Genomic DNA, 144,179 nt, shown 5'->3' with positions numbered 1-144,179 from the left:
TCGTTCTTGCCTGCTACCAACTCTCCTGCCAAAAGCAGTCTGGTACATGTGCTCTCCTATACTCTCCCCTCATTAGAAGTAAGACACAGAAAAGGGTATGATAATAACACACTGCTTTTGATTATGAATATGACTCACACCATCCTGAATGGGACAAACTGTTGGGTCTGCTCCCATTTACCCCAGCATGGCGGAAAAGGAATGGGTTGGTACATGCAGCCATAGCCGCTTAATACGGCGTGTTATGCATCATTGAATGCACTATTTTATGAGAAATGGAATAAGTGATACGGGTCAATTGGATGGAACAAACATAGATGAGTTTGAAAGAGTGGTAATGGAACTAGTGGGTTATTCTATATTTAACAGGGCAAGAATAATAAAAACCAATGGTGAAACCAGTAGATAGACTCTTTGTACCTTATAAATCATCTGTAATCACTTTCCACATGAATCCAGTAGGGAATAAGGATGTTGTGCCTCCCTCCTATACTATCAATTAGAGTCCACGTACTGTCCCATTTTTCTTACAAAAAAGGGGTTTCTATTCAGTAGGAACATTCACTAGATGCATGAATATTGCAGTACTTGAGAAAGAAGAAGAACCAATATATGTAGGTGATTCCGTTTATTTTATATGTGGAGAACAGGCTCATCCCTGGTTACCTAGAAATTGGGGAGGGACGTGTTACTTAGGGATCCTTTTTCCTGGTGTATTCCTTTCCAAAACTTCAGACATATCCAAATTATCCAGATCTAGGCCACAGCGAGATGATACAGGATTAATTGCAGAGGACATAGCAAAATCATTTAAACCATTCTGGGGGCAAGCAATAAATTCATGGAATATAAGGAAACTGTCCAGGGTATTAGAAAAGACGATAAATGGAACAACCGATATATTATATAACATGACATTAGAAGAGAAGGCAGTTAGATAAATGACACTTCAGAATAGAGTGGCTCTTGATATAATTTTGGCCGATCGTGGAGGTGTGTGCAAAATCGTGGGGTTTGAAGCAATCAAGAAATTGCACATCCGGAGTTCTGACATTCATGCCCAACAGGTGGTTGGAATCTGAATATAAGCACATGGTTTTGGGAACTGCTGCGTTCATGGGGATGGAAACTGATTTCAATTTTAGTAACATTACTTGGAATCCTCATGTTCTGCTGTTGTTGCATACACTGCCTGCCAATCGTTTGCTCTGAAATTCCAAATGAATGTGTACATGCGATGACAGAAAAACGGACTCCCATGTTGAATAAGGGTGTAAATAACAAAATGGAAACAATGAAGGAATTCATGTCAATTAATATTGAAGATGACGATTACAGTAGCATGCATAGTTTAGAATTAGATACATGGTCAGATGAAGATGAGATGTATGGATGATGCTCTTGCTTACGGCCAAAAGGAGGGTTTGTAAGTCCAGAAACGACCCTAACATAGAATAGAAGGTATATCATGTTGGCCGAAAACCAATTGCATCGTATGACCAACATCGCAAACACAGAATTTCTGTCAAAATGCTTTGCAAAACGTATTATATTTTGAAAGCTCATACACGGTACGAGGCCACAGCTTGCATGTTGAAAGATCAGCCCAGACGGGAACGCCAAACAGTACAGAAATACATTGTTTTCCTCCCTCACCGAGTCCTTGAAAGCAAGCAGAAACGGCATTTAATCAGCGGCCCAGGTGCCGGTCTGTCTCACTAAAGCTGTAGAAACAGGCAGTTAAAGCATGAATTATACTTTTCTAGTGGTCCTCCTTTGCAGATCTTCCTTAGAACAGGCTGACCCCTAGTTCACGAATAGAAACTAGTAGATAACGTGCTTTGGAATGTGCCTCTTTCGCGAACACAATATCTTTGCTGAACAAGTGCTTTATGTTCTGTATAACAAAGAACTATGTCTGCAACTGTTGCTAAGTATAATAGACTGAGTAAGAAATAATGTCATATTTGTCACAATTGTCAATCACCAAACCCTAGTTGAAGAAGATACATTATGGGCAGTTCTGATGTGCCTTGAAGGCTTGTTTTTGCTATATATGTAACTGTTTGAATGATGTTCGCTCTCTTTTGCATCTCACGAGGTCTGGGTGACGCACGTTGCGAGACGTTAGACCCAGTCGGCCGACTAAGCATATTTTTGCAATAAACCATAGTACTTGGAAAATCGGACCTCGTATCTGTCGTATCACTAGTATATGGTGACTGTGCCTTAGTTTCCATATGCGGAAGGTCTTCAGGGCCCTTGGTGATTGGGGGAGTTTGGGGTGGGAAACTCTGGTAGTTCATACCTGCACTCATCAACACCTCCAGTTTTGCACCAGTCTCTCCTTCTACCTCTACTAACCACCCCTCTTCTATTCCAGAACCATATGTCTTTTCCTGATGCCCCCAGACCATGATTATCCGCTGGGCAGGGCAGGTGCCCATACTTCCACGCTTGCATCTGCTTCGGGAGAAGTACGATCCAGCACCTGCAGCAGATGCACTCGCAGGCGAGTTTACCTCACAGCAGGCTAGTCCATGATGATGCACCTATGCTTACATTAAGAAGGAAACATCTTGGCAGCATTCACCACCTCGCCGACGAATTTCAAAGCTTTTTCTGTATTTGCTGTGATTCCGCTGCCTGAAAATGGCCGCTGGCACCTTTGTTTACACATTGCCAGGCAATATTTGAATCCGTGTTTGCATGCAGTGATAGGCCCCTGCTAGCTACTTTACCCGACGAGCCACACCGGATGGCGAGAGCCAGCCTTCCTCCATAAGGCCCCGACACAAGACCAACTCCTGTCTTTGCCTGTCGTTGCCAGAGGTGCCGAAGGGCCAGCCTCCTTTCACCTCATTCCTACCACCTACAGGGTAAGAACTTTTTAACGTGCCCACTAAACCGCTCAGCACTATATGACTAATACCCAAAAAACAGTACTATCTTCTTGCAATTTCTCGACTACCTGCAAGCTGCTCGCCTGCATGCCGACAAAGAGCCTGTCTTACACCCAAGCACTTGTTACACCTGGGACAGCCGATGCACTCACCTATACTGTCAATTAAAAGGCCTGGTGTGCCTTTGCATTGATACTACAGTACTCACTAGTCGGCCTCCAACCATAAGAGATCTACTGTATGTACGTTGTATCGCATCATTGTATGGTCTCCACATTTTTGTTTGATGTCCAATACTTTCTCTCCACATTCATTAGCCCTTTACCCCATTTACCCGTTCTACCTAGCATGACCATAACTGCATCTATGCCGAGCCTCTGAGCTAATACCTACGGCCTACATCAATCACTATCTTATCATTATTTGAATCTTACTTGCCACTTGCCGTACAAATATGCATTATTGATGCCTAAATGTCACCATATGTCCTAATACGGTCAAAATTGTACTAGTTCTTACGCTCCCTAGTGAGTTCCAGATCCTATGTACACCGATTGATGTTGAGCTCACTCGAGGAGCCATGTTATTCTAATACTGTCTAACTGTATGATGACCTAAACCTAATGCTGCCTAGCCTATTCCAGGATGCATATTGCTCGTATGACTACTTAGCCTGCATTAGAAGCCCCACAGCCCAACTGCCGCCTAGTTCACACCAAGAGTTAAACCGCTCTAATACTGTTTAGTCGCACTAGAGTTTAGGCTGTTGAAGGCAAGCGTCCCCAGATAGCACGATCCTCCCCACAATGAGAGACAATAATGGACTCTCCCAGGATGGGAATAAGGCCAGGACAAAGTGCGGGTGAGCTTAAATGGGAGTTTATCAATCAAAATAGGGCATACAAAGAACTCTGCAAACTCCGAGAGCGCTCTGTCCGACAATAGCAAAGACAGGCGTATATATTTACAAAAAACGTCATAAGAACCTACATGCTATAGGGGGCACAAGTTCGTGGGGATTGGGTGGCGACGACTAGCTATAGGTGCTGCTGCGATGTGGTTTGCCGCGGCTGGAGGACGTCACTGGTTACCCTCGTGGGTTGGGCTGGGCCTGGCAGGTCAGCTGGGCTCATCCGGGCGGTGTTGTTGTGCCAACCGTGATCAGTGTCAGAGATGAATGTCTTTCCTGACTTTCTGCTCTAGGGCCACGCACACCGCAGTCATTCATCATTGCATTATTATCTTCCCTGGTAAATCTTCCAATAGGTTATTCTACAGGTTAACGCAACACAGGAGGAATGCACCTTGAGTGGGGTCTGTTGGCGATTCATCAATACATGGTTACCATCGTCCTGTTGACCGGGTATCAGAGGTCGTGGGGTTGGGTCTCAGGGCATGGGACAGGCGGTCCGTGTTATCATGTCTTGTTAGAAGTCATTATGGATGTGTTCCTGTAATGTTGCCATAATATTGGGTGTCCTAATTTTACAGGGGCCATTAACCTAAGGTGAGCCGGTGGGTCGTGGAGCCTAAGAAAGGGCGCCTTTGGATCTGTGTTTTAAGGCCGGGTTTCACTGCTGGGTTCTAAATAATTCAGGTGGCAGGCCGTGGCCTTGGGTGCTGCGGGGGAATGTGAATGCTTGAAGCGGCTCCAGCCGAGTTGGGGGAGGTGGAGCAGGGCAGCACAGGCCTCTGCTTTTTTCGTCTGGCCGGCTTCACTGGGAGGAAGGGGGAATGGCCTTGCGTGTGCTCACAAAGGTATTTTCCTCGTGTGTTGCAGACTTTAGGTGGAAGAGACATAAACATTCATATAATATACAATACTTATTGAGTCTTTCCAAAGCTCACATTTTTGACATTGCTGGTGCCATCCATATGGCCAATTTGAGCACATTACTTGTACACTACGGTTTTAACAACTACAACATTTTGTTGTATGCTTATACATACACGGTAAGTGAGGTAGTAGTAAGGTTGGTGGAGCACGCAGAAACAACCCGCCACTGAGACTGGCGGCAGTGGCACATAGTGGGCTTGGACACACATATGGTGCATTTTCGTGCGCCCCTTACAGGAGCCCTCAATATGGTTGTATTTGTCTCCCTTTGCACTCTAGCAGCATTAGTTCAGTTTTGGCACGGGACCGTGGGGTGCAGTCTTCTCGATAACACACATAACATAAAAAACCACTGGGACGCTGTTACCATTTGCGCATAACTACAGGGATGTGGGTGCTTCGTCCCTAATGTCATATGAGCACCCATTCTGCCATTTTCATATATTTTACAGGTTTTTTAGTCAGAGAAGTTGTGGAGAGAACGCTTTCATCACAGGTGGTTTGCTCATTAGTATTTGGGAACTTTGCTTTTGTCAGGGGACCATCGTACAGTTCTTTTCCACCCAGGCCCTGCTGGCCGGGTCATGCTGGAAACAGCGATACACTGCGGAAGGTGAAATGTTAGTGTTGGTATCTAACACTAGCTCATGTCCGTCTGTTCGTGGGAACGGGCTCTTAGCGGATCTGCCAGGGAGCTGTGGCCACAGGGATAAGTGACACTCTCCAAGGGTGGGGGCCGCGCTGCGGTGTACAGGGCTCAAGCCATTTTTCTTAGACAAAATGGTTTCCAGGGCCTAGCTAAATTGAGCAGGTTTGGTCAATGTCTTCAGCCAGTGCCCCACCCACCACCTGGGCCCTGGTGGCAGGGAGGACAATTGATGAGCCATGAACCTCACCGGGGGAGAAGAGGCATGGGAGGGTGGTCTCCTGGACCAGTCCTCCCATACATTTCCCCCCTTTCGTTACTTAAGTAACGAATACTTTAAATCCTCCAACCTCCTGCACTCTTCCTCGTCAGCTATAGCGTCATCCCATGCAGGGGTGCCTTTTATGGGCATCCATGCCCTGCACACCCCTCGCAGGCTTTCACCTCTCCTAGCATATTCATCTGGGGTACAGGTCAGGTATATACAACCGCTCTCCCCTGCTAGGTCCACCCACACCTACTGATACCATTCAAGTACACGGGGTTCTTTAATTGTAGTGTGCCATAACTTATCTACTATATCATTGTTGTGGTACATGGGCACCATCTGGAATCTTGACGTGTAACCTGTTCCTGTTTGTACCTGTGCTTCCTGCATAGTTTGTATTGTACCGCGGGCGTTGCCCATTGTCACCATCATCATTGCGCCATTTGGCACTGCGTTGGCACAACATCGAAGACCCACCTGGCATAGGCAAAAAAAGAAAAGGAGGAACACTACAGCCGGCATCAAAAACTTGACAGTCATTCCCAGCCATGATGGGACCCAGGAGAAGATATTGTCGAACCATGTACTTTCTTCTGCTCCACCTTCCATTCTCATTCTTTCTCCTAGGTTATGTACTGCTTCGATCACATGGGACAGGGAGCCGTTATCTGCGTCTTCAGAAGGTACGAAAGTGCAGCAGACACTTCCGATTTTTCGGCAAACACCTCCGTCCATTGCTGTCAGCAGGTCCAAGACATACCTGTTCTGCATGGTCATTAGCCGTAGTGCTCGCAGTTCCACTTGTATTACGTTAAACCCTTCTTCAGTATCATTTGCCAGTTGGATCAGTTTCCAACGTGTGATTTGGAGCCACTTTGCATTCGCTCGTGTCTGGATGCTTGGTATAAGTGAGGCGAAGAACGTTTCTGCAGAGCTGAATAATCGATAATTATCTGGGATCTGTGCCAGCAGTTCTGATGATGCTTTTGATATGTAGTTCAATGATCGTCTGTTTCGGGACAGCGCCCCTTCCTTATTTCCGGAGGACAGGACATATACTTGTGATTCTGCAGTTGGTTGGGCCCCACTCTGTTGAGATTTTCCTTGCGTCTCCTTGCCCCCATCAATGTGGCTTTCCGGGATTAACATCAGGGCGGAGTGCAGGGTGGCCAATGAACAGCTGCCACCCCATGATTGTGGGAGGTGTAGGTATGCCTGGTTGCCACATACCCAATAGGTATCCATTAGGGCCGCTGTCCCTTTTCTCATATCTGGGATGGTGAGGGTCTTGTTACAGTTCTTGTTCGCCCCCATGATGGTTGTCCCGTCTCCCTTGAAACACAGTTCATAGTTTATTTCTTTCTGCAGCTTGAAGGGTTTTTCGATGGCCGTTACCCAAGTCAATTTTGAGATGTGTTCCTTCCATATGGGTGTGCATGTCTCTTCTATCCATTGCAGTTTCTCTGGTGCCACACCCCGCAGTGCTTCAGCCTTGCACATTATTTCTTCGTCCTTCCACTTGTTGTCCGAAAAAAGTGTCCCTTGTATTATAAAAAATGGCTCCTCCAAACATACCACTCCTACTGCCTTTGGGTAACAGGTCTTTTCGTTCCGCAGCATCCTAAAAGTTACCTCATGTGCCTGGAAGGTGTTCTTAGTTCTGCACAACGTGAGATGAAGGAGACACTGGGCATCGACAATAGGCAACTCTTTCGGTAACAATACTTTGGGTGTACCTGAAGCATGGGGAATGAGGGAGCAGACATAACAGCTCTCATTTGGTGTTTGCTTAGCCGTTGCACTCATGTCCGTATACCATTTATTTGTCTGGTGGGGGTGTTGTGGGTCTTCCATTTTGTCTAATCCTAACCCATAATATTCATCATATTTCCTCCTCCCCGCCTCTCTTCTCCGTCTATTATTCCTTTTTCTAAGGTATTTCCCGGCCTCATGGGCGATGGACAGTGTGGGCCCCCTTTTCCCCCTCTCGCCCCCTTTGCCCAATTATCATATAATATTTCATATCTCGCTGTCATGTCTTCATTCTCTTTCTTTATGCTATCTATCAGTGTGTTTTTTGTTACGGGAGCTGGCCGGCTGTTGGGGGTGTTATATAACCAGGATATAGCAGAGGGGTTACGATCATTCAGACTGCGGGCATTGTAATTGGACACTTTTGGCGGGGGAGTTGTGCTGTTTTGCCTTTTTTCCTTCAAATCTTCATTTTGCTTGATAGTAACATTGGATGGTGTTGTGTAATATCCCCATACCAGTTTAGTTCCATCCCATACCAAAAAATCACCTTCTTTAGTATTTACAATTGCTGTTTCATTTGTCACATTAGTTCCGTTAATCCCTCTCCCCTCGTTCATCTCGAGAGAGATGAACGCTATGAACCAATAGGTAACCAGTCCGAATATAATTTTAAAAAATAACGTAATGCAAACAGACAACCCACACTCATAAGAATATCTACATCTCTCAGCTAAAAATTCTCTATATCTAATAAATCTATCCGTTGCAGGCTGCCCGTCAGTTGCCATTGTAGTTCCTGTTTGAGATATAAAAGTGCATTAAGTGCATGCATGTAAACATTTTGTTGGCACTACCAGTGGCAAGATATCAATGAAGGGGAATAGGATTGGGTAGGGCAGGGGGGTTGGGATGTACAGAGAAGGGAGCATATAACATACGTATTCTTCACATTATTATTTACACATAGATCCATTTTTTTTTTTTCGATCCTTCATCATTATAGATAACCTGTAATATAATGTTTTTTCGTTAACAATTTTCTCTGGCATGTATACTTCATCCACACACATTTTTGTATTCACTCATCATTTTCATTAGCATTGTTTGCTGTTGTCTGTGCCTCCTCATCCACCTCTTCCTGTACACTATTATATGCTTTTCGTACATCCGTCAAATGTATCCAGTACTTGAGGCCCTTGACTTTTACAGCCGTAGGGGTGCAAAATACCACTTCATATGGTCCGTGGAACCGTGGTGCATTCCACCGGCGCACAAAGCTCCGGACATAAATGCACTCTCCCGGCATCAGTTGTACCAGTGTTTCAAGTTCCGTAAGGGACTCTGTTGTGTTCCCTTCTTCCCTTGTGAATGGTGGTGAGAGCTGCTTTGATATTGCGCGCGCTGCCCTAGTTAGCTTTTTCAGGTATTCTGTGAACTCATCTCCCAATATCGCGGCGCGTCTGAGTGTTGGCGCAGTGGGGAGTGTGCTGTGTGCATTCGTCTCCCGGTCACGGTTTCGTGCGGGGACAAATGGTGGTCCTTGCTTGGCTGATTCCTCAGCTCAAACAGCGCAAGGGGCAAACAGTAAATGCAGTTTTTCTTTAATGAGAAACACAATTTGGACAATCTCCCTTTTAGCAGTCCATTCATCTTTTCTACCACGCCATTACTTTGAGGATGATAAATTGAGCACAATTTATGTTTTATTCCCAATAATGTCATCCCTTCTTTGAAGAGCTCGTTCACGAAGTGAGTGCCGTTGTCTGAGCGAATTACGTCGCAAATTCCCCAGCGCGGGAATACTTCCCTTACTAGGAACTTTGCAGCGCTGTTAGCATCAGGTCGTGCACATGGGCCTGCTTCCACCCATCTTGAGAATGGGAATACAACCACAATCATGTAGCGCGCCCCATTACACCTTTCCCCCATATCCGCGTAGTCTATATGTAATTCCTTGAAGGGTCCTACTGGTTTTGGAATTGTTCCCCTGAGTGTACGTAACGTAATTCCAAAGTTGTATATCTGGCACATTGTGCACTCCATTGTCAATCTTGATACGTGCTCCTGGAGACAGGGCACGAACCAGTCTTCTTGTATCTCTGCTGCAATGTGTTGTTTGGTGTTGTGTGCTGGAAAGTGTAATTGCTGAATTATTTCTAATAGCTTGACTGGCATTACCACTTTCCCTGAGTTATTTTGTCGCCATAGTAAATCTGTTGCCGATTGGCTGCACCCTTGTTTTACCCACATCATCTTTTCATCGCCACTTGCTCCTTCCTGTAGCTCTAGTATTTGTGATATGGGCAACGCATTGTATCCTTCTGGAAGCTCTTCGTTTGTCTTGTGCTGTAGCATGTACTCACCTGTTTCATGTTTTTCAAAGTATGAAGCTTCCTTGGCAGCAGCGTCCGCTGCCGCGTTCCCCAAAGACACAACGTCTGTGTTTGACGTATGTGCTTGGCACTTCACTATTGCTACTACTGTTGGGTCTTTTAGGGCCTCAATTAACTCCTTCAGCAATTCTGCATGTTGCAGTGGAGTCCCATCTGCTCTTCGAAACCCCCTCCGCCCCCATCTTGCCAGACCTCCATGTACTGTTGTCATGTAAGCTGAATCTGTGTATATTGTTACTGCACAACCTTTAGCTGCATGTAGTGCTTCTATTAAGGCAATGAGTTCCGCTGCCTGTGCTGAGAAATGGGATGGAAGGCGATACTGCACTAGTGTCTCATACTCACCTTCTTCTAACCTCACCACTGCCAACCCCACATGTTTCACTCCCGTGTCCATGTCAATTGATGCTGACCCATCCACAAAGTACACCTCCCCCTCGCTCAGGGCATTCTCGCACACCACCGTGTCCTTCCCAGTTTCCCCTGTGTAAGTCGTACAATTGTGTTCCTGCATGTCCTCCAGTGTGCATGCTTCTGTAATGAATGTTGCCGGATTCACTGTCCTGCATCGTACCACATGGATATTGGCGCTCGACAATATTATCTCATAGGCAGTTGCTCGCTGTGTGGTCAGTGTACTTTTTGATCTCTCAAGTATTGCAAATAATGAGTGTTCCACAAACAATGTGACAGGGCATCCCATTACTATTGTGGCACTTTTCTCAATGGCGAACGCGGCGGCGAGAGATTGCTCGCACGCGAAGTGTCCTTGCATCACCGCATCCAACGTGCCACTATAGTAAGCCAGCTGTTTGTGTCCTAGAGAAGTCTTTTGTGTCAGTACAGCTGTCATGAGTGTTCCCTTACAATGTGAGAATAGGAAAAACTTGCGTTCATAATCAGGGTTGGCGAGTACTGGAGCACTCGAAATCAATTCTTTTAGTGACTTGAATGAGTCACTCATCTCTTCTGACCATTCTATTTTCCTGTTCTCTTGTTGTGCCTCCTTGAGTGCTTGCAGTAATGGTCTTGTGTAGGCTGCATAATCTAATATCCATGCTATGCAATAAATTGCACATTCCCAAGAATGTCTGCATCTCCTTCACTGTTGTGGGTTCTCTTACTGATCTTATGGCTTCTACTGTGGGATGTTTTTACCCATGCATACAAGCCCTACCATAAAACTGTGCAGTACTGGCATGGAAAACATCATGATGGCCAGAACTCCCCAGAGAGTGCACAGGGAAAACATGAAGAATAGGCTGCCACCCATTTTTGCCTATGTTGTGAGCACAGGAGGGCACTGCCTAACCACCATTGGGCTACACACAGTAGCCTGAAACCATTGGGAATGGCAATGCTGATTGCCAAAAGCAACCCAGTACTGTGGGGAATTCATTTTCTTAATCCCAAAAATGGTTGCATTACCAGTACTCACCACTATCAGAAAGCCGGCGTTTTAAAACCACCAGACTTTTGTGTAAAACTGAACAAATGAAACAAAACCAGACCAAGGAAAGACTTGCGAAGAGGTGGATACAATGTAAAACTATATTCTGAAATGACTTGAAGGAAGTAATTATTTAATGTATAGGTAAAAATTGTCAGTTTGATTTGAATGTAGAAAACTGGTAACAAAAAGTGACATTTAGCTGAAACCTGGCTTAATGAAACTGAATTCTGCCTGACAACTACCCCCGATAGGAGTTGAAACTGGATGCTCAGCCACTCTGCCCCTGGCCAAAAGGAGTTAACACCTCTCTGATTAGATTAGGGGTGGAGCAGCTGGGGACTACAGGGAGTTGAACAAAGGCCTGTCCTGGACTCAGGCAAATGTTATATTGGGGGCATCGTAAAATAGCTTCCTCTTTGGAGAAACTGGGGGGCAGCTGTGCCTCTGTGAACAAGCTGGCTTGGGGGAAGTGGATAAACCAGTTATTCCACCCTGTGATGTGGGAAGCCACACCCCTTTTTGACCAGGGCATAATTTTAAAAAGATAGATAACTCATAGTGCAGACTTGTCAGAATTATATAAGTAATATCATTATTTTTGTGATTTTTCTGTGAACATTTTGAGAGGCGTTAGGACCCTGTGGTGTATTCTGGAGGGTTGCTAGCGGAAAATAGTGTCTCACTCCAAATGTCTGCATGTTAAAAATCTGACACTTCATCAATTAATGTCCATACTCCTTGCGCACATGTGTGTAATTTTGGGTAAATGTCCGTTATTGCAAAACCAGTTAAAAAGCGCAAAATGTTGTCATTTATTAATGTAAACCCCCAGGAAGATCAGAGGCGGACAAGCATGGACCATAAGAAATATATAATGTGCACATGTAATTTCAAAAAATTGTATATCTGGGAAAGATGTATGTGAATCAAATATAGATTTGTGGGCAAACGGACCAGGGGAGGATCCTCTGACCCATAAACAGACCTCATCATGATGACAATCCATTTCCTTCCCCCAATCATGGGAGAGGGGAGAATTGGGCCAATGACAAGTAGAGAGGGGCAGGCTTAGCTGGGACCAGGCACACACCCATTTTCAAAACACATAAAAAGAGACTGCTGGGACAGGTAGAGACATTCAATTCCATTTGCTGCGGAGCATGCTGACCGACAACTTCACATCCAGAGATCCAGACTTCAAATCCATCAATCTCCAAAGACCAGAACTTTACTTCAGAACTTAAAGCAAGGGCCTAAACCCACAAACTGAGAACTCTTCTCAGCAGGCCTCAGCATGCTTAAAATCATTTGCAAACTATTCCACAGCCGGGCGAGCTGTTTGAATTCTTTTGCCAAGAACAATTGCCAGAGACCAGACCAGAGATCCAGAGTGACCCAGACCGCTGTGAGCAGAACCAGAGAGCTGACCCAGATCACTGTGAAGTGCCGAGACCAGAACCGGAGTCCAGTCCAAAACCTGACCAGATCCGTGGCGAGGCCTATTTCAAATTTATATTGTGAGTACCTAGCAGAACTGTGCAGAACCAATCTCGTAGTTAAAATAATCTAATCCAAACTATTTTAACCTAAGTAGAACTGCCTCCTAGAAATCGTGTCATCTGTCATTTTTAAAGCTGCACAACTGTCACCTATCAATCTAAGCTTTCCAACGAACTAAAACCGACTTGCTACTCCTTATACTTTTGCCGTAATCACGATTCACGCACTCGCGAATTTTGCCGCGATTTGGCCTGATTTCTTTACCTGTAAAAAGATAGCAGTTTTTTGCTTTCCTGTGCTAAAAATTCGTTTGTCTCTTAATAACCATCCCTGAATCATTGCTAAAGTGAGCCTGAGCTCATCCCAAGAATCTTTCACTCACCCTGAACCTCCTAAAGGGAATTAAAAGCATTTTCAGCATATTTCTCACTTCACTGCACCACATTCAAAGCACTTGGGCCTGTGTTTTAAAACTCATACCTGTTTTCTCTAAGCTTGCTGGGGTGGGAATTGAATTTCGTATTGTATTTGATTGCATTCCTGAGAACTGTGTGCTCCTCTTTCCATCTCCTTCCATTTCTTATATTGCATAGGGGGGGAGTGAATTGTCAAAAGAAAAAGTGATCATATTACCTTTTGCTAAAATCATAACAAGTTATTTCTGTACTGCATTTTATTCCACCTTCCGTTTCCTTGAACCATATAAAGCATTCTTTCCCACCTTATTCTTCTGTTCCTATTCATAGGTACCTCTTTCTGATTACTGCTCATATTCACAAGTGCAATATCCATTATCAATTATTATAAAGTGTGATACATATATATTGTTTAAATTCTCAAATAAACCTTTTAATTTGCAAAACAAACCTACTTCTTGGCTCAGTGGGGTCAGGGGGATTCTAAGAGGGGGGTGTTATACAAGGGTGGTCATCCAGAGTACGGAACTAGACATAAAAATACATTAATAAGGGTTTTCCTCAGCATCCCAGACTAGGCATTGACTTGGCTGTAGTGTTGATTGAATATCGCTTACACTACCCGTCAGGGATTATTCTCTTTCCGTTTTTCGATATCAGCTGCCCCAAGTATAAGACCTCTTCCTGACAGTATTGTAGCTTTTCCTTATCCACTTTGTGCCCCTTTGTTGCCAGCAGTGACAGGAGTGTTACTGAGTCTTTTCTGCAAGTTTCTTCATTCTGTGCGCAGACGAGCAGATCGTCTACATACTGAATGATTGTGCTTTCAACTGATAAATTACCCAGGTCTTCGTGTAATATGCGGTTGAATATACTTGGGCTCTCACAGTATCCCTGTGGTAATCTGCAATGTTCGTATCTCTTTCCCCCTAAGGTGAATGCCGTCAGGTATCTGCTTTCTTCAGCCAAGGGGATGGAGAAGAATGCGTTTTTCAAATCGACCACTGTAAAATGTGATGCCGTTTTTGGGATACTGCATAATATTGAAGCAGGGTTCGGGACCAAAGGGAACTCTTTCTGTATGACGTAATTTAGGGGGCGTAAATCCTGGATCATCCTCCAAGCCCCTCCCTTTGCTTTTTTAATTGGGTAGATACAGGTGTTGCATGGTGAGTTTGAAGGCACTATTATTCCCTGAGCTAATAATGCATTTATTGTCCCTTTTATCCCTTCCTCAGCTTCACGGGACAATGGATATTGCTTTACTCGGGGCAGGATTGCCCCTTGTTTGAGTTTTATGACCACTGGCGTCACTCCATGCAACAACCCCACATCATGGGGGCCTGTTGTCCACAAATTGCCTGGCACCAGTCGCATGTCATCGTCGAAGAATGACGGTGGTGTTCCCACTACTGCCATCAACTGAACGGGAATTTGTCTAGCGTGAATCAAAATGTCACAGGGCATTGCTATTTCCATTATTATTTCACCATCATTGTCTGAATCAGAGAAAAGATCCTCATCAGATAGGTCTCGTAGGGCAATGTTAGCATTTATGCACAGTACTGTGCGCCATTCACACCCGTCTATGTCCATCCCAATTACAGCAATCCTTTTCGCTGACACCTGTATAGCATGCAAGTCTAATGATACCACTGACCCTAGTGCTATGTCTGGGCGCACTATTGGGCGGAAGATGAATTCCGCGGGTATTCTCCATTCCAGCTTTTTTAGCTCAGGAACTACTTGGGCCAGTGTTTTCAAACCTTCAATAAACATTCTTTCATCCACTGGCAGGCCACGTATTTCCGGAGCAGTTGTTTGAGCCTGTACTACCAGCATTACACGTAATGGGCATATTCCTAGTGTTGAACACACTATTCCTCTTTCTGTGAATGATATTGTCATGTTCAGCTTGCTAGTCCCTCCCTAGCAAGTTTATTGGCGATTGTTCGTAATACAGTAAGGGTGTTTTTACAGTTTTACCCCCCACTGTCACATCCAAAGCTTCTGTATAAGGAACTTCAATTACAGCCCCAGAGAACCCCTGCATCTCTAACTTCCGGTTAGATAACGGAAACCGGCCCTCCCTAATGCATGATTTCTCCGCTCCCGAATCCACCATGAATATGAACTGCTTGTCTCCTATCTGCGCCCTTACCAATGGTTCCTCTGCTGCATCGTAGGTGGTAGATAGGACAGGACACGCAAGTGTTCTCTGTGGGCTGTCCTATGCGGGGTGTCTCATTTCCCCCCCTGGTTGAACACGCTCCCTGAAACTACTGATACCCCACTATAGGGGGCTGGTGCTGGGGCTCCATTTGCTGTTGTCGTGAAAGGGTTGCCTGGGGTGTAGTCCATAGTGTCATTGTTCTGTGGGTGATTCTGTGTTCTGTATTGGTGTCCCTGCCGTTGCTCAGGGTACCCCTGCCCTGGGTCCCTTTGTTGTTGTCCCATTGGGAGACCATATGGGCTCCCCGGATGAGGATGGCCATAGTGCTCTACCTCTGGAAACCCGTTGTTTGGTCTACTCCTGCACTCTCTGGAAAAGTGCCCCCACCTCCCACAGTTCCAACAACTTCCTTGTGCACCCCTGGGACCCTGCCATCCATTTCCTCCCATTCCCCCATACCCTTGTCCACCCCTCTTCGACCCCTGTACCCACCTCGTCCCCCTCGAGGGGCCCACTCTTGCCACTGGGGACCTCCACTCTGCTCCTGCTCGTTCCACTGCCTCTGCCCTGCTCCTGTCCAATTCGTTGCCATCTTCCCTTGTATTGCTACCAGCCCCTCCTCCTTATCATCTCCCTCCCTGCTGTGTGGGAGCGCGGCTACTGCTGCAGCGACCTTCACCAGCTTTGTCTGTACTAGTTTCGCTTCGTCTGCCAATCCTCTCTGCGCCACCTCCTTTTCCCTTTCTTTTATTCGTTTGCAGTGAACTATTATGCTCTGAATCTCGGGCCAACCTTTTGCTTCAATACTTACTATTTTGTCAAGTGCTTTTTGCACCTCTTTTGGGAGCCCCCTCTTTATTATAAAGTAGAATAATGATGTTGATTGATACCAGAGCATGCCCGTTTGGGCTCTCCACATCTCTTGGACTCGAAAAATGTAATCCATAGCATCTTCCCCGTCATTCATTGTACATTGCATTACTGACTGCAAATCTGGGGTATCTGGAAACGTTTCCCGCAAGGCATCCCACACCCTGGCACGTACTGTATTGAAATAGGCAACATCATGACGATCGCAGTCTAACGTTACCCCCGGGAAGCCAGCTTTTACCCATACTCTGTCAGCTTGATCCCCAACTGCTGATACCAGCAAACTCTTTACGTCGCCTATTGCTAGAGGTACCCCGGCTGTGTGTTTCTCAAAGGCATATATCCACTTGCTTGCCCCTCCTGATAGCGGGGGCAATAATTTTAACAAATTGGCCTTATCCATCTGAGCCCAGGGTATGTAATTTGGCCTCCCTCCTCCTCTATGTATTAATGGGAGTTGTAACCTCCCCTTTGCCGTTGTATCTGCACTCACCTTTACTCCTGATTTTCCTAATGGCGCCATTTTTCCCAACCTGTTCCTTAGTCGCCCTGTCCACTCCTCGTCCATCGTTCTCATTGAGCATGCACCATCCAACTCCTCGCTTCCCCCACCCATTGCCACACTTAGCATTTCACCTTCTTCTAAGTCATCCCCTATATCACACAATAGCTCCCCTCTGCCTCCTGTCGTCCTTACCGCATCACCACTACACCCCTCTGTTCCCCCTAGTTCAGTTATCCGTGTTGGTTCTTCTTCTATCCTAAACAGTATCTCTCCTTTTTCCCATCCTTCTCCAAATGTCCTATTCTCACTCTGCGCTCCTGATGCAGGCTCTGAACTAGCGGCATTGATTGCAGTCCGCTCACATATATTTTTATTCTCGAGAGCTCGTCTTTGGCTATAGAGAGTCTGGATTCTAGATCTCTTGTCAATTTCTCTATATCCACCCTTGGGGTACTTACCTGCTCTCGTTCCCTATGACTCTCATATGGTGGGGGTGCAGTTGGCCCTTGAGTGGTAGTGGTTGTCGTTGGGGGTACATAAGTTGGGTCACTATATCCCTCTGCGGGCACTGGCTTATTTAGTATTGGGTACAGCCTAGTTACCTCTATCGGTGGCTTCCCTTCTGGAAATACCTTGTCATCTTTTGGTATCAGTAATGGGTTGTCAGTAGTAGATGGTAGGTCAGTATCTAATTCCCTTTTCTTAGGTGGGGGTATTTCTTCAAACAGTCTCTATAAGTCTAATATTTCTCTCCTATTGTGTAGCTGCTTCCCCTTATATTTCAAACAAATGCATGTGGCTACCATATCTAAGACGCCCTTGTCAAATGATCCCCCTTCGGGCCATATCTGAGGTAATCCTTCCCCCTTCAACTCTGTTATCCACTGGTCATGATATTTCTTAATCCGTTCTGCGTATCCAGGTAGGCTCTTACAAATATGTGATAAGGGTGTTTCTGCCCCCATACTTCGTACTTACTGGATACTAGTGTACCTCTCGATGCATGTCTGTCTCTTAATATGGAAGTATCACCATATGAATTCATGTACTTATGTCTTATTGAGCATGGGCGTGTTTTCCCGCCACCTGTACAGTATGAGAATGGCTGCACACAGCCTCTATTCTATACTCTTTAGGGGGCACGTACAAGAGCAAACCATCAATAACTGTGACAATTGAACCCAGCAGATCAAAGAAATTAACACTCACTTTACCACATTACACTCTTCTTTCTGATATTTCTCCTGGTCACACTTACCGTAACCATACCACAATTACATATTTCTGACCACCTTTACACACTTATTATATCAAATATGTTCTGACATATACGATGCATACACACTCATAAGCAGCACTCTATTCACAGCCCAGTTTGTCCTCCCTTTCCTCCCTTGCCAACTGTCCCTGTACGTCTTGATCTGATATATATATATTTGTCTCCTAATTTTGATGTAAAATTATTTTTCTACTTGCATTATATCTTTGTTTGTACTAACCCGCTTTTATTTTCCCGTAAACCAAGAGAGAAAAATAGAAATAGTAGCAGTCACTAATGTATTTTCCGTGTCTTCCTTTACCAGACACCTTTATCTCATATTCCACTTCTTCATATATTCCCAGTACTAGTCAAGATAGCACTATGCGGCGCCGCCTTCCACCCCCTTGCGGAGCTAGGTTCCGTCTCTTTATCTCTGTTCACCTCTTAATCCTAATGGCCATATGCAAAGAAAAAGCAAAGAAAGTTTAGGATGGTCCTTAGTAGACCCAAAGTGCCCCCCTTTCAACCAGCCTCGTTCTCTGTCCTATATTTCCTCCCCTACTCCCTTTATAGTCGCTCGCACTCAATACTCACGTGCCCGTCTTGAACCGAGAGTCTCCGAAACTGGGTCCGTCCAGGCAGTGTTGCCGTTTGCTCAACGGTCAGCCCCGGCTCTGGCGAGCAGTACTCAAAGGGGATTTTTCAACCGGGATCCCGTACCCTCTCTCTGGTGAGTGTGCACTTCTGAGCGTACCGGTCGCCGTTGGCGGGCAGCCTCTCGGAGCCGGCGCACTTTGCGTATCCCTTTTCGACCGGAGATTTTCGTGCCAAAGGGGACCGTAGGGATATATATATATATATTAGGAGAGAAGTTAAAATCACGCTTTCGGGGTCACCACTGAAGGCAAGCGTCCCCAGATAGCACGATCCTCCCAACAATGAGAGACAATAATGGACTCTCCCAGGATGGGAATAAGGCCAGGACAAAGTGCGGGTGAGCTTAAATGGGAGTTTATCAATCAAAATAGGGCATGCAAAGAACTCTGCAAACTCCGAGAGCGCTCTGTCCGACAATAGCAAAGACAGGCGTATATATTTACAAAAAACGTCATAAGAACCTACATGCTATAGGGGGCACAAGTTCGTGGGGATTGGGTGGCGACGACTAGCTCTAGGTGCTGCTGCGATGTGGTTTGCCGCGGCTGGAATACGTCACTGGTTACCCTCGTGGGTTGGGCTGGGCCTGGCAGGTCAGCTGGGCTCATCCGGGTGTTGTTGTTGTGCCAACCATGATCAGTGTCAGAGATGAATGTCTTTCCTGACTTTCTGCTCTAGGGCCACGCACACCGCAGTCATTCAACATTGCATTATTATCTTCCCTGGTAAATCTTCCAATAGGTTATTCTACAGGTTAACACAACACAGGAGGAATGCACCTTGAGTGGGGTCTGTTGGCGATTCATCAATACATGGTTACCATCGTCCTGTTGACCGGGTATCAGAGGTCGTGGGGTTGGGTCTCAGGGCATGGGACAGGCGGTCCGTGTTATCATGTCTTGTTAGAAGTCATTATGGATGTGTTCCTGTAATGTTGCCATAATATTGGGTGTCCTAATTTTACAGGGGCCATTAACCTAAGGTGAGCTGGTGGGTCGTGGAGCCTAAGAAAGGGCGCCTTTGGATCTGTGTTTTAAGGCCGGGGTTTACTGCTGGGTTGTAAATAATTCAGGTGGCAGGCCGTGGCCTTGGGTGCTGCGGGGGAATGTGAATGCTTGAAGCGGCTCCAGCCGAGTTGGGGGAGGTGGAGCAGGGCAGCACAGGCCTCTGCTTTTTTCGTCTGGCCGGCTTCACTGGGAGGAAGGGGGAATGGCCTTGCGTGTGCTCACAAAGGTATTTTCCTCGTGTGTTGCAGACTTTAGGTGGAAGAGACATAAACATTCATATAATATACAATACACATTGAGTCTTTCCAAAGCTCACGTTTTTGACATTGCTGGTGCCATCCATATGGCCAATTTGAGCACATTACTTGTACACTACGTTTTTAACAACTACAACATTTTGTTATATGCTTATACATACACGGTAAGTGAGGTAGTAGTAAGGTTGGTGGAGCACGCAGGAACAACCCGCCACTGTGACTGGCGGCAGTGGCACATAGTGGGCTTGGACACACATATGGTGCATTTTCGTGCGCCCCTTACTTGAGCCCTCAATATGGTTGTATTTGTCTCCCTTTGCACTCTAGCAGCATTAGTTCAGTTTTGGCGCGGGACCGTGGGGTGCAGTCTTCTCAATAACACACATAACATAAAAAACCACTGGGACGCTGTTACCATTTGCGCATAACTACAGGGATGTGGGTGCTTCGTCCCTAATGTCATATGAGCACCCATTCTGCCATTTTCATATATTTTACAGGTTTTTTTAGTCAGAGAGGTTGTGGAGAGAATGCTTTCATCACAGATGGTTTGCTCATTAGTATTTGGGGACTTTGCTTTTGTCAGGGGACCATCGTATAGTTCTTTTCCACCCAGGCCCTGCTGGCCGGCTCATGCTGGAAACAGCGATACACTGCGGAAGGTGAAATGTTACAGTGTTGGTATCTAACACTAGCTCATGTCCGTCTGTTCGTGGGAACGGGCTCTTAGCGGATCTGCCAGGGAGTTGTGGCCACAGGGATAAGTGACACTCTCCAAGGGTGGGGGCCGCGCTGTGGTGTACAGGGCTCAAGCCATTTTTCTTAGACAAAATGGTTTCCAGGGCCTAGCTAAATTGAGCAGGTTTGGCCAATGTCTTCAGCCAGTGCCCCACCCACCACCTGGGCCCTGTTGGCAGGGAGGACAATTGATGAGCCATGAACCTCACCGGGGGAGAAGAGGCATGGGAGGGGGGGTCTCCTGTACCAGTCCTCCCATACACTGTTCACAGGTTGCCCAGCTCATACCTAGACCTATATTGCATCAGTTTCACCTATGTTCTACGCCACTAATACTGTACTGCAACTAATCTGACAAGACATAGACACGTGTTCCACCAAGTACCAGTTCATTGCATATAACATGTATGTCTTGCTATCATTATTGCTATCCCTGATAAGCTCACTCCTGGATTCAAACCAATACCGTTCAACTATACACCCAACACCATTGTATTACCACTCTCTAACCATGAACAATACAAATGACCTATTACAAGGGATTAATGCTACCCTCGCTTATATACAATTACCTCGACTCATCAATAAGGTAAGAACTTGGTGGGCCTAAGGTCGGTCTAGACTCTACATTTCCTAACATAGATTTTAAGAGTGATGTAAACCTCCCATTGCCTCTACCCAACAAGGAACTAACTGTCTCCATATCCAATTGACATCCTTGAAACCTTGCCCCACTAAAGATAGAAACTACAGACTCTGCTCCAGACTTCCAACTCTCCCCGATCCCTCGCTCAACGCCTCCTTTAAAAGACGACTACCTACTAAGAACAAGCATAGACCGACCCCTCCCAAAAAACTCTTTGCACCCAACAAAGATTCCACCAAAATCTTGAATACTCACAACAAGAATCAGAAACAGGACAAATTAAACGCCACTCCTACTTATGCTACCACTCAAACCATTAAGGTGCATTAATTAATGCCAGATGAATGGTGGCTCATGCGACTGACGTCGCTGCCCTAAACATAGCTGAAAACCTTCACCTCTTGGCAATAACAGAATCCTGGCTGCATGCAGAAGCAGGCCCCTCACTCCTACTTGCTGTACCGGATAACTACTCTATCATAAGAGCTGACAGGATTAATTCTAGAGGTGGCGGTATTACCATCATTGCGAAGTCCAATTTAGCATTAAGATTAGCCATTGCGCCAACATTCTCATTTTCATCTTGTGAATTACTCGCAGCCAGAATACCAGTCTCTAATTCCCACACCCTAACTGTTCATCTAATATACAGACCTCCAGGGCCCATTGGTACCTTTGAGGAAGACATGATGACACTACTATCGGATAATACCAAAATCTCATCCCAAATACTACTACTAGAAGACTTCAACTTAGGATTCAACGGCCATAATGATCACCAATCACTATTACTACAGAACTTGGCTTTAACCAAATAGTTACCCAGCCTACCCACGACAAAGGGAGGAACCTAGATTGTGTAGCTGATCTCAATTGTGATACAGCAATTACATCAATTGTACCTCAATCATGGACAGATCATTATCTATTGTCATTTACTCTTTCAGCCAATATTCCTAAAACTAAATCCAACCCAATAGCACCTCCATGCCCTACAAGGAACAAATGGAACAACACCGCGGATGCCATCCTGCCACATGTGGTCCCTATCCTGAATTCCTTAGAGGACACTACTGACCCAAATATGCTAGTAGATGCCTATAATTCTACTATGACGAAAGCCTTGAACATCATCGCCCCACTTAAAATGCGCAAAGGCAAACCAAGAGCTCACCTGAACTCATGGTTCACCCTGCAGCTGAAAGGCTTACGAGCTGAAAAAAGAATACTGGAATCCCCTTGGAAACACCTCCCCTCTGTAGAGAATAAAACTAACCTACTGAATCTATCTGCTAAATACAAAGAAGAGATTCTTTGAACCAAATGTGAGACATACAACAATAGATTCAATCAAGCTACTTCTAGCACTAAAGAGCTCTTCGTTACCCTTAGAGAAATGGAGACGCCCATTCCCCCAACGGATCTCTCCCTAAAGGGCAAACTCTGGTGCACGAACATTCAGAATGCTCTCACCAACAAAATTGCCACGCTTCAAAGTAAAATCGCAGACAAACATCTAAACCTACAAAACCCAGATACTCCACACCGCATCCAAAAGCCGTCCACCAAACCATCTCAGTGTTTCAAATTCTCCAGAGTCACCGTCCCGGAGATTAAAAAAATCATTGCATCCCTTAAACCATCAAGGTGCCAAGGAGATAGCTGCCCGGCTCAAATTATTAAAGATGCCGCTAGAGACCTGGTGCCATTCATATCCAAATTAATCAATGATTCCTTTACATCAGGTATTGTACCCAGCAACCTAAAGGAGTCTTGTGTTCTACCCCTCCTCAAAAAACTCTCTCTGGACCCTACCATTCCCACTCATTACAGGCCAATTACTACAGTCCCGTTCTTACTGAAGATACTGGACAGGGTCACATACTTGCAGATCCAGGAATATTTAGAGACCAACCATCTTCTAGGGACTCTGCAATCTGGCTTCAGACCTCAACACGGTACCGAAACGGCACTGATTGACTTAAAAACCAAGATTGCCGAACTCAGAGATAAGGGGAAAATTGCACTGTTACTACTGTTAGACCTACTGGCCGCGTTTGATTTGGTCGACCACAGAGTACTTTGCAATCACCTCACCACAGCAGCTCACTTCTCTCACAATGCAATCACATGGGTCGAATCCTTTCTAAACAATAGGGCCATGAGAGTCTTCTCACTGTCAGCAGCAGCTGACCCAATTCCCATAACATGTGGAGTCTCTCAAGGCTCATGCGTGTCACTGACTATGTACAATATTTTCACGAAGTCTCTATTCGATGATTTGGATCTTCTGGGGGGTCACCTACACGAACTATGCAGATGACACCCAGATACTCCTCCCTTTCACGGGTAATTATGACACTGATGTACTGCTAGTGAACAAAATGTATCTAATCATTCAGGCATGGATGGCCACCCATGGCCTCTGCCTGAATGACGATAAAACGGAGCTCTAGATTCTAGGGTCTCCAGCTAACATGAATAAACTCAACCCAGATTATGCCTATTTTAATATCGACGGGAAAAACATCCCAGTGGCCAACGAGGCAAAAACCTTAGGCTTCTATCTAGATTCCACACTGAATTTACATAAACAAGTCAAAGCCACGGCCTCGACCACAGCGTACACTGGTAAATTGATACGGGCTTGCAAAACCCTTCTATCAAAAGAGAGCGGTCTCACTCTAGCTAGAGCCCTCATCCTGTCTAAGATGGATTATTGTAACAGACTCTACTTAGGCGCAAGTAAGTACGTTATTAACAAATTACAAATCCTGCAAAATAATGCACTTAGGACTGCTCTCAGGGTTCGGTGCGCTATAGAAATAAATAAAACAAACAAACACACATATGTCAGGATACCTCCAAAAAGGGTAGAAGTGTGCCAAATCTGACAACTTCACACTGCAACGTAATCACCTTGATACCATCCATGGTCCATCCATGCTCAATATGCTGTATTCCTAAACACACAATAATCCCAGTGCTGGTCTGTCAAAGCACCCAGGAGGAGCATTACATTAGCTTCTACAGTTAACATAAGATATCATCAGAAGGGTTTACAATCAGAAATCTGTCATCCTCAAATCAATATCAAAAGCATATTCCTGCAGTGTAGCCTCTGTCTGAAACCCAACAACAGGTTCTCAGAAGTACTCTCCACACTCTGCCAGCCTCTACCTCCTTAATAGTTCCCAGTATGAAGGAAGGGTTTGGCGCCAAAGAGGGCAAAGGACTTCTCATAGGACATCGATCAGTAGCATTTCACTTCTTTGTGGGGAGCAAGGCAGGACAATGGAACACATCAGGATATGAGAGTAGTCCCCATTGAGGACAGGAGCCGGAGGCACACCTATTCTCCCATCCTCTCTCTAGCTCTACTGTTGTATCCCACCTTCTTTACACAGAGCTCTGTCCCCCAGCTAGTTTCTCTCCTTGAATAAACACATACATACACCTTAGTTGCCCCAGATTAGCACTCTTTACCTGTCCTTTTGTAGTGCGCCATGAGCTCAAGCCTCAATTACCAGTACACCCCCTCTAAGCGGGGGGACTCATCCATAATGACCAAATGCTTGCTTTGTTCTCAAATAGGCCTTTCAAGTAAAACAAATGCTGCTTATTTACAGCCTTCCTCTGTCGCTGGGCCTATCAAAGTATTCCCTAGGAATAGAGGGGTATATTTTGAGCACTGGGCCTGCCATGGAATTCCCCACCTTATCCAAAATGCTCATCAGCCAGGTCCTTCCAAGTAGGATGCAATTTAAGCTTACTCAGACAAGAGGTTTGGCATTTATGACAGCAAATTGATATAATTGCTTAAGAGGCCACGGACTGGGCCAACACTTGGCTGGAGCAACTATACTTAAAATATCTTTGCCATAACAACCAAGCTTTTCAGGGGTTATACATTGCCCATCTCCGAGCCTCAAACGGGTCAACATCACTTGGTCTGCTGCCAGGCCATGAACAAGGATGCCATTTCATATTTGTTGAAGCTCATTAAATGAGAAATAAAAGAAGCACCTTTTAATTTTACATATGGGATCATATTTTCTTGAATATCTCTTGCTGGAAGGTTGTAGCAACTTTGTGTTCGGGGTGAAAAACTATCAGCTGAATGTAAAGTTATTTTTCATATTAGTTTAATTATGCAATGTATATGAATGCAAATGTGCAGAAACTTCACATTTTAGTGGTTCATATATCCTAGTGTCCGTTCTGGTCAGGCTGTTATTCAGAGACGGCAATAGGATTTTTCAGTGAAAGTGTCAGAAAGTAAAAAGCAAAAATCTGTTACACGCGCGTAACATGTTGTGCCGAAATTAGACGAGCATCATTTGATTCACCCGAGTGAGAGCAATTTGAAAGACGAAAAAGTAACTTGATCACATGTTTTGAACATACCATTTTAGAAAACCACAATTGTTTAATGTAAAAATCTTCAAGATGACATCATATCAAATGGGAGCGGAACTGGGTTTAGAGGTTATTCCCATTAGACGCCCCTCTTCCTTAACATGCCCAATGAGTATGAAGGAGTTGATTTAGTGTGATGTCACTTTTGGAACCCTGTACAATCACATAGCCTAACCAATCTTAACAGAGAAATTATACACACCCCTAAGGGAGGTGGCTTCTAATCTATAAAAGTCCAAACCCATATATGTTGGGGATGCTCTCACAAATTCACTCACTGTTGGACTGACTAGCTTGCTTTCATTGGTACACCCCTTGGAGTGCTAGCAGATCATTGTGAGATGCTTATATGGAGTTGAACCTCAGGCCTTCCTTAGTGGAAAAAGGAAGCAGAGAGGCCCAATGCAGGAGGAGACACCCGAGGCAGTGGGGGGGGGGGAATATGACCCACCTTCCACCTTGCTGACTGATGTTCACATGTTACTACAGGGAGATAATTGAACAGGTCCTTGAGGGGGGTACCCACCTGTCTGTGAAACAGCCCACGAAGAAATTCCTGCAAGTATAAAGCCAAGGGAAAATATAATTGTATGGGGAGGAATACTCTAAAAGGGAATAGATCAAGTTCCATCCCTTTTATTTGTGAATGGACTGTGGGGGTATATAAATTGACTGTACATCCTGTGAAATAAATAAATATTGCAGAAGTGTACGTGCATCTGGAAACCTTTGATTTTATAAAATAGACTCAGTGGTGTGTGTATATTGTGAAATCCCCAACTCATTTTCAGTGTAATGGCCAATTACAGAATGAGAGCCATATCATATTTCACTTTGTACGTGTCTAGAAAACAAATGTAATTGAAGTAATTCCCAGGTTATGTCACTGAGCAAAGGGTTTTTAACTGCCACACGCTTTTCCCACAGTAAATTGCCCATTGAAAAATTGCAAATACACACTTTCTACACAGTAATGTAATAGAAAAGCCATTGAAAGGATACATGTTAAATATACATTTTTCTTTTTGCAAGTGATTTACATGCAGGAATGTCAAGACGGAGATACTGGCATGTCTATTAATTAAGGATTGTGTTTATTTCCAATACATGAGAAGTAGAGAGATTTAGGAAGGCAGAGAAGTTTAATTTCCTTTTCCAGAAAATGGAAGCTATGCCCTCATTCATTTTTCACCCATGGTAAATATACATTCAGGGCAAATCAAATATACATATGGTGATGTGTGTATTTCTACAAAAACCTATAATTAAATTAAATGCTGCACTGAAAATGTAATTGACCAGCGCTTTCATCATTCTTAATCGAAGATTGATCAGTCTCAAACGGAAAACACCAACATACTTGGCAACTAACCTCCACACCTCTGGAGGCTCCCACACCCAATGTGGCAAAACTATCAAAATGTTGGCCTCAAAGCTAGCCCTCACATAGAAGACTCGCAAGCATTCCTTCTCCTGCAACGTCCGACCATCTGTAACTCAATCCCAATAGAGGCTCAAAATGACCCTACCGCCCTCCAGTCCTGAAAAAAACACTACATTGTTCTTTAAATAATACCTGCTGGACATATAAAAATCCCTCTTTCTCTCCACCAACAGTACTGCATTACTGTACAACGCAAAGCCCATTCTGGAACAATCCTGTTGTAAAGCGCTCCACTGCTCCTGAGCTAGGTTCACCCTACAAGCAATAAAATAAAGAAGTAACCATTCAAATTGGGATTTCATAGATGCATAATTTGTTTATATTTTACATTGGTTTGATTACTCCGATTTTATTCCTAAATAGACCTTCTGTGCAAACCTGTCTGTTTCTTGTCCTGAAAGAGGAGGGAGGCTGTGGGGAATCGATACTATTAAATTGGTGCGTCTCAGGTACATAAAAATAACTTTATTAAATAAATAGAAATTGTGTGCACCTGATTTGCAGTGGGTTGAAAATTCCCCCGGATGTCAATCGATTAAAACATCCTACAGGCAGCATGTTATTGTAGGAGCGCTAAACACCTATCGGTAGAGTCATTTTATTCCATGAATAGTGATTAGATGCATTATTTCTGGTTTGCATTATGTGTATATTTAATTTGCGACTTGGGCAGGTATAGGTTTCAGGGCAGCACCATAGCATTGTGTTTACAGGCGTATGTTGGGTAGCTGCCGTTCATTATGGGCTGCTTTGAAGCGTCCATGCGGTTGGTGATAGTTTGTGAAGGCAATATGTTTTTTTCAACTTGTTTTTAGGTTTGTGTCCTTTTTTGATTCAGTTATGAAGGGGACATCTTAACAGTTGTATAGTGCTAGTTTTGAAATGCTACATTTTTCAATTAGATGTTTACTGCGTGCTTATTATTTTTTTTGTTTGCAATTTAAGAGCACAAAGTCTGAATTGATGCCAGCATCAGCTCAGCTTGAGTGATGGTTTCTTTTTCAGTCGAATTTGATTTGACAGGTCAGTTCCAAGTGTCCCTAATTGTTTCTAGGAAGTTATGGAAATTATATTCCAGATCTAGCAAGATGTTTCTTGGAAGGTAAGTACGCGGCTGTTGCAGTAGATCCAAAGATGAAATATTGTTCTATGCATAGCAAGATGATAGTTTCTATACAGGTGTGATTTTTAGTAGATACATGGATGAAATGATGCTACTTGGGAAGCAAGATGAATGTCATTTTCGTAGTCAAATATACTGCCACAAATTCATTTTTCTATATATTTGTGTTTTAGGTGTAATGCCCTGAGTGAACCTTCACTCATCTCTAAATATAGACTCACCTCCTAGTCTTCATGGTAAGTTCTTCTGAGCTTTATTAGCATCTTCTTAAGTTACATTTACATAGGACACTGGCACCCATCACCCAGGCAGGGGCTCTCTCCATCTGCCTGGGCTAAGAACTCTCATCACAAACATTCTCTCATCCACACAATAACAGGGCCGAACTTTAACATTGCTGGCATTCTATCTGACATTTTAGCTGGCATTCTATCTGATCGCCAACTCCACAGGTCCCCCTGTGATGTCACCATTCCACACTGGACGCCGCGCCACACAGAGCTCTGCAGCTCTAACCGCCAAACTCTCTTGACACAGCTTTCTCGCCCCTCGTGGCTGCCTCACCCAATTTTCAGCACACTCAGATCCACCACAGGTTCAGTCTGGGACCTCCTCGCCGGGCGGAGCTCCACACTCCGTTCATCAGGTATGTGTCCATTACTTTGCATTAATGTGCAGTCCCCTTTTTTTGCACAGGGACTTGCAATGTGTGCACCCCTTTAAGGCCACGTTGACACTGTTGCTGAACATGCTTCCTGCTAGGACATTACATCATTTATTCTGCGCTGCTCTCCTCATGCGGGGCCTGGACAGTTCATAATTACCTTCGGGCTTAATGCAGCTTCATTTTTCTTCGGCCTATGCACTTGCCCTGGGGTGTTAACCATGGCAGGCACCATTTCTCCACCCCCATAGATTTGGTGAAGTTGTACTACAGAAACAGTCCAGACCACTGCAGTATTCTCCTTCTCATCCAGCCCAGGGACAAGAGCGTGAGTTTAGGGTCTATTTCTTGAGGTCCCACTGTTACTTTTGGACGCATTTCCTGCTTCCACGTTACCCCTCTAAACTCACCCCTTTAAACTTTGCCCCTGATACATGCCTGCCCTGGGTGATGTGACTTACTTTGTGGGGGCAGTGGGTTCTTCTTTCTTCTTGCTGCACCCCCTGCAGCAGCTTGGTTACTCGATTTTGTCTTTCCATGTAGGTTCTTTGGCTTCCTGGTGAACATCCTCATTGCCAATGAAATAGTGACATCCTAGTCTTCATGGTAAGTTCTTCTGAGCTTTATTAGCATCTTCTCAAGTTACAGTTACATAAGACACACAGAACAGACACTGGCACCCATCACCCAGGAAGGGACTCTCTCCAACTGCCTGGGCTAGGACCTCTCATCACCAACATTGTCTCATGCACACAATAACATTCTACATGACATCACAGGCTTCCGCCTCCACTCACAAGCACATTACAACAAGAACATTGCTTATACACAATATATGTGTTTGATGAATATTACATTGTATTTGTAGGAGCATTTTTCATGACTTGTTTGCCTTGGACATTTGAGACAAGTTGCCCGTTCATCTTGCCATGTCAAATCGATGGCACTTTGCAAGAATTGACATTTCCTAAAGAACATCAGTTGAACAATGGCAAAGGAAGTATTTTCTCATATGGCTTACATTCAGTATTACATTTGTGGGGGTATTTGGTACGGCTGAGTCCTGGGACTTATTTCTGAGCACTTATTGTCTCAGACTCCGTTAAATTAAGGTGTTTTGGAAATTAACTTTTTTTAAATGACAGTCAGTCTACGCCACACAACAAACAACAAGAGTGTGAGCCATGCCAGTACTACTGTGCTAGATATTCAGTATCATGAATACATATTAGGGAGAAGGTGACAGTGGTGGTGTTAGGTGAGAATTGATGCAGTCACACTGTGTGAAACTACACAACAGTTAACTGATTGGTATTAGTTAACCCACCTTTTGGTATAGGTCTGTACTACACAAGTTGGTAGTGTGACTGAGCAGTCAGGCCTATCTCAGGAGGGACAAATGTGAGCTGTACAAATGAAATCCATCAATACAAGTGGCCAAGTAACGCTTACACTCAGGTTTTCAGTTATAAATAGTTATTTAATTAACATCAATTTGAAAAAAAACATTCTTTAAAAAGGCAAATTGTGTAACAATGTAAATATACTTTAAAATACTTTTCAGAATCAAACAGGTTAGTAGACAATCTTTGGATATGCTTCTTACACACTTCCTACACCCTGGGGTGACTTCAATCACAAGGACAGTAATGGCATTTATGTATCACACTAGTCTTACTTTGAAGATTCTGTGGTTGCAGAAAGGAAAGGTTTAAGGAGGACACCTATATCTTCCAATGAAATCTAGGGCCTCATTAGGAGTGTGTTGGTCTGGTAACAACGGTGCCAGTAAGCTACCGACACCATTGTTACTGGACCAGCACACTCCGAGTTCTGCAGGCGGGTGCCGTCCCACCCACTTGGTCTGACCTAGCGGGCAGAACAGCACCCACCCGCAGACCTTGACGGAAGCACCAGCACTGTTGCACACAGTGCCGGTGAGTCAGTCTTCCCCATTCCCATTGAGTCCTCTGGGACTCAAATGCGAAGTTACATTTTCCTTGCCCTTGGTTCAGGGACCGCCAGGGCTGTAATGCCCTAGTGATTCCCTAAAGCCAGGCGTCGGAATAAATACACAACTCCGGCGGCAGCCTGCCGTTTTTGCCGGCATGGCTACTGCTGGAGTTGTAATGGGGCTCAAAGACAAGCCTTTCCCAGCAGTAAGTCTACAACAAGCTACCACCTATGAGGGACAAACAATGTCCAACTCAATGGACTAGAAGAGTCTTCAGGGAGCCAGGAGCGTCAAAGTCAATCGGAACACAGTCTGAAGCACTTTTTAGATGAGTCTTGCACACAGAGAGTTGGTAGAAAAAGAATCGCTTGTAGGGTCACAAACTGCTAAGCCTATGCAAAGAGAGTGGAGATCAACTCTGAAAAAGTAAGCTACTGCAATTCAAAACTGAGAAAAGCACAGCTAAAAGACAAGAAGGTAAGTACACCAAGCCTAAACGGTACCTATGGAAAAGGAAGAGTGGTCCAGCTGGATTCTGTCTTGCTACAGCGGTGCAGACCCTTGTTCCTGAGCCTCAGTCGTGGGGACAAGAGGGAGGACGTATGGAGGGCTCTGCGGCTGTACATGGGAGGTCGTCGGCAGCTACGGGCTCTTTTTGGTTCAGCATCACTTCACGGTTTCAGTACTTAGCAAACAGCACCGTTGCGGATTTCGGATACCGGTTGGGCTTCCTTCACTCTTTGGGTCCTGCACTCTAGTGAGGGGACTCAGGATCTGGTCGTCCGGCTTTCCTTAGGAGACTCCTGGAGCTTCTAGCTGGATTTGGGATTCCTTCAGACGTTTCACTCGATTACGGATACTTGACCCCTGGCATTCGGTTCTCCCAGCAACGAAGAAGCACAGCCAGTCTGGGAAGATGGTCCAGTGGAGTTCGTCTCAGGGTTAGTTGGCCCCACTAACCCAAGGGGAGAAGCCGTTCCATCTGGAGCTTCTCAGTCAAGGTGAAAAAGGAGTTCAGCACAGCAGCAGAGCTTCACCGGCAATTCAAACGTCCAGGAGGATGCAGCAAGTTTGGTTCATGGTTTCTTCGTCGGGTGTTTCTTCCAGTGGCCGACTGCCTCTAGTCCCAAAACCCTTGCATTTTAAGCAGGTTTCTCCCATTCATGCACAGCCTAGGCTTTCAATCACACAGCAGGGTGGCTGTCCTAAAAGAACACCCAGCCAGTCAATCAGGACTGGTTGGTTACATTCAGGCATTCCTAGAGACAAAGGACAGGGGAGTTTCGGGACCCTCCCTCACATCCTGTCCTACCAGACACACTGGAGCCAGAGGCGGGTTTCAGGGCTGAAGCCTGACAAAGGCTAGACAAATAAAGGGCTCAAACCTAGCTCAACGCACAGAGTAAAATCCAAGAAAGACATTAGAAACTGAAAATGGTGAAAAAAGGAGAAAGGGGCCATTTTGACAAAATGGTCACCCATGGGTGCTGTACTGCAGCGGAGGGTTCAGCCTGCGGTAGAAAAGGACAATGGTAGGAAAAATTAAACCACTGCCAGCAGCCATTTAAAATAGGGAGGGTGACATAAAAATGTTACATGAGAAAGTAGGCTAAGGGGCTACTAAGAAACCCCCCAGCATCCAGCATAAGATTGGGTGTGCTGGACCTACATAGAGAAAGGTAAATAAAGTTAATTTCTCTTTACTATTCTTGGGAACCGTAGTTCACACAAGAAAAAGGTATTTAAACCTCATGAGAAATCTAAAGGATTTCTCTGTGAATGAGAAATCTAAAGGATTTCTCTGTGACACTGCACTGAAGGTGCTGTGTGTCACCATACAGAAAGTAGATGCCTATGGAGTTTGTCAGACTTCAAAAACAGAGGTAACACCTAATCCAAATCGGGTCAAAACACATGAGAGTGAGAAAAAGGCCTCATTCAAAAGTCCTAAAGTCCAGCAAAAGAGCTGGGGGTCTCTAAGGTTGAAGGGAATTAGCACAGAAATGAGAATTCTCCCTAACAGGTGGGCACTCAATCTCATTTTACCAGGACATTATTCGGTCAACCTACAGGACATTGGTGTCGATTCACCATTGTAATAACTGACAGCAAAGCCGTAGCAGGGGGAGTGTCTCAGGCGTGTTGTATGTGCAGTAAGCAGGCGGCCAATATACCAGGTACCGCTCACTAGTTCAGTGGGCAGGTGGGCACACACATGTATATATGCCCTCTGTTAGTCCTCACTGGCTTTGCTGCCCCTCTGCAGGTGGGAGCACATGCAGGGCCTTGCCAGGGGATTACAGAGATACAAACGAATCTGAAATGTTTGAAGGAGGAAAAAACCAAGTTATTTTACTGAAAATAACTTTCGGTTTTCTCTCCCCTGAACATGTTGGACTATCCCCTTGGCCCCTGCCCCCTTACTTACCTGTGGGCTGCACACCTCCTTGTGTGCCGCAGTCTCCAGCATCCCTCTGCGACGCTGGTTCCCTTCACTTGCGTGTATGGGACTACTTTCGTTGCAGGGTCTACTTTCTTTGTTTTTCTACTTTGAGACAGGAGTGGGGGACAAGCCCACAACCCCTGCTCATATTACAGTGAACAATGGATGCGAGTCACTGTAATGCAAACTGATGGGGGACTTGGTCGAAATATTTGGCTGTACGTAATTTTCATACGACCGAAATTCAGTCAAATCTCCCATTCATTTTTTTTTTCAATTATCTGTACGAATTCCCTTGCCAGGCCATCAACTCACTGGCACATGACCGATATTGGTGTCACACAGTCACCAATGCCATTAGATGGCCAGAGGGCCACTTGGCACAGGGAAGACAGCAAAGGGACAATCACTAGCCAACAGCACCAGCAGATCGAAAAGGCCAGGGAAAAAAAAACACTATTGAGGATGAATTGGATGACGACCTGGGATCTATGTGATCACAGCAACAAAAATCGAATACAAAAATGTCAATTTCTTTTTTCTTTCACTGCAAGTATTTGCGTGAGGAGACCCACTTATACTTGTTGAAATGCGGAGCAAAAGGTTCTGCATTTTCGTTTTCGACATTTGTCGGCACAGTGATTGTATGATCACGCGAGGGTGATGTGTGCCTACAGGATGTCCATGTGTTGGCGCATTTGCCCATGTCCAACGTCACTTTATGGCTTTATGTCAAAGTAGTTAAGTCTGATCAGTTTCTCAATGCACCAATGTAGAGGGGCCTGATAGGCTTATTGTTGAGTGCTGTAAACACTCCGAGGCACACAAAATGCGGATCTGGAAGAATTGTTCACGTTTGTTTACTTGTTAGTGACCCAGTTCACTTGTTAACATTTGACGTTTCAAATATATATCTACTAATGGTGCGAGTTGGTTCAAACTAAATAATGAAGCTTAGGGATGGCATTCTTACCAACAGTTGATAGTAACCAGTGACCATAGCATTGGTCTTCTGAAACAATATGAATGCATTCTCTACTTTTTGATGTTCAGGCTTTGCTTTGGCTTCTCAAAGCACAAGGTGTGTAATTGGGCACCTTATTGGGAGCCAAGCCTTCATGATGCGTTGAACTGTTTTTTTTATATGAATACGTTGATGCTCATAAAGAGGTATGTTGTAAATGATCAGTGTCTTGCTTCTTTACTTAGCTGGCGCTACATCCTGTTTTACGTGCCAGTGCAGGTGAAAGTTTGCTCCATGCGCGGTTCTTGGAGGAGTCAAGGCAAGCTGTTATATATTAATGATAAATGGCACGTGTCCAATCAAAGGTTCATAGTCAATGTTGTGTATAGGTGGGGTGTCAGAGTGCTCGGGGATGGCGATGAAAATTCCCTCTTCTTAGGTAACATGTAGATGTGTTTTTCTTGCCTGGGGTTGGGGGGTGGCGGGATAGAGGATGAAAGTTTGTTCCACCTTAAATTTTTTGAAGGGTGTATTGTTTTTAACTGCTATATATCCCTGATAAATACCACTTAAATCACATCCAAAAGCTTGTAAGCAATTTTATGTTTGGGTGGGATGTGATTGCGTGCTGGGGCCGCTGTAAAGATTCCCCGTTAGGTAGCATGTGTGGGTTGCTCTGCAGTGTTCTGACATATAATGTGTATGTGACCTCTTTGTTTTAACTTTGAACACTTGTGAATGGAATTTGATTATGTGGTGTGTTTGAATGGGGTGTGAACCAGTGCTTTGGGCGGTTATGGCATTAAAGTGAGACTTTCTGGATCATACATCTTTACTCTAAGTGGTTTAACATTACTTTCTTTAATTCCAAGTGGCTGGATTGTAACTTGAAGCTGATGTCTTCTTTACAATGGTGGTGGAGTTATGGAGTGGATTTTTTTTGCCCTCTGCCTCCCATGTTGTTGTTGTGGAGTGTGCACCAGACTTAACAGGCTGATTGCTCTAATTGGAATCTGGCAGCAGAAATCCTGTGACAGAAGAGTACAAAATAATTTGTGTTTTCTTGGTGTGTTGGTTGTAACAGTGGGGAATGGGTATATATAACATGAATTAGGTGTTGTTAGGATCCAAGGTGGCGCACCCACACTTACCCACTTGGTTGAGCGGGACCGGAAATCCAGCACGGGCACTGGCTTTCCTAGCGCACACCCAATCCATGGAGGACAGGACTCTCTGCTACCTTCTCCCGAGGCGACTCGGGCACACCAGGACGTGTCGTTCATAAACTGCCTCCATTCTTCCTGTTTCACGGCATCATTCAAATTCGCGAGTCACCGGACTTAAGATGTTGCGCAGGGGTCCTTTTCTCTAATTTGGACTCGCAAATCGAGTCAAGTATAAACCTAGCAGCATCATCACAAATCTTTGTTCCTGCAACGGTTGCGTACTATTACGGCCAGAACCCAGTGCATCCAGAGGTTCTACAGTATATCAGGTATTTAGGTTTAGTTATATAGATAGGGACTGGATCATTCATGGAGTTCCGTGCTGGTAGCCCGCTTCTTTTGGGTAAGCATAGAATATATGTTTGTTTTCATTTTAGTGGCGTGTCTCCATTTTTCTCTCTGCACTGATCCAATTGTCCCTTTGTGTCTCTCCTGCAGTTCCTGATCAACTTCAAGTCTGGAGGGGGTGTGGCAAGTAGCACTCCTGCACTCGTTTAATGGGCCACACAGATTGTATTCTAATCTGCGGGGCTTATTGGTTAGGGAAGGAGGTAGGATAGCATGCAGACTTCTGAGAAATCCGTCACCCAATTCTGGCAAACCTGACAGGTGTGAAGCGAAAACTCACAATGAAAAGACATTGCAGGGCCTTTGAAGGTACGCCGAATGATTGGGCAGATGAAGCACAGTGCGTTGGTGGGTGTAAAGGCATTCTTGTAAATTGCCGAGTTTGGGTGCGTCTGTGGCCATCAAATGTGCATAGATACGAGTGTCTGTCTGAATGGGCAGTCTGTTGCTGACGTGTGTTTGTGTGTGCACGTGCCACTGGCTGCCAGTTGATTTTTCTAAAGGAGATAGTACGGTGACGTTTCTGTTAATTTACATTCCTCTAAGGAGGCATTACACTGGTTGGGGACCTGAGCGCATGGCTGATCGGCAAGAGATGGCAATTTCTTAGTTAAATTGCTAGTTCGGATATGCTTATAATAAATTACATTACTCTATGGAGACCTTTGAATGTGCAATCATGACGCATGTGTGTCGTTTTGTGTTGGTGTGCAGTATGCATTTATTTCAGTTTTGATGTGCTCTTGTGGTATTAAAAAGGTGCCTTCAATTTTTTAGGTTGCTCAACTGTTCTGCAACATATGGGTTGTTGGGAACTCTCAGATTCACAGGTTCCAGTACTTGCTTGTGAATATATTCATCAGTTGAGGGGGGAATCTCAGCTGCAACATCTAAAGGCAAGATCATCGTGGGACTAAATGACCTAATAATTAGATCAAGCCGTTTAGCCCCACAATGACCATGTCATTTGATGTTGTAACCATTGGGCCTGTTTGAGGTCTTGTAATCCCAAATGTGATGGTTATTCATAGGGCTCGACTTTGTGAAGCACATGATGGCTGATCTGAAGTGTTTCTAGGTGCAGTTTATATCGTACCACATTGTTTTTTTTATTTATTTATCATTGCATGTAAATCGTTGGTCCACGGCAAACCATTACAAGGCAAGATCTTCCAAGCTCATCAGAGTGTAAGCACTTGCACGCGTACCTGTCTTAGTTATGGAATTTGGCACATCTGTCACTTCAACATCTGCAGCAATGACCTTAGATCTTCCAGGGGAATGGGTTTCCAGTAACAGCCCTTGGCACCCCCATATTTTACCTGATGCTCACAGTCAGTGAGTATTTAAACTTCCATCATATTGGAGATTCTCTAATAAATTACTTGATCTAATAACAATTCCTTACAAGGTGCAATGGGTAAAACTCAGTAAATGTTTATTCCATCTTTTCTAAATGCAGTATGCAGTGCAGAAGCCAATGCATTTCTGAGTCGTCTCCGTCTTCAGGGCTAACAACTAATAATATGGCTAGTACAGAAATCATATATACAACCAATATTGTGTCTTATGGTACAATATCATCATACACAGCCCACCCAAAGGAATTACAGCAATTGTCAAACATGGAATAAAAACCAAAGAAAGAATTGGAGAAAAACATTTGGGAAAAAAAACTCATTAATAGCCATGTCTTATATCTAATGAGACAAGTGGATCATATTCTGCTCATTTACCTGCAGTCAAAGCATGCCCGCAACGTGGCACCACAAAAAGTAAAATACAAACAACATGAGACATATGGCCATGTACAGATGCCCGTTTCCCAAACTACAAAATTAGCAGTAAAAATGGGGGGAAACTGTAAAAATGACCTGAATGTTGTCTTCCCACCAAATGGTGGTTAAGGTAAAGCGCTGTATATACAAACACGCAGAAAGAAAGGAAAAGAATACACAATAATGAATGCAGTGTGACACGAAACTAGAGCAGCTTTTTCAGGAGTTACCCGTTTTTGCTTATAAGATAGGACTGCATCTTAGAAACCGCCTGGTAAACACTAGAAGAAATGGCAGAAGTCCACCTATCACCCAAAAAACGGGTACATTCCCATGCTTGTACCAACTGCGGGTTCGTAGCAAAGGGAACACTGTTAACCACCCATTTATTAGAGAAGCTCAAACATGATGGAAGTTTAAATACTCACTGACTGAGCATCAGGTTGGACCAGGGTTTTCCCGGATCCTATTTTTTGCCGGTATAGTTTTCCTAAGGAATTGTTTTGACGTTTGCTCCAGATGCTTTGATCGTATTGTGTGTTGAATTGCATATTATTTATTCAGCATTTAGTTTTAATGGTGAGGGTGAGTGTGCGTGTGTGGCAGAGGATAGTTGGCGCAAGTCCCACCACATATCCCTTTGCATGTGTTCTATGTTTGGTGTGCTGTAGATGTTTGTGTGTTGAACCGTATAAACCTCATTTTGTTTGGTTCCACGTTGGATGTACTATTGGTGGCTGGTTTTCAGTGTCAGCCAGTATGACGTTCGCTCCGTTATTCCTTCTGACTTCTTGTAATGTGTGTGCATGTCCACTAGATGCATAACAACACAATCATCAGACACCTTGTTTCTGCCTTTCTATGGTGTATCCTCCACAGGGAGTCACCGTTTTTGTTTATGCCCTTCCCAATTTATACAGGCAAAAAAGGAATGTGCCAACACTTGATACAACAATGTGTTTCTAGAACCAACATAGACATTTATCTCTTAGAAGATAAGCAAGGCAACTATTCCCTATTGCGTATCCTGTTGGTGCTGTCATCAGGGCACTCGGGCTTAGTTCATGTTCTGGCTTTCACACACTGAGTGGGATACCATAATTTGCAATCTCTCTAAAAAACAAACAACTAGACTTAAAAACATGGTTTTACAACTTTTTGTGCAAAAGTAGTAAAAAGTTGTAAAACATTGTTTTACAACTTTTTGTGCAAAAGAAGTACTGTACTTCTTTTGCACAAAAAGTTGTAAAACCATGTTTTTAAGTCTAGTTGTTTGTTTGTTTTTTAGAGAGATTGCAAATTATGGTAGCCCCAAGGAAGCTGATTTGTGGGATTCTTTGTTGATTTTGTGTTTAATCATCCTCACCCACTCAGCCCCTAAAAAGAGGATCATTGCAGCTCATGAAAATTTGATGTTCTTGTAATGTGTACCACATGTGAGCTGTGTGTGTGTGAAGCCTGCTGCACATGCTCTCAAATATCAAATGGAAATGTGCCCTACGATATAATGAATTGTGTTTTTTTGGTATACACACGCACACACACCACAACACCTTTTGGGCATGACCATCGCAATTCTCTCTCGGCCCTAGTCGATACTCAAATGCAATAACCAAAATGATTCCTCCCTGTGCCCCCAACTACACCCCTCAAGTCCTTGTCAGAACAACACTAATCCAACCCACCAGGCAAGGGTCTCCCTCCTGGGCTTGAGCCCACTACAGACTCTGGATGTACAGCTTGCCAAGGTGCACCTAGTTGGGTGCCCGCTGCATGCTCTGGGCTATAGCAATCAAGCAAGCTTGTAACACATTTCTCAAAATCTTCTCAGGTCTTTGTCAGCTTCTGGGCCTGCGTCCCCAGCAGTAATGTCCCACAAGGACTATTCTGATTGCAAGTCTGCTCTCTGTACCCTCTTGCTTTCGCTTTCATTACATCAACTTTACTTCCTACATCCCACACAACTGGACTCTCGTCTCCTTTAGTACTGTGTGGAGTTTCTAAAGTGGTTCAATAACCACTGTGATTGAGATATTTCCCACGGACTATGTATTGCCTACTGCACCTGGGTCTACACGTTTGCCTTTTCCTCCAGGTGTTTTTTGGTGCCCCAACACAGTTTTCATGTGGCACAGCTTTTGCCAGTGGTGGTGGTTACGACCATAATTGGCAAGACCTCTGAGTCAAGAGCTTAACCAGGCCACCACCAGCCTGGCGTCGGGTAGCAGAGTCATGACAGCCCCCACAATGCTTCCTGCAGCGGTGTTACTCTGTTCCTGTGTGTCCTCCCGCCAGCGCAGTACGCAAGTTCCCTAGTCTTCCCTTTTGGTTGCAGTTGCTGGTGAGCCAGAGTGGATGAATGCAAGCAGGTACGCAAACCACTTTCTTGCTCCACAGCATATGCTGAATGCAAACCACCTGCTTGCCTCTCAAAGTATTATTGTGCTTTAGTGGATGGATTTTCCTGCAGCCCCCAAACAGATGCTACCAACAACTGTGTATGGTCTTCACTACAGTGCCTTTGCACACATGAGGGCAGAAACCATCTGGGGGACCTCAAAAACGACCTTCAAAGGGGTCGGGGGGGACAGGTGGTGATGCATCACAAAGTGGTTGGATTCCCTCACAAATGACAGTCACACAGGAAACAAAAACCTGGATCCAAGCAACTGTTAGAGGGTAGGAGTCCACAGCACAGAGATAGCATCATAGGCACTGTTGAAGAGTCACGATTCACCTCCATTTCATCACTGGACACAAACAAGCGTTGGCCAATGGTGGGGGGAGCTATGTGCCATACTGAGCAAGTACTGCAGACAGTAGCAGGCTGGCTTTGCCAATTCTAGACTGGGAATAGAAGTTGGCAGACAGCTCATAAAATACCAGAATGCCAAGATGCCAACAGGGTGGCCCAATGACACCCTACAGCCCAAACAAAATATTGACACTGATGCCATCCGGGGCAAACAGACCCAAAACATATTGCAGAACTCAAACATCAAAAACATGTTTCTTTTCGTCTTGGTCCCAATCCTTACTTTTCTTCCGTCCTCCATTTTACTTTTCCGAACCCTTGACCTTAGTCTCTGCTTTCCTTGTCCACTCAAACTGTCCTCTACCCCATGTCCTCTACTATTCCGCTACACAGCTAGCACCCTACGAGTTGCAATATGTTTGCTTCTGCCATATATTTATATTGGCTGTTTGAAGAACCCAATTTTCATGCAGATCCTCTACTGAGGTACATTTGTTGAAGAGACTTGGAGTTTTGCGGTGGAAGTGGTTTGCCTCCCCATTCAGGAACACTTTCCTGCTTCAAAATAGCGTACAGGGTGAACATTCTAGACAGGGCTAGTTCCCTTTCTCTTCTGATTTCTGTAGGGCAGACTACCCCTTCTCATCTCCGTCTGGGAGGTTACTGGACGCCAATGAAGCAGTGTAGTCACACGTGGTAACCGTTTCCCCTTGTCGCCAGTTGTTATGGTCCTGGTAACCAGACCGCGTATGGTATGGATGGACAGAGCAGGGCTCTGGGAGTGGTGGTGACTGATGCACAAAATAAGGAGACGGAGACAAAGTGCAATGGAACCTTCTTTATTCTCCCTCTACAGGATTCTCCCTGGGCTCTTGTAGCCCCTGCTCTTCCTGCCTCGTTCCTCGTGTGGTCTCCTTCTTCCAGTCTTCCCAAGTTCCATATACGACGGTAGGTATGGGTGATCCAACCGGTTTAGGTCGAAATTACCTAAAAATAAAAAAATAAAAGTCGCATTGACCAAAAGTTCTACAAAATGTTACCACCACCAAAGGTTCGAACACCAAAAGTTCGAACCTTTGGTGGTAGCATTGAAAAAGAAAAACGGGGGCTGCAGGGATGTCCCCCGCATCGCCCCGCTCACTATACTTACGGTATAGTGAGCGGGGGTTTCAGGGGACACCCCGCAGCCTTCCATTACAAAAAAAGAAAAAAGAAAAAAAAAGAAAAAAAAAAAAACCCTGCAGCGCCGGTTCCCGATCACGGAAGTGAAAGGGACCTGGCGCTGAAGGGAACCAGCGTGAAGATGAAGGTAAGTGGGGTTTGTTTATCCTGGGGGTGTGTTATGGGTGTGAAAATGTATGACTGTTCGCATGAGAAAGGTGCAAACTTTTGGTAGTTCACACCTTTCTCATGCAAACAATTTGCCCGCGGTACTTTCAGCTGCAGGTAAAATCACTCGGATTCGATCCAACCATCGGGAGCACACACTTTTGTCCAGCACGTTTGTGTTCTTTATATCCTGGTAATACAGATCTTTTGGGCTTTGTCAAGAACATGTTTACATGATGGGCATCCTGGAACAGGGACACCCGTATCGCATGTTCAACATATTTCTTGGCAGCTTCCTCATGTATGTATCTGCAGAGTTTGTTCATTGTGCAGGGTGCATGTACTCACTTACACAGAGAATGAACATGCATTGGCTTGAATATAAAGGTGCCAATGTATTGAGTAAAGACATGTGGCACATTCTATCCATGTATGCTTATTAGCTCTTAACTTTTGCCCAGGTACATACGTTAAATGTCCTGGTACGCTCATGTACCACCTGGTCTGCCCAGGTACATGCGTTAAATGTCCTGGTACGCTCATGTTACACCTGGTCTGCCCAGGTACATGCGTTAAATGTCCTGGTACGCTCATGTACCACCTGGTCTGCCCAGGTACATGCGTTAAATGTCCTGGTACGCTCATGTTACACCTGGTCTGCCCAGGTACATGCGTTAAATGTCCTGGTACGCTCATGTAACACCTGGTCTGCCCAGGGACATGCGCCGTATGTCCTGAAAGAGTTGTGTTTACAGAGGCAACCTTAAATGTCCAAGTGCAACATCTTCATACTTCTATTATTACTAGGGTATATATGGAGCGTGGACCTTGCTTAGGGAAGAAAAATGTCCCTTTACAGTCATAGGTGGATGACACAGTGAAGAAGCAGGGAGATCACTACGGGGGATGGTGGCAATTGGTAGCAAGGGACCTAAAGCAACAAGGGGAGGAAAGAGTAGGGAGCAACTCACACAGTCTCAGCTAGGGTGCGATGTGGATGGTGTGTGGACATAGGTGTAAGGAAGGAGCTATTCCTTGAAGAGGAGCGCCTTCCTGATTGTTAAAGCGAGGGGGAGAGTCCGATGTTGAGGAGGTTCCAGATTCTTGAGGTGTAAACAGAGAAGGCCCGTCTTCTGGTTCTTTCCTTCCTGCATTGATGGAGATCAAGTCTGCACATATCCTTACTTCTGGTATATCATAGGTCTCTGGAGATGCAGAGTCTCTCAGTGAGGCAGCTTGGGGACTTCAGAGCGACAGCCTTGTAGATGGTACAGCAGGATTTGAAGATGATATGGGCTTGCAGAGGGAGCCAGTGCAGTTTGATGAGGGTTGGGGGCCATGTGGTCGAATTTGCTTTGTCCGTTGATGAGTCGTGCCACAGCATGCAGGATATATATATCAGGGTAGATGCTGAAAGGCCTTCCAGAAGGGCATTACCACCATCCAGGTGGGAAAACACGGTGTGGACAGCAGATCTGAAGTTCTTTTCTGGGGTGAAAGGCTTGGTTTTCTGCAGCACAGATAGTACCACACTGTTTAGGTCTACCCTGCTTTGGACTGTTTGAAGGAGGCATCTGTCAATGTCAAACCCGAGGGACTTGGCACAGGCGGCCAACTTGGTGTGAAGCCCTCGAGGTTCCTAGCAGAGAGCTATGATGCAGCAGTCCATACTTTAGTACAGCCTCATTGAAAGGTACCAGACATCTTACATCAGGTTACAGCCAGCAAGGCATTGTCTACGCAGTAGGGAAGGCGTGCAGACACACCAAAAACATCCACAGATGATCAGACTGCCAGACAAATATGTGAACCGGAAAGGGGGAGGCGCACATTTCAATGACTAGGTAGGCGACGACTTCTGATAAATGTGGACACCCATCAAAATATGCTCCACTAGCAAGGTTTAACGTTTTCCATTTTTATTTTTCTTTAACGTTGGTGTGGTCTTTCCAGTGATTAAAAAAAAAATAATCCGTTTCAGTGTTTTACCATAAGACCTGTTCTTTCCAGTACATACAAATAAAGCTGGCTTCATTCCTGCACGTGGCATGTTGAAACAGCAAAGTCACAGGATATACAGTTATTTAAAAGCAAGTCATTGTCCAAATATTGCTTTTATTAGAACTTTAACCTGCTCTTTGGCATTGGCTATGCATTTCCAATTGGCTTGCATTCACTTAATTTTGAAAATCCCACAGATCGACTTCATTGCAATTTAAGGAACGAATTGGCTTCATTTTTTCTGCAGTTCGTTGAAGCTGCAGAAAAACAACGATTGGTCAGCCTTGCCTTAAACTATGTGTGGGTGTGGGTGTGGAAATCTACGCAAATCTAGAGTAGAGGAATGGCCTTGCCTTAAACTATGTGTGGGTGTGGAAATCTACGCATATCTAGAGTAGAGGAATGGCCTTGCCTTAAACTATGTGTGGGTGTGGAAATCTACGCATATCTAGAGTAGAGGAATGGCCTTGCCTTAAACTATGTGTGGGTGTGGAAATCTACGCATATCTAGAGTAGAGGAATGGCCTTGCCTTAAACTATGTGTGGGTGTGGAAATCTACGCAAATCTAGAGTAGAGGAATGGCCTTGCCTTAAACTATGTGTGGGTGTGGAAATCTACGCATATCTAGAGTAGAGGAATGGCCTTGCCTTAAACTATGTGTGGGTGTGGGTGTGGAAATCTACGCATATCTAGAGTAGAGGAATGGCCTTGCCTTAAACTATGTGTGGGTGTGGGTGTGGAAATCTACGCATATCTAGAGTAGAGGAATGGCCTTGCCTTAAACTATGTGTGGGTGTGGGTGTGGAAATCTACGCATATCTAGAGTAGAGGAATGGCCTTGCCTTAAACTATGTGTGGGTGTGGGTGTGGAAATCTACGCATATCTAGAGTAGAGGAATGGCCTTGCCTTAAACTATGTGTGGGTGTGGGTGTGGAAATCTACGCATATCTAGAGTAGAGGAATGGCCTTGCCTTAAACTATGTGTGGGTGTGGGTGTGGAAATCTACGCATATCTAGAGTAGAGGAATGGCCTTGCCTTAAACTATGTGTGGGTGTGGGTGTGGAAATCTACGCATATCTAGAGTAGAGGAATGGCCTTGCCTTAAACTATGTGTGGGTGTGGGTGTGGAAATCTACGCATATCTAGAGTAGAGGAATGGCCTTGCCTTAAACTATGTGTGGGTGTGGGTGTGGAAATCTACGCATATCTAGAGTAGAGGAATGGCCTTGCCTTAAACTATGTGTGGGTGTGGGTGTGGAAATCTACGCATATCTAGAGTAGAGGAATGGCCTTGCCTTAAACTATGTGTGGGTGTGGGTGTGGAAATCTACGCATATCTAGAGTAGAGGAATGGCCTTGCCTTAAACTATGTGTGGGTGTGGAAATCTACGCATATCTAGAGTAGAGGAATGGCCTTGCCTTAAACTATGTGTGGGTGTGGAAATCTACGCATATCTAGAGTAGAGGAATGGCCTTGCCTTAAACTATGTGTGGGTGTGGGTGTGGAAATCTACGCATATCTAGAGTAGAGGAATGGCCTTGCCTTAAACTATGTGTGGGTGTGGAAATCTACGCATATCTAGAGTAGAGGAATGGCCTTGCCTTAAACTATGTGTGGGTGTGGGTGTGGAAATCTACGCATATCTAGAGTAGAGGAATGGCCTTGCCTTAAACTATGTGTGGGTGTGGGTGTGGAAATCTACGCATATCTAGAGTAGAGGAATGGCCTTGCCTTAAACTATGTGTGGGTGTGGGTGTGGAAATCTACGCATATCTAGAGTAGAGGAATGGCCTTGCCTTAAACTATGTGTGGGTGTGGGTGTGGAAATCTACGCATATCTAGAGTAGAGGAATGGCCTTGCCTTAAACTATGTGTGGGTGTGGAAATCTACGCATATCTAGAGTAGAGGAATGGCCTTGCCTTAAACTATGTGTGGGTGTGGGTGTGGAAATCTACGCATATCTAGAGTAGAGGAATGGCCTTGCCTTAAACTAGGTGTAGGTGTGGGTGTGGAAATCTACGCATATCTAGAGTAGAGGAATGGCCTTGCCTTAAACTATGTGTGGGTGTGGGTGTGGAAATCTACGCATATCTAGAGTAGAGGAATGGCCTTGCCTTAAACTATGTGTGGGTGTGGGTGTGGAAATCTACGCATATCTAGAGTAGAGGAATGGCCTTGCCTTAAACTATGTGTGGGTGTGGAAATCTACGCATATCTAGAGTAGAGGAATGGCCTTGCCTTAAACTATGTGTGGGTGTGGGTGTGGAAATCTACGCATATCTAGAGTAGAGGAATGGCCTTGCCTTAAACTATGTGTGGGTGTGGAAATCTACGCATATCTAGAGTAGAGGAATGGCCTTGCCTTAAACTATGTGTGGGTGTGGAAATCTACGCATATCTAGAGTAGAGGAATGGCCTTGCCTTAAACTATGTGTGGGTGTGGAAATCTACGCATATCTAGAGTAGAGGAATGGCCTTGCCTTAAACTATGTGTGGGTGTGGGTGTGGAAATCTACGCATATCTAGAGTAGAGGAATGGCCTTGCCTTAAACTATGTGTGGGTGTGGGTGTGGAAATCTACGCATATCTAGAGTAGAGGAATGGCCTTGCCTTAAACTATGTGTGGGTGTGGAAATCTACGCATATCTAGAGTAGAGGAATGGCCTTGCCTTAAACTATGTGTGGGTGTGGGTGTGGAAATCTACGCATATCTAGAGTAGAGGAATGGCCTTGCCTTAAACTATGTGTGGGTGTGGAAATCTACGCATATCTAGAGTAGAGGAATGGCCTTGCCTTAAACTATGTGTGGGTGTGGGTGTGGAAATCTACGCATATCTAGAGTAGAGGAATGGCCTTGCCTTAAACTATGTGTGGGTGTGGAAATCTACGCATATCTAGAGTAGAGGAATGGCCTTGCCTTAAACTATGTGTGGGTGTGGGTGTGGAAATCTACGCATATCTAGAGTAGAGGAATGGCCTTGCCTTAAACTATGTGTGGGTGTGGAAATCTACGCATATCTAGAGTAGAGGAATGGCCTTGCCTTAAACTATGTGTGGGTGTGGAAATCTACGCATATCTAGAGTAGAGGAATGGCCTTGCCTTAAACTATGTGTGGGTGTGGGTGTGGAAATCTACGCATATCTAGAGTAGAGGAATGGCCTTGCCTTAAACTATGTGTGGGTGTGGAAATCTACGCATATCTAGAGTAGAGGAATGGCCTTGCCTTAAACTATGTGTGGGTGTGGGTGTGGAAATCTACGCATATCTAGAGTAGAGGAATGGCCTTGCCTTAAACTATGTGTGGGTGTGGAAATCTACGCATATCTAGAGTAGAGGAATGGCCTTGCCTTAAACTATGTGTGGGTGTGGGTGTGGAAATCTACGCATATCTAGAGTAGAGGAATGGCCTTGCCTTAAACTATGTGTGGGTGTGGGTGTGGAAATCTACGCAAATCTAGAGTAGAGGAATGGCCGATTGGATCAGAGAGTTTGGGTGTGATGGCGGGGGTGGGGGAGATGACTGGTATAGATGCATGTGATTTTTGGTACAGGGCCAGAAGCAATAAAGGCACAATAAAAAAGCTTCTGGGGGAGTCTCTCACGGATAAGCTGATCCATGATCTTAAAAGTAGCTGAGGTAGGCAGTAAATCTATCACTGCCCTCTGCGGGATTTCATCATCGCACCCCCTGTTCTACCCAGTCCGCAGCAAATACAAAGCACACACAAATACAGCCAGTAGGCAAGGAAAGCGCATTTCCCGGTTTCCACTGAAAAGTAACCACTTGATCGTGTTGAGGTTGTTTGGGTTAAAATATAAATCCTACATTTAAGGCAGAAATTTTACAGGTAAGACAAATGCCGATATGCAAGGGCTATCTAAGTTCACAAAAAGCAGTGTGTTTAGGTGTGTGAACAGCGATAACAGCCACTCATCAGCAATGGAAAGAAGGAATGCAAATTGTAAAATAAAGCAAACATTAATATTCAAACTAGTTTTTTTAATAACAGAAAGCTTACTTTCACTCCCCCCGCCCCCCCCCCATGACAATTCATTGGCCAATCGAAATCAAACTTAGAGCAGAAGCCATTTTGATAAAGACAATGCTGACCAATGCATGCTACTTCTTCAAGACTGCTGAATGGATGAAGGAGGAGGATGGCATCCATTTTTGGGGTGTCGAACCCTGAAAACATGCACCAGGATTCGGAAGTGAAAGCAGCGCATGTTGCACCATTACCCCCTTGGTCTTGGTGGGGCTATGCCTATTTTTAATAACCCTGGTTGTGTACCGTTTTAAATACTTAACACGAATTAGAGAGCATTTAAGCAGTTCCTGATTGGATTAATGATTTTCTTGCCTTTGGTCTTCAAGTTTTTCCCCCCTGATTGCATGTACACCAAATTACTTTTCCCTAAAAAAAAAAAAAAATGATTCCACCTAAGTTAAAAGGGAGTTCAGCAAAACAGAAACTTTAATGCAAACACTCAAACATTTAATGCAGGGTTTACATTTCTATAGCATGGCAGTTTTTAAATGCATCTTCGGGGTACACTGTTTTCCCCCCCACTTTCATTCAACCTACACACTACTTTTAGAAGTCTCTCACTAAAGCCAATGGGGCTGTGGAAAAAAGCAGGAAGCTGGTGCAGAAGACTGACCTCTTCACTGCAAAGAGAAATACTTCTATTGACCATAAAAAGAATCCAAAGCCAATTTTCCTGCCAAAATAAAAACTATTTAAACATCGATTTCCAACTCCAAAAACTGCAGCCCAGATAGTGCAACCAGAGGATTCAATGCCACCAAGAACACAGTACTGGGCTTCGCTTTCATTTTAGTTTTACTTCAGTCCATTTGATTCTATCAAAATGCACAACTCCCAGAAGGCAGTTGGGGGAGAAACAAGCGCCTAGAACCGGCACATGGGCTTCACGGTGACATGCCAAGTCCAGGTGCTGCTTCCTTTAAGGGAGAAAGAAGACGTTTGAGACATGCAGCCATTCAGGAAGTTTGGAATGCAGGTATCGCCTCATGGTCATTCCTGCATTCTGATCGCCCAGATCAGCAGGAGGCTGCCAGTTTCCCCGTCAGGCCAATATGTAAGTGAAAGTTGAAAACAACCAAAAAAAAAAATCAGCATTTACATTATTCATATTTGAAGCAACTTCGTGTCAAGAAAGACTATGCAATGACTTATGGTGACTGATAATTCACATTCGCCATCTCTACTGACAATAACCAATTATTGGTGCACAATGCTTCGTACTTGGGAATCGGCACCAATCCAAGCAATGTGTATATTTCCAAACTCCACGCCCATAACAAAGCTGGGGCCATTCTCCGTAGAGTTCCACTTTAGTTTTTCTATGTCCTTTTGTGGTTTAAATGGGTTTCCACCAAACGTTTTGCAAGACACATCCCATTTTCTTGGCGTTCGCTCCCATGGTGACAGATCTGCCCAAGCACTGAGAAGCCGGGGGTCTTGGTCATGTCTGAATTCAGAGGCCACGACAACTAGCAGGCATTTACACTTATGAGATACAAAGAAGGGGAGCAGGCTTCCCGCAGAACACACAGAAGGTCTACTGGAAGGACCAACGGCCTGAGGAGCAGGACGGCCCATCGGCTTTGCTGACAATGGATCAATACTTGTTTGAAGCCACTGCTGATTCTAACAGCCAAGCTATAAGAAAAGGTAAAGGCAATCATGTACTCAAAGCAGATAGTGCAAGACTCCCCAGGGCAAGTCCTCAATATCAGTTCAAGGCACAGCGGTTCATTTTGACATCGACAGAAATACAAGGCTCCACTTGCAGCGTCTGGCAGTCTCTTCCTCGAGTAGCTATAGCACCTAAAGGGAAAAGGTTTACAAATAATTTTTTAAAAGAGCACTTCAAAAACTTTTTGGAGATTTTACATTAATCATGAAAAACTAAACAAAAACTAAACAAAAACTACAAATGCACTTGCAAGAACAAATGAAGAAGAAATACAATGCATACCCATACTTCCACATAACTTCAGGTTCTGGATTTACCAAAATATTGGTTCCCACATGGTGGCAAAAACAATAAATGCCAAAGATTGAGGAAATGGCCTGCCTGAAAGATTTTTCAATACTTGTGGAAGATGCCAATCTCTTGGAGAGATGTCGTGGCCATAACCTCCAGACAGGCTCCACATACATGCCCTGTAATTCCTGTATTCTCTCCAGCAGCTATCCGAGTGACCTAGAAACATTTTGAGGGGGTTCTTTGGGATAGACCACTTTGCAGACCAGCTCTCGAATTGGACTATTCGCCAAGGTTTTTGGATGTCCCTACGTACCGGTTCCAACGCCCCTATAATGTATTGGCTCACCAGGGTGTTCTCCCCTCCAGAAATACACCCCCCACCCCACTAAACGAGGCAATTAGGAAATTAGGATCCTCACAAGACATACCTTGCTCACCTAAAAGAATTGTTACCGAGCAACTAAGGGTGCAGACCAGAGATGCTTAAGACATAGTATATAATGCATACAATTTATATGTTAATTTCCACACAAATAAGTGATGACAATAATACATTATCTTCTGTGAGCGTATGTAAACTAAGATGGGGTCACAACATTTTGAAGACTGAGAGGCTTTCAGTTAGGGTCGCTGAGGAAAAACAATGCCAAACTAATATTCTGGGTTATCTTTTAGCACACAAAGCTGAATGGTATTAAGTGAAAAAGATCTAATTCTATTTTCCTCTGAACAGTCTTCCGAAATCAAACTGTCATGCTCCCGCCACACATGAGTGCGTACAGGTGCAGATGGCCATGCCAAAAGACAGAAGACACGGCCAAAACTAGTTCGAGCCTGTATGTTGGAGGTTTGGGATTAAGTATTTTGAAGGGAGCGTGCAGAGGAGAAAACCCTCAATTTTAAAGGAGAGAGGGTGGGCAAATGGATGAAGGAGGGTTGAGGGGGCATGAAATCCCCCCAAAAGTGAAATATATTGAATATTGCAGGCCGCACCAAATGGGTCAAAAAAGAAAATCAGTCTTTTTGGTGTGTCGCCTACAATATTCGACATTTTCACATAGACCGACCTCGAAGCGCTGAACTGTGAGTTGGGCTCTCGGAAATTAACAAGGGGGCCGGACCAGCTTCAAAGGAAACTGCTAAACACAAGGCACAATCGTGTAGGTCTGCGCTCCTAGTCAGGAAATCCTGGTTGACTTTGCAATGTTTCACATTTCTCATAGGGAACGAAGTTCAACAGTGGCTCCACAGCCAATCAGGCCAAAGAAGATCCATTGGAGAAGGCAGCCGATCGGAAAGAAACCTGCACTGCTGGAGCATGATGCAGCTTTGCGGTTGTCCACTGGAAGAGTTCTGGTATCGAGGAGGTGCAGTTGATGGTTCTTGGTCGCGGCTTCACTTTGTGACGACAGGGTTCGAGCTCTGTTCGCCACTGGTGCTTCATATCCAGTCCACATTGGGTGAGTCATCACAGCTTTCTCTCGTAGCAGAGGATCCTTGAGGCTTGCAACCAGACCAGTGGTAGTCACACTTCCATTCCAAGCCGCACCCCCCTTGAGGAACAAAGTTTTGAAGTTGGGCACCCTCCCGCCAGACTATTGGGTCACCGGATGAGAGGCAGACAAAGCTTTCTCGAGGCCACAAGCTCCTGGTCACAGGGAAGCTCCTTCACCTTCCTCTGAAGCTCTTGAGTCTCCAAAGGGAGTGAAATGGAGTTCAATATCAGGCACTTATTCCGTTCACTTGGACTACCCAAACGAGCGTGAGTTGAGAAGTTTGAATATGTGGTGGGAGGGTCGAGGCAGCCTCACATCACAGATTGTTTCCTTACAGGATCATGGGTGTGCATACATCCCCAAAAGGACAGCAGTTACTATGGAGGGAATGTACACAGTATAACTCCTTAATCACTTCTTAAATTGCTCATCATTTCCTCCTTTTCTGTTTATCACTTCTGTACGATATGATTGGGTATTAAGCGCGTTATAAATAACCTGAGGTTGCTAAGCGCAGACCCAGGGAATCAAACCTGTGTTGCTACATGTCGTTTTGCTTCCAAGGCAAGCAAGCGGCAGCTGAGCTACCTTGCCCCCCAAGACAAGGTTCTTTGTCACACTTCTTCCTTGCAGTCACTCATCTCCAACTATCTACTGTCCTCTTTCTCACTGCACCTTTTCCGCTCCTCTCCCGCCCACCCCCCCACGACTAAACAGCAGCACTTGCTGTGACACCCCCATCAGTGTTTATCAACAGGGTTGCAGCAAGCACTGCCTTTCCATTCTGCCTTGCCATCGGGTGCTTCTTGAAAGGAGCACCAACATCACTCGAATCAACACTAATCGGCTGTTAATTCATCAAGCTGTGGCATTCACATCCCCCCCAGGCATGGTGCCACACCAGGAGGGAAGCCCCACAGTTTGAAGAATAATGAACTAGACTATGCCCACAGAGTTCGGGAGAAGAGAGAACCAGTGCCTTTGTAAACAAAGGTTCCTGAGAAATGATGAGTTCTCCAACACTGGCAGTGTGTCACCACTAGGTGGGTTTTGGCAAGAGGAAGGGGAGCACAGCTTCCTTTTTAATTCAGTTGCAACAGTCTCACAGTGACCTCGCAAACCTGGTCACGGTAAGGATGCACACGCCCAGGTTAAAGAAGAGCAGAGTGTGCACTTCTAATCACAAGAGTACATCTATTGCAACTTTTGGCAGCCCCCTTGTCACTAATGGGTGCTACCACAAAATCCCAATCCTGTGATCATTCTTAAGCTTTTGCTCAAGAGAAGGATTCTCCGCAGAAATCCAGACAACATTCAGTTATCTAAACTGATCTGCTCTGCAGCCCTGTACTGTCAGACAGGCAGAAGCCATGACCATATATGCCACCATCTGTATATCATTCAGTCACAAGGAACAAATCTTAGCTGTGTAACTATTTACAGACTTTTCATCTAGGGGCTCCATTCAGTGTAGTACAGGCTATGCCCCTCTAGAATCTCAAAAAAGCTCACGTCTGCCACCAACCAGAGGCTCTACCAAACTAATCATGCACACAAGGAACAGGGCCTCTTTATGCCACCCTAAAGCAGAGAGCCTTAGGGACTCAACTTTCACTCTCTTAAAGGCGCGGATGATGGCTAGGAATAGGATTCCTCAGCAAAAAAAATAAAAATTTAAAAAAAAAAAAAAAATCAGGATAGGAATCCTGATAAAGAACAAAATCCGAGTCCACTCGCCATAGGTACAGTTTAGGAATGTTATTACCAAGTCCTCTTTTACACTGAGCAGTCACGATTACAGACTCTATGATCTCTCGTGGATACAGTACCCAGTGCCAATAACAAATTCTTACAGTATTAAAGAGTGTAAAGACTGGAGGGATATCTGTACTTCTGCCCTCGATACGGTAAGGTAAAGACACAGAAAAACCCAGCCAAGGCTCTCAATTTGGCAGCAATGGATGAGCAGAGGGGCTTAAGCTTTCAGGAGGTGATGCAGGCTGGTTCACAAGTACAGTGAATCCCCAAAGCGCAGACAAAGCAATGTCCACACGCAATGTTAGGTGATAACACAGCTTCTTTATATAAAATACGTTTCTACCAATTAACAATAACACTTGTACTTGGAAAATATATCCACTATGTGGTACCACACAATACTTAGTAATAGATGCACTGACTTCAGACAGTTTTAAATAGGCATGTGCATTCTTAAGTAAGGTGTATCAGCATAGAATAGGGACGAAAGGCAGGTTAGCTGTGAACAGCTTTCTTTACACTAGATATAAAATTGTGTGTGAAGATTCCCCACCCCCAACTGGGCAACCTCTAATGGAAAGTTAGGGAGTTACTTGTCTTTTACAGCCCATTCAAGAGAACTGGCTTCTTCAGTACGAATCTGGGACCCCTGGACGACTCCCGAGGCTTAAAGATGCTCTTCCTCGTCACAGTACCTTTGGTGCCTTGGCAGGTGAAGTGGCAGGTTCCCTCCAAGGATGGATTCCCCCTCCACCCCCAATCCGTTGGAAGGAGCCACTAGGATGTTAAGTCTGCAAAAAGAATAGAACCAAATTCTTTCTGAAGTGCATCAGTTTAGCTCTTCACAGTACTCTCCTTTGGTTGACAGTTTCTCCAACTGTAGAAGTTCTTGGAAGATGAAACTTGCTGTGGGCTCTTTAAAGGCTTGGCAGATGAACGTAAGACCCCCCCCCCCCTTTTGAGGACTCTGGCGGCGACGGGTGCATAGGTGACCTTTGGTGTCAGGTTTCGGTTTTATGCCGTTGTCCAACATTCGGTTCTTCGGTGCTGCAGTGGCAGCAAAAACCTCTGGATGGCTTCTGGCACCCTGGACTCAACCACTGCAGCAGACTTCGGACCCTCACCAAGTCTGGACCCTTGAAACATCTTCATTAGCTTCTGGTGGCAGGAAACACACCGGCAGACCTTCCTCTGCACCCAGCGACTCTGGTCTCTCTAGTGGGCAAAAGTGGTTTGTGATGATGACCTGGATGTCCTATGAAATGTTATTAGGCAGTTTGAACTTCACAGCTCTGGATGTGCAGCAGCACTATGCCAGGGTGCTCCCCCTGGCCCCCCCCCCCCTCTTTCTTCTGGGCAGTAGATTGCAACAGCTTCCAGCAGTCACAAAACGCACCTCAGACTCTGGGTGACACCAATGCACTTCTTCGACTCGAGATCAGGGCACTCCTCTTCAGCACTCACGGAAACCCCTTCTCCAGACGGCAGACACACAGGACTGGTTTCCAGGGTACTTCTGATGAAAAGTAGCAGGTTGCACGATAATCCTTCATAGCTCAGGGAGAGGCCTCCTTTGCAGGTCCTCTCTGGATCAGTCCTGGGGAGACAAAAGCTTTCAGGTTACTTTGAAGCAATTGCATAAGCAGACTTCTCCAGCTGGGCTCCAGCTTCTTCTTGCTTCAGCTTCTGAACAAATTGGCAAGTGAGAGGTCCCCAGAGATACACATCTGTTCCACATTCACTCTGGCTGAGCCAGGCTCAGTAAGCCAATGACACAGAGGGGCAATCAGGCTCTCAGGCATTCAGGCCATTCACTCCACCCAGGAACCCATAACAAAGAATGTGGATTGGGGTAAGCACCAGGCCTTTAATAAAACTAGACTGCATTCATGTCAGTTTCAATCAGGTCTGTCTCATTCATTGGGTCACAAACACACACAGACACCCACAACAGAGAATGGGAGTTCACTTCAGACTCCATTCTGCAGGTCACATCCCTAGGGTGTACCCACAACACACAGCGCCTGGGAAGGCTCCAGTCAGTCTGACAGGAGGTAGCCCCAGAGCCATACATGCTATTTCCACCAAACAGCCATTCAGTAGGAGATGACAAAGTCAGAACTTCCCAGGACTTTGGGAAACAGGGTAAAGGCAATAGAAACCAACAGGTAACAGTGGCCACCTTGACTTTGTGTTGGAATCCATTGATTCCTATGGCAGGGCATGGGTATCCCACAAATGGAAGACACTCAGAGCCACTGCCAAGTCAGAATGTAGCTGGCACACCCCCCAGCCCCCTTACCCTGCTCTGTGGGCAACACATAAGGGGTGCAAGGGTGTACCCCCCCACCCCCACCCATAGGTGCTATACAGGTATCCCATGGGTGTTGCGCACCAAAAGATAAACATGAATGAACTGCACTGCCAGAGGTCCAGGCTGGTCCTTAGTGGCTGAAAACAGAGAAAACACACAAGTGGTAGGACAAGGCCAGGAGGCCCTGTCCCTCCATAAGGCATTTCCAGCATCTCTAAGAGATTTGATGTAGTCTCTACTGGGACATTTGTCCCTCCTTCCACTTCAAGTTAAGTGGCAAGGGTAACATTCCTGTTCAAGTGCAGAGGAGTCCGCAGAAATTGAAATGTTTGAGACTCCATAGCAACAAAGTTATTAAAACAATCGTCCAATAAAGTATTGGTTACCGACTAAATATAGACCTTCTTTGCTCTAATGCATTTGTCCTACCATGTCAGGTACCATATGATGTGCTTGGTGCAGGTGGAGTCATGGTCTGCTGGAGATGTTTTGCTATTAAGCTCCTAGTATGCACAGTGGAGATGTGGCACAATAATATGTGATAGCCAAGTCTTCTTTCCAAGACACCCTTTATCTTTTAAATGTTTACAGGCGACTCACCTTCACCAGAAAATGATCAAGCACTCCTTCAGTAACTGTGCAAGGCTAGACTGTAGAGCATGGTTGGAGATGTATAGGAACTTGGGCAGGATCTTACATTTTATCGTCTCTGGTCCCTAGCCAGAAGATTATGCAATCAATGCCACGTGTGGAGATCTTGATGAGCGACCGCTATCGATATATGCCAGCATACATGTAGCTAATCTGGTGATGTTGACCCCTAGGAGTTGAAGTCGCTGCTTTGTTCATTTTAAAGTTCATCTTAGTATCATGGCCGGACTGACTGGGGTTTTCTTTGAAGCCTGCCACGGTCTTATACCATTACTTTTCTTCAGTGGCCTCAGGCATAAAATTCACAGGCTTTCAGAGGGCTACTAGAATTCCATCACAAAGCATGTTATGTTTGTTCACACTAAAACGTATGGCCTTTGTAACCGGGTTGTTTCTAATTTTCAAGGCCTAGGGACATCTAGTGAATTTGGGGCACCTCTCCCAGATCTCCCTTTTTAGGTCTAGTGGCTCAGACAGTTGTGCTTGGTACACCCTCCTCGCTCTTTCAAAACAGTAGTTAGCAATTAGTATTTACTTTCATCCAATCCCACTTAAGTCCACCGCTTTAAATCATAAAAGACCATCTGGCATGTCAAAAGCTTACCCCCACATCCAGAGAATTCAAGATGTTAGGAACCTTATTTTTCAGTGTTCTCTCGTTTTGGTAGGCAATCAACCAGATAGAAAATCTCCCCCAATGACAAATCTAAATTGGTCTGAGACAGGGCTATTTCAAGACTACACGCTAGTATTTGTGACCTTTTAGAATCTGCATATGGTAAGAGCCACCAATCTCCATGATCCACACGTCTTGTGGTCTTATCCCCCAGTTTGTAGATCATCAAGATATACTTGGGTTGACATTTCCTGCTTGAGCTAAGTTGTTAAGGGGGTTGTCCGGGCAGCAACCATTTAGTAAAATTTACCTGAGAAGCCATCTGGGCGTGATAACCTTTCTTTCAATATTTGCAAGACTCCACCACCACCACCACCACCACCACCACCACCACCACCACCACCACCACCACCACCACCACGCCCCCTCTGTCCTCCCTGGTGTATAAAAGAGGGGCAGCCGGTCTTTGCCCTTCATCCAATGATCCCCAACATCCCCTCGAAAAAAAAAAATCATCTGGTTTTGAACCGCCTTATGAATCTGGGCAGTACACACTGATAAAAACATGAAATTCCACAAGATGTTGCATCACCACATTCCCAGAGCCGAGTATTCGTTTGACATGGGCTTAAAGCTAACCAAATATAGCGCCAAAACTATGCATACTGTATTAGGTTGGTCATCGACCCTGAAATGTGCAAAATACCTTCCTGGTAGCGGGTATGTTGAACAGGAGTCTTTTCCACAGTGTTGTGAAAGATCCATATTCCTTAAATTGCTTTTGTCTAAGCTTAAGTCACTCCCCATGTGCTGCGCCCCTTCCCAGTGTATTTAATCTATGGACACCAGTCTGGACTTGGATCAGTTTCCACTTAGACCGGTCCTAAATGCACAAGAGGTCTTCGATTGCTCCAGTATTGGCATTGAATATTAAGTATCTCGCTATCTGTTGTGCAACTTCTGACAAATTCACCAGGTCTTTTAAAAGAGAACCTTGAAGAACACAGTCTTGTGGAGACCGGGAGAGTCTTAACACGAGAGAGTCCATGGTGGTGAAATAATCTATGGTAGTAGCATCAATAAAACATGATTTCTTACAAAAGAAAATCACCCTTGGGCTAAGCACAAAGATGCTGCTTGCCCATCCTAATCCCTGATTGGTCATGGCCTTCAGACAAGCCCCATGCACTACACCACATGGCATCCCTGCATCAGGCCCTGCTGGGTGCTAGGGCCGCACATTGTGCCCTATGTCCACCTCCATCCGGTTTCACATCCAGGCAGAGCTTCAACTTTAGTCAAGCTCCCTACACCTGTGTGTTCACGGTTACAGAGTACCAAAAATACAGAGACAAACTTCAGCTTTTAAACGGCAGGGTTTGATCACCTAAAACCCTGTGTTCGTTTGTATTTCTTATATATTTTTTGGTCACCAAAGACCCAGTTTAGTTTTGTTTACCTAGGACCCTGGGTTTTTAAAATTGCATTTCTGGTTGCGAATGATTCTGTATTTCACTTGGTGTTTGATCCTCTGGAACCCTCTGTTATATTTAAATTTCCTTTTTGCCATCTATGAAACTCGTTTCTTTTGCATTTTTTGAACTCCGGACCCTTTTCTTTTTAAAAGAGGCATTTTGTTCGCGAAGGACTGAGGTGTTATTTTTAAAATTGCATTTATGTTTGTCTAGGACCCTGTTCATTTCACTTGCAGGGGGTCCACAGGGTACTAGGTGACCTCTCCAAATGCCCCAGCCTAGTATGCTCCAGGCTCCTCTGCCTACTGTTCTTTTCCCCTATGGACTCGCTAAGATTTTAATGTTAGAGCTAAATCTACCTCGCTTGTGAGAACCCCAGAACTTTTTGCTGAACTGGTAGATTTATCTCTATACCTCAGTGAGTGGGAACCTTTGTCCACACTCACAGATCCTTTAATGGGTGTCAGACTCCCCATAGCGTCTTTTTAACTGTATCCTCTATGACAACCTTTGGTATATACCTTTGTTACAGGGTTGCCCTTTGGACTCCCTTGTGCTTTCTCTGGCTATCCTTGTGAGAACTAGTTCCCCAAGGGTAGAAAGGGTATTTCTATCCCTTCGACATTTTGTTAGGTGAAACCAGCAGACCCCACCTTATGTGTCGTGCTGCAGAGATGCAATGTATCCATTTTCTCACTGGCAGTTCTGTTACAGGGACAAGCTTACCTTAAATGGCTGGTGGCAGTGAATCTTTTTACAAATTCAGTGCTCCTTTACCGCAGCCTTTTTTCAAAGCTGCTGTAAAGGCACCCATGGGTGCCAATTTTACCAAAATGGCCCCAGTCTTCTTTTTGACATTTTTACACTTCTTGTTCCTTCCCCCTGCTCTCCAGGGTGGAAAATTCTCTTGTGTGATTTTTATCTTTGGCAGGTGACCTCGGTCAAGCCCGTCCAGGTTCCAGAGTGTCTGAAGGTAGGAAGCGAGTGAGGAGGCCAACATTCTGCAACCCTTTGTCTTCCAGCCTGCCTGTAAGAAACCAGTTAAAACTGAAGCTAGCTGTCCTGAAAGGACTGCCAACCCCACGGACATAACCCTCCCCCTGCCCCCCAAAGCTCGTATGTTGCACGTCTGATTGGCTGGGTCCCTGCATAAAAAACTGATCATGGAAGCTGAAGAGATAGTTGACCGCTGGACCTCAATCCAAAGAGGAAGATACCACTGCTGAGTTGATTTCCAGCAACCGGGGTGCCTGTTGTTTAACCGAAGCCTGCCGTTACCCTTCCTTGGGGGACGCCTAGTGAGATTCACTAGACTCAACAAGACCTGTATTTTGAGTTATCCATGTTGTGCTGCAACCTTGCAGGGCTGCAATACCCCAATACTCGGGGCCCTCGAGCCATTGTGCGGTGCATGGTCTTCCAAACTGAGCAGAACTTTCGTTGCATCCTGCTGGACCACCCGAGACGAGATTCCAGTCCCCAGAGTGCTGGAACAGATTAGCGACGCAAATCCATTCAGCAATATTCTATCTTCTTCTGGCTCCTGAAAAGGGTGCCAAAACCAAAGAGCTGCATCCTTCCCCGTTGATCCTTGCTGCAAAATCACAAAGTCCTGTCTTCATAACAGAGGAATCCATTGACCAGGTTTTAGCTGCAGATCCCGAAGTCTCTCCCGCTGCAACTGTGCTGTGGTACTGTGTTGGCTGGGGTATTTACTTAACTTAAGCCTGTGGGATTTCTGTAAAGCTTTGGGGTGATTGAGAATCCTCTCATCCAGTTCACCCAGGCCCACTGATGGAATCCTCCTAGGGTGTCTTCTCAGAAGTCCCTGGACCGTTTCAACCTCTCTAAAGGTTAATACTTACTTGTTTGTAGTCTTCCTTAGGATCTCTAACTTCTGCTACTTCTGTGCCTATCCTAAAGTGCCTGTTGGACACTAGAGACCTAGTGACCACCCCCCTGCCTCCCACCTCCCTTCTGCCACTAAAAACACTCATGCTCCAAGAATAAGGGAAAGACTTTAAGGATTGAACCTGTTGCCTAGAAAAGAGAACAGGTGCTTAACGTTTACTTACTTGTAAATGAGTTGGAAGGTAACTAACAGAGTGAGCAGTTACAAAAGTTCTTACCTTTAATGGGTGTTGTGCCATTCTGAAAAGTATATGTAAGCTTACATTACTCACCTGTGAATTGCTCTTGCTTCTTCCCAAAAGTAATGCCGTTGACTTCACGGAACTATTTCTTTCAGAATATTGGCGTGTAAGTTAACCGACTGGGTTTTGCTTCCCCTGATCTGTTTTATACAGATTCTAAACAGTCTTACGGTTATACCTACCTTTTAGTTGCTGGTAGCTAGTTTAAAAAGAATATGGGTTTTACTTACCTTGGGCCATCCTAAAATAAGTTTTGCTTACCTTAGTCTGTGTTCCACTGAAATGAAAAGCAACTTAATAGTATATTACAGCATTAGGTTTTATCTGCCTGAAAAGCTGTGTGCCATTCTTAAAAAGTGTTCCGAGGTGTAGATGACCTTGGTCTGCTTGGCGCAATCCCAAAGTGTACAGAGTTCTTGCTTATCTTAGACTGTTCCACTGAGCTGAAAAGCAACTAATTGTATATTACACCAATCGGTTTTACTTACCTATTAAAACTGTTATCCTGAATATTGTTATAGGTTTCTACTGTCCCTTGAATGAGTGCTCCACTAGTCAGAAAGTATACTTGCAGGTTGGTTTACTAAGTGATTCCTTCACGGAGTGTCACAGCACAACTGCTAGGGTCTACTACCCTTGTATTATTGAAAGTAATCAGAAAGTAACTTATAGTTTTACTCCTCACTAATCGGTGTGTCCTATACTAAATGTGTTTGAGAAGGTCGAACTTCCCTAGAATTACTGTTAGTACTCTGAACAAGATCTATGCTTTGGTCTGTGTACTTTAAAGCATTGTGTTTATGACTACGACAAACTGCTTACCCCCCAAGACTTGGCCTAACTGTATTTAAATTAAACCTTTATTTTCTTTTACAATACTTCTGGTCGTCAGTGTTTCTGTTGAACCCTTGCTATACTACAGATTCTTTGTACCTTCCTACAGCCCTCTCTCCCTCCTAAGATAAGCCTGGCTGCTCGGTCTACGCTACCATATACTCAGGTGGTACAGCCTTATGCTAAGAGTGGAGTCTTGCACTGTCTCAGTTTAATGGTTTTACTAAGCCCTTAGTTGGACTTCAGAAAACTGTCCCAATACTCTTCCCTACCCCTTCTCTACAACCCTCTCCCCCCCCTGCCTCCCCACCCAACACTCATCTCAAAAACCACTCGGGCCATACTTCTTTCCCACGTCCCACAATCTACTATAGCCACTATCTTCATCTGCTACAGCAACTACCCGCGCCACCCCTACTAACACAAGCTCTCTGGAAAGCCCAAACCCTCTGATAAAACTAATCATTTCAATGGTTATATGTGATTTTATGTAATTAGAAAGCAATAATTTTCAGCAAACAAAATCTAAAAATAAATAATTTAGTTTTTTGCCCTTCTTCAGCCACCTTTTTTAAAAATACTTTTCCCCCCACACCTAAAACTACTATTCCCAACCACATTCCATTCGTCTTCTAAAATGTGTTACTCCCCCTCCCCTCCAATGTTTTGGGTTCATCTAAAATTGCATTCGATAGCATCACTGTATACCCACTTCAATTACCATCACCCTACAATCTCAGCAGTGCTGTCACCTTACCCTGGGTTTTACCCACTACATCATCACCACCACCATCATGGCAGCCTTTCACACTGCCTCTCTCACTTACTCCTGTCGTCCATCCAAATAAGGCGAAGGCGTTGGTCTCGGGGTTAGCAAGGACGCTCCATCAACACCCCTTCCGTTCTCCAATTCCACTCCCACATCCTCGGAGCATATCTCTGTCCAGCTGCCTGCTCCCACCATCCATGCCTCCAGCACACACTAGGCACCCTCACCCTTCCCTGATCTGGACCTTACACACCGCATGCACCCAGCTGATGGCACAGCCTTCACAATGGGCAATCGCAAACTCGCCCATATTTAAAGACCCCAAATCTCCGACAACTTACTAGTCAACCTATGTAGGACAAGGAATGAGGATGTAATGTCAGTTCGGTGTGCTTTATAATGTGAAGAAGAGTGGGGGGGTTAAAAGGGGAACAAAACAAAAACAGTTATTTGGGCGGTTTGGAAGACGGGACCATATTTGGGACTCTGAGGCCCAAACATTTTGCTAGTGCCGCTTCTCCTGGCGTAGGTTTGGATTATGTACAATATCCCTGTTGCCTATGTTGTTCAATTGCATTTTTATAAAAAGGTTAGCAGCATTCCTAAAATAGGGGAATGGAGTGATCAGGACATGAACTACCTTTTTTTTTTAAAAAATACATTTCATATTTAATTAAGCCTTGCATTTGCATCTTTATTATGGTGTTTTAAGGCTTGTATAACTAACCAAAAAACATTAATTTCATCAACTAAGGATGGGGTGAAAAAAACAACGTTCTAAAACTATGTATTATGGTAAATAGTGACGAAAGGAAACCCAAGAAGAGAAGAAGATACTTACATTCACACTATGGCTTTGCGCTGTAATATTCGGTTGGAGTCACGATTTTGATCCCGCCAAAATAATCCAGCACCCAGATATTGGTGATGTTGAGTTTGGCAAAGAACCAGCCATGATCTTTAGGCCAGGTGACCATCTCCGGGTGGCGACTAAACAAAGCCAACTTTGCAAAGTCCACTTCTGTGTCGTTCACCTGTCGAACAGCAGGAAACATTAACATAGGACACCAAAGCAAACACATGAAGCGCATCATCGGCTGATTTGTTCCAGCAGCTCATAGCTCCAGCGATCACAACACTTCAGGTTTCAGCCGTCATGATTGGATTCCCTCCCCTCCCCTTCGCTTCGCTTCTCCACAAACATGCAACCAGTAGGAGTTAAAGGACAGATACAAAATGAAAGTTCCGGGGAACTTGGTTTGCTCTCTAGCGCTGGCATAGATGCTACAAAATGGAAAGTAATTGGGCAAAGTGTCAAAAGAGATTGATCAGGAGACAAGCAAGCTACTTCCGATTCCATAGTAGGGTTATTACATAGACCGTAGAGCATGGATGATGACATGCAACCATAGACAGATCAAACACCCCAAACACCCTAGGGAAGGACCCACACAATGTTAACAGTTGCATCCTTAAGTGTGGATAAATATATATGTCTGTTCTAGATCCGTTTTTATTGCCACGCAAAAAGAGAGAGAAAAAAAAACCCCGTAGTTATCACTTTTCATTATCCAAATGATTTTATGAAGACTGTAAAAATGTCGCCTCAGCTAAATTCGGGAGGGTTCTGTGCGTTCATTAACTCGAGAGGTGGTCATTGGATTTGCTGTGCGTCAACACTGCATTATTTTCATAGGGCGGTAGTCTCCAAAAGGTGCTGGTGTGCCAGCTGTTCATGTTGGAGTGCTCTGCAGGGCGATCCTCATAGGATGCAAACTAGAGGCTGGTACGCCTGGACGCAGACCAGAATCGGTTTGTATACTATATCATGCTGTACCGCTCTCTCTCTCTCTCTATGCACTGTCCTCCAATTTGCTTACTTTTAAGTATATATCTTGTTGTTGTAATCAAACCTTGACTGTATTATATTTGTGTAAAGTTTTAACCATGCAACCCTAAGCTGAAAAAAAATTAAGGTTTCCTGTGCCCTGATACCCTCGGGTCTGGCACGCATTACAAATAAACAAACAAACTACTTGGTCCAACCTCAAATTTACTCTGGATTAGAGACTTTCCAAAAGCAGCACATATAAATATGTTATTTTGACAACATAATACCAATTTTTTTTGGTGTGGCCAGAGCACTCGCTCTACTGGGGTTTAGGGAATTATAGAAAGATAAAAAAATAAAGTTCTGCCTTGCTAACTGCATTTTTAATAACTACATCGTCCTCGTTTAGACCTAAAGAATGCCAAGTCTCCAAAAAAAACAAAGGCCCAAATTGAGCACTATTGAAACTTTTTCGAAAAGGTTGGGGAATGGCAGCACACTTTCAGTCAAGGGGAACTTTCTACTTTAAATCGCGATACTAGGCAAGAGTTACTTTAAATAAAGAACATAAACCAAGTACTGTACTGATTAGCTGGCGAAATACCCCCCCCTAATCCCAACTAATAAGCGGCATACAAGTAACATGTATTCCCTAAAAACAGGCAAATCTCCCACAAGTCATATGGGCTGTAAACATTTGCCGAAGAGAGAAATAGGAAACAGACACTTAAGTCAGCCACCCTGCTTCCACCTACAGAGCTCTACAACTATGTACAACCAGGGCCCTGGGGAGAACAGATGCAGCTTTTAATGTATATGAATTGCAGGTGCAAATGAATAAAAATAACAAGATGTGTTTTGGAGTTGAAAATATATATATTTTTTTTTTATTTCAACTTGGGGATGGGGGGGGGGGTTCACAAAGAGAAAATCATACTCCTAAAAATCATTTTTACTCCCAATTCAAAAACCAGGGACTTCAACATTCCCACTTGAAACTGTTCCATGGAGCCATGCCCCTGATGGAAGACTAAGGACGATCCCAACCATATAAAAAAAAAAAAATTTAAAAACAAAAGTGCACAATGTGAAAATGTAAGCGCCTACATTAGCGCCAATTGCAGAAATGTACACTTAATCTGCAGCATTCTCAATTCCTTCTAGAATTCCATGGAATGTGTGTAAATCTAGCACCCCGCGATGACGGGCTGCTCATTCAGGCCATCATTCCCAGTATGTTGGGAATGGTGAAAAACGTGGGATGTTTGCCTGGCAAGCTCCTCAATAAGGGTGTCCTCTCTTTAGTCTCAGGAGTTTAGCTTTGTGGTAACATGCTCACCTTGGAAGCAAGAGGACATGGGAGCACAGGTTCGATCCCCGGCCCGCGCATTGAAACCTATGGGTATTAAGCGTGTTATAAATAACCTACCATATCATAACCAAGTAGGGCATTTGATTAGGGTCTACGCCAGTGAGGTTTTCCACATATGGGGTCGGCTGCCTCCATTACTCAAGACGGCCAAGCTCAAGAAATTGCTCTAAGGTTACGCTCGCCTTGCCATACAAGTTATGCCTTCGTAGTATACAATGGATCTTGCCCCCTCCCCCACTTACTGAAGTGCATTTTTTGAGAGCAATAATCACGACCCTCGAATCTAGGTTCATAATGTGAAGGTTTGTTTTGTGAACATAGACAAAACTAATTAAATGTTGTCTAACACCATATGAAAATACAATTCACGTTAAGGAACAAGGAGTGGTGTGGGGGAGGTGTGGTGGTGGATGGTCATGAGGGGGTACAGCTGAATGAAACCCTTCAGAGTAATGAGAGACCCACATCCCAGGGACTATTCCAACATGTACACAGAGGGAGAAGCAGCCAAACATCCTCTTAGGAAGTTAGCGTTCTGTGCCCTCGTGATCCGTCAAAGTGATCGAGTTGGTCTGGAAGGATGACCCACATTTTGGTGCCTTTAATTGCAAGCACTTTGTTGGCGGGAACGAGCTTCAGGTTTGAAGGCGAGCATGGGCTTGGCGGCTTCTTATGTTGGTAGTGCAGTCGGCACTTAAGGATGTAGTATGGGTCCCTTCTAACGGTACCATGCAGGTAGCCTGGAGTTCGATCCTTGGGTCAATTATTGGTCACCAGCAGGGCCTCGACAGGGTAGGGCCCACCCAAAATCTGTAAATGCCCACTCAGCAGCACTGTGTGGGCATTTACAGATGTCAATGTCTCTGCGGTGGGCCCAACAGCATTAGCTTCAGGCCCCACTTGGTCAACAATCCTGGCTTCGCCTCTGGCAGAGGGATTCCATGGCTTGGGTGAGGTGGCCCCGTTTGCTCAGGCCAGACATGATCCTGGCTGCTCTATTCATCATCAAGTGTAGTGGTCGGCACAGGTTTGTGAAACAGGAAAGGTTACACGTGGTACAGAAGGAAGTTTGTGCAATTGAATTTCTAGTATTCTTCAATACAATATTTAATGAGTGCATTAACATATGTAATGTGATAAAAAAAAAGTGCACCTGGCTAGGCCCTGATACGCCTAGGTGGCTATGCAATGATATTTCACAAATAATCAGGGTGGGATATCACATATAAAGTCCTTTGATGTATTATACACTCACAAATCAAATAACAGAATTCTTCTCCTATTGGGTCAACCAAATCTTGGACCCTTGATTTGGTATTTGACAAATGAATTTCCTCAAATTTCACAAGACAACCCAAAAACTGACATTCTTTCAATTTAACAACGTGGCAGTACCACTGTGTACCATCCAAAAGGATTAAACTCAAACAATGCACATTTTCGATCATTCGTGATACCATATTTACATACCGATGTGCTCTCCAGAGCAAGATGCATATCTGGAGTACCAAACAAAACACAATGGGACATAAAATAACAGGGAGGTCGACACTAATGTTTCGTCCAAGTAAAGCTATTTCTTGAGGCTTCTAGTGAGGGTGGCCTTCTTCAGGATGTCAAGTAAAATCGGCTGTCGGTGGCGCAGAACAAAAGCCAAGTAGTACCACCTGGCGAACGTGCACTTCCTATTCATCAACCAATCGCCATACATGCGGACACCATCCTCACTTTTGCCGACTTCAGCAATTAAGCTTCTTAGGTCTGACACACAACTGAATAAAAGGGGAGCAGGATGCCAAGAGGTGTGAAGAATAGTGTCACAAGAAAAAGCAGCACAAAGCAGTGGAGAGAGCACAGAGGTAAGCAAAAGAGGCGCTGAGGTGGTAGAGCGAGGAGAGAAAGAGCAGATGTTGGAGAATGGCAAGAGAATGAAGCGCAGGAGGTATAAGAGAGAAATGGGGAAAAAGGAGGGAAGGTGATAGAGAGGAGAGAACGTGGAGCAGAGGTGGAAGAGAGAAGGGTAAAAAGGGGAGTGAAGGTGGTAGTGAAAAGGACGACATGAGGAGAGGTTGTAGAGCGAGGAGAGAAAGAGGAGCCGAGGCAGGAGAGCGAGGAGAGAAAGAGGAGCCGAGGCAGGAGAGCGAGGAGAGAAAGAGGAGCCGAGGCAGGAGAGCGAGGAGAGAAAGAGGAGCCGAGGCAGGAGAGCGAGGACAGAACGAGGAGCAGGAGAGAAAGAGGGGCAGGAGAGCGAGGAGAGAAAGAGGATCAGGGGCAGGAGAGCGAGGAGAGAAAGAGGAGCAGGGGCAGGAGAGCGAGGAGAGAAAGAGGAGCAGGGGCAGGAGAGCGAGGAGAGAAAGAGGAGCAGGGGCAGGAGAGCGAGGAGAGAAAGAGCAGGAGAACGAGGAGAGAAAGAGGAGCAGGAGAGCGAGGAGAGAAAGAGGAGCAGGGGCAGGAGAGCGAGGAGAGAAAGAGGGGCAGGGGCGCGAGGAGAGAAAGAGGAGCAGGGGCGCGAGGAGAGAAAGAGGAGCAGGGGCAGGAGAGCGAGGAGAGAAAGAGGAGCAGGGGCAGGAGAGCGAGGAGAGAAAGAGGAGCAGGGGCAGGAGAGCGAGGAGAGAAAGAGGAGCAGGGGCAGGAGAGCGAGGAGAGAAAGAGGAGCAGGGGCAGGAGAGCGAGGAGCCGAGGCAGGAGAGCGAGGACAGAACGAGGAGAGCAAGAGGAGCCGAGGCAGGAGAGCGAGGAGAGAAAGAGGAGCAGGAGAGCAAGGAGAGAAAGAGGAGCAGGGGCAGGAGAGCGAGGAGAGAAAGAGGAGCAGGTGCAGGAGAGCGAGGAGCAGAGGCAGGAGAGCGAGGACAGAGCGAGGAGAGAAAGAGGAGCTGAGGCGGGAGAGCAGGTGGGAGAGCGAGGAGAGAAAGAGGAGCGGAGGCAGGAGAGCGAGGAGAGAAAGAGGAGCAGGAGAGCGAGGAGAGAAAGAGGAGCAGGAGAGCGAGGAGAGAAAGAGGAGCGGGGCAGGAGAGCGAGGAGAGAAAGAGGAGCGGGGGCAGGAGAGCGAGGAGAGAAAGAGGAGCGGGGGCAGGAGAGCGAGGAGAGAAAGAGGAGCGGGGGCAGGAGAGCGAGGAGAGAAAGAGGAGCGGGGGCAGGAGAGCGAGGAGAGAAAGAGGAGCGGGGGCAGGAGAGCGAGGAGAGAAAGAGGAGCGGGGGCAGGAGAGCGAGGAGAGAAAGAGGAGCAGGGGCAGGAGAGTGAGGAGAGAAAGAGGAGCAGGGGCAGGAGAGTGAGGAGAGAAAGAGGAGCAGGGGCAGGAGAGCGAGGAGAGAAAGAGGAGCCGAGGCAGGAGAACGAGGAGAGCAAGAGGAGCCGAGGCAGGAGAGCGAGGACAGAACGAGGAGAGAAAGAGGAGCTGAGGCAGGAGAGCGAGGACAGAACGAGGAGAGAAAGAGGAGCTGAGGCGGGAGAGCGAGGAGAGAAAGAGGAGCGGAGGTGGGAGAACGAGGAGAGAAAGAGGAGCAGGAGAGCGAGGAGAGCAAGAGGAGCTGAGGCGGGAGAGCGAGGAGAGAAAGAGGAGCGGAGGCGGGAGAGCAGGTGGGAGAGCGAGGAGAGAAAGAGGAGCGGAGGTGGGAGAACGAGGAGAGAAAGAGGAGCGGAGGTGGCAGTGAGAGAAAGGAGCAGAGCTGGTAGAAAGAGTGAGGAGGAGCAAAGGTGGAAGAGAAATGAGCAAATGCATTAGAGAGGGGGGGAAGCAGTGGTGGAAGAGACGGGCGAAGAAGCGGTGGGGGGGCAGGGCAGCGGTGAATGAGAAATTAGCAGAGGCAGCAGAGAGGGGGGGATAAAAAAAAAAAATTAAAAAGCAGAAGCTCCCCACACTTTAGGCTCGGTCAAGTCCAATCCACTGCCCCATCCCAATTCAGCTATATTTATTAACGAGAAGTAAACCTGTACTTTGGCTTACAGTTGCCTTGAGTCCTCGGTCAGGACAGTAAGTATAGGCGGACCAAGGTGTAAAATACTAGTGAGAGGGCTTGCATAGTTCGTGTGCCTGCTGTCGAGATATGCTTTAGTCCTGAAGATCTCAAACACTTGCGAGTAACCTGCATCAGATTGCAACAGGATAGCTGCGCTACACTCCACCTCCTCCAGGGGGCGTGCAGTGGTAGTGTCTGCACTCCATGGTGGGTACTATTGCACTGCACTAGTTTAACCTTTGCTCAACGCCACTTGATGAAAATCAGAACATGTGTGCCAGTCAGGAATAAAGATCTCTTTTCCAAACAGAACGGCTGCAGAACAGCAGCAATTAAACAGCCGGGCACAGAACAGCAGAAATTAAAAAGCCAGGCACTGTAAGAACGGTGGCATTTGCCCTCGTGGAACATGCGTGGATTTAGCAGATAGTCGCAAGTGGGACGCACTGGCAGGATGTGTATGTATTACTGTCCTGGAAGTAGACAGCAAAACTCTGTGTAATGACTTGCAGGGCATGGAGTCATGATGGACCGGCAAACAATGTGAAAGTGGCCAATGGAAAGACAGAGGAAGGATGTGGGCTGCAAGCACAGGGTGCCATGGAATTAAGATCAGACATCAGCAGGAAAACACAGCATTGGTAAAGGGCAAAGGAACAGGGCAAGCACAACTCCAACCAAAGGAAGGCTTAAACCTCAGTAAAAGCTGTGGAACACGTCTGCCAGGGATGCTTGTAAGTAACCGCTCAAGACATCCATCAGACATTCCTCGCTGGACTGCACTGCAGTTTCGAAGGAAAAGAGGTAGAGCCATAAAACGAGGACCCCAGAAGCAAAGTAAAGGCTTGTTTCGAAGACTCTAATTTCCGTTCTTTGGATGCTTTTAGTTGCGAATTGAAAACAGACACAGGACGCTTCACTGCCCATCTAAAGTCGTGGGACTGGGTACCCTGCAGAAATCATAAATGCCCTCAAAAAAGCCCCAACAAATATTTGCTGACTTTTGCAATTCTCGACAAATGCAAAACCCAACTTCCTTTTCTCTACAGACCATCAAGAGGCGTGGATGAAAGCAATATGTGACATGTTGAATACTCCCAGAAAGCATGATGCCAAGGATTGCACAAAGCATTTCTACCATAAAGGCATGCCGCACACATGTGAATGTGATCCAGGGAGGTCAGGAATAGATCTAAAGCAGCGGCTAATTTATTTATTTAATCTATTTCTAAAGCACTGGAGACAAAGGCCCTGAGGCATAAGAGCGCTGCAACAAGACAAAAAACAGATAACAAAAAGAGGAAAGCAGAGTGTGTCAGGGATAGAGCAGGAGCTGTGGTGAGTTAAGCATCCAGGCAATTATTAAAAAAGGACTGTTTTCAGCTTTCGTTTAAAGATAGAAAGGCTCGGCAGAGCAAGATGTCAGGTGGACGGGTATTCCACAAATGCGGAGTCGAAAATGGGAAACAGCCATTCTGTACTAGTACGAGTTTGGCTTTCGGAACCCAAAGTAGCCCCGAGTTGTTTGACCTCAGGCAGCGTCTGTCAGGGAGCCATTTCAACTGATCTGCCAGGTAAGATGGACTTTGACCATAAAGGGAGGAGTGTGCTATGCAGAGAGTACGATACTGGATTCTCTCAGCTTCCTCTATGCAGATGACACATGATCATATCTGCATAGTCCCATTAGCGCCGTTACCGCACCACCTCCAGACAATCAAGTTCACCCTTGCCCACACCTAACAGACTGCTAGCACACTAGTCCAGACGGCTACCAATGATGGCCCTGGCCACTGTGGCACATCTCGAGTTGTCTAGGAAAGGCCTAATCTGTGTTATGAGTTTAATCTAGTAAGAGGGGTTGGAAACCAGACAGCCAATGTGACGTTTCATAGAGAGCTCTTGGTCAAAAGTCACTACTAGGGTTTTTTTTTTTAATGGTGGGGTGGAGACAACCTGCTATTTGAACATGTGCATAGGCTCCATCTAAAAGACGCAGTTTGGGGCCTGTGCCTAGAATCATAATCTCAGTCTTGGCATTAATCAGGGCTAGTTCGTTCAGTGCCATCCAAGGTTAAATGAGATTGAAGGTACCATTGATGACTCCGGAGTCTTTTATATAGTCACCTGGAAGTGGGAACAGACACTGGGTGTCATCAGCGTAGTCTAACAGGTACCCTCTGCGTTTAAAAGATCAAACAGGGTGCACATAAATAGGTTAAACAACGTAGGAGAGAGGCGGGAACCCTGTGGCGCAGCACTGCACTGCACTGCACTGCACTGCACTGCGTACTCATCCAATTCCAGCTTGGGAGGATGCTGCCACAAGAACCAGTGTGGAAAAGCGAGTAAAATATATTTTAACTCGCAAAAGGAAACGTTTTTTGTAATTATTATTCACACACATTAAAAGGTGCATGTCTACTTCTTCTGAGCAGGCATTTCGTTTCTTCCTGTGGCACAATTTGCACTACTGTTGCAAACATATCCTTGAAGTGTCAAAGCCCGGGCACAAGGTCCTATGTATCCGTTTCCATTTTGGGAGGGCATGGGAGTATTTTTACTTCCCACTTTTATTCTTTGGCAGGCAGTGAAAGTGGCTGATACACCACTTATATGTAGGGCTGGTTGTGGCAAGTCTTTGCTCACTGTGGATCACCAGATTGTGCAGCTCTCTAAAAGTGACGTGTGTCTACTGCCTGCTTTGCCAATTCAGTCATTGGCACTGGATGTGCTTGCCGCTTCGTCCTGCGTAGCTGGTTCTTGTTAAGATGTTCGCCACTTAGACCATCAGGAGAAGAACACCTCGGGATCCGTTTTGTGTTCTTGTGGTGTTCCCATGAGTGGTTGTGGGCTGCTGCTTCCTACTTTTCATTTTGTTGGTCTTGAATGCACTGAAGCAGAATGGGTGACTGTCTATACGGCTGACACTGCTCCTGGGTCTTTTGGCAAGGTTTCCTCTTGTGAGGACAGTGCCAGTGTGTGCCTGAACTGGAGCATATTATTCCCACCATCTCCATTCTGTTGGGTAGCTGTGTTCCCAGTGGCTGTAGCGAGTATTTTCTGGCCCATGTATGCGTGTTACTGTCAAGCTGTTTACCTCATCCCGCTGTTTATCATTTTCCAGGATGGGGAGGTTTGTCTGTCATTTGCTGGTTCTCGTTTGCAGCCGTTTGTTAATTTCTTGATTGTTTTGGTCAATCTTGCAGGTGTTCTGTTGCGTTCTACTTATGAGGTCAGTTTCCAGCACTGCGGCGTGGCACTTTAGCCATTGCTTGTTTTCCTCGCTGCTGGCACGAGACAGGTCTCTGGCGAGCTGTTATAAAATGCTTGCATTAGGAATTGGGCTTACATTTTTACTCCCTAAAATAAATTTTACTCCCAACTTAAAAAAAAATAAAAAAAATATATAGGCTGTAAAACGCTCCCACTTCTAATTCGTATCTAGAGCACTGGCAACAACTGTGCACAAGCGGGACAGGAATGAAAGAATGTATCAAACTCCTCAGGAGAAGATTTCCAGCCACAAAGATACAACTTTCAAACCTGGAGAACACGCCTCCTTATGCAAGCAGCCTCGACCAAGAGAACGCTTGCTTGGGAATGCCAGCGGTGCACACTGCACACACCCATGACCTCCAGTATAGGTAGCAACTACACACAACATGCATATAAAGAACAGAGCAATGACAATGTTTGCCAGGTTACCGAAAGACACCTCCCTGGATTGGAGCCTCTGAGACAAACAACTGCAAAAAGGTACAACAGGTGACCCAATGACTCAACAAGCACCCTCAAAGAACACAAAACACCCTCACCCAGAAGCAGAGACTTCCATCACAGCAGGAACAAAAAGGGAGTAGCATGCAGCAGTCGCACCCCTGCCATCCACACAGTAGGATTGCCATACCACCTGCACGGACTAGGAATGACAACCCATAGACACCCATCCCAGTATGGAAGGGGCAGAGACAGAAGGAAGGGGTGCTAACAGCCGACAAGAATGTCAACAACAAAAAGAAAAACTGAATGCGCGTTTTGTGCGCATTCGTCATAGAGGAAACCTTCGAATCCCATCATTCCGAACAAGGTGGTGGGGAGGTGTGGGCGAAGGGGGGGTGGGGTCCCCAGACTTATATTACATATGGGGGGGGGGGTTCCAGACTTATATTACATGAAAAACTGAGGACACGTGTAAAAAAACATTTTAGATATTTTCAAAATGCACAGATGTCAGCTTCACTTAATTGAGACTTGTTCTTTTCAGCTGTGGTTTTTTTTCACGTAGATCCGGAAGGGGAACCTTTTCGGGACATACCAGCAGCAATACAGTCTCCCACATGGAATCAAGTGAATGCAAACTACAGTAACACCCAGGCGCACAATGTCCACTCGCAAATAGAGAGCGAAAAGTGGATTGCGACGAGCCCCTGCTTTGCAGCCCAACATTGCCATCTAGCGGGAGAAGTTTGACGGCAGTGTTTGATGGAAACCTCTTTTTATCGTTTAAATATAGCAGAATTGTGGCTATCAGTTGTCAGTGTTCAGTGAAGTACGGTGTACACACGCAGAACTCGCTTGCAGTTGTGTCTTTAGAACAACTATGAAAAGCCGAAACCCAGTGTGCAGTCATGTGCTCATGCTGATGTCACGCGGCAGGGTCATATTCAGTGCATGCAGTGTGTAGGCATCGAGTTTGAGGTGCACTGCCTCCATTGCGGGACATTGTAATATGCGGTACCCCAGTACAGTGTGGGTTCTGCATGATGCACACAAAGTAAAGTGTCTTGCATCTAAAGCCGTGTGAACATCCCGTGCTCTGGGTAGCCATGTTTTGCCCCTGCAGAGAATGGCTCTGGCAGCATGCAGCGATTGTAGCGCAAGATGCAAGTCTCTGGCAGCGTGCTATGCAGCGCCTGCAACACTCGGGCCATGAGACGCAGTCTCCATGCAGTGTCGTATGCAAGGGCACATGGGTATCTTTCTCTAGGTTGCAGTGTCGGATTGGCAGTGCGGTAGGGATGCTGTGTTTAAACTACTGTGCCTCCGGGGCATGTCACTGGGTGGACTGCAAGCAGGCAGTGTAAAATGCAGTGTCTCCTGCATGCTGTGCAGCTCTTATGTCTGATGCTGTGATGGGACAGCGCAATAAGTCTCGTGTGAGGCATATACATCGAACGCCGTACCCAAGATGCAGACAGCGGAGTCAGTGCCTCTAGTGCCAGGTGCAGGCTTTATGTAGATAGCAGTTCACGCTGCCTGCTATGCCCAGTGTAAAGCGTGCGGCTTCCATTTTGTGAACAAGCAGGCTGTTAAATTGGATCTGTACGAATTTCGTACACAATCATTTCAGATCACTTTAAGGTGTACCCTATTGCTGAAGCTTTAATTATTTATTATTAAAATATTGTTCATTTATAACGCACGTAATGCCAGCGAGTGGTTTCTAAGTGCGGGATTGGGATTTGAACCTCTGTTGCACCTCTTTGCCTTGCTTTCAAGACAAGCACGTAGCCCCTGAGCTATCCTGCCTCCTTTGGCGCACACGGGCTTGCGACACGTCATCCACCACACTGCTTTCACAAATGGGGAAGAGTGAATTGTACATGTAGCTAGTGGTCTACAACTTGCACCCTGCTCATGAGAACATTTTACAACTTGGGGAAAATCTGGACCAACTCCGTGGATGGAAGCTGTGAGGTTATGTAAAAGGAAGACTTCAGCAACAGTAATATGCACATTTATGAAAGGTATCGCACAACATACGGGATTGCATTGCTGACAAAAGCACATTTGAAACTATTAAACAATGCAAACATGTGCATGTTTACACGTGTGTACAGACATAAATGTCCATGAATGTATGCGTTTGCATGCAAAGGTTAGTATGGGTGCTTACATAGGTTTATTATGTATATGTGAGTGAGTATTTAGGTGTACATGTGTGTGTCTATATGTAGGAGTTTGAAACGAGACAGACTGACATGCAACACCTTGGGTCGAAGTTAGGATTGCAAAAGCAGGAGCTAAACACAGCTCATGGGCATCCAGCATTAGCCAGTGACCAGGAGCTTACACATAAGAGGCAAACTAAGATTTTGACTATTATTTATGACCCTCTTATGCTTTAAATGTTGTATAGATGTGAATGAATGTATTTATAAATTGTCCCAAATGCACAGTTAAAATCATAGATGTGTTTGCACGGCATAAATTGGTCTGGGGCTTCCTGACAGAGACAGACAGACAGAGACACACACCCCCCCCCCTATAAAAAGACATGGGGAGGGGGCAAACCCTGGGAGGAAATAACAGAAGCCTCCTCCCCTAAATAACAAGTCCCGCACACATTTGGATCAGTATATCCAATGAGTTACTGGATGTCTACCTCCGCACCCCTCACTCACCCTCCCATGGACTCGGCCTTCTTTGACGGAGATATTATTGGGATGGGATTTAATTGCCCATTATATTTCAAAGGCAGAGGCAAATCATCATGTACATTGATAGGAAGGACCACACAGGTGCAGACTTGGACTTTATCTGAACCAAGGGAGCAAATACCTATTCTTAGGGCATTCACCCCACCAGGATAAAGCACCAAAACAGCACTAGCAACACTACCACTACCACCACCACCTCAAATGACACGTTATTAAACCGGGTTAAGAACGCTGCCTTGTAAATCCTAAATGGGAGGATGAAATAGGACGCCTTCGGACGATTTACTTTTAATTCAACTTTTAAATTCAAGAGCACCAGCATAGTCAATGACTTAGCGTCTCGTCTCCGTAATCAATGTCAAGGAGCAAGCACCACTCAAACACTTCTGCCCGCTGGTAACAGACCTGAAGAACTAAACGAGACTAGCCACCCCAAAGAAACTTTACAACACCCCCCTAGACGGTTTGCTGAGCAGGAGAGTAAAGCAAATGCATCCCTATGCAGGTCAACTAATTAAATATAAGCAGCGCGTTCCTCAAACCGACAACCAAACCCCAGCCCACATAACCCAAGCCATGAACTGTGTGAATAAAATATTCATTAGGCCAGCCCGACACACAAGTTCTAAAAACAAAAATATAATGTGAACACAATATGGTCAATTGGATACATTGTTTGGAAGGGAGAGAAAAAGCAACAAAATGTTAAAATCTATCTTACTTAAATCATAAGTACCCAGCGCGCCCAGAGCTATGCTTAAAATATCTCTGCACACTCAGGGAATATAAATGAACAAAGAAGAGGCCAATTGAATATATTACGAGAAAAATGTACAACTACTCCTTCAGGGAACTATGAGAAAAGCTTAAAACAAAGAAGAGACCTGCTAGACCGATTACTAATGGCTAAACATGGACAGACTTCTTTAGAAACATACGCCAAGGCATCCTCAATGAACTCCTCACAGAGGGCCAGTGACATGTTCTGACAAAAGGGAATCTCCTGGAGGGAATCATTAAACCGCATAGACCACCCATTTAGGAGAAAGCACCCGAAATGTAAAATCAAAGAAATCCTAAATGAGATACTCAAGCATGCCTGCCTCATTCCAACTTCAAAAAGAGCGAGTGAAATTATTCGTCATCCTTCTACCATCTGGTCACTTCCCAGACATTGGTTTTGAAATGTTCATCACCCCCACACCTATACAGATGGGGGCACCCTACATCCAAACAATTGCAGACAATTTGTATTAGCAGTAAACTATTCTGAAGTCTCATGAAAAACTATTTCTGAACTTCCTAATAGACACTAATATTTTTACATACGAGCCACATAGGATTCCTAGCCAAGTGCAAAATGGCACACCATGTCTGATCAGCAAATATGTAAAGAACAAAAACAGGTGGGGAGGCGGGGCGGGGGGGTGGGCACCAGGATACCAGCAAACCTATAATCAGGCCCACTGCCTCAGCATGCTCAGTTATTAGGATTTCTAATAATAATCAGAAGCTTGAAACCCCTCCTTTATGTTCTGCATTGATGGAACTAAGAGGTTCGATCCCTCAGAAAAACTGGTCTTTGGAGGGCCATCAAAAGGCAAGCGTGCGATAGCCTGTTCAAAAAATCTCTTACCCAGCGGGCTCCATGCTCATACTGTATAGACTAGTGGCCTTCCGGGGCCAAGTCCCACGAGATGTAATTGCCAAGGCAGCCACTTGGGCTTCTCCATCTGTAAGCACTGTTGCACAGAGTTACAGTTAGAAACCAGATGCTCTGGTAACTCTGTGCTTAAGAACGTTGCCCATTCTTCCCGCTTTCATTCAGTGCTTGAGAATCTCCCAGAATTATGGAGGTACGGGGACGGGATGTGGCGGTAAGAAAACATTACACACAGTACTGGGCAATGCATTCCCAATCTGTAGTCCCCTTTCCTCCGCACGCCCACTCACTCACTCACCGTCCATATTAAAATGAACAGTCAAGTACAGTCTGGGTGTAGCACCTGGGGGGGCTGGTTCGTGGTCACGCATTGAGAAAAGAAAGACACCCCAACACATAAACCTTACAAAAACCACACATCTCAACTGACCCACCCTTAGAGAACCAAAAGAGGGAGGGACGGAAAGTTGGAACAGGCAGAGGCATTGCCTATGGGGCATGAAATCTACCACATGATATGGGACTTGGGTATGGGGCTATTGCTTACAACCGGTTACCACAATATTCACATTAGCGTGCAAGGGCATCGCGAGGCCTTTATCTCTGTAAATATTTTTAATGAGGACGTTTTAGACCCTCAATAGGTTTGACTTTGGCACATGGTTATGGGTGACAGACTTGTGGACAACCTGGTTTAAATGTCAATATTAAGACTACATGTGTTCTTAATGGGATGAATAGCACATTTGTTGTATAATAAACCTTGTGGCAGCCGGTGAAATGGTGTTTTTGACTTAATTGCCATACCCCTAAGCTGACGTGCGTTTTATAGTTTCGTGGTCTGCGTTAGCCGGGTTACACCCAGTCAAGGTGTAGCAATGGTTGTTTCCTCTTTGCGAGCACAAAAGTGGCCTTCACTGCCCCAAATAGAACTACTAACATATCAGTATCATTGTTGTGCTGCCCACAGCAGGTAGCAGCTCAGCAGGCCACTGCCACAATGGAGTGCAAAAGGGGTCTCTAGGAGAGGCGCTCACCCTTTCCAATTGCTGGCTCCACTAAACAGACACATTTGGAGGTTGTGGAGGACAACCTACAACCCCTGCACCCAATAGAAACAATTGGGAGGCAGTGGCAGAGCAAGGCCTGTGCTGCTCACCAGCATATGCTCCAATGCCCTGTGAGGGATCCTGGCACTCACACAGACATGCCTCCAAGAACAATGCGGCATCTGCAGGAATGAAGATGGAGATAACTGCAAGGGAGAGGGGGCAATAGACGGGCATCCCACAGACCCAAACATCTTGCTGCATCCAACATAATAAAGTCGCCAGGTTTGCCAGATACTTTGAGCAGTTGGGCCTTCAACGTCATGTCTGATACCATCAAGTGTCTGGAACAATCTTATGCCCAGGTGGCACTGTGCTTAGGCAAAGAGCTAAGTGTCCACCCCACCCATCACCAGACACTTCCGTTCAGTGCCAGGCGTTATTCCCTGTTACACTTGTGGTGAGCAGGGCACGAAAGCAATCAGCTAGTGATGCCAGACCCTCACCCCATGCACAGTACTCCCATGGGGAGCGGGGAACAACTGCAGAGAAAAAGACAATGGGGGTGTTGGGTTAGGGTGGAGTGTAGGAAAGACGGGCAGCTGGGGTGGTTTTGGAGAGTTGGCTATTCAAGATCATGGCCGCTCGGTAATAAACCTTGGGTGATCACCAGTCTCTTATGTTGGACAGAGATCACATCCATCCGTAGCGTAAAAGTATTGATTATTACAATTATAGATATTATTAATCATTCAGTGTATTCCATATGACCACATTTATGGATTTAGAAGGAGGACCCAAAGCATTTGTACACTAGGTAATTCATTTTAAAAAGATATAACCCTGGTAAATATTGGAAGCTGGACAGGCTTCAGAAATGGTTCATAATAGCGCGTTTAATACAAAACATTAGAGAAGCGCACCCATTTCGTACTTATTGGAATCTCAGTAACTGGTAGTCGCAGAAGGAGGGATATAGGCTATGGCCATAATGTTTGTTAGTTCCAAGGTTGGATGACCAGGGTGATCATGTGCCATGCAAGGGCGAAATCAGGACCGGCAAGGAGGATGAAGTTACTTGGCTCTTTCAGTCAGTTTGTTTTGTTTAGTAGTAGTACATGTAACCCCGGTAGAGGGGGGGGGGGGGGAGGGGTGGATGAAAGAAAGGACCCCTGGCGCATCAAGCCGGGGATCCCAAAAAAAAAAAAAAAAACTTTTTTTTAAAAAGTTAGAGTAAGAGACCCTCCATGTGTGCACGCGAGGGTCCCATTACTCTAAAAGAAAATGGAACGCCAGTGACAGTTGGCAAAACCTTCAACGGGATTTCAGACGCTTCGCTTTGCACCCTGTCACCACTGCACCCTTGGCCTTCTTGCTGGGGCCCCCCTGACTAGCATAGGAGCACTTGTCAGCTTTGCTGCCTCCCAGGTGGCCTAGAATAACCATTGGGGCCCTGAGCACATCCAGTACTGGCACTTACCATAGCAGGGGAGCACCCAATGTGTTTTTAGCACGCCTGGGGCCGAATATAAGAAAGGGGCCACCCCCTTTCAGGTGGCCCATGTGGACTTCCTGGGCCACACCTGGCAGACTTGGCCCATGTGGAGTGAGTTGTGTGGGGGCTCCCCACTTTGCCTCCGGGTGCATCTGACATACGCAGCCCATGTAAAGACTTTGGGTCCCCCACACACTGTTGGCTGCTGCCCACTACCAGGATAATCATATGAGAGCGGCTGTTGCCCCCTACAAGGACCATCATTTGATGAGCGTGACGCCAGATAGGAACATCCAGATACTGGCAGCAGCCAAGACCTGGAGACAGCTCTGGCAGGTTGTCTTGCAAGTAAGGTCTTTATAAATAGTTTTAAATACATGCACTGCATAGACTTTGTATATATTTTTTTAAAGACTCGTGTTGTGTATTTGAAATATTTAAAAGGACTTTATATTTTTTTGCTTTTTATTCTTTAGTACGCAGCTGCTAGTTTAGTGTAATCTGTATATAGTAAAGAAGCATACACCAGCATTCCTTTAGTCGGCCTTTATTTTTGTGCTCCAGTTACTCCAACCATGTGTTTTCTCCTTAGGAAACCTGCCAGCCCTAACCTTTTGATCTTCCCTACCTTTACCACTTTCATAGCAAGGTACACTGCGGTGATCCTGAACCCAGAAGAGCGGGGTTTGGTGACAAGTAAGAGGCCGGTCATGTTATAAGTGTAGGTTTAATGTTTATTTATAATTGTGCCAGAGCCCGCAGGCATCGGGCCGCAAACACAAACAGAAAAACCAACGTCACGAGCTGTATATTGTGTTCCCCCCTACACCTGTCTCCCAATAAGGTGCATAAAACGATCACCCTGTTACATACATGTATGTGGGGGAGGGAGGAGGGCACAGGAGAAGTCTTTTAGTGGTTTAAGAACCCAACGATAATGATCAGTCATTGATGAATGTTGTTACCGGCCTGCAGTAAGGGCCTGAAAGGGTGGCAGCGATGGCAGACAGGCCGGGGTAACCAGTTCCTGGGGCATTGATAGGATTTTGGATTCATCGTTTTGAGAAGTCGAGGTGTCCTCGTGGGGCAAAGTGACGCGCTATATAGGGGTGGGCAGATTGTATAGTGGCTTTTTGGAGGGCAAGCAACACATTCTTCTCCATTCAACTGGTTGAAACCAGCGGCATTACAGATACCTGGACTCATAGGAATCGCGTAAGCCGTTCACTTAGGCAGACATTAACGATTGGGTATATGTTGAAAGATCACTTGGACTGTTTATGAATTAAAGACTTTAGTACTTTTGTTTGGCTGTAAAGAGGCCTTGTGGAAAAATATCCTGGGGATTTTAAGGTGTGATCTGATAGTGTAGGTTCTCCTTCTATGCCATTCCATTTAGTGTGCCCTCAGTCTTGCATGGAACCAGGTTTTATTTGCAGGGTCTGGAAGGATTTCTTTCTGTAGGGCAATTGTAATCAAACTACAGATTTGTTTGCCCATGACCCCGAAGTGTTGGGAGCGGTTTTCTAAAGGGCAGTTAGAGCTTAACAACGCAACTAGTTGCGTCCAGCTGTGTCTCACTAACGAAATAGATAATATCTTGTCATTTCAGACTCCCAGAATCTCTCACCGTTCACTAATCTCACTAGGTATGATGGGAGTTGTGGGCTAAAACACCTGGAGATCTACAGCTTGCCAATCCTTCGACCCACCCCCACCCCCCCCCCGGTCACCCCTCCACCCGACTGGGTCAACCGAGTCTATCATCTGGCCATGGAGATAGAGACTAATGTCATTTGGATGTTTTTGGAAGGCAATCGGTCTGACAAGAGGCGCTGAAAGCCTTCCATGAGATGTTAGAGCTTTTTTTGTTTGAATAGAAAAAGATCATGTTAATTGGTAGACGTGATTTGTGCGGAGTCAGAGGAGGTAGGTACTATGTCGAACAGGATATGAAATGGTCCGAGCAGAGAAGTGGAAAAGTGGTAATGTGCTTGGGTTGGGTGCCCGATTTTAGTAAAGGGCAACCGAGTGACCTTTCTTATTTTTCAATGCAATACTAGTATGAGGGAATGATGTCTTCCAGCTATACGTTGAAGGCTCCAGTTAGAACCTGGGCCAAAGAAACAGGAGTTGGTGAGAGGGAGTCAAAAACAATAGACACCATTGACTCTGTAGGTCATACACAGCTGTATGTGAGGAACTTGCAGTCAGTCAAAGGCTTAACGATGAGCCTTACTGCAATACATGCCACAGCTCCAAGCAGAGGGTTAAAAGAAGAGCTTTGTAAACCATGGCCTCTGCCACCTTGCTGATGCTTTGTTTTAGCAAGGCACAGTGTACCCAGTATGATCCAGGAGATGGAATCCTGGGAAAGAAGGGGGCTTCCTCCACAATAATCAACTTTTCCTAGACATGATCCCAGAGGTCATAGTCTAGGTTAGGCAGGAGGAAAGACGTGGTTGCAATGCAACTGCATGAAAAATATGAACTGCTGAAAACAATCACTGGCAAATCCGACAGTTTTGGCTTTTGTGTAGGCATGAGGTAGCGCCATTATGGCAGTGTCTGGGAAAAGCCTAACAGGCCAGAAGATGGCAACAGCTGGAAAAATGTCGCAATTACCCGGTCATATGATAGCAGTGCCTGAAAAATGCCTATGTACCACCTAGTCAACCCAAAACTATTGGCTTTGCCAAGGCTTCTTTTTTAACAGGACTTCGGTGGAAGGAACATATCTAAATCAAGAGGCTGAAGGAGCACTTGGTTGAGCCATTTTAGATTGCACCATTAGTGCATTTACAGCTGCAATTAAGACCTTCAAAGTAGACGGAAGAATTAAAACTGGCATCCCAAAATGTGCTTGTGCTGCTTGAGAAGCCAACTCAAAGCGATCCTAGGTGGATGTGGTTTGGTTGGGGGCGGCAGGTATTGAGGGGGGGGGGGAAATGGTTATGGAGATTATCAATAACCACTACCATTGAACGATTCGTACTACAACGTGTGATGTCCTCCTCCTCCCTCCCTCGGGATGGGTCAAACTCCTCAATATATTTGATCAGTTATGTCGGAATCATAAATCCAGTAGCACAAGGACATATTGTACCTGGACAAACAGGAACAGCTCCTCTTGTCTGGATTATATTTTTGGGGACAGGAAATGTTGGAAACGCTGTGGCACTAGATCTATGTCATTAACCCCCGCCCCCCACCCCGTGACCATGCTATACGGTCTTGGCCTTAGACTTTCTCACTGCAGCCTTAACATAGCAATTCTCATATTACCGTAAATCTACAGGGGAACCGCATTATATGGAGCAGCACTGTTTTGAACATTGAGAACTGTGTGTACAAACCGCTCTCTTACAGTAGTTGGCGATGAACAATTGGGCCCTTTCTCGTCTGATGCAACTTTTCAGAAAGTTGGTGAACCTAGATCACAGCGTATCTGTTGGTACCGTCCATAAACATAATATATTTGATATATCAATACATCACACCAAGAAGACTTATCGAAAGAAATGTACCCTCATTAGCCCCAAAACTTTACATGCACTGAGCAAGAAAAAGAAATATCACTCCTGCACATGCACAAAACCGGATCTGGCTCAGAAGCCATACATTTTCCATTTCTAATGCAGCTTGGAAATTCCATTTTGGCCTTCTCAGAAGCAATGATAACAAGACTTTCTGGTCTATGGCTAGGCATTTTATCAATGAGCAGTCCTTGTTGGAACTAAATCTGATCTGCAAAATGGATTTCACGATTTCTGAGCTTTATTAGGACTCTGTAAGCCCACCCAACAAGGCCATTCCTTATACTGCCTATGCATCCTTTGTCTGGCTTCGAAAGGGATGATCATCTTCTGAAAATGAAAGACCTACCTAAAAGGTTCACGGTGCCAGGCTCTTTCATCAACAGGCTTTCTAACGCCTGCTGCTTCAACATGGAAAGAATAATGAAAAGGTGGTTATACCCTTCACGTTGAAACAGCAGGCGTTAGAAAGCCTGGCGATAAGAACGTCGGACCAGGTTCACATGCCCCTTGCCCAGATTCCTTGGCTAGTGATGTGTTTAAAGACAATTCCCAATTGTGGGCCTACGTATGGGAGCACCTTTTTCATAATATCTTAATCAATGGTTCTATACCAATGAGTTGTCGGAAATCAATTCTTGTGCAAGTTTTTAAAAAGGGCTGCCGTGCCATTTCTCATGATTATAGATTTTTGGCAATGCCAGTGGTTAAGATTCAGTCTAAACCTTCCAGCCGTCACCCCTTTGTTTTTGCTTTGTCACCCCGAGTGGGACGGGTATGCCCAGACGTGGGTCCCGTGCCTGCTAGGCCTAGAGACCCAAGCTAGTCCTCACTGATGAGCCCCCAACAGGGTGAAACATGTTTGGGGATGCTTGTGGTCTCGTGCAGAAGGGATGTGACCTAGCAATTCGGACTGGACTTCCCCTTTTGGGGTGGGGCCAAGCACGATTTGCATATGGTCTTTTCCCCCTTCTGTAATGGCTTGGCAGGCGAAGAACGATGGTCTGGAGGGTTGCCCCGAGCAATGCCAGTGGTTAAGATTTAGTCTAAACCTTCCAGCCATCACCTCTTTGTTTTTTGCAATGTTAGACTTAAGTCAGAAGATCTTCACAGCCATACTTTTGAGAAAACTCTCAATGGGTTTCAGACAAAGAGTTGCTTCCCCTTTCCAAACTGGTTTTCGCAAAGGCCACAATACTTTGCATAATCTCTGTGCCCTTCAATTGGTATGGCTGCATGTAAGAGTAAAGGAAAGAGCAAGCTTTACCTTTGCTTTATAGATTTTACTCTGGCATTCGGCACCTTCTCTGGATGATATGAATAGATTGGGGAATAGACCCCCTCTTTACTATATGTCATCTCTGCCTTATATTCTGATACTGCGGTGGTAGTGTGCAACAATCAGGAGAGGAAAATTCTGGCGGGAATTATCCACCAACATTGGCCTGAAACAGGGCTGTCTTTTAGCTCCTTTACAATCTATATGTTGCCGATATGGCCCTGCCATTGACCCAGCGTGTAACTTCCCCCCACCAGGGACTGGTTACGCAGAAGATACCATTTTGTTGGATCAAACCCCCATCAGTTTGCAGCACTCGATAGACGCTCAGGCTTCCTATGCAACAAAAACCATGCCAAAGATAATGTTGTAAAATCAAAATGTTGATCATTTGTGGCAAATCAAGAGCAATTGTATCAATGGCTGTTCCACAGCGCCCTCTTGAAAAACTTTGGACTGATATCTATGTAGGGGTCCCGATCAGCTCATCCCTTGTACTCGAATTTTATTCGACCTAAAATCCTAAAGTGCCTATGTCTTAAGAAAAGTATTAATAAAAAAAAAATGTGTTACCATATCAAGGGTCGCACCCTGATGTATTGGAAGAGTATTTTGCCTGGGATACTTTATAGTCTTGCCAGAACTGAAGTTGACCTGGGTGGGCAAGTTCGAAGGTAAACTCCGGAGTTCTATATTAGGAGTATCTCGTTCTGTGCAAATGGGGAGTCCCTTCTATCCACTTTTTATGGCTTCTTCAACGTTGTACCCTCTTTCTTAATAGGTGTACTTCTATTTTAGATAGACTAATTGGCTTACTTGCAACCTAATATGCACAGGTGTGTACTAATACCTTTTTGTCAGAACTACGCTCCACTGCAGGATTTGACCAAGGCACCTCAGATTTTAATATTATGTCGAACATTGACTATCTAGCCCAAAAGACACTATGTGGGGGCATATAGTATTCAGGGTTTCAAACGGAATTCTCTTAGACTCTCTAACCAAACGATGCTCCTCCCAAATACATACATTTATTATATACCTACTTTTTAACATATTACCTTCACGTGAGCATACAGGCAGATGGTCAAATTTACCTTGAGACGAGAGGATTGGTCGTCTCTGTAATTCGTCCATGGAAACCGCATGCCATCTCCTCACAAAATGGCATCAGTATGGGGCATGCGATTTGAAGAGTTACTCCAGCTATGTTACTAATTACTTTTCGCCAGGTCTGACCTGGCGGGCGCAACGGCACCCGCTCGCAGACCTTGACTGATGCACCAGCACTGTTATCAACTGTTACCAAAAGTGCCGGTGCATCCCTCCTCCCCATTCCCATTGAGCGCAGCAATGGGCAATTACCGGGACCGCCGGGGCAGTAATGCCCAAGTAAGTCCCCATTGCCGGGCACCAGAAAAAAAATAAAATAATGAGCCCCGACCACAGCCGTGCTGTTTTTTACCAGCACGGGTACCGTCAGCCATAATGAGGCCCAATGTTTTTAAAATAACCCAACACCCACAAGATGTGTGTCCCTCCTCGCATGTACTCCGATGCATTTGTTTCGGCATAGAGGTGGCACTTAAACCACACAAAATCCAAAACTATAAAGCTTTAAAGAAAGGTCATTCCATTTGCATTCGCTTAGTTGTACATTCTGAATAAACAGACCATGTTCATTCACTCATTCCCTAGCTTAAAAATAAAAATCGTCAAGACAGCAGAAATAAACCTTATTCAGCAGGCAGCGGCCCAATAGGCAATCCCCATTTGCAAATCGGTAGGACATCAATATGTGTGACAGGTAGAGAAAGTGAAATAAAATACTGCAAAGTTCATACTACAAGCAGGACACAAAATGTGCACCAGCCCAAGATTGAATGATTGTTCACCCTTGGCAAGCCAGAAAAGCTGGTGTGCCAGGAACTGGCACTCATGCCACAGGGCGTGCGACTTATGCCTGGCCTGTAGCTCGAGACTTGAAATACTGCCCCCTAGCCTCAGTGGTTTCAGCTGAACACTAGGAGGAAGGCAGGACTCCACATATGCGGTGGCCTACCTGCTGAATGGTTCCAGAAAGGATAATGTGGGCGCACAAAGGACTCTGGGGATCGTACTCTTGCTTCTTGCAGTAATTGGTCTGCGCCAGGGACATAGTCAAGGAGGCAGCTGGGTTCACCTAAAAGTAGTAATAAAAGAAAAAAAGAATGAAAGCTGGTCCCTGTCCCAAGCACAGGAAGAGTGTTAAAACAGCAAGTAAAATTAAATCAGTGGAACCAGAACTGCTGTGGAGAACAGAAACATTGCAAATGCTGCCAATTCTACAGCCAGACCGTTCCTTTTATAAAAATATGTAATAAAAAGCTTTGTGAAACTATTCTAACATTTAAAGTAATTGCACAAGAATCGGCTGTGTATTTCCGTTTTCAAGTCCACACGTGAATTGTGCTTTTGCAAACATAAATGGGTGCAAGGCCGCAGGGGAAGACGTATACAACTATTCAGCTGGGGGGGGGGGGAGCTTGTGGAAGGACACACCAAGATGGGAGGGGAGCACAATGGAAGAGGAAAACAAGATTAGCACTTCTGAGAGGGGAGGGGGGTTTAGGATAAGAAAATCCATTTTCGAGATAACATTGTTCTGGCAGGCATCCTCTTGCTTTCCACTACTTTTTTGGGATTCTCACTTCTCTGCCCTGCTGTTCTCTCTGCACATACTCCACTCTACATAAGCTCTTCCTTTAACACCTCCTACCAGAAGAAACACAATTTCTCTTTCCCTTCTCATCTTTCCAGAGTCCTTGCATTCCAAACTTTCTGCCTGCCTTTCTTTCTTTCTTTCTTTCTCTCTTTCTTTCTTTCTCTCTTTCTCTCTTTCTTTCTTTCTTTCTTTCTTTCTTTCTTTCTTCCAGTTCTGGATTTCAGCAAACTTTCTCCATCCTAATGTATCAAAGTGTGACATTTTGTTTTTTCTGTCATATCACATGCCTCCACCTAGCCCCAGTTCTATTCTTTCTCCCACACCGTATTTACCGCTCAACTTCTCCGTATCGCATTCAACCAATCGCCCTCTTTTTCCTCGCAGATTTGATCTATTCTCCGGGCCTGTCGCCTTCACTATTCAACATCCGCAAGGTTCGCCCTCACATAACTTTCAGTGCAACTAAGTTCCTGGTCTGTAGCGTTCTTCTTTCATGCATGGATTACTACTGTTCTCGTCTTCGCGGCTTACCCGATATCAGCGTTCCCCCTTCACCATCTAGAATTCCTCTCTTCGCTTTATCTGTCATCTTACTCTTGTTGATTCTAGTACCCAGGCACTCAGAGGACATCCTTCGAGTTCCTTTTTCAATACCAAGTTCTTTGCATTGTTAAGAAACTTGGAAAGGAAATGGCAACGTACCAATGAGATAGAATCAATGTATTTAAACACAAACTGGCATACATAAATGTGACGAATTCCATCCCATCTCCCAGCTCCTGTTCCTGACCAGAAAGGATAGCAGTCCACCAGATATATGATTTCATAGAAAACGCAGACATCCTGGGCTGTGCCCAACTGGGCTTTAGACTCCAAAGGAGCACTGAACTAGTCTCCATTTCCATCTTAGAACACTGAAAGAGTCCATGGATAAAGACAGAACGAGTGCCAGAATTCTTTTGTTCCTCTCTGCAGCATTCAACACCATTGACCATCAAATGTTAAATCAACAGACTGCCCACCTTTGGCATCACAGCGACGGTCATCGGATGGACCAGTGCTTTCCTCTTTAACCGTACACAAAAGGTCGCTTTGTATCTCGAGCCCAACCAGTGAAATTTGATGTGCCTCAGGACATCTCACCGATTCTTTGCAATGTTTACTTACAAACTTTAATGGACCTTTTACATAAAACTAAGGTCTTCCTTTTTAACTATGCAGACGATACACAAATCGTGGTGGACTTTTCAGGAGATGACCCAAATATACCTGAAATAAATAAGTGCTTGGTTTCCATCAAAGATTGGATGGACGCTAACTTACAAAAAAGAAAATCAATCCCAGCAAAACAAATATTGCTGATAAATAAAAAAACCCAATACCTGGTCAAATCTCTGCTGGCCAACTTCTTTCGGCACAAGCCCAGACCCTAAACCTGTGGTTATAAATTGGGGTTTCATCTGGATAAGGAGCTTAGTCTAAAACAAAAATCAAATCTTCTCAGTGACAAAAACCTGCTTAACGCTAAGAAAAATCAGATACATCGTCCAGTTCCTCTCTTTCTCTCACAAGGTAAGTAATTAACTCCATTACATCCTCACGACTGAACTATGGAAATGGCTGCTACCTTGGGCTCCCAAAACATACCATTATGCATCTAGAGACTACACAACTCAGCCGCAAGACTTCTAATGAAGACCGGGAAACAGGATCACATTAGACCAGCATTCCGATCAATACAGTGGTTGTCGATCCAGAAAAGGATTATATTCGAAAGCATGTGTATTGTCCATAAAACCCTCCATCCTCCCACGGCCACCTTAACGGCATCCAAATGCCAGCTATACAGATTGTGCCACCCTATTAGATCTACTGTGGACAAGAAACCCCATCATCCCGAAGTACAGGAAGGAGAGAGGGTGGTTGTACGTTCTTGGTACAGGTCTCCAGAATCTGGAACCGCCTACCAGCCACACTTCGCAACAAATCCAATCTACTCATGTCATAAACTGCTTAAAACTTACCCATTTGATTTACCACTCGGTGGACTGCTTAAGTATTTGTTGACAAGCTACCTTAATAGCGCCATGACACCTCCGGGTAATACAACGCTCTTTATAAAACTCTCATACCATTACAAATGTTTGTATGGAATGTCTCCGCCCTATATTTCTTCTCTTGTATCCTGGTACCAACCATCACAGCCTCTAGGTTCTCAGTCACCTTCTCCTGTCTGCCCCCCCCCCCCCGCTTCCCCTCTCATCACCTACATCAACCATGTGCCCATTCATGCTCGTCCTGTCCCCTTAGGCTCCTAAACTTTAGGATTCTCTTTAGGATTCTCTTCCTATTCAATCTCTTACCCCACTCTTTCATATCTGAAAATGCATTTTCTTTCTTCCATAGTACTAGTCAAGCATTCTTTATTGGTTTGACTATTACTTCCTTTTGTACAGTTGTTACTTACGGTTCAGCACGTTGGCGATAAGCGCTGTATAAGCACAAATACATTAACATTAAATGTTTTAAAAAGGCACCAAAAAAAAAAAAACATGGAAGGAATGGGAGTTTTCAGGAGTGCCACATTCAGAAGTCAGTGTAGGGTCTCTTGGATACCCAGGAACAACTAGGATTGGAGTCTGCAACATTTTGCTCTCCAGATATTTCTGACTAAAGCGCTCATCAGCACTACCAAGATAGTCTATGGTGAGGGGTCTAAGTTCAAAAAATCTGGAGGGTTTGGGTGGGGGGGCGTGGGGAGAGTCTTGCTTAAAGAAATCTGGGGAGCCAAAGGTTGCAGACCTCAGACACAGGTAATTTCAGAATTGGAGGCTGAAACAGGAGACATCCCTTGAGGTGAAGAAAAGAAGTCATGGTAGACAGTCAGAAAGGCCACAAAGGGCCACTTCTATGTGTCATGGCAACAAACTGGAATAGCCAAATATCGAATTTCAGGGATTTGGCTAGGTGGAGATCATTGGAAAATCCGAAACAATGCGGTCAGCTGAGTCAGCTCTGGCACCTGGACTTGCTGCGTCAAAATCATGGGAGGAACAGGAAGGCTGAGAAGAAAAGTAGAATGGGTGGGGGAGGGGGACCATGGAGTGGAAGCCCCCCTTACACCAGGGCAGCAACTCACTAAGTTGCTTGGCACTCCCCAATTGCGAGAGACTTCCTCATCCCAGACACACCATGGGCCAGACTACAGTCGCTCCCATTCCCTCAATAAACTGAAGTGCATTATTCCATGTTGGAAGGTGACCCTAATTGGAGTTCTTACCTTTGGTCATCACTTATCATGGGATCAACGCTCCCAAAAAAGGACCCAAGGAATTCTTCCTTAAAACCTGGATGGTCCAAAAGGGAATCAAAGAAGGCGTGGGAGACCTTTTTTTAAAAAAGGCAAAATACAACACACGATTATAGGAAGGCAAGCCTGCTTTAAAGGGGTCCAATCCATGTCCTTTTGAATATCAGTAGTTCCCTCTTCTGCAACTGAGAATTCATCACAGTTCACATCAACAATGAAGTGAACCTCTGACCGGTTATCCTCAAAGGGCCACTAGCTATTCACCGGTTCATTTTAAGGACAGTTGGGTAGGAGTAAGGAATACTTAAGTGACATGACTGAAGCGTGGGGATATCCTTGTAGGTTTGCATTTTATGTGTTTGGGAAGGGATTTTATGTCATTGCGGGGCAAATCTATGCTGTTGCCCACAAAAAAAAAAAATAAACCCCACCACACAAAATATCTTCTACCCACCATTCTTTACATGCTCGCTACTCAAACGGTCACTTGCAACTACCCCCTTCACCAGCTGCTTACCCAGCCCTCTGCCACAAACTCGCCACTCACTCCCACTATCGTACCTCCCACTCGAAACACTTTCCACTCTCATGCCTCCAATCGACTCACTCTACTCTCACATCCCAACATACTCCCGCCCTCTCCATCTGGACAGCCTCGCGTATTCTCAGGGAGCACCTCTTCTTGCTAGCTCTTTCAGTCTGCCTCTTACATTTAATCTTTCCCCAAGACCAGTCCCCTTCATCTCCCCCAGTCTCCCATATCGCCATCCTCCTCTCACTTCATACGCGCAGTTTTCTACACTCCCAAGTCGCCATTTCTTCTGCCTACCGGCAATTGCCAGTTCCTTCCAGAATACAGGCCTTCCCATCCTTTCCCACCAGGCAGTGGATCTACGATTTCCTGCATCTGCTCACATTGGTTTCCAGTCTGCTTCTCCCTGGACTCCTCCTGCTCTTTCCATTTAACTCATTGGTTTACCTCCACATGTATCCCCCTCCCCCAGATCGCTTTGGTGTATCACCCACATTCTTTCTAGCTTTCCATTTTCTTCATTCAGCCTTTATCCCTTCCCCTCAACCCATTTTTCCTCAACATCCTCCTTCTCCTGATATGTTGCTAAGCTTAGGATCTCCCCCCCCCCAGCCATCTCATACCTCCTCTGCTGTACATTTCACTTCTCCCCTACCCCATCCTCCACCCCCCCCCATAGTTGTCATTTCTTGTGGGGGTGGGTCGCTTTGTTTCTCTGTCTTTGGGTCCTCTTGGCCCACCCGTTTCAGCGCCATGATGCCTCCTGGATGAGATAATATGTTTTTGCGCTTAATAGGTGTTGGACCATACCATTTCACTTGACCTCTTAACTCATTCCCAAACTCATTCCCAAACTCATTCCCAAACCAACCCGTTCAAAATTGAAAATTCATTTTGATAAGTGACGTACAAGGTCCTCAAAAAGTAGTGTTGGTGCTACACTTTAAAGAACAGAGCACAGGGCATTCCATAGATCTGTTTGGGATGCGTTGTCTAAATTGTACGGGCTTGGTGCAGTACGTCTACTCTTAATCTAGTGTGGCTGGGCTACTGTGCTAGGAATTCCCTCTGCCTGCCTATTTCTCCCCTCACCTACACTTCGGCCTCTTCCATGCACTTGCCCGTTCTCAATGTCACTGGGCCTAGTAAGATCGTTGTTTTGTTCTCCCCTGTTCCCCTCCCTTGCCTTGCGCGCTCTGAAACACTTGTGTACGAGCGCAATAGAAATAAAATATCAATATCAAACCCTGGGCACTAGGCTGGCTGGGCCTGCACCCCTTCAGCCCTTCCAAACCCGTCCCTCGCACTAGTACGTGGATCTTCTTTCCCTTGCACACTCTGCATTGCCCTGACACATTGGCCCATTTTGCACCCAGACCAGCACCCTCGACCAGCACCCTCCTCCTCCCCCTCCTCCTCCTCCCCCTCCTCCCTTTCCACCCCCTGCACTTCCGGTTACTGCACTTGCATGATCCTAATGACACAAGCCCTAGTAGGACCGTTTTTTGTTTGTCTCCTCCCAGCACCTCCCCATTCACACCCATTTTTTTTGTCTTGTTGCGCCAATAAATAAACACATGGATTTCATTGGTGCATAATCTGCACTTAAAGTACTGTTTTGAGGGGAGGAAACCAAACAACGCGTTGCGTGTACGAGGTTTTGAACCCCAAGTACCTCAGTTTACTCTAAAGGCCCAGCCATCCCAGGTCCAGTCACCTCTCCTCCCAAAGATTCTACGGCATGGAACTTCTTCCCTCACTCACCCTGGCTGAGTGGGAGTTTGCCCATGTGGTTATGCGACTCTGCATGTGGTGCTTGCACGTATGCCTTTGGTTGGCTCCGTATGGGTGTGCCCAGTGGGTAGCCATATTGAATGTGTAGGGGTGGGTGCACACATGTGCATCTGCCAGTGGCTGCAAGGATCGAAATGACTGCTATTTAACTCTGTAAAAGGTGGGGCCCGCGTGATACAAGGAACTTCCAGGAGCTACATTCGGCGCCCTAAAAACACGCCTCGTCACTTTAATTCTGTGCGATTGGAAATACGTATAAATGAGCATTAGTATGCAGGTAAATGCATGTCACTGCAGTATGAGCCATGATGCTTTATAGTTTGCATCTCACCTAGAAGTGAGATCTGCAGCACACTCTTCCTTACTTCCTTGTTCCCCAGTGATATAGCACGCTTCGTGGCTGATGCCAGATAGAATTTGCCATTTGCTTATCAAATACGGTTGGGTAGAGCTGGTTATGGGAATGGCAACATCTGCTGCACTGTGAATGACCGTGTATAGGAACCTGCTTGGTATGGAAATTGCTTTGGAGCACGTGGGTATAATTGTCCCGGGAGGATAGCTCAGCGGCAACATGCGCGCCTTGGAAGCAAGACGACACAAAGCTCCACAGGTCTGCACTTAGAAACCTTTGGGTGTTTAAGCGTGGTAAGCAACTAAGACAAGCAAAATCAATTATGCACCTAAAAAAACCAAACAAGTGTGAGTTCTTTTAAAAAATGTAAAATAAATAGAATGGCCACACTGATTGACCAGGTAGATGCACCTGCTGTGCACTTCTGGACCATCAATGCACAAAGTCTTATTGGAAGGCTTTGGGGTCGGGTTAGAAGGGTTTGGTGTGCTCTGCAACACTAGAAGACGAGGCTTGCATTTTGACTTCCGACCCAAGTATCATTTAGAGAAGTTGCTTTCAAGAGCTGCTTATTTCAGCACAAACAAACCGAACACATTGTGTAACTGGCGACATCGGGAAAAGCGCGGTTATTTTGCTCAGTCACTCTGACGGAACACGGACTCTGCATAGAAAGTGCAGACTCATTGCGCCTTCTGCTTATCACGCGGCATCAGGCTCACGTGTAGTTTAACCTCTCGCCCATGACTGTGGCCAAGGGACACGGTGACTTGTCAATATGCACGACTGTGCATCAGACGCCCTTTCCCAACAACGAGCTCGAGTGAGAACCGAGGTAGACAACCGAGGGAGACCACATCTGGACAAGAGAACCAAGCATTTTAGCTTTCACTCAAACGTTGAAGGATGCCAGGGCGATCAGACCATTCGTCACTAAGGCCCCTCTATGCACAGTGAAATGCGTTTCTGATCAGACAGGTTACTTAGTCAGCGCCACTATGTGGATACAAAGGTCACAGGCACAACCTCCGGCCACACCCCTAGTTATTTCCCAATATGGATTAATTTTATTTATTAGTTAAAGCACCTCTATGTCACATGGGGGTTTCAAGGCACCACAGGGCAAAAGGGGGGGGGGGGGGGGGGGAGGTAGGTGGATGAGGGGGGACAGGCAAACAACAATACCAGTCCTACTAGGTAGTGTGTCAATCGGATCGTGCAAGTGCAGTAATAGTAAGGGGGGAGGGGGAGCTTGACGCGCCATGCCATGCAATGTCAAAACAGACAAACAAATGGCCAACAAATAACACTACGGTCACAAAGCGCTCAACGATCAACGGACCATGCCAGAACTAACTCACTCTCACACAACAAAATATCCGGTCAGTGTGGAAGGGATTATGCAAGGTTGGGATGGAAGTGCTGGGCAGAGTGGAGTCATATGTGTGTTGGGGGGGGGGGGGGAGAATGTCAGAGACCGGGGTGCTGGAGTTGACTGGGCGAGGAGGGCCTGATGCCTTGAAATACTCAGAGGGGACCAGGCAGCCAGACAATAGGGCAGAGGAAGAAGAGATAAAGGAAGGTCTTGAGAAGCTTCCAGAACTTAAGGAGATCCGGCTCAAGTCCGAGTGGGACAGGGAGCACATTCCAGAGGGAGGCTCCTCCCGAAGAGAGAGATCTACCCGCCACTCTCTGCTTGGTAAAGCAACTGATCTGCAAATAGTTTGAGCTAGAAGACCGAAGGGTTCTCGCAGGGAGGTATTTAGGGAAGAGGGAATTGGCTGTAGCAGGGTCCCAGGCCCCATAAAGCCTTGTGGATGATGCAGAGGGCCTTGCACTTGATCCTCCCAGCCGCTGGGAGCCAGTGGAGAGATTTTAGGGCTGGAGAGATGCGATTCCTGGGCTTGAGCTCAAGAATAAGTATTGCAGCCAATTCTGGATTAGTTTAAGAGGGCCAAGGGAGGCTAAAGGTAGATTGAGTAAGAGGATGTTGCAGTAGTCTGCCTTAGAGAGGACCAGAGCTCTGGAGACATTGAGTGTCGGGGGGGGGGGGGGTTGAGGAAAGTGAGAATTCCCTTGAGGTGCAGCTGAAGGTCGGCCTTCTTTGCAATGTCCACGATGTGAGGAGAGGAGAGAGGAGTCGAAGATGACGCCAAGGTTTTTTGCCTCACAAGAGGGTGAGGGTCCCTTTGAGGGCAGCCAAAGAGTAGGAGGGAAGCCAGGAGCAGTGATCCAACGAGAAGGATCTCAGTCTTACTGTTAGGAGAGATCATTAGCAGGACACCATGCTTGAATAGAAGTCACAGTCAGTAAGGAGGGAGCAGTGGAGGGAAGCTCGAAGGAGAGCTGCGTGTCATCCGCATAACACTGGAAGTGAGGAGAGAAGGTGGAGATCAGGCAAGGTAGATGAAGAGCCACAGCAAAAGGATAGAGCCCTGAGGGACGCTGCAGGTGGAGAGTAAAATGGAGGAGAAGAACGGACCCACTTGGACCAGAGAAGGTCGGTCAGATAGGAAGGTAGTCAACCAATCCAGTGCCAGGTCCGTGATGCAAAGGGTATCACAGAGGATTCACTGTATCAGAGGAAATATCGAGGCAGAGGATGAGAACGGAGGGGTAATTGGAATCGAGATTAGAGCAGTTTCTGTGCCTATGGCACAGAAGCCAATCTGATGGTCATGGAGACAACCAACAAGATTCAGTGTTGTGGATCAGTTGGGAGATGAACAACGTCTCCAAGAGTTTACCCTGGAAGGGGGGGGGGGTAATTGAGCTTGGGTGAAGGAAAGGGTCAGCAGAAGGCCTTTTAAGAAGAGGGTGCACAAGAGTGCTTGAGTAGCCGGTGACAAAAGGAATGACTGCAGAAATTAGCCAAGGCTGGAGCAAAGGAGGAAATGTTGCCCTTGATAGTTCTGGAGAAGCAGGGGAAGCACCTGTTAAGAGACCTCAACTGGTGCTATGGGCGAGATGGAGCATAGGAAAGACAGGGGTGTGGGGGGCTAAGGGAGGCATGAGAGTGGGGAAGCGTAGGGAGTAGAGCGAGAGAGGATAGGATGTCTAGTGTTTTGGTTGTGAAGTGGGAGGCCAGTGCAGAGGGTCTGGGATGGCAGAGGAGATGTGAAGACTACAGTAGGATTGGCAAATTCCTTGCAGATTTTGAAGAATTCAGCTATGTTGTTGGTGGCCCCAGAGATGCGGGACTGGTACAGGGATGTGGTACACCCACCGGAGGTGGTGAAGGGCCAGAGGGGTGGCAGAAGGAGGAATGGCAAGAGTGGCAGGAGAAGGGAGGAAGTTGAGGAGACGGAAGACACCTATCAACAAGGAGGAGCTTGGGCTAAGAGCTGTGGGCCATGACAGTGCCATTCTGGTAGACATTAATAAGGCACCTAGAGGATGGGAAAAGTGCCAAGAGTACTTCCCTTCTGGTTCCATCATAATGGGTGAACAGGCGAAAGGGGAGAGGACTGAGACCATATGGGAGTCCAAAGGTTCGGAGAGGGAGCGACAAAGAGGATATCAGTGACAGTCTGCCTGGAAGAAGCATCGACGTACGGGTCAACGTTGGTAAGCCCTGGGTGGGAGACCAGGAGATCTTTCCTGAACTTTTTCCTTCCAGGCTTTGAAAGAGGTAGGATAGGTAATAGGAGAGATGGAGAGCACCATGGAGGGAGAGGGCACAGAGAAGGAGAGGGGGAGAGGGCACACAGAAGGAGAGGGGGAGAGGGCACGGGGGAGGACGGACGGAGAAACTGCCCAATGAACTCACCAGGAGGCCTAGCAGCAAGGCAGGCGCAGACGAATCAGGAGGATGTCATCACCCAGAGACTTTAAGCATAGGTGTCGGTTCTGCTCAGTCCCTGTAATGTTGGGACGTTCACCACAAAGGCCCCATTATGAACACAGCAAGCCATCCAAACAAACAAAAAATGCCCTGCGTGAAGTGGGCCCAGGGGTGCAGCACACCAGGCAGTTGCCAGTGTCCGTTAGCAGAGAGGATAGGTGCAAGCAGAGACTTCCAGCATGAGTGTCAGTTCTTCACTATCACAGTAATGTCTGGGCATTCGCCTCCAAAACCCCTTAGTGATCACAGCATGCCCTCCAATGTCTTGCTTGATGTGGGCTCATTTGGGGCGGGGGGGGGGGACAGGAGCAGTGTACCAGGAAGTTGCCAGTGTCCATTAGCAAAGAGGATAGGGGCAACAGTGCTCACTAGTTAATAGAGAGGATAGGGGCAACAATAATCCCGGGAGATACAAGTTGTCCCGATTAACGTCCAATTGCTCTGTAGATCAAGAGTGATCTGTGATCACTCAAACCAATGGCATACTACCACTCAAAGGCCCAGTTATGTGCAATCTAATCATTTGCTTACCGCCCCACTGGTGCAGCAAGGCACGTATCCTCGCCAGGCTGCACAGCATCCTGGGATTGATATAACAGGCTTCAGTTCAGAAAAGAGACACTGAGCACCGTCGTGCGGTTCAGCAATCCGGGGCCGCCTACCACTCCCAGGTAGACACTAAGGGTAACCAGGCCACCACATAACGGCCGCCAGCCACCCTCGGGCACAACCACAGCAGCAGGCCTGCTGATCTGTGGGTGGGGACCTGGAGGCTCGCCGAACTTGTGCACCGCCACGGCCCACAAGAGCGAGGCTAAGCAACGATCCAGCTCGAATCAACACACTCACACAAACCGCTCTGCTAGAGGCTTCCAGGGCCGTAAGCGCTCCTCCAGTGTGCCCAGACATTGGCAGACGCACAAACCCCATCGCCTGCGGGCCCACAAGCCTATATTTGCAGGGGCCGGCCAGGGAGGGTCTCATCTCCAGCCATCACGATCAGTCATTTTGGCACAAGGTGCAAGCAGCCCGACAACGCCGCTCCAGCAGGACTCGGAAAGTGGCTCAACAATGCAGGGGTCTCACAGGGTGAAACATGGTTATTCAGGTGCCACAGGGCTTACGATTTCACTGGAGCCGATAGTGTGCACACAAATCCACAGAAAAAAAAAAAAAAAAAAAAAAAAAAAAAAGTGGGTTGGGGGATGCTCACCTTCTAAGCACTCGGGGAAGAGAAGGAAGCCGTTGGGATAAAAAGTCGAAACGGGAAGCGAAAGGAGGAGACATGCTCCAATCCCGCTTTCTAAAATGGGGTCGTCCCAGGCCAATCACAGTTTCCCGAACATCAGATCCCTTACCAGCTAAAACTAAGGGCTCTCCTAAACAGGCTAATCCAGAGTATCAAACTGTGAAAGGGTTAGACATGTAGTGTCAACTTTAAAAACCAATCAGATTAGAATTAACTATGGATGTCTAATACATCCAAAATATCGTTCAGAAAAAAGTTCAGGACTACTGTATCGAACAATCGAGGAAGTAAAGGGCATTGAACTGGTGGCAACAGATCACGCCAGATACGCGCGGTGTAGAAGCAGGATCAGTTTCCCAGTTGCGGCACCTACTTAACCAGTTTTTCCTGTGGGAAAAAAATACAGGTCTGTCCATTAACCCCCTAAGTGCCAAGGGCGAGGTATCTCGTCCTCGGGATTACCTCACTGTTGCCAACAACGAGATACCTCGTCCTTGGCACTTCAGGGGGGTTAATGAAGGAGAAAACGTTAGAAGGCATTGAATGGCGAAATACCAAAATCACCAAAAGAAAAGGCCCTGTGCACTGTGGGGGAAGGGGCCCAACCATTTTAGCACTAAAAGGGGTTTTAGAAGGAGGGTGGCGCCAACAAGCACTGGAACATGAAGGAGGGGCGTGGGTGGGGGCAGGGTCTGTGGTGCGGGCCCTAGCTCCTCCTTGCGACCTCACTGCAGTGAGCAGTATCAAGCACGGCGCAGGGCACGTGCACCAAGCAGCAACGGTGAGAAGAAACACATTGTTGTACACTATAAGCAGCTGAAATGTGTGCACATGGAGGTTAACATAGGCTGCAGCATGACATTTACAGTGTCTTTTGGCTTATCTTGCGGTGGTCAATATGCGCTGTATTCAGAGGTGGAAGTGTTCTATAAATCACTACTATGGTCTGAAGACAACCAAAACATCCTGAGCGGTAATTTACTTTCTCCCTTTCTGATGCAAATTTAGCACCATCTTGGCTGTTGGTAACACCGTGCAGTGTAGAGGGATTGGCTGGAGCGTATGCGTCCAAACGTACGCCTATAGTTGGTCTTATTTACTTTTAAGCACTGTGTTGTAGGCTTGCTCTGGGTATGTATTACACTGTGTGTGGAATGTAGTGAGTTCAGGTGGTCCGACTGGTGCGACTGCTCCGTGAGAGTCAGTTCAATCTGGGTGCTGGTCAGTGTTGGATGTGCCAGTGTCTGTCGCATGCCACTTACCTGGTACTCTGGAGCATGGAATAAACCTACCTGAAGCAGTTTGGGCGTCAGTGTCTTCTTTACCCACAAAGCTGCCACACAATGTCCATTAGTATAATGTAACCTTCCCAAGTGAACGACCCCACGCAGCTCCAGTTACCTAGAAAATCTATGCCCCCTTCCCCTGCAGTTAAACAGAATAAGGCATCGGGCTCCCCTTCAAAGATTAGCTTGTTTCTTGGATGTAGATTGGCTTGAAAAGCAAAACATGGTTGCATTTATGTAGCTCGTCAAAGGTTCTTAGCATCATGCAGAACAAACAGCTGAAAGTTGGCCACAAACAATCTATATACACAGACCTTAAAACTGCTGAAAGTGTTGTAAAACAGGAGATTTTTACGGTTCGAATTATTGTGCATTCTGGCACATCACAGTTTATGTGCAATATGTGGGCAATAAATCTACAATGATTTATTTTGGCTGAACATGCTTCTATAAGGATTTACAAAGTCTTAGTTTGCTTTGCTATGCAATTTATGTATTTTTCAAATAAACTCAATACGTATTAACGTAGGCCTCAATAATCAAAACTTAAATATTTGTACTAAGTTGGTAGGTAGTCGAGTGCCCAAATTGCAGAGGGGGGTAAAATACATGTTTCACTGTTTAACCAGCGCAAATAATGGAATTTCGCATTGATTTAATTGTGAAAATGTGAGTGTCTAGAAGTGATGAACTTCGCACAATTAAAAAAAAAAATCCCTTGCAATGGGGCGGATTTGATGTTTAAGGACAAAATAATGTCCCCCTCGTCCTCCTCCGGTTAGTGGCCACAGAGACCGTCAATTGTGATATTGTTGCACTGGCCCTCCCTCGGCCCCATATCACTTGATTTGACAGGTAGAGATCGAACTTCACCTGCCAGCCAATGCACCAGAAATTCCTGTACAGAGGTCCAACCTCTGCAGAGCCAACATCCTCAACTGTTGCTGCCGGTCACTGACGTTGCTTGGTCCGTCCACAGGAGAATAAGCAAACATCAATGCTATGCTTCCTTATGTTACTGAATCTTATATGGCACACCTTCTGATCTCTTGACAATTTAGTATCTGTAAGAGGTAGGGTAAAGCAGGGGGAACATTTTCAAGTAGCAAGCTACTAGCCAGTCATAAAAAAAAAAAGAAAAAAAAAAAAAAAGAAAACCACTCGCAAGTTTGAGTCTATACATACAGACAGCCCACCATTTCTCACTCGCAAAGAGTCAATTACCACTAGCCAATGGCTAGTGGACTAATACAGCAGCATGGGGAGCAGAGCAAGGTTGCTTGGTTACATTGGCGATGTGTGCAGATGTGAACGCTCCAGGTGGTAAAGTACATTCTTTGAATGGTTGTTTGTCAGAGTGGTGTTTAAGGAGTGTGTGATGGTGCATCTGTAGTGGGTTATCGGTGTTGCTTCCGTGGTGGAGTTGCGTGTCCCGATGTGCTGGCAGTTACCTGGGAGGCAGAATGGTTTTGAAGTGGCTGTCGTTACCGTATCATCCTCACATTAGTGCTGAATTCGATTGCCCGACACACAATGCAAGCGTGGGAATGTGGGGCTCTCAAAGTACACTTCAGGCAGCACACAGGAAAAGGAAGCGTTTTGCCTCAGTTTTCGTCAACGACTCACCAGAGGAGCAACTCACAAGGGAGCCAACGACCATAGAAGAGCCTCTCACAAAGGAGAAGGGCCGCCAGCTGACTCCATGCCATGAGGGGCACCCCTACTCCACTCTTGGTCTTTGCTTCAGCCCATTTTACTCAATTGAAAAGACTGTCACTATTAAATTACTGGCAACTACAAAGTGTACTGAGTTTAAAAGGTACGTGGATGGCCATGCCCAAAGTATTGAATTTCTGTTTTTTAGAAATAAATGTATTCATTAAGAGGAAAGGATACAGTAATACTACAAAATTAACATTGAAGCTAAACTGGTCATATTAGGATTAACGTCCTGTACAATGCGCATAGGAAAATGTCACTTAAGGTGGGGTAAGGGATTAAAAAGGGCGGGGGGGGTGGCATTATAATCATTGTAAAACAGGGGGACCACCCCCAACCAAAGATATCAGTATTCTTTCAGTAACGACGTCGGTAAAATGTTTTTGTTATAATAATTTTCTAACACATGAAACCTTTTGTTTCAGGTGGCATGCTGGGTCCCCAAAAAAAAAAAAAAAAAAAAAAGTGATCTTTAGCCTAATCTATAAATGGTTTTACAACAGGAAAGCTCGCACTGCTGCTTTCAATTGCAGGGTTGAAGTGCACTGCCACGCTATGCTGGACCAAGTACTGGAACCGTAGCAGGGCCAAGGCAGTCTTTCCAAAGTTTCTGCATTTCTCAATGACCCCTTTTGGCCCCCTTCCTAGCCAGACTATGATGGCGGATCAATCCTTGGACTTTCGCTGTACCCTGTTCCCTTCCAAACAGAGTCACGTGAATGGTTCGGTCGTTTTAAATGAAAAGTGCCAGGGGCAATCTGTCCAAACGAGGAGTCTGGTGATTTCTCCAGCCGAGAGCCTTTAAACAACAGCGTGGGCACGAGTCATGGCAAGTCACTATCTCTAGAGGCAACAACATTTTAGAGCCACTAGTCTGCATCTCCCAGTTCCACCAAGACTCAAGGGTATTGATCTAGAGAAACCTTGCGACCAATAGGGCACGGAACTCCCTGGAGGCATTTCAAATGAAGAATGCATGTGCTTTTCAGCGGAAACCTTAATAACCCACTGGCACCGCTAACTGTGGTCATTCAATAGGCTATATTTCGGAAAAGAGGTTCAATGGGTACTTTTCTACTAGGAAGACGTCCCAATGGTCCAGGTACTTGTACGAAGGCAATCAATGGGGATATGGTACATTCTGAAGGTACAAAGGGCAGCACAGGTTCAATCAACCCGTCACATTTACATACTGCCGCAATATCTTGTGAACTATTTATTGTGCCGCACAACCAAGCCACGCCCCAAGACAAGCGAACGAGGACCGGTTTATTCTTGAGCACTTCAAGGGGGAGTGGGGAGCACCACTATTTCAACTGCCTGCCTTCTTTTAAAAGAAAGACAAAAATGCATTGGACAAAGAGCGCAACTTTTGCAAGGCTTCGTATGGAGTAGTTCTTAGAGCTGGCATCAGAACAAATATCAAATGGGTGGCAGTGCAGAATGCAGAGAGGTTTCTGGGTGCCGCGCTCATCAGTCCAAAAAAATACTCGTTCACATTTAATAGTCACCTGGAATGGTGCAAAATGATGTAATCGGTCACGCCATCTTCTGGGCGCTCACTGTGGACCCCATCCAAATATGTGGGGTCAGAGTGGGAAGTTTAAAACTCTGCAACAAATTATTAATTAAAACTCCTATGGGGAATTGGGGAGGGTGGCGCTGTGGAGCAGCCACAGGATGGCTGCCTCACTCTGGGACGCCGTACTACTCGCCCGTAATTCTTGGGAACAGGCCCTGCCAGGGAAGCCTGCTGGCCTGTTGGAACATCGATACTGGATGCAGGGCTCTGCGTCACCTACAGGGGAAGATCCGGAGCGCATTGGAGTCCTGGACTCGTCCACGCTGCGAGTCGACAGCTGCAGGGTTTGCGCCGAGTCGAGGCGCTGGGGGAAACGCAGAATAGGGAACCGATGTAGCTAGAGGGCCCAGGCACGTAAGCAGGGGCAGAGGGGCCATACGCAGGCAGGCATAACAATCTGTAAAAAAAAAAAAAGTGGCCGGCCACCCGTCCCTTCCAGTTTCCCCGCTATTGGTCTTCCCGCCACACTTCCCTCTCCCGACCTGGCTTCCCCCACGTTATTAGCAAAGCATAAGGCAGAAGGCAGAATCTCAGGTAATGTCAGCAACTCCCCCAGGACAAGAAGTTAGGATCACAGCAAGGTGCCAAAAGGTGTTGGCTGGCAGGGGCAAAAACAGGGAAAATTAGAAGCAAGGCACAACAAAAATAAAAATAAAAAATAGAAAGGGAAACCACACAAAACTATGGCTGTTCGTTGGTGCCAGCCAGCCGGCGTGGGCAACAAGCTCACAGCCAAATGTATGGTCTCATGGCATGTTACATGAGGAAAAAGAGGGGGCAACTGGAGCAGACTCTATTCCGTGGCCAGCACTCCGAACAGAGCGCAAAAGTTAAAATATTATGTATAATAAAAAAAAAAAAAAAAAAAAAAAAAGGTTAGTATTCGAGGCGCATCCTTGCTTTATGGAAGAAAAACACTAAGTACAAAAAAAGGATACCTGTGAGTGAAGCTCTATAGCTTGGTTCATGGATAATTATGTATACCCGTGCATAGGTGTTGGCGAGAGAAGCTTTCTTCAGGCATTGCTCTGCCGGAGCGCCCAGTTCACGAATCACGCTGTGGCATTGGCTGGCACAAGTGGATGAGTGCTCGCAGCAACTTGAAATAGGGCGCCTAGCAGCCCCAATTTCATATACCACGCCAGCAGCAAGAGCAAGGTGAGCCGGCGGAGAGGGAGACGTTTGAAGAAGGCGGAGGGGTCAGCTACAACAGCAGCGCGACAGCAGACACCAGAGCAGCTATGCAGAAGTGAGCCTTATTTCAGCATCACCCGGCAGGCGCAAGACAGCATGCAGGGACGTGGCTACAGCAAGACAGGGCAGGTGAGATTTGCATTTGTATTTGGTTCATTTATAAGGCAACCAGCCCCAGGGGCATACAGGCGCGTACCTTTTTTGATCATGTTACATAAGAGTACAGTTACATTAGCAAGCAGTAGGCAACAGTTACAATAGTTGCGGTTACAAATAAATACATACATTGGTACTACAGGTACAAGCATACATGTTGCAATTAAGGCGGTGGGCCGAAGGTGAGACAGATAGTAATATTATTTACAATATGTACAGTGGATAGGCAGTAAATCTAAGCTCTAAGTTAAGCTGTCAATGTGTCCAGGTCATGAAGCGAACGTTTGGTGTTGCGTTTAAATAGGTTGAAGGAGGTTACAGACCTGATTGGAACAGGTAGAGTGTTCCATAGCTTTGAGGCTTGTACAGGGAAACTAACTCCTCCCGAGTTATGGAGTTTGAATCTTGGTATAGACATAGTGTTAACTTGAGCTGTTCTAAGTGGTCTTGTAGATGTGTGTGGGGTAAGTTGGTTAGAGATGTAGGATGGTGCGAGGTTAGCCCTGGCTTTGTGGGTAAGGGCAAGAGCTTTGAGGGATATTCTGTGCTCTATAGGGAGCCAATGCAGATTATGTCTAGTCTCAGAGATATGATGTTGAGGGCTGCCCTAATGGCGTTATTTTGAGTTACTTGTAGTTTGTGAATATTTTCGCGGTTAGTGCCCAAGTAGAGGGCATTACAATAATCTACTTTGGACAAGACTAACGTTCTAGCAAGATTTATGCAGTAAAGCAGAGATCCCGGGCCTCATCTCCAGTTTGGCTTGCAGTGCGAAGCAGGGACGGAAGCACATGGTGCAGCCCCAAAGGGGATCAAAGCGCCAGGCATAACAGGGCGGAGGGGCCGAGCCCCCCTGCCTCGGTAGGGAGGCGCAGCCAGGAAAAGCTTCTCTCGCCAACACCTATACACAGGTATACATAGTTATCCATGAACCAAGCTATAATGCCTAACTCACAAGTATACATTTTTTGTACTTGGTGCTTTTCTTCCATAAACCAAGCTTGCGCCTCAAAATACAGGTACCCTTTATAATATTTTAATCTTTTTCATCCGTGAACCAAGCTAACCATCTAAGCTGACAACCTTAATAATGAGTAACCTTTACACAGATCAACAAAATAAACTGTTCCCCCAATTTCCTCCCACCTGTATTTGTACGATTTCTGGAGCTATACTTACAACAACTCAGTGGAATTGCTGAAGCCCTAGGTCTCTTCTGGCAGCCCTAGAAGTAAGGGGCGGGAGCACCTTAATCATGTTGCTCTTCCAGGGCACATACTGCGCTCTCCCACGGCTTTAATGCAATAATGGAAACTGCGTGCCAATTCCCCTTCGCGCTTTCTTATTTCCACCTTCTTTTGTCCATGCTACTGCGGCACGCCCAAACCTATTCCTCAGTCGTGAGTCGTGGCCCGACAAACTCTCCAATTGTGGAGTGCACACCAGCGCTTCCTCCTACGAGATACCTACCATGGCCCATTCTTCTTCCTGAAGCGGTTTGTCTGCTCCTCCCCCATCCGATCTGACCATTCCATACCCGACGCTTCCTATATCTTGCCCATCACCTTTCCCCTTTTCAATGCGTACATCTTTAAATCGCAGTGCTGTCCAGGGTAAACAAAATGTCCCCGGCCCACCACTCATCCAGGCAAAACACCCAGATTTCCGCGATCCTTTCCTGAAGGCCTGTTGCCTGCAGAGCTTCTTCCAATTCCTTTAGGGGAGGGGGTGATGCTGTGGTGGGTGATGCAGCATGTTTGGTTGGTGTATCCCACAGCTGGTCGAGCCGTGCAAAGATATAGCCCTACTTGGGGCACGTCAATTGCTCCAGGGCAGTTGGCTGCGCTCCTCTCAGGGCCAGTGTGCTACCACCTTGGGGTCTGTACTCCTCGTGGTCCTCAATGCCCTCTACCATTTTCAACAATTCTAAAATCTTTCTCTTTTGCAGTTTTTTACCTTTGTATTTGGAAGCTAAGCTAAAAACATACTCATGTGTTCCAATGTCCCTATTTTATTAGTGCCCTGCTCTGGCCATGAGCGGGGAATCCCTCCCTTGTGTCTCTGCCACCCACTGCCCGTGGTATTTCTCAATCTTATCCCTATACAATGGCAATGCGCTATACATATACCCCAGCAGAGCCATCACCCCCATATTGACAATCATAGCGCCCAAAAGGTTGTCACAACCCGCCCTACCAGTCCAGAGCTACCAATCGAGTCGCCCCCTACACACACACCTCTCTCACTACACACACCCCACACTCCCACTGCTTTGTCCGTAGGCCCTTCTTTGGCCTCCACCCGTTGCACAAAAATATATACACACTAAAACAGTAAGCTAAAACAATTCACTGAAATGAACAACCACTACTTTGTTATTTCCCCACCCGGAATATATTGGGCACAGAAATCCAAGCTAATTATACGCACCCCGTACTTCTCTATTCTCCTTTTCACAGTTCAAAGAAATGTCACCACCATCTCTCCTAGCTTGGAAAGGATCCCACACTTTTCTTCTCTCCTTATATAAGGATAATAAAAACCACCACGTGGCCTTTACACCTCCTTCAGCCACAACACACCACTCCACCATGCACGCTCCTTCCCTTCTGCCGCATACAACCCCACACACCACTGTCCCGCTTTCCTGCTCCTCACTGCATCAGCCCAAGTTGCTATTGCAAGAGGTGTACGAACATCTGCGTGTTCACCCAAGCTCTTCCGTCACAGGGTCCCAATAATGGTCTGAACCCTCCTAGGAGCCGTGGCCCGCTCTAAAGAGCAAACAGGAATTCTGTGAAAACTGCTGCTGTACACCACTGCGGGTTACCCGCTTGGGACTGGTCACTGCAGGTGGGCGCAGCCCCTCCAGAAGTGCAGCCTGGAAACCTCTGTTGGGGTCACCATAAAGTAGAGAAGTCCCACAATGCTCACACCAGAAAAGAAATACAATCCACCAAGGAAAAAGGCCCAGCACACCTCTTGCAAGGAGGACAAGGATTATTTCCACAAAAATAAAGATGCAACAGCGAAGCACTCTGCTGCCACAGAACATTCTGGCAAAACCGGCACAAGCAGTACGTTAAAAGGGCACAGCGTCATCAGTGATGCAAGTTACAAATCCGGCTGGCTGGCGTGATAGATGTTACCTGCTCCATAAGGGATGCCAGGCCATTGGACCCAGCCTGTTCTGTCCACCTTCTTCCAAGTCATTGGGCGCGAAGCTACAGTTAATTGACAATTATGAGCGGGAAAACAATGCATTCTCCATCTCCAACCTAGTGTGCATCTGGTACTGCAAACATGGTGCAGAGGACATCGAGGTCACTATGACTTACTACCGCAGCTGGATCCCAGACACATCAGTTCCATTCCAAAGCTCTCCACCCTCATTTTAGGTTTGTTGTTTTGCCCCTCCTGGCACCTCACAGCACACATCACGTGACCGGATAGTGAAGGCAGCCTGTCCCTGCTTTCTGATCAATTGGGAGGGGTCTAACAGCTTTATGGTCTGGGACTGGCTAGTAAGTTGTAATGCTGGGGTCTTGGGACATGGAGCTATAACTTCAAGCTGGGGCTGGGTAAGGGCCGAGGCTCGTGCCCTCCTTCTCGTGAGAACATTTTGCAGGGAGCTCTCAGCCCCCTAATGGCCTTGCAGGGCACATTTCTCCTGGATACGAATGCTGGCAGCATGAGACAATGGAAGGCTTATGAATGTGTGGCTCTGGCCTCTCACCACTGCCCAGGTTACAGCCTATTCCCGCATGCACCCGCTTATTTCCACGTTCTGGGGAGACGCCCATGGTCTTTCTTAAATGTTGCATGTATTGTGGTCAAGAGATGCATCCTACAAAAGTGGAAGGATAGTCGGTCTCCAACTGAGAGGAACTGGCTGAGGTAACCGACGTGGGTTAATGAATGTGAGGGCACATACGTGGCTATGCAGCCAACCTAGTTCCACCCAAGCCATATGGAGTGAATTCCAAGCATTTCTTGCTGGAGACTAAAGCTACCCATTAGCATGACTGGTGTTAATGAATATTGACTCAGAGTTGTGGCTTGTGTTCTTGATGCATTGATCTCTAATGACTGTATTAGGTCTGTGCTGCATAAATAACTATGATCTGCGCCTTTCAGACTTAAGTGTTAAAAAAGCCTCTGGTCGAAAAAAACTTAATGAAAATGTTAAAATCTGCAGGTAAAAATAGACATTACATGAAGGTGATTTATTATCCCTCAAGTTAATGCCAAAGTAATCACTAAACACACAACAAAGTCACTCTGGATTTATTTTCATCATTCATGAATTCTTAAATGAGTCAACTATTTAGAATTGTGGTCCCTCACACCTCTCCTTAGTACCCCTCTTTGTTTAAAGGACCCTGTTTGCACGCAGACACCTATTTACATGCATTCATATGGATGGAAGGACACAGTGGGACCTTTATGAGAGTCTGTGAAACCTCCGAGAGACCCTGCCAACTACTGACCTTTCAGCCTGTTGATCAGACTGCCAAAGAACTCAGAAAAGGTGATTAATGCCCATCTCAGCAGCTTTGCCTCTGAAAGAAAACTACTCGTAAACAGAAGTCTACGACCTTCGGCTCCCTCGATCTTTTGGACTGCAACTCCCATGATCCTGCCCCATTGACTATGCTGGTTATGGCCAACGATGGTTGTCGTACGAACATCTGGAGAATCAAAGCTTGCAGACCCTGTCCAAAAGAATCAGTTTGGATTTCAAAAAGAGCATGCAAACCATCAGCTACTGAGAGTGGTGAACATAATAAGCCACGGATTCAATATTTACAAAGGAACAGGAATGGCTTTCTTGGACATGGCCAAAGCCTTTGATGGAATATAGCATAAAGGACTGCAACATAAAATGATTTAACTTGGATTTCCGAGCTTCGCTATAAACTTGATTGCGAGGAACTTGGAATATCACAACTTCCATGTGCCCATACGGGAGAAGCGCTCACCAATAACACCCAATCCGAGCAGGCACACCACAGGGATGAATGCTGGGGCCATCCACTGGGGACTGTCATTTGTAAACACATCGATTTCAACAAAACAAACCTGGCAGTGCACGCAGATGATGCTGCAGGTATCCCCCAGTTTCTCGAGTAAAACTAAGTGTCTAAGAACCTTCAAGCATCGAAGGACAAGCCCAGTCATGGTACATCGACTGGCAGATAGCAGTGAACTACAACAAGACCACTGCTACACTGTTTACCAGAAAGACATTAAGGAGCACCTACAGACCAGTCTCTATGTGGAGACCATGAAGTGGGAGAGCAGCTGCCGCTACCCAAGGGTGACGCTGGATAGCAAGCTCAACTGGAGGAATAGCATTGAGAGTACTCTGTAGAGAACATCTGGCAAGGTGGCGGCGCTAGGCCGACTCCTGAAGACGAAGTAAAATCAACAACCACAAGGTGATCATCATGCCTAGCCCAACATACGCCTCCCTGTCACGGAGCACATGCCAAGAACAGCACCGGCCGACTCTTCCAAAAGCGTAAAACAAATTCATACAGATAACAGCTACAGGCCCACCCTGCATGGAACTGCGCGGCGATCATCTATCCAACCTGTACAGGCAGTTCTGCGAAGGACTGGATCAGAATGCAAACCCACTGATCATGAAAACTGCTGACACTACCCCCGGCCCATCCCAGTGCTGACCCTGTGCAATCAACTCTCAAAGTAAACACATAATGTGAAAGGTTTTGTTTGAAACCAAACCACCATTTTCTTTTCTTTTTTTTTATTTCTTTTTTTAAAATAGCACATAAGCAAACTAACCTTGACTGCATATTCAACCAAAGAGAAATAGGAGCAGCAAGGCTCAGTCTCAGTATCCAGTAACACCACTAACAGATCGAAACTGCCAGCAAGATAAAGAAAGCGTGGAGCCATGCCAGCTCTAGAGAAAGGGCAAGAACCTTTGTTGGGGCACTGAATGGCTCAGGCTGAACAGCTTCTAGGCAAAGACCCAGGTGTGCATTTACCACCCAGCTACCGTTGCATCGGAAAAAACATTAAAGGTCACAAGATTTATCATAACAAAACCCTTTAAATTCAGCAGATGTGGGAAGTCTTGACCGGCTTAACTATGCACGCCCCCGTTAATGTCCACCATAATGCAATTTTGTGTGTCGTTGCGACCCCCTTCTCTTTTATCATGTATGTGCTCATGGGCTTTGCAATGGCACTGAGAGTGAGGTCCTGTTTCCACCCTCCTAGCCACCTGCTCTCCTGCACATGTGGAGTTTGCGCCTGGCTGCTGACCATTCCATTAGGTAGGTGCACTTTCTGTGCATTACTGCACCTCCAGGGGAATTATTGAACCAGATAATCAAAATTGGAAAAACAAAAAGAAAAAAAGAAATTTGCATATAATTGTTGGAAAGGACTTTTATTTGGCATTTTCATCGTGCTGCCCTTTTTTGAGCTTTTTAATACCTGGAGCTGCCTTGCTATTTTGAAAGCATACGTTTTTCCCCCACTATTGCCTGCTTATTTTACTGTTTTTTGGCACTTCCAAGATGGACACCGTGGTTTTCTTTGTTGTGTAGGAAGGCTGTGCTGAAGCACCACTCCCTGTGCTGCACTCCCATTGGTTGGAGTGTTTTCTTCCATCCAATCAGGGACTGGCAGGATTCAGCCGGCCCTCTCAGCAAAGGCCCACTTCAAAGGCCCCCCCGTCTGCTCCCTGTCCGCTTCCGGAACTCTAATTGGGGTCCCCCCTGCACCTTAACCACAATGATGCTGCCACCTCACTCCTAAGAAACCTGGACTGCCTTGACTTGGCCTCCTCCAGAACTATGGGTTAGTTCCCTCCTTATGGACTCACTCCTACCACCTTTGACTATCACTGTTCTTTCTGCTTGTTACTCCCATGTTGTCATCCTGATGCGCAGTGCTTCCTAAAACCCTTTGCCAACATCCGATTCCAAAATTGAAAAGTCAAATCTTGCTGTATTTTGCTTTGTGCTAAAAAGTCAAATCTTGCTGCCCATTGCAAAATTCTCTGTATTTTGCTTGTATACAGTTTCTTCTCTATAACTTGCCAGCCCAGTCCCCTCACCACTCTCTTGTCCCACACCTACCTGCCTTAGCCTCACCCCCCCCCCCTCTCAAGTATCTCCATCCTCTCCTCGCTTCCACCCCAATGGCGCTTTCTGTTTCTCCTATCTTTTCCAACTGCCTCTCCATTGACTATCCTTCCCTTCTCACTAGGTCTGGTAGGAAGAAGTTCAAAAAGGATATCTTGGCCTCTAACCCTGGTCTTCCTATCGCAGACACCTACTCCAATGCTTCCGCAAGACAGACCCTCACCGACATCCTCTTTGTCGTTCCTTCATCTATGGACTCATCATATGGTCTCTGTGCACTGCCCTATCTCCTCCTCCCGTTAATGGTGGCACTTGCTGGGAAGTTCTCATTGCTTCCTTCGACTCCTCTAAAGTCATCATTAATGTCTACCTAAATGGTACTGTCATGGTCCAAGGCCCTCAGGCCAATCTCCTCCTCTTTGATAGGTGCTTCCCTCGCATCTCCAGCTGTCCCCTCTCCCCCCTTGGCTACCTTGCCCTCTCTCTCCCCCCCCTCCTCCTCCTCATCTGCCCCTGCTAGGGCTCTTTCTCCTCCGCAGTGCGTACCCCTGATCTGTACCCCTCCCCGGAAGGTCTTTAAGGCTGGCAACCTACTTCATATTGCCAGTCTCAACTCTCGCTCTGCTGTCAAACACTCCTCTGACATCTGCCACCTCCTAGAAGAACTAGACCTTGATGTCCTTGGTCTTACTGAGACATGGTTCACGGCCAGCTCTGTCACGAGCTTTGACACTCTCCTCCCTGATGGCTACAAGATCCTCTCAGCACCCAGATCCTCCCAGCCTGGTGGGGGTGGAGGGGTAGCCCTGATCTTTCCTGAGTGGATTCCTGCCTCTATCATTCGCACTCAGACCTACTCCTCTTTTGAATGCCTGGTCTGTAGGCTTTCTCTCTCGCCTACCCATTCTCTTACTGTGGTTACCATCTACCGGCCCCCTGGTCAAATCACCTCAGTTTTCTCTGAGTGGGCAGACTTCTCCTCCTCCCTCCTGGCCTCTACCACTCAACTCCTCCTCTGTGACCTCAATATACATTTAGTCTCTCCTTGCTCCTCCTATGTACTCTTCCGTGACCTCGGCGACTCCCTCTCCCTGTCCATCATCCCCTCTGGCCCGACTCACTAGATGTCTTGATCTCCTCTGACCTCCCCCTCTCCATCCCTCTGACCACTCCTCTCCCCTGGAGCGATCACTCCCTCCTCTCCTCTCATCTCTCCTCTCTCCCCCCCCCCCCCCCAAGCCAAGCCTACCCCAACACTGCCACCTACGTTCTCAGACATCCGGCCCATGAAGCATGTGTCAGTTGAGGCTTTTGCCGCCACTTTCTCCCCCCCCCTCCACCTTTGGCTGTCTCACACCCTGACACAGCCCTGCTCTACCCTTCAATTTTTGATACGCTTGATGCTCTTGCCTACTGTCACGAGGATCCGTTTGAAGTCCAAAACCAAGTGCAATTCCTGGTATGACTCTGACCTAGCTACGCTTAAACGTAAGTGTAGGGCGCCTGAGAGGAAATGGAGGACTTCCTGTTCATCCTCTGACAAATTGGCCTGTCACCTGCTACAAAGGCAATACAGACTGTCCTCACCAAGAAGAGAGTCCACATTCAAGCTTGTATCTCTGCGGCATCTAACAACTCAGCAGAACTCTTTCAAATCTGCAAGGAGCTGGCCAACCCTGCTGCAGTCTCCACACCTCCTCTTGCCTCCCAGCCTCTTTGCAATGCCCTCGCCTCCCACTTAATTTCAAAAACCCAGGACATCCTGTCCACCCTCTCCACCCAGACCCCTCCTCTCCCGTCTCCATCTGTGTTTGCTGACCCTCCTTTAGCCCTCCCGCCCCATCCTTCTCGTCCTTTCCTCCCCTGACAAGGTCGCTAGACAAGTCTGATCTATGAAAGCCTCGTCAAAACAGGTTCATCCCTGTTCGTCTAAAACCATCAAGGACCACATTGACACCCTTGCTCCGGCCCTTGCTGATTTTTGCAACCACTCCTTTGCCCCGGGATCCTTCCCCTCCACTCTGAAGCACTCCTTTGTGCGTCCTCTTCTCAAGAAAACCACAGCTGATCCTTCTTGTCCAGCTAACTATCGCCCAATTTCCAATTCTCCCTTTCTGGGCAAACTCCTGGAAAAGTTGGCCATCTCTCAGCTTAACCTTCATTCCAATTCTGTTGGCTGTCTCCATGACCACCAGTCTGGCTTCAGAGCTGCCAGAAGCACAGAAACTGCTCTCCTGAACATCCGTGAAGATCTGCTCTCCAACCTTGACTCCAACATTCCCTCTGTCCTCATCCTCCTCGATCTCTCTTCTGCCTTCGACATGGTCAACCATACCATCCTGCTCAACCATCTCTGTGAAAACCTGGGTATCACTGATCAGGCTCTTGCCTGGCTGACCTCTTTCCTCTCAGATCAACCCTCCCAGGTCCAACTTGGGTCCTTCCTTTCATCTATCTTCCTCTCTACCTGTGGTGTTCCCCAGGGGTCTAACCTCTCGCTCTGGCTTTTCAACCAATACCTGCCAACTCTCGCCCACTGCATTGCCACTTTCTGCTCAAATTTCCAGTGCTACGCTGACGACACAACTTATTTTCAGGCTGCCCTCTGCCACCTCCTCTCCTTCTCTCATCTCTGATTGCCTAACTGCCATTCAAGATTGGTGTGCCGCCAATGATCTTTGTCTGAATGCCAGCAAGATGGAGATCCTCCTCATCGGCATACCTTCACCATCCTTTCCCCTCACTCTCTGGCCGGGTCCAAAATACCTTCAGCTATCCCTCCGCAAATACCTCCCCTCTCGAGCTCTTCGCTCCTCTACCTCCAACTCCCTCAGGGTCAGTCGTTTTTCAAAGAAACGAGCTGGGGGTAGATCTCTGTCTTCGGCTGGGGCCTCCCTCTGGAACAGCCTCCCTTCCACTCTAAAACTTGAGGAGAACCATCTACAGTTCTGGAAGCACCTCAAGACCTTTTTTTTCTGCCTTCGCTCCCCCTCTCCCCTGCTGATCTCTTCTCTTGGCATTGTGCACCTGGCCACCCTCTGTCCTTGGGGCCCAGGTACCTGCTCACCCTGCCACCCTCCCGCACTGCCTCCGGGCCACCCCTGGCACTGGGGTCTGTATCTGTACCCATACAGCCCCCCCTTTTTCTTCCTGCACTTATCAGGCCTACTCTGTCTGCTGCCTTAAGTGCAAGTGCCTTAAACCTAGCACTTGCAAATTGCTGGCTGCACTAACACTGTTTGTTGCCTTTATTATTTATTTATTGTTATTTATCTGTTTCCCCCTCTGCTTCGCATTTTCTACTCCTCTCCCTTCCATGCACTTTTCCCCTCACCCTCTCCCATGCACTTGCGTGTTCTCAATGTCACTGGGCCTAGTAAGATCGCCATTTTGTTCTCCCCTGTTCCCCTCCCTTGCCTTATCGCGCTCTGAAACACTTGTGTACGAGCGCGATAGAAATAAAATATCAATATACCGAGTTATGGGTATCAAGTCATTGCATCGAATGCCTTGCCATAGAAAAAAATGCATCGAAAAAAGCACTGTATGCATTTTTTTAAAGGTAAGGTAAAGGGTTTATTTTAATTATAACAGGTTTTAAAGGTTAGAAAAAAATGGGGACCCACTCAAAAAATAAATAAAAACAAAAGCAAAAAAATGCATTTAATGTTTTTTTTTTTTTTTTTTTTTTTTAATGGCAAGGCATTCGATGCTTTTTAATTCGATGCAATGACTATAAACCGAGTTAAGCCGGTCAATTGAATAGAGTAGTAGATTCTGTTCATGGACTCCGAATCTTATATAGTCGCCTGATAACTCAAAGGAGGATCCCAGTATCATCAGTGTAGAAAGTATACCCAACGCCTAAGCTGTCCAGGAGATCAAATAGCGGTCTAGTATAAATATTGAAAATTAGTACCTGGTGAGAGTCAAACAGAATGCAACAAGCATTCCGATTGGTTCTCGCCGGGTTCTTACCCGGCCAAGAATCCTTCGATTCTCGGCCGGGATTCTAGCCGCCTTGTCCTCGGCCGGGGGCGTGGCAGCCCCTCGGCCAATGAGGAGGCTCGAAGCGGGGCCATCCCGACTCCCAGCCGCCCCACGGCTGAGAGGCTGCCCAGTCCACCTGCTGCATGTAACACTGGCATACATCAATTTATGCACAGCTTTGTAGGAGAATTGTTTTGATTACAAATTAGTTTTTGCAAACTAAGATAGTTGTATTGTTCTGGACTGGTATTTGTACCACTATTTGTGAAAAACGTCAATGAAAGGGTGGCCCCGTTTATGCTCACAGCACTGTCCATACATTCGACCCTCTCCATTAAACCGCTTCTAATCCATCCTGTGCTGAATATCGAACAGGGCTACCGTGAAGAAAGAACCAGGGTACAGACCAGGGGCATCACTATTATGCGAGCCAGATCTGGCTCCTCTTGTGAGCATGCGTGACCGGTGCTGGTCAGATTTATGAGAATAAGATGTCAGAGGTGACAGAGAGCTTGGCAAACTAGCAGACTAGTGGAGTGGGCGCACTGGGAACGCTCTGTAATGGCAAATGTACAATAACAATCATTGGCAAAGCTAAACGGGCTGGCCGAGCAACCGCAAAGTGTCTTAATTTACATTTCCAAAGATGGGCATATTTGCTTCACCTAGGCTTGTAATCTTTCACAGCTGTAAATCCTCTTCCCGGAAGGGCAAAGTTGAGGGACTATGAAGTTTAAATGCTCCCCCAAACGAGCATTGGCAAAGCCAAGAGTTTTCTTGTTTGTAGGCGTGTGATAAGCATTTTCAAGGCACTGCCATAATAGCACCAGCTGGCCATAAGATAGCAACAATGGTAAAGAGATTTGCGTGCCTGGGTATAGGATGTGTCTGGCAAATGCCCAATACCTATACAAAGCTATTAACTGTTGGCTTTACCAATGCTTGTTTTTAACAGATCTTCCGTGCATGGAACAGACGTGAGACCACACTTTACTTATAAAGTTGCAGAAAGCACACTTAGTTAAGGGATTCGCATTACACCAGTTGCTCATTAACAGCGGAAATGGAAATTAAGCCATTAACTCTCAGAATACAGCTTAGAAATAACACTGGCATGCCTTATACAGCACACATTTTGAGGTTACATCCCAATAGAGATAGCTCAAAGAGATCCCAGGAGGATGTGTTTTGGGAGGTGTGGGGCAGGTAGCAAGTGGTAATAGCCATGGGGATTAGTATTACCAAAGCTGGTCAGTGGGAGAGAAAATAACCAGACACCCACAGGCTATGTCGCCTCCTCAGATCCCATCTCCTTCCTATCTGAACGCCAAAGCAATAGTATTGAAGTATTAAATTAAAACATGGTTATAACCAGTATTTGAGGTGATTGGGCAGAATCGCAGCTGGATGTAGGAGGTCATATAGGCGACTCCCAGGGCGGGACACTATCCTGGCATGCCCCCCCTTTTCGTTGGCTCCCCATTCCTGCTGCTGCCTCCCCCTCTCCCCGTGTCCCCGCAGCTGTCCACCCCCTCACCTTCAGGTCCTGCACGGAGATCTCCAGGGTCGTCAGGTACAGGTAGGGCACGCCGCTGCTCTGGCCCAGTGGCCCGTCGCTGACCGAGAAGACGTTGGCAAAGGGCAGGCCCCGCACGGGCTCGTGCGAGGACAGGGTGGCCAGCGCACCCCAGTCGCAGCTGTGCGCCACGAAGCGCGCTACCCGGGCCGTCTCGTTACGCGGCGGCAGGGGTGGCACGTCTGCCCCCCGGGACTGGGGGAGCAGCCACAGCAGCGCGGCCAGAGACAGGTAGTAGAGCGCCATGGTGCAAGGAGATCCGGCGAGGTGAAGAGAGGGAGCACAGTACCCACGGTGTGCCCTCTGCAGACAGCCCGAGACCACAGCCGACCAACGAGCCCCGCCCCCTACCGGAGAAGTCCTCATTTATTGGTGCGAGTGAAGCTATTGGCAGCGGCACTCTTTGCCTATTGACGGGCGCTAGAATAGCCTCCGCCAATCAGCTTTCGAGGGCTTCTGGAGTTCCTGTAAAGGTGGGGCATGTGTTTTTCAGTTGGCCCAATGGGTGACTTCCGGGTTGCCTCTGCCAATGAAAATTCGTCGAGGGTTGCAAAGTGGGCGGAGCTGGGCGGTGAAATTAAACAACAAACACTTCAGGATTGATGTAAACCGGTGGCTTGATGTGTTTTCCCCAACTACTAGTAAACTGCAAAGATTAGTATTTTACATTTAAAAAACAGTGGCATTATCATCCTTCCCAAGAGAAACGGAACTTGTAAAATAACATACTCAATTGCTATTCACTGGTTACAACAGGACTGTCCCTCCCACCCCACACAGACAAAGTAATAGCCCAGTTCAGAAGTACGTGGCCTTGGCAAAAGGTACAATATCTGAAGTATTGCATATGCACTCATTAAATATAAACCATGTTAGTTTTACAATGAGGTCCTCGTGGCACTGTGTTTTCACGTCACCTGGGATACACAGGTGTTGTAAAATGAAACACCTCACATGGGACAGGGCTTTATTTGCTCCTTACAACTTCAACATGTATACAAGCAGCAGTTGCTTCACTGCTGTTCTGTCCTTAGCATACTGTGGGTAGGGGATCAATTCTCTGCAAGGCTGTGGGTTCAATTGGTGCTCAATTAGGGAGGAGCGCCGGGAGGCATCCGCCTGATACGTCGTCCGCACTGCGACTGTCTTTGGCACTCTTGGCACTCGCGCACAGTACATATCGTGAGAGTATGAACGGTCCGTATCTCACAAACGCACGTCTCTACATACCTCCTTTCGAGGAGCAAGTTGGTGCTAGCCCATCACAAAGTCATCGTACCTTGTAGGTCTTCTCTGATCTCTCCAGGGACAACTCTCTCTGTCTCCCCAACCTTGTGGCGTGCTCTCCAACTCATTGCTTAACTCACACTGTTCCTCCTCCTTATTTGTTCAGCCCATCCTCATGATCTCTTGTGTAGTGTCCTACCGTGGACCTCCTCACACTCTCATACGGCCCTCATTCTCCCAGAAAGAGGCTGATACCAGAGCTGGGGTACAACTCGTCTGATCTTTATTATCTTCAACCCGTAACTGCCGCGCTGAGCGGTAACCCCTCCCTTTCCTGTTGCGTGGGGCACAGCCCACTCAAAACAACTAATAACAAAGAGAGAGGACTGTTCCTCTCTTCGATTCTATGGTGACGACACCACGCCCTCCCATCACTAAACAGTCAGTTGCGTTCTCAGCCCATTTCTTCAATGAGACGAGTAGGCTTTCTTCGGGTTCTCGATGGACGGCGACCCACGCTTGTAGAGGGTGCCACCCATTCTTCGGGTGTCACGTCATCTCCAGAGTCTTCCCTGTCTCCCTCATAGGGGGCGTCCCAGTGGGAGAACGAGTCACACGTACTTGACCCTCTTGCATGATGAAAACCAGGCATTCTTCTAAAGTGCGAAGAGTTTCGCGTTACGGACCGGTGGTCTCCTTCAGCCGTGATGAGCGATCCTTTTTTTTCAGTGATGATGAGTGGCTCCTCATTGAACGGAGCTACGTTCTTGCGCTGTTGCTGCTGTCGGACCACAACCATGTCCCCTGGTGCCAGGTCGCTCTCTCTGGCTCCGTGCTTGCGGTCGGCCGCTTCCTTCATGTGTTCCTTCATGAGGGAGTCTCTTGTTCTCATCTCCGCATCCTCTTCGTACTGTCCTCCATGGTCGGGCGCATGCGGTAGCCGCGTTCTAATCATTCGTCCGAACATTACCTCTGATGGTGATTTCCCCGTGGTGCTGTGTGGGGTGTTCCTATAGTCACGCATCAGTTGGTACAGCATTTTTTCAACAGGTTCACCTGTGAGGCGTGCGATCTGAGTTGTGCGCTTGATGTTGCTCATGAATCTTTCCACCGTGCCATTCGCTTGAGGCCACAGGGGTGTTACCTTGCGATGACGGAAACCCATGTATTCTGCGAATCTTTGAAAGTCTTGCCCCGTGAAGGGTGGTCCGTTGTCGGACTTTACAACTTTCGGTATGCCGTATGTTGCGAACATCCGATCCAGTGCCGGGATGGTGTGATGTGCAGCTGTGGATGGAATGATCTGTAGGTCTGGATATCTAGAGTATTCGTCTACGGCTACCAGGATGTATTCACCCCCTTCCATGGGCCCAAAGTGGTCGATGGCGAACTCTTCCCAAGTTCCTTCTGGCAGTGTGGTCATTCTTAGTGGTTCCGGGACTGTGTGAGGCTTTACGATGGCGCAGGTGGGACAGTTCTGTAACAATTCTTCCACCGAGGTGTCTAGTTGGGGAAACCATAGTTTTTGCCTCAGCATCCTTTTAGTGGATACAATTCCCCGGTGTCCTTCATGAGCTAGCTCTAGCACCTTCTGGCGTAAGCTTCGTGGTATTACTAATTTTGTCCCCTTGAGTAATAGTCCTTCCTCTGATTTGGCAAGTTCTTCTTTTACGGCCAGAAAGCACGTAATGTCTTGTTTGATTTCCTCACTCAATGTTTCTCGGATCTGTTTTGCGTGTTTCCATCGTCCTGTTTCTAGGCATCTTAAGATGGTTTGTATTCCTTGATCTGCGCTGGACTCTCTCGTTATTTGTTCTGTGTCGAGTCCTTGTGGGGTGCTGCTGTGGATGACATATCTGATATATTGATCAGCAATGGACAGTTCGGGTTCGCTCTTTTCTTTGGGGTGCCGGGAGAGAAAATCTGCGGGATTTTGTTCTTTCCCTGGTCGGTGTACGATGGTGAATCGATAGTCCTGCAACCTGAGTGCCCACCGGGCTATCCTTGGTGGCATTTTGGCTTGTGGGTTGCCGTAGATGAAAGTGAGTGCCTGGTGATCCGTCACAACCGTCAAAGGTTTCCCATACAGGAACAGGTGAAAGTGCTCGCAGGCCCAGACAACCGCCAGTCCTTCCTTTTCCGCTTGAGAATAGGGTTGTTCGGTTTTTGATAGACTTCGACTGGCGTACGATACTATGTGTTTCCCGCCTCCATCTTTGTCATCCAGTTGCGTGAGAATGGCGCCCAGCCCAACGGGACTGGCGTCTACAACGAGTTCTGTTGTCTTCTTGGGGTCAAAGTACGCCAGGTATCGGGCATCTGAGATACGGTCCTTGATGGTTTGGAACGCTTCTTGGCATTTGGTTGACCACACAAAATCGGTGTTTAGTTTGGTTAGGGCTCTCAGGGGTTCACTGATGGACGCAAAGTCACATATGTACCTTGTGCAGTAGCTTGCGAGCCCCAGGAATGACCGGAGGTCCGATGTTGTTGTGGGTGGTTCAGCTTCTCGGAGCGCACTAACTTTCTCGGGGTCTGGTGTCATGCCCTTCTCTGAAAATATGTGTCCGAAGAATCGGAGCGTCTTCTTGCGGAATTCACATTTTTCTTTGTTGAGTGTTAGTTGGGCCTCCTCTAAGGCCATGCAGACTCTCATCAGTGTGTCGTCATGTTGTTCCTGAGTTTGGCCAAACACCAGAATGTCATCACTGTAGTTTAAGCAGTTAGGCACATGCTTGATGACATTGTGGATCTCTGCTTGAAAGATTTTGGCCGCTGAGGATACTCCGAAACTGAGTCGCTTGTAGCGGAATAGGCCTAGATGGGTGGCAAATGTTGTTATGTATCGCGAGTTCTTGCTGAGCTCCAGCTGGTGGTAGCCTTTGTTTAGGTCCAACTTCGAGAATGTTGTCGCCCCATTCAAAAGATGTACCATGTCCGTTATCCGGGGGGCTTGATGTCGTTCTCTTAGGATGGCTTCATTTGGTCTCCTCATGTCTACGCAAATCCTAATGTCTGAAGAGTCCCTTTTGGGTACTGGTACTATGGGAGAGACCCATGGTGTGGGGCCTTCTGCGGGCTCAATGATGTCGGCTTCCAGTAACTTAGTTAGTTCATTTTCGACCTGCTGTTGAATATTGATGGGGATGCCCCTGTAATGCTGGGCTACTGGAGTGATGTGGGGGTCGATGTGAAGTTCAATTTGTTTCCCCTTTAGTTTTCCTAGGCCTTTGAATAGTGCCGGGAATATTTGATCGATGCTTGCCGTTGGATCCAGATACTTGTGCACCATGAGGCGGTATAGTATGTGGATGAGTCCCATCTCTATGGCTGACCGATAGCTCAAGATGCATCCACTTTCGGTGGCGGCTTCTAGCACGTGCATGTGGATGTTTTTCTTATGCTCCTTGTACTGGCATGATGCCATGAAAAACCCTTTGCAGGCTAGGGGTGTCTTTGAGCCATAGGGATAGATGAGGGCTCGTGCTGGCTGTAGGCGAGGAGCGTTCGGTATGCTTTGGTATACTTCTTCGCTTATTACGTTCACGGTTGCTCCCGTATCTATCAGGAATTCTGCAGTTGTTTGGTTTACTCGTATTCTTAGCATCGGGCTGTGTTCTTTGGCCATGTCGTTTCCAAGGGCGTATAGATATCCCTTTTTCCGCGGTGCTTCTTGTTGCATTTCCGGCCTGCGGGATCTCTCTTCTGAGGATGCGCTTGACACACTCTCTGACTGTGATTGTTCTATGAGGCATCTCACATATCTTCTGGGTCGTCTTCTTGCTTTTGGCTGGGTGGTTTTGCTCTCCCTCCATTCTCTCCTCTCTTGTCTTCTTTCCGGTTGGTCGTCGTGAGGACGGCGCCGCCCTTGTTCCTGGAAATGGTGTGCTGCCCTGTTGTGGCGGGAGGGTTGGTGCTGTTCTGGCTCCATCAGGGGCTTCCCATTTCTGTTGGCTCCTCTCATTTTGCTGCGAAAAATCAGGCATACGGACCTGTAGTGGTCGTCGCCACCACATGCGGAGCACGTTTGTCCCATGGCCGGACACGTTCCTTCGTGTGGGTATTCATGGCCACACCTGTAGCAGAAAGGGTCTTGGTTGATTCTTGTCATGCCTTCCAGCTTATTGATGCTTTCTTGTTTGCCGTGCGTGATCTTTATGTCGTCCAGGCTTTCCACTTTCGCTGCAAGGGCAGCGTCGGATCTCGCTAGGCGCAGGATTTCTTCCAGACTTCTCGGCTGTTGTAGTAGTCTCTTCCGGAAGTCCGCACTTTCGCACCCCACTATGATTTGCGACCTGAGGGCCTCCTCATTCGAGTAGTTGTTGAAATCACAGTGCTTCATTTTTGATCTCAGTCTCATGACGAATGCGTCTATGGACTCTCCTTTGTTTTGCTTGGTAGTGTGGAATATGTGCCGTTCGTAGTCCACGTTTGTGTGGGGTGTGAAATACTCTGTGAGCGATGTCTTTAGTTTGATGTACGTGTCTATGGTGTCTTCCGGCATTTCTTCAAGGATATCACGTACATTGGAACCAACCGCATGATTTAGAAGGTTTAGTTTTTGTTCATCCTCCAGTGAACCAGCTGCCTTCAGGCATACTTCAAAGTCTCTCAACCATCTTCTCCACCTTGACCCCAGGGTGCTTGTCTCTGTGAGGTCAAAATTTGCTGGTAATTGGGCCAGAAGGCTGTCCGTCATTTTTCTGTGTGGGGACGCTGGGGCGGAGGATCCCTCCACATGCGCTGGTGTCACTGGGACTGTGAGTGATGCCCTGCGGGCTGGGGTCGCTGTGGCGGTAGGTGACTCCTCTCCTGAGCCACTCATGAGCTTGACCTGGATTTGTCTCTTGCTTGCGAGTGCGGTGGCGTCCGGCCACCACTATGGGGCGCTGTGTTGAGGGAATTTGCTCTCCTCGTGTCACGACCAGGTGTATATGGCTGCGTGGGGCTCTATGAGGCCTTGCCGATGTGCCTCTGGACTCGCTGCTTGCGCCGGGGTTCTTGCTTACCCTTTATATGCAGTGCAGAGTAGGCACGATACGTCTTGGTGACCGCTGCCGTCGGCGGGAGGCTAGAGCACCTCGACCACCCGGAAGTGCGATGCGGGGAGCCGCTGCTCCACCCGCGGCGTCGGATGCACGCCTACCGGCGTTGGTACCGTTGGCGGGAGAAAAGGCTTCTCTTTTCCCCACCCGGAGGGTTGGTACATGGGGAGCTGCAACTCCTGCTCCACCCTTGGAATGAGCGCTTTGGGGCCTCTTCCGGCGGCAGGAAACCTCACGCTCCGACCCGCTATCCTCGGGCATCGGAGGGCGGAAGAGCCGCGGGCGCCAATTGCCGTGATCTAAGGCGGCGGGCACAGCGGGGCGCGTGTCCGCCTCGTCGCCAGTTGTAGTGTCCTACCGTGGACCTCCTCACACTCTCATACGGGCCTCATTCTCCCAGAAAGAGGCTGATACCAGAGCTGGGGTACAACTCGTCTGATCTTTATTATCTTCAACCCGTAACTGCCGCGCTGAGCGGTAACCCCTCCCTTTCCTGTTGCGTGGGGCACAGCCCACTCAAAACAACTAATAACAAAGAGAGAGGACTGTTCCTCTCTTCGATTCTATGGTGACGACACCACATCTTGCCTTGTCGGATGCTTAGTGTGTTTCTTGAGCAGTTTCGTACTGAGCAACATCCTCTGAGTCTTCTCACGCAGCTGCTTCCTCTCTTGCTCTACTGGACTGTTCTTCTCTGGTAGACTGTCTGTATCTCCTGGACCTTCTCTCAACCATGGCCACTCTTTCTATGTTCCACTTGCGTCCATCTTGTGTGCATATTTGATTGCTGCCTCTTTGTACCACTTTAATCGGTCGACTGTATTCGGAAGCCGTAGGCTGGTCTCAGAGTGACTACCTTAACTGCATCACCTTCATTGACCTTGTGCCTTTGTGCTTCCCTTCGTCCGTCACTCTATTTCTTCATTTGTTCTTTGCTTTTTCTTATTCTCAACACCACATCTTCCATGTTCACTGTATCGTCTTCCCTTACTCTTGACAACCATGGCGGAACCAACGTGGCTGAAGCTCTCCTCCCCTGCAACATGTGGAACAACAGCACATTGGTGATCCTGTTGGGGGAAAGACGACGGGCTGCTATGGCCTCCTTGACTGTTTTGAATGGGTCCATGTCCGAAGCTGTAGCTAGTTGCAGTTCTCCCTTGATGAATCTATTTGTCGTCTCGACAAGGCAATTGGCTTGGGGGTAATAAAGGGATGCTTTCATTTGGCTAATGTTGTTGCTCTTCATGAACTTTTCCATCGCATTGAAAACCAATTGGATGCCATTGTCTGTGACTATTTCCTTGGGCAGACCTCTTTGGAATACGCCCGTGAGAACGTTAATAACTATAGCCGTAGTAATGTCCGGTACAAATTCGGCTTCAACCCATTTTGAAAGGTAGTCAATCATAACCACCCAATACCGATGTTCCAGCAACATTGCTTCCAAAGGGCCAATAAGGTTCAGCCCCAGTTTGTGACAAACTCCTTCCGGTATTTCCAGAGGTATCAGCGGTGCCTGTCTGGTCTTTAATCTCTTGTCACTGCTCAAGCACTCATGACATCTCTCCATCATGAATCCTATGTCCTGATCCATGCGGTCCACCAGCAGGCTTCTCTCACATGGCGTCTCGTCATGGTGCCGCCAGATGTCCCGCATGGGCCCTGCACAATAATATTTTTCTCATGCCTCGGGGCATGATGACTTGGTCGCCCTTGACCAGTCAGTAGGCCATCAGCCTCAAAGATTTCATCCACCACTTTCCAATATGGCCTTAAACCTTCTGGAATGGACCTTTCATCGAGCCACCCTTTCCTGGCCCATTCTGTGAGTCTCACCATTGTGGGGCCTTTAACTGACTCCTCTCTCCAATGCCTCTCCTCATTTCCAAGCCCTCTTTGGTCTTGAGATCTTCTATTGAGAAAAGTGGTTGCCTTCTCCCTGTTTTTGGGGAATTGTGACATGCAGTCTGCTTGGGCAATTTTCCACCCTGCAATTTGTGCAATCTCATGTGTATACTCCTGTAATTATTCTGCAATGCGTGCCAGGCGTGGGGTAGATGTTTTCATTACTCCACAGCTCAGCCTGTGAATCAATGGTTTGTGATCCGTGACCAACCTGAATTTCTTGCCCCACATGTACATTCTGAAATATTTGACTACCCATGCATATGTGAACATTTCCTTTTCCACTGTCGAATAGTTCTCCTCTGCATTGGACACTGCCTTAGAATCAAATGCTGCTATTTTTTCAGTAGCCCGCTTTCTTTGGGTTAGCACAGCCCCTAAGCCATATGTACTGGCATCTGTAGTTATGATGGTTTTCCACGCTGGATTGAAAGGTTGCAGGCATGGAACTTCCACGATTCTTCCCTTTATCACTTCGAAAGCAGACCTCGGGTCCTATGACCAGTCAAACTCAGCTCCTTTCTTTAATAACTCTCTTAACGATGCAGTGGTCTCAGAGAAGTTGGGAACACATTTCGCATAGTAGTCAGTGAGGCCCAAGAATGATCGAAGTTCATCTTTGTTGGCTGGTGCAGGAGCCTTTACAATTGCCTGCAGCAGTTTCCTTTGGGACTGATTCCATTGCTGGAGGTTCTATATCCTAAATACTCCACTTCGTTGGCCTTGAGCACACATTTATCACATCTCTCCCTCACGCCTGCCTCTTGCAGCTTGTTTAGGACTTTCCTCAGCACTGCATCGTGGGACTGGCCATCTTCAGCATAAATGACGATATCGTCCTGAAAGTATGAGACAGTCCCTATGCTGCGCAATAGTTAGTCCATCATACGCTGAAACACGGATGCTGCGGATGACAATCTGAATGGCATCCTTGTGAACTGATAAGTACCAAATGGGGCGATGAACGCAGTTAATGGTCTTGACTCCTTGTGTAAATAAATTTGGTGGTATGTGCCTCTCGTCTAATTTGGAGAACACTTTTGCCTCCTTCATCATAAGAATCAGCTCATTGATACTGGGCAGAGAGTAGCTATCAGTGGTGACTTCTAAATTCAGACTGTGTAGATCTATGCACACTCTCAGATCATTCGAGTTCTGTTTTTAATCAACACCATCAGGCTCAACCACTCGGATGACTCCACCTCCTCGATTATGCCCTCCTTCACCATCTTCTCGAGTTGTGCTTGCAACACGTTCCATGCTGTCACTGGCACCAGCCATGCTTTGTGTTTCACAGGAATTGCGTTCTGTTTCACCATGATCTTCTGAACGTAGTTCTTGATTCTACAGGGTTCGTCGGAGAACAACTTGGGGATATTTCTCCTTGGACACTGGCGCTCCTCCTGCACTCACTGGCAACACTTGATCCTCTTTGCTGGGGTCCAGTTTAATTTCTAGTTTTGCCCGGTCATCCCAACCCAGTACTGCTTGGCCTTCCTTTGTGAAATACACTCTAGTCTTTGTTGTCCTGCCTTGCCTTTGATTTCAATAGTACTGTTGATTTACCCCCACAGACTCACAGATGCTCCCCAAACATTGTGGGCGTGTCTCTTCCCACCATATCTTTATAGGTGCAGATGGGTAAAATTGTTAGATCGGACTAATAGCCAGTCATCACTCTCGTCCCGTTACCGTCCACCTTAATGATGCAGTGTGGCTTTTCTCTTCTGGCAGTTGAACTGTTCACTTTCCTGCTGTGCCATTTACACACAGCTACAATGTGGCGGAATCTCCTGCACTGTGAACACTCTTTGTTCCTGGCGGGGCACTCCTCTCGTTGGCTAGGTGTCACAGTGGTGGAATAGCCTATAGGTAACTCTGGAGATTTTGCGGTAGGCCTCTGCACCCTGGGCCTCTTTTGTGTGGTATTTCTACATTTTCTAATTAACAAGGGGGGTCCTGGGAGTCTCTCTGCCAGACATTAGTCCTGGTTACGAGAGACTTACCCAGAGTCTTTAGCTCACTATCTTTCACAAAGAAGAAATATCCCAAGCATATCAGTCTTTGTCCTGCCCTGGGGCAGTCCAGCACCGAAATGCTAGGCAATTCTCCTCTGAACAAGAGTACCAACAGAAACCCCAGACACGTGTTTCGGTCTGGTTGGACCTCATCAGTAGGGAGGAGCTGTGCCTCTCTAAGAGTAGTGAGCAAGGGGTCCACGTCTGGATTCCCCTAGTAACTTAGGGTGAGACCCAAAGTTACTTGAATATGCAAATTAACAAGGGGGGTCCTGGGAGTCTCTCTGCCAGACATTAGTCCTGGTTACGAGAGACTTACCCAGAGTCTTTAGCTCACTATCTTTCACAAAGAAGAAATATCCCAAACATATCAGTCTTTGTCCTGCCCTGGGGCAGTCCAGCACCGAAAAGTACCAACAGCATCCCCAGACACGTGTTTCGGTCTGGTTGGACCTCATCAGTAGAGAGGAGCTGTGCCTCTCTAAGAATAGTGAGCAAGGGGTCCATGTCTGGATTCCCCTAGTAATTTAGGGTGAAACCCAAAGTTACTTGAATATGCAAATTAACAAGGGGGGTCCTGGGAGTCTCTCTGCCAGACATTAGTCCTGGTTACGAGAGACTTACCTAGAGTCTTTAGCTCACTATCTTTCACAAAGATCTCACCCTAAGTTACTAGGGGAATCCAGACGTGGACCCCTTGCTCACTATTCTTAGAGAGGCACAGATCCACCCTACTGATGAGGTCCAACCAGACCGAAACACGTGTCTGGGGTTTCTGTTGGTACTCTTGTTCAGAGGAGAATTGCCTAGCATTTCGGTGCTGGACTGCCCCAGGGCAGGACAAAGACTGATATGTTTGGGATATTTCTTCTCTGTGAAAGATAGTGAGCTAAAGACTCTGGGTAAGTCTCTCGTAACCAGGACTAATGTCTGGCAGAGGGACTCCCTGGACCCCCCTTGTTAATTTGCTTAATTTCTACATTTTCTCACAGGAAAACGGTTGGGCTTGCTGAAAATTTGTAATATGGGTCCACTTTAAATATTATTTCCTGGGCCTCTTTTGGTTCCCAGTCCACCCATACTAGGTGACGGGTACTGGTGCACCTGTGGCATTTCAAGGTTTTCTTTTTCTCCTACTTCTCATCTCTTGCTTTGAAATGTGGTTTCTCCCTTCGTCGTCTGAACTGCATGGCATGAACATCCACGCCCGATGGGTTTCTGGCCCATTCCTTGCACCTGCACGTGGTCTCTTACACCACTCTAGCGATTTGAACAGCTTTGTCCAGTTGATGAACTTGCCCTGGACTTTGTTATTCGTGTGCACCAAGAGCATTTTGCAAATCATATTCTCTGCATTGTCTCCAAAGCCACATAAGGCCGCCAATTCCCATTTCTTTGTCACATAATCATCCACCAGTTCTGTGGGCCCTTGCTGCCAGTTGTCGAACCTGATGCTATGCAGCACAGTGTTCTCTTTGTTGGAGAATCTCTTGACTATTCTCCTCACTGCCTCTTTGTATACATTATAGGTCTCTTCTTCACTCTCTTGGGCGTCAGACTGGCAAAACTTCTTTGGGCTTCCACACTGTGTGATATTTTGACCCATTCCAATGTGCCCCACTGCATCACTTTACAAATAGTGAACGAAACAGCCCAAAATGGATGCGCTGACACCTGTGTGTGCCAAAATCGGCAAAACTGTGTTTGGGTCATAACCAAGAAAAAGCTGCACACCCTGCCAAGCACAGTCAAGGGGGGGTGAACACAGAGTTATCACTGCAGGAGCATGCCAGTGGGCTTTGTTACATTCAACATGGAGCAAAGCAGCAGAATTGTGCTGAAAAACGAAAAATGCCTTTTAAAATGTTAGCTTTGCAACCTTCAAAAGTCCTGCTTTTGGCGCTAGATCCATTTATGTCCATTGAATCATTGAGATTAAAAAGGGTACGGAAATGTCAGGATCATCCAGTGTGGCTCAGAGGAACCGGGCCTCATTGACTGACAGCATTTATGAAATGTATCTATGGACAAGGCAGCCCAGGAACATTTGTTTTCAGTTCCACGTGGAAAAATGTAGCTAAAATTGCAACATGTAACAAAATCAGCTGTGCAGACAGAAACTTTAAACAAAGGCAGGATACATGTATCCAGACTGTCAACAATCCCAGCTTCGAGTTATTTAACTATTAAAAAAAAATTCTACTTGACAGTCCATAGCAGGGGAAAGGTTGACACTTCAGGTTGACACTTCACTGCTGGTAGGAAGGTCTTATTGCTGCTGGGAGGCCTCGCATACTCATAACAAAGGACCTTATTAGACATTCCTCTTCGTCCCAGGCAAAGACAATAGAAGGCTAGGAAACTCATCCTTCCAGAGGAGGGGCAGGATTCTGGGAGAGGCTTCTCCGTGAACTTCAAAGGACTGGCCATTTGCTCACACTTGGGAAGTAAGAAAAAAAAATGCCCTGTGATTTTGGGTTTAAATTGCTTATTTTGCCACAGAACTTCATGACATTTAACTTGGCAGCAAAAATAAGTAAAGGAATGAAAAGTACATACATTGAAATCTGAATTTATGATAGACATATGAAGACTTGGTAGGACTTCTTACTGCGTAAGGAACTGAAGTTATGAAAAAGTACTAATTGCACAGAAACTATTAATGCTGCAAATCCAATAATATGTACGCATGTGCTAGGGGTGATTGCACATATATGTACTGAATTAGGAATTGTTAGGCCAAACCTTTATGATTAAAATTGACAAAATTCCACAGAAAAACAAAGCAGGTCCCACCGACCTGGGAGTTGGATGTAAATGTAACCCACAAAATATGTAATGTATGTGTCTGATTTTATTAGAGGGCATAATTATATAAATATGTATTTGTGGGAAAGTTACATTTTGGTCCAAATAACTATGGGAGGTTCCCAAGTCACATCATAAAAGATGACAACCCCTTCTGTCATCCTACCAGCAAAAAGCAAGGTGGGAACGGTGCCTTTGACCAATCATAGCCTTGTGGGTGTGGGTTGTAAGTCTGCCCCTACCATAAACTTAGTGATGTCATTTGGCAGGATAAATAAGAGTATCCTAAAGACTACTTCTCAGCTAGGGCGGCGGGGGTTAATCTGCCAATCCTGGGAGCAGGGGAGAGTCAGAAGACTCTTCTGAGCACCACAGGAATAGGGAAACTATGTCCCCACATTCTGCAACCCCTTCTCAAGCTTGCAGAATCAGGGAGTGCCTAGCCTAGAGGATCAAATTGCCACCTCCTGTCGTAGTGCCTCAGAGCATGACTGGACGCGGGTGACTAAGACCAAAAAGTCAAACAAAATCAAGAGGGCTATGCAAAAAGATCCCCTGAAGCAGATCAAGGCCATTAGGAGTGTTGTAACTCCCTATCATAAAAATGCCAAATATTCTGTCTGGAAACACCTTGAATTATACGAACAGAAGATGGACACTTTTCATCTGAAAGATAGTCAGAATTCCTGTGATGATGCCTACCCCCGGGCATCCGGACCCAGCCCAGCAGCCTCCAGACATTTATTGACACCCCAGCAGCCCCGGCTGGGGGCTATCTGGGTGCAGTCCTGGCGCCTTAGTCACCAGGCTCATAATAGACATCAGTCCTGGCGCTATAGGCGCCAGGCTCATAGACATTACTTACCTCCTGCAGACCATGCTGCAAATGAATCAAAGCCCACGTGAGGCCTGGATGGGACTATTTTATTACAGGGACTATTTTTTACTCGGGTGTGGTTCTGGGGAACTTCTTACCTGGGACTACTTTGCAGGCTATTTAAACCACGCCCGAACAGCAGCCCATGCTTCGCGTTATTCTGCACTTCAGCAGCGTGACGATCACGTGCCTGCAGCATCCAGTCCTCTGCCACGCCCGCCTCGAACCTGGACACCATCCTAGAAGAAAGAGAAATAAGAACAAGAACTTACCTTTTAATTTTCATCTGTTCCCGAATTCGCCGCACTTCAGAATTGGAAAAGACACGTCGGAAATAAAAGCATTGCATCGCTAGCAGGCGCTTGGTGCCACACTTACCAGTCTGCATCTCCAGGGTTCAGTGCTGCAGCCATCATTTCATCACGGCATCCGTGGAACCTGGAAGGGACAAAGAAAACAAGGTGAGCTGGGTGCTAACAAAGACAATCAAAGCTACCATATTATACTCACCAGAGTTACCGCTCCCCTAGGCATCTTTCATCGGCGTTCCACCTCTTTAACGCCGCACCTGTGGGAGGAAAGAACACTTGTTAAAGACATTTATTTCGCTTTTACCGGGCAATGCTGGGTAATACAGACTCTTACCCACGCACAACCTGCAGCACTTCAGGTGAACTCGTCTCGGATTAAGCTGCAATACAAAAGGGATAAAAACGAGTGAATAACAGACAATTGAACTCTATAGACATTATACTTACGGCTCCTTGCCATTTACCACGGAGTCCAACACGTCTGGAGCTCACCCAAAATCTTCAAACCAGTGAAGCAACTGGAATTCTACGCGCCCCTGCGCTTGGTGTAGGATGGAGAGCTCATCATTACAAACAATAGGGTGAGACAACAAAAGGGGAATATCGGGGTGCTTAGAGGGAACAAATTAAACAAGTGTTTCCTTGCATCCACTGGGTGGCTAATTCCCTCCTCCTGCTTTTAGGAAACTACTTTTACGAATCAAGCAGACAAAGCTAGGAAGGCCGGTCCAGTCAGCCGTCTCTGCACTACGAATAATGCTGGTGGAGACCTTAGCAGTCCAGTTCCGATCGACGCCCCCCTTGTGAATCAGGTGAGCATTACAATTTCATCCAATATGTGAAATGGACATTCTCCCCTGAGTACTCCAGCTTCTTTGCGGGGCTGGAGGATCAGAACCACTCAAGAAGGTCCACCTACAGGGCGGCTATCTTAAAATACTTCTCTGTCCATAGAAATCCCCAAGAGGCCCGAAGGCGGCCTAAAATCTGCAGTGTGGGGAAGACCAGGCCCCACAAGAATGTGTGCAGGAACTCAAACGTGCCTTTGCGCAGACCACAAGGAGTATGCGCACAGATAGTAGGGAGTTCATCAATACCTTCTTCCATGCACTCCCCAAATACATCATGACTCAGCTGGTGAAGGACTTTCACGAGAAGAGATCACTGGACTGGGTCATAGAACAGGCGACCCGTATTTATGAGGTGCAGAAACCTGTAGCTAGTAAGAACACCAATAAAAACCCCAAACCGGCCAACACCCCTGCTGCTGCTAAGGTGGCAGAGGTGAAGGTTGCCCCCATTTTAGATCTGGAGATGGGGGGGTGTAAACATATACTGGTACAGAATCCTTCCAGCCAAAGAACCAGAAGGCCTTTGGGCCATTCGCAGACAGGTAGTCAGGGAGGTAATCCCACAAATGGGACCCCCTAACTCCCCCGATTACATTAGCCCCCGATAGAAGGGTAACAAGCCCATCCTGGAGTATGTGTGGACTCCCCCAGACCAAGGGGTGGGGGCAACCAGGTAGGTACCAACCCAGGAAACTTCCCTCCTAACTTTCCCCAGGAGGGCAGTAATCCCCCAAATGCCGGGTTGAGTTTCTTTCCCCGGTACCCGCAAAACTTCAACCCACAAAACAACCCTCCTTTCTTTCCCCACTTTCCTGAGCCCAGACAGTCCAATCTGGGAGAGGGGAGCCCAAGGGGGGAGGGTTACCCAAACTATCCAAACCCAGGGTATTATGGGATAGGGGACAGCTACCCTTCCCGTGATCCACCTAGGATGGAGCAGAGACCCCTGTACCAGCCAGAGCGGGTGTCCCAAATGGAGTGGCAGGTCCAGAACTTGTCCCGGGATCTGGGTCAGATGTTGAGGGTTCAGCAGAACCCTCGGATGAACATGGCGGCTCAGAACTCCACCAACTCAGGGTCTGGTACTTCAGAACAATGATGGGGAGAGAACCCTGACAACTCATTGGTTCCAAAGGAGGAGGCACAGGTGGGAGGGGGGTGTAAAGCCTTAGAGGAAGCTTCCTTCCCCACTTGTGAAAAGCCCCTGGAAACCCAGGAACCAGAACCAAAATATCCTGCCCCGCGAAAGTCTGCAACCCAAGGAACAGAGGGCGGGTAGGAGAAATAAAGAACCTAAAAAGACCCATTGTGTGGAGGAGGTTAGTGCCGTCCAATTTGAAGAAAGGGGTCCTCAGAGGACTCTGGGAAAAAGATATTCTCCTTCAAGGATGGGGGAACACCTCCCAAAGGAAAATGGGTCCCGAGAGATCCTAAGGAAGACTGGGGGAATGTGGGGACTGAGTTAGGATCACCCATCATTGAACCCCAGAATGATGATCCAGAAAACCACCTTGCCCCAACTTATTCTGGGGACTCCCTCAAAAAGGGTGGGGGTGGCCCAGAATCAGAACCAGGAGAGCCCAAAACTCCCTCAATATCCAACTGCCACATTTTATTTACAGATCCCCAAACTCCCACACAGAATCCTGCCCAAATTACCGCTGTGTCGGAATCAAGAATTAAGAAACGAACCCACCAGTTGGTCCAAAATGCACATTATCTTTGCCCCCTTGAGGAGAAGGAGGGAAGATTTTATGCCCCGGTCCAAGTACAAGGGCAATGTTCATTTTTGCACTGGTGGACACTGGATCCCAAGCCACTCTTCTGTCAAAGAGAGCCTTTAATCAGCTGAATTCAGGAAGGGGGTATAGATACCAGATCCCTCTCAACCCTCTTCCTGGACAACATCAGAACTTTGATGGGAATGAAATTCCTGTCGAGGGGACTGGGGATTTGGAAATTAAAATTGGGTGACACATAATGAAACACCCGGTCATAGTTGTGACTCCGGAGAGCACACCATCTTTACTGGGGATTGACATCCTGCGCAGCTTGTCTCCCCTAATAGACTGTGTAAACAAGGTCCTCTGGACCCAGACTAACTGACAAATAAAATTGAAACATAGTGTCAACCATGTTAGTTTAAATGGCACATGCCACATGGTTGAACAAAAACAGGATCCCATTGAGTTCCATTTTCAAAACAACCAAATCCCTGACGTGACAGTAATTGCAGTAGGACAACAAACTGGTGATGGGAATTCCTCTCTATTTCTGAAAATCAACCTTCCTTCCAGGTTCAAGTGGCATTCCACACTGGAAGGGAATACTCTGGAATTCTATACTAATTCACAATCAGAAAACCCCACTTCCATAGTCCAAAATGATGAGAAACCAGCTCAAAGCTTAGCTGACATTCAGAAAATTAGAGAACAGTTATTCATCCCTATTCAGTTAAATGAGGGGAAGGACTCTGTTCTCGCCCGAGTGTGCGTGAACAACAGTAAGAGCTTCATCAGCGAAGCCATGTTCCGAAAACACCCAAAAGATGCAGCCATTCCCACAGTTGAATTGATAGACAAATGGGAAATGGACCTGGAAACTCCCAATTCCAAACATCTCTTGCCTATCAGGTGTATGCGCAAAATTTCTATCGGCAACAAAAGGATATTACATAACTGTTGGGTCGTGCGAGATGTCCCTGCTGCATTTTATTTAGGCAGTGACATTCTCAATCGCTTTGCCATTGCTTTGGACCTGATAAACTTCAAAGCCTGGTCCCAACTAGGGGGTAATCCCATGGACTTTGATGATTCAGAAAAAGCATTTCAGTCAGCTCAATTGCTGCCGTATGCAGTTGAAGTTAAAATTGGAAGGAAAGTCACCATCCCAGGACGGACATGACTAGTCCCACTTGAAGTAAAAATTAAAAGAGGACAGAAACTGCAAAATCTGGACGCATATGTTCACCTCAACACCCATCTCCAATAGCAAGGGTTGGGTGTAAATCCAACACCATTAGTCAATACAGAACACAACACCATTCCAATAATGGTGGATAAGAGCGACCTTAGGAGTATCACTCTGGGCGCAGGCACCATTATTGGAATGGCGGTTGATGACCAACATTTTTCCAATAGTCTCTATGTATTTAGAAGTGTACCCAATAGCCTCTCTGAGAAAAGTTGCATTAAGAAGTGTACCCAATAGCCTATGTGTATTTAGAAGTTGTGCCCAATAGCCTCTCTGAGAAAGTTGCATTTAGAAGTGTACCCAATAGCCTATGTGTATTTGGAAGTTGCGCCCAATAGCCTCTATGTATTTAGAAGTGTACCCAATAGCCTCTCTGAGAAAAATAGCATTAAGAAGTGTACCCAATAGCCTATGTGTATTTAGAAGTTGTGCCCAATAGCCTCTCTGAGAAAGTTGCATTTAGAAGCTGTGCCCAATAGCCTCTCTGAGAAAAGTTGGACTTAGAAGTGTACCCAATAGCCTATGTGTATTTAGAAGTTGCGCCCAATAGCCTCTATGCATTTAGAAGTGTACCCAATAGCCGCTCTGAGAAAAGTTGCATTAAGAAGTTTACCCAATAGCCTTTGTGTATTTAGAAGTTGTGCCCAATAGCCTCTCTGAGAAAGCTGCATTTAGAAGTTGTGCCCAATAGCCTCTCTGAGAAAGTGACATTTAGAAGTTGTGCCCAATAGCCTCTCTGAGAAAAATTACATGTAGAAGTGTACCCAACAGCCTATGTGTATTTAGAAGTGTGGCTGGTTCCAGTATGGTCTGGAATGCAGGGAACGTTTGGAAGAGCATGTAACCCACCATATCACACCCCACGCTTACTCTCTCCACCCAAATAGAACACAGAGTAACTATGAAAGCATTCGGTATAACTGTTCTCATACCAACACTTCTCGCTCACTCCCCATCACTCTAAGTAAACACCGCTGGTTACACCCCCCCAGCCAGGCGTTCTCCTCAGGCCTAACGCAGCCACAGTCGGTCTGGATAAATCCTGCCAGAACGAACACATACCCCTGATATCAACCACCACACCTACCGCTAAGAAGCAGCTATTTCACGAATACCGCACCAGCTGCACACATACCCGGTGCGCACACGCGCCGTTTGACCCTCCCCACTCTCTCTACTGACCTGAACTTCGGTTCCCAAGGGCGTTCGACCTACCAGCGCCTTCAGACCATACCAATGGTATATAAGGCGCTATAGAAGTGCAAAATAACATAACATAACATAACATTTAGGTAATGAAGTGATAGGACCAATCTCCAATGACTGTTTTGACAGTGATAGCGACAATGACACAACACCAGACAGGATCTTCACCCGGCATGGGGGGAACTTCCTGGTGTACTCTTCCTGCCCTTATGGTAAGGAAGAGGTGACCTGTGACTTCAGGAGGGATGAGGTGATCTTCCAAGTCCAACAGAACTGCCTTCCCTGCCTGAAACCCTCTGTCCTGGTCAATACCTTAACCAGGGACTTCTCCAACCAGCTGGAGAAGGCCGCTGAGATAGCCAAACCAGACGTCTTTCCGGGCTTCAGGCAGATGGTTGAAGAGAGATTCAACCTAGCTGATGCCTGTGAAACTCTGGAGCAAAAGCAAAAGTTGAAGCAAGTTTTCTTAGATTTTCAGTATCTCTTTGCAGTGGATTCATATGACTGTGGTCGCACCAAAATCCATACAGCAACAATTCCCACAGACCCGGGTATGACTCCAGTGTTTGTGAAGCAATATCGCTTGCCTCTCGCATCCATGGAGTCCCTCACAGAAATAATTAAAAACCTTGACTCATGTGGGATAATTCTTCCAGTCCACAGCACCTTTAATAATCCGGTGCTGGGGATTTTAAAACCGAACGGCCAGTGGAGACTCTGTGCTGATCTAAGGAAGCTAAACAAACGGATCCACACGTCCCGATGGCCTCTTTCTTCCTGACCTGACCAATGGGTACTGGACCGTACATGTCAGTAGGGAGGACCAATACAAGCTGGCCTATACCTTCGGGGGGCATCAGTACACATGGACCCGGATTCCCTTCGGATACATCAACTCCGGCAATTAATTTAATATCTTTTTACACAAGGCCATGCCCGACTTAGGTGAAAGGGGTAACCTGGCCTATGTAGATGATGTTCTGATCAAAAGCTCAACTGTGGAGGAACACATAGCGGAGATCCATTATGTTCTGACACAGTTGAGTGTTGCCAGAGCAAAACTATCTTTCCAAAAGGCACAGTGGTGCAGGACCTGTGTCAATTTCTTGGGGCATGAGATAACTCCTGAGGGTCTCTGTCCCCAGGAAAAGAAAGTGTAAGCACTCCTGAAACTAAAAGACCCACAACTCTGCATGAGCTAAAGAGCCTCCCTGGACTGACAAATTACAGTAGAAAGTTAATTGAGGATTACGCAGAGATCACAAGACCCCTGATCCATATGTTGAAAGGTGGGGTCAAGTGGGAGTGTGGTCCAGAACAAACCGAGGCAGTAAAGCAACCCAAAAGAAGTCTCTCACAAGCGCCTTGCCTAACTTACCGAGTCAAAAACAAGGAGTTCTTCTTGGACACAGGGTTCTCAAATACATGCTTGACCGCAGTATTATACCAAAAGCATGACAAGGTCAATAAAGTCATATCCTATGCAAGTAAGACTTTATCCTCTGTGGAGGAAAAATTCAACGATTGTGAGAAGGCACTCCTGGCAACGGTGTGGGCATTGAAGAATTACCGCCCGTTCATCCAGGGGGAACACATCATAGTGGAGACTCCACGCTAGCCTCTGCAATATCTTCAAAGTGACAGAATCCGGGCCGGAAATGTGAGCAATTCCAGAATTGCTTCCTGGATTCTGTCAATGCAAGGCTGTCCTGTGGAGGTCAGATATGGCCAAAACAAGAAGAGTCCCCTCGCGCAAGGTCTGGCTGACTTGCATGATTGTGCCAGACAAAACTGTCTCGAGCACGAAAGTCTTGAAATCCAGGACAACATGGAGGCGTACCTGAATTCTCTGCACAAAGTCTATGAAGAAGACAAGTGTCAGGGAATGCCCACTGTCTATGTGGATGGGTTCTCCTATCATGTTGACAACAACGGGGAAAAGGAAATAGTGGCTGGCGTGGGGAATGCCTGGGTAAATGATGCCCCGGAACCCTACGCTGGGTACAAAATCGGTCCCCGTAGTAGTCAGGTGGCAGAGCTGATGGCAGTTCATCAAGCCATCCTCACTGCTGTGCAACACCAACTCCACGAACTGGACATAATCACTGATTCAGATTATGTCCAGAACTGGTTCGTGGAACACCTGGTTAATTGGAAGACCAGAGGCATGCTATGTGCTAACAACAAACCACTAAAACATGGCAAGCTAATACAAAATATTGATGATCTGGTCACCTCTAGTGGGATGACCATCTACTGGAAAAAGATCAAGGGTCATTCCAAAGTAGAGGGACCAGACAAAACTGGAAATGACTTAGCTGATCAGTTGGCCAAAACCAGAGCCATCCAAGGGGATCTCCTTGAGATTGAGTCCCTGTTGGGGGAAATCCAGGTCACTGCTATCACTAGGTCCCAGACAAATGTTCACAATGAACTCTCAACTGCCCAGTGGAGTAAGGAGACCCCAGATGCTGATTTAATCACGGGTCAAAAAGGGGATCCAATCATTGGTAAGTTCTATCAACACATTGAGGACCCTGAGAACTTTCCCCTGACGGATACCGATTGCATTGGGAAAGAGGACCTCAGAGTGTTGATGAAATGTCAAAAAATGTTCCGAATCCAAGATGGTTTGTTGGTGAGGAGATCCCTATTTGGCTGTGACCAGGGGGTGGTCCCTACCTCACTCCGAAGCCTGATGCTAAGTCACGGCCATGATGCGGCCACAGCCGGTCATCAGGGGTTTCATACTACATTAGAAATCTTGCGAGAGGTTGCATATTGCCCACACATGGGACAGGACCTTGACCAATACTTGAAGGGGTGTCTTGTGTGTCACAATTTCAGCCAACATCACTCACACATCGTGCTCCCCTCCAAAAGGGGGAACAAGTACATGTTAACTGTAACATGCTTGTTTACTAAGTGGGTGGAATGTCTCCCGGCCCCAAACTGCAAGGCAGAAACAGCAGCTTCCCTGATGATCAATCACATTTTCTCACGTTTTGCACTACCCCAAAGGATTGAGTCAGACCGAGGTAGTCACTTCACCAACGTGGTGATGACAAAGATGTGGGAGATACTTGGGGTAAAAAGGAAACTACACATTACATACCGCATCCTCTAGTGGTGGAGTTGAGAGGTACAATAAAACCATTGTGAGCATATTAAAAAAAGTTTGTGGCAGACTCTGGGCCAAGTTGGGATAGTCGATTACCCCTTATCCTGATGACCATTGGACCTACCCCTTCTTCTGCAACTAAAATGTCTCCATTTGAGCTGATGACTGGACGAAGGATGGTGCTACCCCAGCATCTGCTCTATAGAACCCAAGAGCAGACATTGATAAATGCCTCCACAACTCATGAGTATGTTGAGAATCTGAGAAAACACCTTCAACATGCTTTTGCGTATGCTCAGCGGAATCTAGAAAGATCTGCAAACAGCATGAAGACCCACTATGACCTCAAGACAACCAAAAAGGAATATCAAGTAGGAGACAGGGTGTACTTGTACAATTTCCAAAGGAACCAAGATAAGGAGCGCACATTTTTGCCCAGCTGGCAGGGACCTTTTGAAATTGTGGACAAAATCTCACCAGTCGCCTACAGAATCCGCATCTCCAAAGGCGATTTGACAGAAGAAGAAAAGTGGGTCCACATCAATCAGCTAAAGAGTTGCCACCGAAGGCATACTGTGTGGCAAATAGAAGAGCCTACAGAAAACCCAGAGGTAGAGAATGATGAAACCTAGGAAAATTTTAAATTGGCATTAAATACATGCGGGGAATATTGTAAATTGTCACTGAATGCATATGTATATCCCACGGCTTTCATCCCTATTGGAGGACAGTAGTGGGAAAATGTTCATAACTGGGTTGTGTTCTGTTTTCTAGTATTGACACTGAGTGCACCTAACAACCAAGGAGGACCTCCTCGGGGACCCGGAAGGAAAAACCAAAGGGATCCAGAGTGTCTCTCCACACCTGAAAAGAAGCCTGAGAGAAGATGGGGTATCAATCCTATTCTATCCAGAGCCAGCAAGGAGAGCGTGTCACATCATTCGCTGATGGAAGAAAAACGGACACCCGAAGAAACCTGTGTTCTTCACAAGAAGAAAGAAAAATCCCACGTGCCCGACTTCCTCAAGACTGGAAGTCAAGCTGAAGTTGGGGGGCTTCTGTAGGATATTTTGACCCATTCCAATGTGCCCCTCTGCATCACTTTACAAATGGTGAAAGAAACAGCCCAAAATGGATGCGCTGACTCCTGTGTGCGCCAAAATCTGCAAAACTTTGTTTGGGTCATAACCAAGAAGAAGCTGCACACCCTGCCACACACAGTCAAGGGGGGGGGGGGTGAAAACAGAGTTATCACTGCAGGAGCATGCCAGTGGGCTTTGTTACATTCAACATGGAGCAAAGCAGCAGAATTGTGCTGAAAAACGAAAATGCCTTTTAAAATGTTAGCTTTGCAACCTTCAAAAGTGCTGTTTTTGGTGCTAAATCCATTTATGTCCATTGAATCATTTAGATTAAAAAGAGTACTGAAATGTCAGGATCATCCAGTGTGGCTCAGAGGAACCGGGCCTCATTGACTGACAGAAGTTATGAAATGTATCTAAGGAAAAGGCAGCCCAGGAACATTTGTTTTCAGTTCCACGGGAACAATGCGGCTAAAATTGCAACATGTAACAAAATCAGCTGTGCGGACAGAAACTTAAAACAAAGGCAGGATACATGTATCCAGACTGCAAACAATCCCAGCACTCAAGGGAAGAAATAATGCTGAATCAAATGTGTATGTGCTGCATAGGAAAATCAGATTTAAAAGAACTGAGTTTAATGTGTTTTTCCATGAAGAAAGTGCAAAATCGCCAGTTTTGAAAGCACGTTTTTGCTGAAAGGCCTAATTCTTTAAGAAATGTCAAAGGATTGCTAATGTAGGAATCCTCCTATGAACTGTGTTCATTTTATATGTTTTAATGAAAGATGTGGGTGAAACTTAAAGTAACCCAGCTTGGAGTTAATTAACTATTTAAAAAAAACAATTCTGCTTGACAGTCCTCAGCCTGGGAAAGTTTGACACTTCAGGTTGACACTTCACTGCTGGCAGGAAGGCCTAATTGCTGCTGGGAGGACTCACATACTCATAACAAAGGACCTCATTAGACATTTGTGTTCACCCCAGGCAAAGACAATAGAAGGCTGGGACGCTCATCCTTCCAGAGGATTCTCAGTGAACTTTAAAGGACTGGCCATTTGCTCACACTTGGGAAGTAAGAAAAAAAAACGAACCTGTGATTTTGGGTTTAAATTGCTTATTTTGCCATATAACTTCATGACATTTAACTTGGCAGCAAAAGTAAAGGAATGAAAAGTACATACATTTAAATCTGAATTTATAACAGATATAAAGACTTGGTAGGACTTCTTACAGCGTAAGGAACTGAAGTTAAGAAAAAGGACTAATTGTGCAGAAACTATTAATGCTGCAAATCTAATATTATGTACCCATGTGCTAAGTGTGATTGCACATCTATGTACCAAATTAGGAATTGTTAGGCCAAACCTTTATGATTAAAATTGACAAAATTCCACAGAAAAACAAAAAACAAGTCCCACCGACTTGGGAGTTGGATGTAAATGTAACCCACAAAATATGTAATGTATGTGTTAGATTTTATTAGAGGGCATAATTATATAAATATGTATTTGTGGGAAAGTTACATTTTGGTCCATATAACTATGAGAGCTTCCCAAGTCACATCATAAAAGATGACAACCCTTTCTTTCATCCTACCAGCAAAAAGCAAGGCGGGAACTGTGCCTTTGACCAATAATAGCCTTGTGGGTGTGGGTTGTAAGACTGACACTACCATAAACCTAGTGATGTAATGTGTCAGGATAAATAAGGGAATCTCACAACACACAGACACACACTGATTCCTGATTCATCCTGATTTCCGCGTGGTGCTCTGTTCCTGAATTCTCCATCTTGTTCCTGCTTCCAGATTTCTTTACCAAGCCAAGGCCTCAGCATTACTGAACTCTTCTTCAGATAGGCCCAAATCCTGAAACCATCCCAAAACGTAAGGGAAATAATTCTGATATAGTCTGGCTTGCTACCATTCATGCTTGCCTGCTGAAACTCACCATCCTGCTGATCCAGTGTCCAGTAACCAAAAGGGCAAATCCAATCCAGTCCAGTCTGAGGTTCCAGTCCGATTGACCCGAACCACCCAGCTGACCTATCCCACCAGAAATGCCCTGTTGTCCGTAGACCTGATCTGGATGACCAGAACCCTTGACAGTTCAAATCTTAAATTAAAGTGGACTGTAAGTATCAATAGGAATCATAGTGAACCACAGCATATATTGCCTTGTCCTATCCCAACCTATAACCTAACTTAAAAACCAGAATATTGTCAGAACCATTCTTGCAACTCTGTCTGTAATTCTTAGTGTTAGCACCAACCTTATCTCATTTTTGTTTTACCAGACCGTAAGCCATTAGTGATTTTGGGTAACTAAAGTAATTCCCATAAAGAAAAACGGAGTAGCAGCCACCTGAAGGGTTACAAGTGGCTGTGCATAACTGTGTAGATTGTCGGGTGGCATTCTCTGTTTCTTAGCCATTAATCTAGTTTTAGTCAATTATACCTGTCATTTTAAAACCGAATTTCTGCTTTTCTGTGTTCTATTTTTCTGAAAACGCCTCTCATTCAAACTTGCATAACTTCCTCAATGTTATAGCTAGAGGCTTAATTTCAACTCTGACTCAAACCTAAGACGTTTAGCTACATCCACATCTAAAAACCGCACCCATGAACATTGTATTTGACCAAAAAAATCACATAGGGAAAATTAGGCGGGAATTCGCAATTTTGCAAACCTTTTACTCATGTGTTTTCCCATTCAAAGTATTTCCAAACTTCCATTCTTAAAGTGTGTACTGTTGCTCATCTTGTAGCTTATGTTTGTTAGGACCTTCTCAGTGTTGCTCCCATATCAATTCATATCAATTTAGGGATCTTAGCACACTTTTCATTGTTTTTCTAAGCCATTTTTCACATGTCATTTAAAAGTGTAAAATGTCCAAAACGTTATTCTCTCTTGTTTGGGGAGGGAAGATTGCATTTAAACCCTGTACACTGTTCTTTATTCCTGAATACCTGCTGCTTACTTACATCTGTGTAGAATTGCTTCTTTGTGAGTTGAGAAATTTGCAGGGGGAAATCTTAACTTAAGCGCTATCTTTTCAACATGCCAAAACTGTTCTTTTCCCTGTGTTTTATATTCTGTGCTGCTATAAGTGAATTCAACTGCCTTACCTACTTTCTGATTTGTATTGTCACCACATTGGGGATTGCTGCCCCATATATATTAAAACATATTTTTGATTTGAATTTTAATAAATAAATAATATCACCTTTACCAACCAGCCTGATTCCTGGTCCATTTTGACCTGGGGGTATTTTGAAAAGGGGTGTGATATGAATGGTATATCACTCAGAATATTGAACCTATAGACACAATAAATGAGTATTTCATTTGTATTGCATGCTCGGCTGAGACACAGGTGTATTGCCTGATTGAAATTCTTAACAACCCCCAAGGCATTGAGTAGCATTTCCCTCTTCCTTTTGGCAGTGTAGTCCGCACCTCCCACTACGTCCCCATATGTAACGAATAACGGTTGCCACTGAGGCCATGGCATCACAGGACTACCTGGAGTCTGCAGGAACGCTGGGGGTGGTATGGCACCTTGCATCATACTTGTTTCGGGTCTGTTTCTACTCCCTCATCGCCATTTATGTTGTAAAATGAAACACCACATATGTAGGTCAGGGGCAACAGGGCTTTATTTGCTCCTTACAACATCAACATATATACAAGCAGCAGTTGCTTCATTGCTGTTCTGACCTTAGCATACTGTGGTCAGGGGACCAGTTCTCTGCAAGGCTGGGAGCTCAATTCGTCCTTAATTAAGGAAAAGCACCGGGAGGCATTCGTCTGATGCGCTGCGACTGTCTTTTGCACTCCTCGCTCTAGCGCACAGTGCATCTTGCGGGAGTGCGGGCGGTCCGTATC

General features: G+C 46.2%; 1 protein-coding gene across 1 annotated transcript; it reads right to left on the bottom strand.

Annotated features, from left to right (window-relative positions):
* Window positions 1-49,455: 49,455 nt before the first annotated feature.
* On the bottom strand, window positions 49,456-117,219 carry CREG1 (cellular repressor of E1A stimulated genes 1). Its single transcript, XM_069635935.1, has 4 exons — window positions 116,825-117,219; window positions 86,511-86,630; window positions 62,665-62,857; window positions 49,456-49,594 (listed from the first exon to the last, which is right to left on the bottom strand). The coding sequence occupies exons 1-3, from the start codon at window positions 117,107-117,109 to the stop codon at window positions 62,672-62,674; spliced, it is 591 nt and encodes a 196-aa protein (XP_069492036.1). The 5' UTR covers window positions 117,110-117,219; the 3' UTR covers window positions 49,456-49,594; window positions 62,665-62,671.
* Window positions 117,220-144,179: the final 26,960 nt, after the last annotated feature.

This window comes from Ambystoma mexicanum, chromosome 7p (assembly GCF_040938575.1).
Source record: "Ambystoma mexicanum isolate Mex_15411 chromosome 7p, UKY_AmexF1_1, whole genome shotgun sequence".
NCBI lineage: Eukaryota > Metazoa > Chordata > Amphibia > Caudata > Ambystomatidae > Ambystoma > Ambystoma mexicanum.
The sequence above is the reverse complement of the archived record's forward strand: the minus strand, read 5'-3'. Positions and strand labels throughout refer to the sequence as shown.

Excerpts from the sequence above, each read along its gene's own strand:
- CREG1 (XM_069635935.1), bottom strand. The coding sequence starts at position 117,109 with ATGGCGCTCTACTACCTGTCTCTGGCCGCGCTGCTGTGGCTGCTCCCC. Across the intron at positions 86,631-116,824 it reads TCTCCGTGCAGGACCTGAAG|GTGAACCCAGCTGCCTCCTT; the intron begins GTGAGGGGGTGG and ends TACTACTTTTAG. Across the intron at positions 62,858-86,510 it reads TTTCTGGAACCATTCAGCAG|GTGAACGACACAGAAGTGGA; the intron begins GTAGGCCACCGC and ends GCTGTTCGACAG.